Genomic DNA, 144,179 nt, shown 5'->3' on the forward strand with positions numbered 1-144,179 from the left:
GATGTGGTTGGTGTTTATGAATGTACTTGTTTTGGTACATCCGTGGTGCTTCTTGAACGTTTCCATCTGCCTGACGGTACACAAACACCATCACGATTTGTTCCCGACATGAATGCCGGACCATTCTGCTGCTTACAGTACGCTGCATCAGTCTCACAGCCTGCTACACACAAGGAGCGCACAACACGCGGTCAGAGGTATTGGCATTCGTCAGCACCATCGTCAGCAACGATGCGTATTCGGACACGTGTTCATAGGACCTCTTTACCTCCAGTTCCAGCTAGGAATCCGTCCCTGCAGTTTGTCGATTTATTTATGTTCACCCTGAATATTTTGAATGAGAGACAAAAATTAAAGTGGCTTGCAGTGCAACTCTGGTCTTATGAGTTGTATTTAAAAGCAGATGAACACATCTTTCGAAGCCTGACGGGACTAAACAGCGCCCGGTTTATAGTTTGTTTGGAGCAATGTTAGCATGTCACAGAAGTTTCATGGCTGTATTATCTCCGACTCCAGAGCAGTTTGACTCTCACCAGCAGCGCTAGTGCTATTTGGTAGAGCATAAGTGGGAGTAAATCATTCTGTGCTTAATTTGAGTGTTTACTGTGATAATACAGTCTTTATATTTTTGTCCATTTCGTGCTAAGTCTGTTAATTGTACGGTGTGGCCGCGCGGTTCTAGGCGGTTCAGTCTGGAACCGCGCGACAGCTATGGTTACAGGTCCGAATCCTGCCTTGGGCATGGATGTGTGTGATGTCCTTAGGTTAGATAGATTTAAGTAGTTCTAAGTTCTCGGTGACTGATGACCTGAGATGTTAAGTCTCATAGTGCTCAGAGCAATTTGAACCATTTTTTTCTTTGGTTAATTCTAATAATTATTTAGAAGCACAGAAAGTTATAAATATTTAGAAAATTAAAAAAAAAGAGTTCTCTAGATAAGTCTCGTCATACCTACGGCTTCATGTGCTTACAATGGCAAGAGACGGGGAAAATGATATACTGGAGCTAAGACTGAGTCACCAAATGACAAAAGTTGTGGTTTTTCTAACTTTACGCACATTTAGGCGAGATAATCGCCCACTCAGAATACAAGATAAGGTGTATTTGTTGTACATCTGAACGCTAGCGGTACCAGGCCTCAAAGGAGTTCCGGTTTCCGGTTAGATGACAGCTCCAAGTGAGCGAGGTGCAAGGGCATCAGCAAAGCTCCAGATAAGGGTAAATCCCAGTACTGGGAACCTTGGAATACGTGTTGATAGTTTTGGAGGGCCAGTTACGCTCCTAGCAATGGTGGGTTTTGAGACAAACTGAAAGACGAATTCAAATGGTTCAAATGGCTCTAAGCACTATGCGACTTAACTTCTGAGGTCATCAGTCTCTTAGAACTTAGAACTAATTAAGCCTAACTAACCTAAGGACATCACACACATCAATGCCCGAGGCAGGATTCGAACCTGCGACCGTGGCGGTCGCTCGGTTCCAGACTGTACCGCCTAGAACCGCATGGCCACTCCGACCGGCAAGACGGATTCTTGCAGGTCTTCAAAATTCGTCAGTAACTCACATTACATATTAATGCAAATCTGAATACATTGGTGATCTCAGATAAAAGAGGCCCATCCAGTGCACTAAGATATTTCAATATCCTTACAACTGTAGAAGTCAATAGTCCACATCGTATAAACATTTACATTGTGAAACTCTGAATTAACAACTTTTAAATGCTTCATGTGACTTCAACATACGATATCTCAGATGATAGCAATGGACTACATCTTTCATCCCTGAAAGCTATGTGTCTGTATCTATTTTCTTTATTGATTTACGACGGCTTTTATATAATTTTCATTATACAGATACTTGTCGCAATATCATAGTCTGCACAGTTACACAGCAAATCAACACATCATCAGAGACCCCTTATTCTATTATATTTTATTTAATGAACAGTATACTATTTTACCAGTAACTTTATTTAAATGTTGAGACCAAGTGCTTTTAAAAAACTGTAGTAATTTTAAAGTGATGAGTCGGGAATGTTAACGAGCACTACATTTGAGGAAAGGCCAAATGACAACTAAATCAAGAAGGCATAAATATTTCTGTGTCACTATTAATGGACAACCTGTTTCCATTTTTTGTGAAAACACTTGACCAAGAAAGCTGGCTTATTTATTTATAAACCAACTATCACTTATAATTAATGTAAGTAATCTGAGTGTAGCCGTATATTTACGACATTTCTGAATGTAAATATTGTTGTGACATGTCACACAAGTCAGGCAGCAGCAACCGGCCGAGACACACGCAGCAACAGGGAAGTAAACGATTTTGTGACCTTTACATGTTCCTAACCAGGAGCGAGTATTATAATACTATCTGTGTGCTTTAATAGTTTAGTTTCTTGAGTTTTTGTGTGTTAATATCTAATAGCCACAGTTCTCGGGTTTTCGTTTGCGCGTAAAGTAACCCATTTTGTGACGTATTAGAAGTCCCTAATCAGGAGCGAATTAGAGTGAATCTCTGCGTATTAATCTAATTTATTGACATAGCTCCTGCATTTTCGGCAGTGTCTACAGTAGAGTTGCACAGCAAGTGCCGATATGAAACTTCCTGGCAGAATAAAACTGTGTGCCAGACCGAGACTCGAACTCGCGACCTTTGCCTTTCGCAGGCAAGTGCTCTACCGACTGAGCTCCCCAAGCACGACTCACGCCCCGTCCTCACAGCTTTAATTCCGCCAGTATTTCGTCTCCTACCTTCCAAACTTCACAGAAGCTCTCCTGTGAACCTTGCAGAACTAGCAATCCTGGAAGAAAGGATATTCCGGAGACATGGCTTAGCCACAGCCTGGGGGCTGTTTCTAGAATGAGATTTTCACTCTACAGCGGAGTGTGCGCTGATATGAAACCTCCTGGCAGATTAAGAGCACTTGCCCGCGAAAGGCAAAGGTCCCGAGTTCGAGTCTCGGTCTGGCACATAGTTTTAATCTGCCAGGAAGTTTCATATCAGCGCACACTCCGCCGTAGAGTGAAAATCTCGTTCAAGTGCCGAGAGTCCGTTTATCTGCAGAGTTTAGTTTTACATAGTCTTAGTATGGACAGGGACTGCTATTGTTGTGTGCAGATGCTTGATGAGTTGGTGACACTTTGCTCTCAGCTCCAGGCTGTGATGTCTTCAGTTACACAGCTTGAGGCTGCAGTGGATGGGCACCACTGTTGTGGACCAGCTGTGGGTATCTAACAGACGTCCAGCACTTCCGAGTCCTCTGATCGGTCGTCACTTGTGGCCATCCCTCTTACTGCTCGCACTGAGGTTGACCCCTCACCTGTGGTCGAATGGGAGGTCGCCCCTGGGTGTAGCAGGTGGCGAAGGACTTCCCAGGCGACAGCACTTAAGGCCTCACTGGTTTGTCTAACAAACAGGATACAGAATGTCACTGTCACTGTCACTGGGCCAGATGCTGTCGTCTGTCCTGTTTCAGAGGAGACCTCTCAGCCTGCAAGATCCGGACAATCACAGAGGGTGGGATTTTCGAGAGTTGGGAGCTCAACGTTAGACGTGTTATGAGGCCTCTTAGGGACATAGCTGCCAAGAAGGGAAAGAAAACCAATGTGCACTCCGTGTGCATACTGGGTGGAGGCATTCCAGATGTGGAACACATCCTCCCAGATGCCATTAAGATCACAGGGCGCAGCTAATTGCAGGTGATTGCTCACGTCGACATCAATGATGTGTGTCGAGCGGGTAACGGAAGTGGTAAAGGCTACCAGTCTTGCTTGCAAGATGAAAACATAGGTGACCATTTGCAGCATAGTCGACGGGACCGATTGCAGGCCTCTGGTACAGAGCCGAGTGGAGGGTCTGAATCAGAGGCTCAGACGGTTCTTCGACCGTGTAGGCTGCAGATTCCTCGACTTGCACCAAAGGGTGGCTGGGTTCTGCTGAACAGGTTCTGCTGAATGAGTCAGGGGTCCACTATACCCAGGAGGCGGCTACACGGGTAGCAGGGGCTGTGTTGCGTGGACTGGTCAGTTTTTTTAAGTTAGAGGGTCTCGGGAAAACACAAGAAGGGCTTCATTCACAAAGGATGCAGTCCGAACACAGGAAAAACGTAGATACCGGATCTATCGGTATTACCATTCTAAATTGTCGTTGCTGTGTTGGGAAAGTACCAAAGCTCCAAGCGTTAATAGAAAGTACTGATGCTCAAATAATTATAGGCACTGAAAGCTGACTAAAGCCGGAGACAAGCTCAGCCGAAACTTTGGCGAAGAACCTAACGGGGTTCCGAAAGGATAGGCTAAACACGGTTGGCAGTGGCGTGTTTGTTGCTGTTAGAAGTAGTTCATCTTTACGCGAAATTGAAGTAGATAGTTCCAATGGGTTAGTATGGGCAGAGGTCATTGTTGGCAATCGGAATAAAATTATTGGATCCTTTTACCGACCTCCCAATTCAGATGATACAGTTGCTGAAAGGTTCAAATAAAGCTTGAGTTTGTTTTCAAAGACGTACCCGAATCATACGATTATAGTTGGCGGTGACTTTAATTTACCCTCGATATGTTGGCGAAAATATATGTTTCATTCCGGAATCACGCATAAAACATCATCCGAAGTTATGCTAAACACATTCTCTGAAAATTATTTCGAGCAGTTAGTTCTTGAGCCCACGCGAATAGTAAACGGTTGTAAAAACACACTTGCCCTCTTATCAACAAATAATCCTGAGTTAATATCCAGCATAAAAAAGGATGCAGGGATTAGTGAACACAGGCTTGTCGTAGCGAGATTGAATATAGTAACCTCCAAATCCTCCAAAACTAAACGAAAAATATACGTATTCAAAAGAGCACATAAAAATTCACTTGACGCCTTCCTGAAAGACAATCTCCACTCCTTCCAGACGTGGCTTGAATTCAGAGAAATAGTATTAGCAGCAGTTGAGAGATTTATACCGAATAAACTAACAAATAACGGAGCTGATCCTCCGTGGTACACAAAACGGTTCAGAACACTGTTGCGGAAACAACGAAACTAACACGCCAAATTTATACAGGGGCAAAATCCCCAAGATTCACAAGCTGCGACATCGTCGCGAAAAAACACAGTGACACGTATATGTAATAAGTTTCCTTTAATTTACGTCTATGGTCACAATCTTTTCTGTTTAACAGATTACCAGTTTCGGTCTTTAATGACCATCATCAGATCTGTCTCATAAAATCAAAGTCCTAATGCACTGCAGCCATAGTGGCATAGTCAACTGTTAAATGCGGAATCAGCACCAGCATCGTAAAATACATATAAATCACATCACATGCACGAGTCACGTTGTCACTAAAACTACTGTTTAAAACTAGCTGCCGTACAGTAGCCATACAAACATCTTGTGACCATAGACGTAAATTAAAGGAAACTTATCCCCAAGATTGGCGATATTTTAAAGAAGCTCGAAATTTAGCTCGAAATTCAATGCGAGATGATTATAATAGTTTCCAAAACCAAACTTTGTCTCGAAACCTTGCAGAAATCCAAAGAGATTCTGGTCGTATGTGAAGTATGGTAGCGGCAAGACGCAATCAATGCCTTCTCTGTTCGATAACACTGGAGATACTATCGAAGACAGTGTTGCCAAAGCAGAGTTACTAAACACAGTTTTCCGAAATGCCTTCACAAAAGAAGACGAAGTAAATATTCCAATATTCGAATAAAGAACAGCTGCCAACATGAATAACGTAGGAGTAAACATCCTCGGAGTAGTGAAGCAACTTAAATCACTTAATAAAAGCAAATCTTTTGGTCCACACTGTATACCAATTAGGCTCGTTTCAGACTGTGCTGATGCATTATCTCCATACTTAACAATCGTGTACAACCATTCGCTCGTAGAAGATCAGTACCCAAAGACTTGAAAGTTGCACTGGCGACTCCAATATTCAAGAAAGGTAGCAGGAGTAATCCACTAAATTGCAGACCCATATCATTAACGTCGATATGCATCAGAAAATTTTGGAACACATATTGTGTTCGAATATTATGAATTACCTCGACGAAAACGGTCTATTGACGCAATCAACATGGATTTAAAAAACATGGTTCTTGTGGAACACAGCATGTTCTTTATTCACACGAAGTGTCGAGTGCTATTGACAAGGGATCTGCGATTGATTCCGTATTTCTGGATTTCCGGACGGCTTTTGACACTGTACCACACAAGCGGCTTGTAGTGAAATTGCGTGCTTATGGAATATCGTCTCAGTAAATGGATTGGAATTACGATTCCCAGTCGGAGCGGTCACAGTTCATGATAATTGACGGAAAGTCATCGAGTAAAACATAAGTGATTTTTGGCGTTCCCCAAGAGAGTGTTATAGATCCTTTGCTGTTCCTTATCTATACAAACGATTTGGGAGACAATCTGAGCAGCCGTCTTCGGTTGTTTGCAGATGGCGCTGTCGTTTATCGACTAATAATGTCATCAGAAGATCAAAACAAATGGCAAAACAACTTTTAAAAGATATCTGAATGGTACGAAAATTGGTAGTTGGCCTTAAATAATGAAACATGTGAGGTCATTCACACGAGCGCTGAAAGTAATCCGTTAAATTTCTGTTACACGATAAATCAGTCAAATCTAAAGGCCGTAATTTCAACTAAATACCTGGAAATTAGAATTATGAACAATTTAAATTGGAAGTGACACAAAGAAAACGTTGTGGGGAAGGTTAACCAACCACTGCATTTTATCGGCAGGGCACTTGGAAAATGTAACAGATCTACTAAGGAAATTGCCTACACTACGCTTGTCTGTCCTCATTTAGAATGCTGCTGCGCGTTGTGGGATCCTTACCTGATAGGATTGATGGAGTACACCGAAAAAGTTTGAAGGACCGAACGTTTTGTATTGTTGCGAAATATGGGAGAGAGTGTCACTGAAATGATATAGGAATTGAGCTGGACGTCATTAAAACAAAGGCGTTTTTCATTGCGACGGAATCTCCTCACAATATTCCAATCACCAACTTTCTTCTCCGAATGCGAAAATATTCAGTTGACACCGACGTACATGGGGAGAAACGATCACCACGATAAAATATGTGAAATCAGAAATCGTACTCAAATATATAGGTGTTCGTTCTTCCCGCACGCTATGCGAGATTGGAATAATAGAGAATTGCGAACCCACTGCCAGGCACTTAAATGTGATTTTCAGAGTATCCATGTAGATGCAGATATTAATTTAGTCTGAAAAGTGGTCATGAATCAAATCGTGTCTGTGGACTTTGAGTCCGATGCTTTTTCGTTGAGGATGGCCTTTGGCCAATGACAATTGGACAGTGGCGGTACTGAAGACAGAGTATAAATTATTACTCTGTGTATCACGTGCGTTAGTTTGTAAATCATCATGTTGAACTCTGAACTGTTTGGAACTGGTGAATATATCGTATATTGTGATCACGAAATGGACTTAGTTAGCGCTTATCTTTGATGACAATTTAGTTCGGGGAGTTTGCTTATATTCTCGTAATGCTCTCAACTTATCTTTACCGCATTTGATAATGGTTTTTCTCTGTCTGTATTTTTAACTGAATATCACAGGACCTGTTGCAGAAATGGTTTGATATGTGGGGCAGATGGGATTTGTCGCCTTGGTGGGCAGACTGAGATCGTGTGTGTGTTCGGCGTGTTTTCTGTCCTGGCTTGCTGCCTGATCATCTTCGAAATTGCTTGGCGGTTGTTTTCTACTCGTTTGTTCCGAGTACCACCGTGTATAAGCCGCGCTTTCATCCTTTAATTAAATATCCGGCCTGTCCGCCGGAACGGACAAGATCTTTTCATAACTCAAGGTGAATCATTAGTGTTGTGTAAATTTTGGATCGATAAGCACTGAACTTGATAGCGTGCTTATGGTGGTGACTGTCTGTGATCCTTTTGCAATCAGATCTAACTATCATCTTTAAAATACTGTTTTTGATATTAATTCGTGATCTAATCACATAGTTTTTTTTTAATTTGGTGATGTACAACCGTTCGAAATTTAAAGCTTGTTCTTCGGTAATTACATTTGTGTCCTTTAAAAATTAAAATTTTAAAATACGGGGGCAGACAGTTTAAGTCAGTTTATATTTTCTGAAGAGGACAATGGTCCGAATTAAAATTTTTATATTGGTATTCTGATTCTGTAAATCTGTATTAATGAAATTTGGTCATTAGTTGAAATTAAAATTATGTATCATCCAGAAGTTTGTCCATCAGTAATGATCCCTAGCTTCCTATCTCCTTTGGGTAGCTGTTGTTAAATTGCAGCTTTCGTTTGTCTAGCACGTAACATGAGTAGTAACACAGCTCAACTGGTAGCAGAACTAATAAAGGGGAGGTTCCTTTCCTATCCTTAGTGTGGGTGGTCAAAGTTTGTGATAGTAGTGACTGGTACATTTAGTTAATGCGGTTTGCTGTTTTGGGTAGTTGCCCAGCATGGGTGGACGGACCTGCCCAGGAATTTCTTATTTGCGCAGCGAGCATTTAATTTACGAGCTGTGCGCATGCGGTTTGCCCGTGGAGGGCAATGTCGAAGAGTTGGCGGCCCGGTTCCGGGCTAGGGCGGCGGATACTCCGCTCTCCCTTCCTGTTGATTACCTTGTTGATGTGGGTGAGTGGCTTGCACGCATTAAAGTGTCGGTGGATGACATTGGCCGTACACTCGACTTTTTAAGATCTTCTCAAGTTACGCAGAGGCAAATTTTCCGCGTACATGCTCACCTAAAACACTATAATAACTCATACAATGTAGGCTTTCAAGGCCGGTGTTGTCTTCAGTTGAAACTTCTGGGCTGAGAGGCCGTGGTCGACGACCTCAGATGTCTCCCGCAGATGGAGACGAAACGTCAGGTGGAAATTTTGTACATCGACCACGGCCTCTCAGCCCGGAAGTTTCAACTGAAGACTATAATAACTGTTTAACCGATTTATCGACTGTCCATCTCATTGACGCAATGCAGGAACTTCGAAATCAAATTGTTTGTGACGTTCGGGATTTGCAAGCTTCTACCGTCGCGCATGCTTTGGCTGATAGAGGTTTGGCAGATTAGCCCGTTGTACAGAGCAAAGATAAAGATGTGGGAGTGGGATGTAAAACAGTGTATTATGACTGTTTTTTGAAATTGCAGAATCCTGTTGTAAAATTGTTTGAAGGAATTTCAAAATTATTTATTGAAACCTTAGACCATATTCAGGAGTTGTTGTGGTTGTTAGTCCGGTTACAAGTTCATGCTGATGCATTGGGGGTGCAGCATTGGTAATTTTGTCTTTATTGTATCCGATGGCTCGAGGTTGCTTTGGTAAGATCTTAGCGGAGGAGTTGCAGAATCAAGGAACATTGGTTGAACTCCGTCGGAAAGTTTTAGGGAGAAAGCTCTCGCATCGAATACGAGTACAGTTGGAGCGTGATTTCTTTTGGAGGGTACAAGCAGATGATGAGACGCTAGACCAACATTTTGATCGAGTGCCTACTGCAGTCGTTGCTCTTGACACGACAGTATCAGAAATAGATAATATTGATCATCTACTTGAGGAGATGCGTCCTCAAGATCGTTCGCAGCGTCCGACTTCATTGCCACAGTTCCAGCTGCTAATTCATTACGTAGAAGTCACCCTAGTTGATGATCAACGTCCGCAGTGCCAAAGTAAACAACTTTGCATGATAATTTCTAGTTGTGATAGAGAAAGGGGGTCCTATAGTCCTCGCGTGTTACAATGTTATCGTTGCCAAGCTACCGATCGCTTAGAGCGGCAGTGACCCGCGTCCAGGAGGTAAGGGCAGAAAAAGATCGCAACTGGCCTTTGAATTGTAAGGCGACATAGGGTCTGAGTCGTTCTCGCTTGTCATATTTTTGTGCTCGGATTGGAGTTGAGCCGGTTTGTGCTTTACTTGATTCCGGTAGTTCGGTATCTATAATTGACCAGACGTGGTATCTAGAATTCCGACATTTGTGTAAATTTTCCTTACCACTCCCACCTGCGCAAAGATTTCGGGTTCCAGACACCCGTGAGTTGCCTTTGGCAGGGGAGGTGCGGGGGTATTTGCACATTAATGGGTTTTCCTGGCCACATAACTCTATCATTGCTAGTAACTGGAAGATTCCCGTGATATTGGGATGCGATTTTGCGCGACGTACCGGGTTGGTTATTGATTATGTGGCAGGTGTTTTCCATTTCAAAACGTGTAATCAGTCAAGAGGGACCAGTGTCGCCAATTTGGGTAATGTGCAGGTGGCGATGGGTCATCTATCCACCCAGCAAGTGCGGTCCTTGACCGGTACCCAGAGGTATTGTCCGAGCGGTTAGGCGAGCCGAAATTGTTGGAGTACGAGATAATCTTGAATGGCAGTGTTCCTGTCCACCAGGCGTCGTATAGATTATCACCTCCGAAGATGAGGATTTTTTGGTCATCAGTCTACTGACTGGTTTGATGCGGCCCGCCACGAATTCCTTTCCTGTGCTAACCTCTTCATCTCAGAGTAGCACTTGCAGCCTACGTCCTCAATTATTTACTTGACGTATTCCAATCTCTGTCTTCCTCTACAGTTTTTGCCCTCTACAGCTCCCTCTAGTACCATGGAAGTCATTCCCTCATGTCTTAGCAGATGTCCTATCATCCTGTCCCTTCTCCTTATCAGTGTTTTCCACATATTCCTTTCCTCTCCGATTCTGCGTAGAACCTCCTCATATCTTGCCTTATCAGTCCACCTAATTTTCAACATTCGTCTATATCACCACATCTCAACTGCTTCGATTCTCTTCTCTTCCGGTTTTCCCACAGTCCATGTTTCACTACCATACAATGCTATACTCCAGACGTACATCCTCAGAAATTTCTTCCTCAAATTAAGACCGGTATTTGATATTAGTAGACTTCTCTAGGCCAGAAACGCCTTTTTTGCCTTAGCGAGTCTGCTTTTGATGTCCTCCTTGCTCCGTCCGTCATTGGTTATTTTACTGCCTAGGTAGCAGAATTCCTTAACTTCATTGACTTCGTGACCATCAATCCTGATGTTAAGTTTCTCGCTGTTCTCATTTCTACTACTTCTCGTTACCTTCATCTTTCTCCGATTTACTCTCAAACCATACTGTGTACTCATTAGACTGTTCATTCCGTTCAGCAGATCATTTAATTCTTCTTCACTTTCACTCAGGATAGCAATGGCATCAGCGAATCGTATCATTGATATCCTTTCACCTTGTATTTTAATTCCACTCCTGAACCTTTCTTTTATTTCCATCATTGCTTCCTCGATGTACAGATTGAAGAGTAGGGGCGAAAGGCTACAGCCTTGTCTTACACCCTTCTTAATACGAGCACTTCGTTCTTGATCGTCCACTCTTATTATTCCCTCTTGGTTGTTGTACATATTGTATATGACCCGTCTCTCCCTGTAGCTTACCCCTACATTTTCAGAATCTCGAACAGTTTGCACCATTTCATATTGTCGAACGCTTTTTCCAGGTCGACAAATCCTATGAAAGTGTCTTGATTTTTCTTTAGCCTTGCTTCCATTATTAGCCGTAACGTCAGAATTGCCTCTCTCTTCCCTTTTCCTAAAGCCAAACTGATCGTCACCTAGCGCATTCTCAATTTTCTTTTCCATTTTTCTGTATATTATTCTTGTAAGTAGCTTCGATGCATGAGCTGTTAAGCTGATTGTGCGATAATTCTCGCACTTGACAGCTCTTTCCGTCTTCGGAATTGTGTGGATGATGCTTTTCCGAAAGTCAGACGGTATATCGCCAGATTCATATATTCTACACACCAACGTGAATAGCCGTTTTGTTGCCACTTCCCCCAATGATTTTAGAAATTCTGATGGAATGTTATCTATCCCTTCTGCCTTATTTGACCGTACGTCCTCCAAAGCTCTTTTAAATTCCGATTCTAATACTGGATCCCCTATCTCCTCTAAATCGACTCCTGTTTCTTCTTCTATCACATCAGACAATTCTTCACCCTTATAGAGGCTTTCAGTGTATTCTTTCCACCTATCTCCTCTCTCCTCTGCAGTTAACAGTGGAATTCCCGTTGCACTCCTAATGTTACCACCGTTGCTTTTAATGTCACCAAAGGTTGTTTCGACTTTCCTGTATGCTGAGTCTGTCCTTCCGACAATCATATCTTTCTCAATGTCTTCACATTTTTCCTGCAGCCATTTCGTCGTAGCTTCCCTGCAGTTCCTATTTATTTCATTCCTCAGCGACTTGTATTTCTGTATTCCTGATTTTCCCGGAACATGTTTGTAATTCCTCTTTTCATCAATCAATTGAAGTATTTCTTCTGTTATCCATGGTTTCTTCGCAGCTACCTTCTTTGTACCTATGTTTTGCTTCCCAACTTCTGTGATGGCCCTTTTTAGAGATGTCCATTCCTCTTCAACTGTACTGCCTACTGCGCTATTCCTTATTGCTGTATCTATAGCGTTAGAGAACTTCAAACGTATCTCGTCATTCCTTAGTACTTCCGTATCCCACTTCTTTGCGTACTGATCCTTCCTGACTAATGTCTTGAACTTCAGCCTACTCTTCATCACTACTATATTGTGATCTGAGTCTATATCTGCTCCTGGGTACGCCTTACAATCCAGTATCTGATTTCGGAATCTCTGTCTGATTATGATGTAATCTAATTGAAATCTTCCCGTATCTCCCGGCCTTTTCCAAGTATACCTCCTTCTCTTGTGATTCTTGAACAGGGTATTCGCTACTACCAGCTGAAACTTGTTACAGAACTCAATTAGTCTTTCTCCTCTTTCATTCCTTGTCCCAAGCCCATATTCTCCTGTAACCTTTTCTTCTACTCCTTCCGCTACAACTGCATTCCAGTCGCCCATGACTATTAGATTTTCGTCCCCCTTTACATACTGCATTACCCTTTCAATATCCTCATACACTTTCTCTATCTGTTCGTCTTCAGCTTGCGACGTCGGCATGTATACCTGAACTATCGTTGTCGGTGTTGGTCTGCTGTCGATTCTAATTAGAACAACCCGGTCACTGAACTGTTCACAGTAACACACCCTCTGCCCTACCTTCCTATTCATAACGAACCCTACATCTGTTATACCATTTTCTGCTGCTGTTGATATTACCCGATACTCATCTGACCAGAAATCGTTGTCTTCCTTCCACTTCACTTCACTGACCCCTACTATATCTAGATTGAGCCATTGCATTTCCCTTTTCAGATTTTCTAGTTTCCCTACCACGTTCAAGCTTCTGACATTCCACGCCCCGATTCGTAGAACGTTATCATTTCGTTGATTATTCAATCTTTTTCTCATGGTAACCTCCCCCTTGGCAGTCTCCTCCCGGAGATCCGAAGGGGGAACTATTCGGGAATCTTTTTCCAATGGTGAGATCATCATGACACTTCTTCAATTACAGGCCACATGTCCTGTGGATACACGTTACGTGTCTTTAATGCAGTGGTTTCCATTGCCTTCTGCATCCTCATGTCGTTGATCATTGCTGATTCTTCCGCCTTTAGGGGCAATTTCCCACCCCGAGGACAAGAGAGTACCCTGAACCTCTATCCGCTCCTCCGCCCTCTTTGACAAGGCCGTTGGCAGAATGAGGCTGCCTTCTTATGCCGGAAGTCTTCGGCCGCCAATGCTGATTATTTATCAATATTTAGGCAGTGGCGGGGATCGAACCCGGGACCGAATACGTTTTGATTATGAATCAAAGACGCTACCCCCTTTTTTTTTTTTAATCTCGTTTTGTTCGTTAGAGTTCGTTACAATTGTTCGTGGCGGACGTCCCCAGACGCCAGTTGAAGTTCATTATTGATCCATTAACTCAGTTTTTTTATTACAGAGGGCAGCTAACCCTCTGACCGAACACGCTGAGCTACCGTGCCGGCCCCCTAGACCACGGGTCATTACAAGATGGGGATATTAAAGCAAAAAATTAGTAAAATGCTTCAGGAAGGGGTAAGTAGGACATCCACCTCGCCGTATGCTGCACCCATATTCTCGGTTCCGAAAGAACAAGGCAAATATTTTCGTATTATAGAATACCGTCGTCTTAACAAGAAGGTAGTCCTGGAATCTGTACCACTTCCAGATTTACACAGTTGTTTCATCTGGTTTTCTGGCTCGACCGTATTTACCATCCTCGACTTAAACCAGGTGTATTACCAAATTCCCTTATGGAAAGTTTCGAAGCAGGTCAGAGCATTTTGCACCGACTAGAACCTTTTCGTATTCAATCGAGTTCCCTTTGGTTTGGTCAAGGTGCAGCTGTATTATCTCGTTTACTAGATATGGTTCTGGGCGATTTGAAATTTGTCTGCATGTTTATTTACCTTGACGATGTAGTGGTTTATAGTCAGACACTAGAGGATCACATGGGTCAACTGGATCGAGATTTTACCTCTTACGTTCGCCACGGCTGACCGTTTGTAGGTCGCAGATTTCGTTTTTGAAACACTTGGTCTCTGCTAAAGGGGCCAGCATTGATCAGGGAAGAACTAAGGTTTTGCGCGAGTTCCCCACCTCCACGGAGTAAGAAGGAAATTGCCAGTTTTGTGGGAATGGCGAATTTCTTTCGCAAGTTTATACCGAATTTTGCCACATTAGCTGCTCCCCTCAACGATGTTCGTAAGTAGCATAGGAAGTTCGTTTGGGGTGAGGCCCAGCAAATTGCCTTTCAAGAACTTAAGCCTGCCATTTCTAATTCACCCTTATTGGCTGTACCGAATTTCGATAGGAACTGGGTCGTACAAACTGACGCTTCCCATGCGGGTATTGCAGCCGTCTTATTCCAGGAGGAGGAGGGAGAAAGGAGGCCCTGCCTACGCGTCCCGAGTCTAATTATTCTCTTCATGAACTGGAGGCCCTGGCAGTTATATTTGCCTTAGAGTAGTTCAGCTTTTTATCTTGAGCGTAAGCGATTTCTCCTGGAGACAGATAACCAGGTTTTGAGTTGGGTTCTGGCTAGGCTACGAAAAACCGGTCGAATTGCTCGTCGGGCTGTGCGTATTTCAGCATTTCGTTTCGACGTCAAACATATTAAGGGTTCCGATAACGCGGTAGCTGACGCGTTAAGTCGCATGTTTACTGAGGAGTCTTCTGAGGCCAAAAGATCTGAACCGCTGTGTGTGGTGGGAGCTATATTGTCGGATATTCCCGAGCTATTTTGCGACCTGCAAGAAAAGCAGTCGGAGGACTCGGTCTGGGGACCGGTGAAGGAGAAGTTAATGGTAGGGGAGCTTTCTCCGGTTTATTGTCTTAGTCGTGGTGTCCCTTGCAAGCAGGTGGACAAGGACCAGCAATTAAAGATTTGCTTGCCGATTTGTTTGGTACCTATGGTATTTAAGTACTTTCATGAGTCTGTAGTTGGCCATTTTGGCCTCTATAAGACATTAGCCAAGGTACGTGAAATATTTGTTTGCCCCTCACTGTATCGCGACGTGGGTCGTTTGGTTGCAAGTTGTCAGGCACGTAAAAGGGTGAAACCCCCTCGGGCGCTCGTCATGGGCTGTTGCAATATCAAAGGGAGATTATCCTCTCGATAGTCTTTATTGATTACATCAGACCGTTGACGCGCACTAGATGGGGTAACGAATATTTATTGGTTGTAGTTGATGCCTTCTCTCGCTTTGTGTAATTGCTACCAACTCGTGGTGTTACAGCTGATATTACCACTCATCAGTTGGCTAGAGTAATTTCATGGTTTGAGCCATCTAAATCCTTGGTGAGTGACAACACTCCGGCCATCTTATCGAAGATCATTAAGGCTTTTTGTTTCAACCATGGGATCAAACATATTACCACCACTCCATGTTATCGGAAGGCTTCCTTTGCGGAGAGCTTTTGTTAAGTCATTGTAGTTTTAATTGTTCTTTTAATCGGTGAATGTCTCAGTTTGGTTCTGGGTTATGTTACAGATAGTCACATAGTTAGTAAGCCTTGCATGGTCTTGAAAAAGATGAAACACGAATTGAATTTGTCTGGTGCGTGAATTATTTGCTGTTGCAGAAATGGTCTGCTATGAGGGACGGATGGGGTTGGTCGCCTTGGTGGGCAGGCTGAGATCGTGTGTGTGTTCGGCGTGTCTTCTGCCCTGGCTGGCAGCCAGATCTTCGAAATTGCTTGGCGGTTGTTTTCTACTCGTTTGTTCCGAGTAGCACCTTGTATAAGCCGCGCTTCCATCAGGACGAGATCTTTTCATAAGTAACTCAAGGTGAATCATTAATGTTGTGTAAATTTTGGTTACGTAAGCAATGAACTTGATAGCGTGCTTATGGTGGTGACTGTCTATGATCCTTTTGCAATCAGACCTAATTATTATCTTTAAAATACTGTTTTTTATATTAATTCATGATCTAATCACATAGTTTTTCTAAGTTTGGTCAAGGACAACCGTCGAAATTTAAAGGCTTGATCTTCGGTAATTCCATTTGTGTCCTTTAAAAAAAATAAGAAAATGGGGGCAAACGGTTAAGTTAATTGCACATTTTCTTAAGAGGACAAAAGTCCGAATAAAGTTTTTATATTGATATTCTGATTTTGTAATTCTGTAATAATGAAATTTGTTCTTTAGTTGAAATTAAAATTACGTACCAACCACAAATTTGTCCATCAGCAAAGATTCCTAGCTTCCTACCTCCTTTCAGTAGCTGTTGTTAAATTGCAATTTTGGTTTCCGTAGCACGTAGCTTGAGCAGTAACGGTCCTAAATTTTTTCTTAGGTATAAAGGTAAAGAAGACGTAATAGTAAATTTCGTTGCTTTAAATGGATTGACATGTTATATTATTTATCTGTTAATAATACGTTTGAAGATTTGTACAATGGATTAGAGTACATAATAATTATGTTACGTTAGATCGTAATGTTGATCTTTTACATGTTCGTTTTAAAATGCACACAATAACACTAGGATGAAATGTACAGTATGTTTTACTGAGATCAGTTTACGTTGTTTCAACATGTGTTCAAAATGTAAATTAAGACAAACATGCTGTAAAACGATGTGTTGCACGTTGAATTTCATCCAAGTTAATAGTAAATGTTTCATGTCTGCGCGAGTGATTGGAATTTCATTGTAAGCTTGTTCCAATTTACCCCACAAGTGAAGAGTTGTAACGCGAATTTGCAGACCTTTTCTTATGTCTAGTGGGTTGACTTCTACTAACTGTGACAGTGCCTCTGTGAAGGCCAGTTCTCATTCATAATGGTGGAAAATTAGATATTTATAATTGCATTTTTTTTAAAGGTGGATATGTCTAGAATGTTGGAACGAAAACGTTTTTTAATCCGTTCATTGCAAAAGTTTCTACAGCCAATTGGTCGAAGCAGTGTCAAGGCCTCCGTGAGACGCTCTCAGCCGGAGACGCCCGGCTGAGGCAGAATACTTGTGCCGTGACGCACCTTCACAAAATGATTTATATTCCAGTATGCATGAAAATATATTCGCCGAAAAAGCTGACTGACGAACATCGTGTGCAGGCTGTCGAACGCAGCTTATCCAGCGCAGCCAGATAGGCTTTTCTCGCCGAGAAGGACGAGGAAATTGCTATACAGGACCAATTTGAGTTACAGGAAGGGTTGTTATACGGTCCTGGAATTGCAGACTAAACTAAGTAACGAAAAGCTCTTTCTTTCTTTTCGTGAAATTTTGGTCACAATTGGTCAACACATAATTTTAGCCCGCCATATAGGATTAGCCATTTTGAATTTTGAAAATATAACTTCATATTTGTGTTCATCGATATCAAAAATATATAAGAACATGTAGCTTTTATGCAAATGAAACAAATAATACGTATAAAAGTTTTCCTTAAACGTTAAACAGGTTTTTCTCGAGAAACTGTTTGCCAAAACTGCGTTCAACCTATCAACTTCTACATTTGACTTGCGAAAAGTAAACATTTTTGAGGAGCTTATACCTGTAGTATATGAAAGTTATTAATGGTATTCTTTGTAAAGCCATAAAGAGTGAACAAAACCCCCGAAAATCGAACTCAAAGTTCGAGCTAGCATCGTATCGTTTAATTTAAGGTTATTTCACTGTTTGGGTATAAGATCCCTTAAAGTTAATGTGGTATCGACTGATGTTATCCATTTTTGATTTCAGATAACTCCTGAGGGGCTACGCTGTGTACTTCAAACTCGCAGGCCCTTAATCAAACCTTAATTTCCTGTGCCATTTTTCTTCTGTATTGAAAATTTAAAATGAAGGTTAGGGTATGATCACTCACAATCCAGGCACTTGAACGTCTTTTTCTCATAAATACCTTGCACTATTTAAGCATCCATCGATAAAATAGTGATCAATAGGTCCATTATTTAGAAGATCGCACCACATGTTGATTGACCAAGGTCTGTGGATTTTCAGAGGGCCAGTACGCATGTTGCGAGGATTAACGTCCCCATGGTTTGTAAATGATGAATGATCTGTAAATAAATCTTCATCAAGAACATATCATTTGTTTTCAGTTTCTGTAACACCTGTTCGAAGTACTCTGTTCTTCTTCGAAAATCATTATCATGGTGCTCCTAAGTGATATGGATGAAATCTGTTGCAACAAAGTATTCGTGAGACATTTCGTCAACTTACTCCTTCCTCACGTTCGAGATCTCTTGTAGGAGCTGTATTGTACTACCATGGGTACTGTATGGTGGTGGTGGTGGTTAGTGTTTAACGTCCCGTCGACAACGAGGTCATTAGAGACGGAGCGCAAGCTCGGGTTAGGGAAGGATTGGGAAGGAAATCGGCCGTGCCCTTTCAAAGGAACCATCCCGGCATTTGCCTGAAACGATTTAGGGAAATCACGGAAAACCTAAATCAGGATGGCTTGAGACGGGATTGAACCGTCGTCCTCCCGAATGGTACTGTATGCTACAGCTGTTAATATATCAGTTACACGTCGATAGTTGTTGTTAATTGCAGCAGTTTATGATTTTTTTAGACCTTTTCTATTTCCTCGAATGTCTGTGTTATGTCTGCAAAGATAAAAGGCGGAGGTGTTGCACAAGGAGCATATCTCTCAGCATACAATTCCACTGCTGCTCTCATATTTTGCGCACATTCACAGTGTATAAAAACAATATCAACTTTCTCAATCTTTTGAGTAGAGCATTGTGAATATCTGATACCAGTATGCAGACACCGTTTACTCGCTACGGCAGCAAACCATAGACTTATGGTTTCCATGCAACAAGTAAACGTACGAACCCTTCAGTGAGTGGAATCTTGTTCACTTTCGATGTATCCTGTGCACTAGTCCTATTCAACAAATTAGTGACTTATTCTTTGTCAATAACGTTCCATAAACTGACCTTAATACACAACCAAACGCACAGAACCTACGCGTTGTACGTGTCTTCAAAAAGTATTATTCAACGGTAAGTGATACAACATGCAACTCTATTTAAAATAACGGTTGATTATCGTATCTCCTCTGCCATTCGATCCACAGAAAATGATGAGCACCACATTATGTCCCCTTTCAACCTAAGCAGCTTTCATTTGAAATAGTTTCTTCTGTCACTAAAAGTGTCTAAGTTAATCAGGGAACCTGTCTTACGTGTCTCACCCTGTATTTGAACGAAAGTGAAATCACATCGAAGAAAATAACATTAAATATGTCGACAGCTCACGTACATGCATTTGCAAATGCTGGGCGGAAAATGCTGCTGAAACTCTTACTAGTATCCAAGAATTTCATGTTCTTCTGAATACATTAACGTGAAAACTGCAGACAGGGCTGATGTGTTGTTGTATCATGATCCTCACAAAAGTGTTGTGATATTCTGCGTGCGAAGGTGAGCCTCAAGATTCTTAGTCGGTGTGACGTAATGTATGCTGGCAGAACATTCAAGTTTTCCACAAAGCTACTTGTGTCACATACTTACGATTCATGGATATGTAAAATGGACATAATATTCCAATGGTACACTCATTTTTAGAAAGATAGAAAAATATCATTTCAGCATCTCTTTCCAACAGTTGTTGATAAATGTGATAATCTTGGTCTGAAATTATCCTCCTCAACTGTTTTCAGACTCTGAAGAGATAGTTATGAATGTTGGAAGTGTAAATTCCTGTAAGAACACAAGGATATAAATTTTATCTAACATAGAGCTGGTGGCTAAGGAGACAACATTGAGACTTCCACATTATTATTTTTCCAGGAATCGGGAAGCTCTTCTCTTACATATTTGGTTTATCAGTGTTGGAACCTTACATGGTTGGTGACTGTTCCGTTGAAACTTAATGTCAGTGATACCTGCTCCAGAAAAACAGCAATCGTTTTGAGACTGTTAGTGGAGTCTTATGTAGACGATAACGCAGTCTTTACTCCAACCACGTGAGCAGAACTAAGTGTATTTACACAGCATTAATCAGTTCTTCTCCTAATACCTATATATATACGTAGATATCATTAAGTACTGAAAAGAATTCCGCTCAACACCAATACTGCAGTCAAATCTTCAAAAAAGATAAAAGTCTCGAAGTGGCCGTGCGGTTAAAGGCGCTGCAGTCTGGAACCGCAAGACCGCTACGGTCGCAGGTTCGAATCCTGCCTCGGGCATGGATGTTTGTGATGTCCTTAGGTTAGTTAGGTTTAACTAGTTCTAAGTTCTAGGGGACTAATGACCTCAGCAGTTGAGTCCCATAGTGCTCAGAGCCATTTTGATAAAAGTCTTGTCTCGCCTTAAAATTCATGACGCAGTGTTGGCGAAGTTTAAAGCCGGAGAAACTGCTAGAACGCAATATGTTAAATTACACTGTGAAGTCCTATTAACTTGACCACCTGTCATGCAACGCGGGCGCTGTGAGACTTACAGGGATGTGAAGCCATGCCGACTCAGCACTGTAGCCAGCTGTACTAAGTTTCTCTGTTGAGGATCCATGGTGCAAATAGCCTGATCGAGGTGGTCCACAGATTCTCGATTGGGTTGAATTCCGGAGAGTTTGATGGCCAGGCGAGTAGGGTAAACTCACCTTGGTGTTCTTCGAACCACGCACTTACACAGCGAGCTGTGTGGCACGTTGCATTGTTCTGCTGGTAGATTCTATCATGCTGACGAAAAACATACTGCATGTGGGATGAATATGGTCACTAAGGGTAGATGTCTACACGTGTTGATCCATCGTACCTACGAGAACTACGATATCACCAACCAATCGCCATGAAAAGATCCCCAAGACAATAAAGCTTCTTCCTTGTTTGCCTTCAGACGTTTCACGCTCTACAGGCCAACAGCCATCTCATGGGGGACAAAAGTCATTCATCTGACGCAAAGTTAGGCTACTGGAGCGGAAATTCCAGCCTTCGTTGCCGATGAACAGCAGTGAGCATGGGTGCATGAAGTAGGCACCTGCTGTGCAGAACCAACAGTCGCCGGAACAGTCGTTGGGGAGACACTGGTGGCAGGCCCGTGGTCAATCTGGGCGATCAGTTTCTCAATAGTTGCATGTCTACTCTCCAGTGCACGTGTCGTTCGCGGCTCGTGGTCTTGCGGTAGCGTTCTCGCTTCCCGCGTACGGGCTCCCGGGTTAGATTCCCGGCGGGGCCAGGGATATTCTCTGCCTCGAGATGAATGGGTGTTGCGTGTCTTTCATCATCATTTCATCCTCATTCACTCGCAAGTCGACCCGGCGAGGGGTCTCCTGGCCACCAATGCCATACGCTCATTATCAATAGTACACATGTCCTCAGGGGTCGTTCACTCCAGTCATTTATGGCCCGTAGTGCACCACAGATGCCTCGGTGTCAGTTTTTGATAGCGCCATTTTGCCAAGCACGGCATACATTAACCACGTCCACACGCGAGCGGTTTACAAATTTAGCTGTTCCGGAAATGATCCACTCTTTGCCCAAAAGTGAATGATCGTGCTGTTTTGGACGTCAGACAAATCGCTCTGTTACCGCATTATGACGACTGCACGGCTATCCACGTTCCGTCGTGCAAATCACTTTGTTGCCGCATTATGACGATTGCAAGGCTATCCTCGCCCCTCCGACGCGCTTTATATACCCTCCACTGCTAGTGCTGCCACCTGCCAACTGTGAGTCGTTATTGTACGTGGACGTTGTACACAGGCGGTGCGCTTATTAATGTGAGTAGACCGTGTAGTTTCCTAGAGAGTAAAATCTGTAAGTACAAGCTAAAACGAAAAATATTGCCAATGGAGGTTCATAGTAGGCTAATAGGACAATAAATTTATTTATACATTTAAAAATACAATGTAAAAAAGGACATACTTTTGAGGTGCGATACAATTCACCTCCCCTTGGGTAACGCATACCTAACTGGTGCAAAATGAATAATTCACATTTAAACGTCACTGTCTTTTTTAAGGTCATTACATAATATATAAAATTGCACTTGAGTGTGACATTAGCATTTTCTAATCAGGTTGGACTTCATATTATCCCGCTGTGCGGAACAGTTGTTGCAAACAGACAATAGATAAAAAAACAGAAATCGCCGCGCGGAGTGGCCGCGCGGTTAGAGGTTCCATGTCACTGACCGAGCGGCCCCTCCAGCCGGAGGTTCGAGTCCTCCCTCGGGCATGGGTGTGTGTGCTGTTCTTAGCATAGGTTAGTTTAAGTTAGTTTAAGTAGTGTGTAAGCCTAGGTACCAATTGATGTGTCGACAGAAGTGCCGACACAGTGTGATTTGAGGGGACCGCAATGCACGCTATAAACACACGAAGGATGGCGTGAGGTCTGAAACAGGATACGTAATGAATGCTATAAAGAAAAGTACGTAGCTTTTGGAATACTTAACTTTAATCCATCCTTGTTGTATACATCGATCTTGATGAGACATGCTTTATACGATAAGTATCAATTGCTATGTAAGGCTAATGGCGCCTTGCTAGGTCGTAGCCATGGACTTAGCTGAAGTCTATTCTAACTATCTGCTCTGCAAATGAGCGAGGCTTCGTCAGTGTGCATCGCTAGCTACGTCGTCCGTACAACTGGGGCGAGTGCTAGTCCGTATCTCGAGACCTGCCTTGTGGTGGCGCTCGGTCTACGATCACTGACAGTGGCGACACGCGGGTCCGATATGTACTAATGGACCGCGGCCGATTTAAAACTACCACCTAGCAAGTGTGGTGTCTGGCGGTGACACCACACCAATGACCTCTGCAGTTTGATCCCTTAAGAACTCACACACATTTCAACATTTTTTGAACAGAAATCGATCGCGAAACCTGTCGTTTTATTACAGCAGATCTAAATTTCAGTTATTACATAGTCATCTTCAGTGCATATAACAGCAGCTGATATGAATCTGAATCTGAAGCACCAAATAGTAAACAATACTGGTGGTGTACAGTGTACAGGACTCTAACACGAATTTGAGTTCCTGAACCTGAGTTCATGTCAAGACTCCTGTACACTGTACATCAGCAGTATAGGTTACTATATGGCACTTTAGACTAATGTCACCTGCTGTTATATGCAATTGAAATCTCGATCTACTGCAATGAAACGATGAACTTTTCTCCAGCGTCGATCAGTGTATTCAGTAAAAATGATTTCGAATTTCAGCAGAAAAAACTTAATCAGATTAGTCATAATTATTTATCTGCAGAAACAAAATGCTTTTGGGCCACGGCCACTAAAATAATTTTACAAATTACATTTATTCGTAAGGATAGGAAGTGGTAACTTCCCAGTTATCAGCTATAAAATTTTTTGTCATTAGTATTTACTGGTTGCTGTGAGACAAACAGACCTGGCACGCGGGCATAGATGAAAGAGAGAGCTGTAGTGCAGTTTTTGCCGGGCGGTGATAGTTCTGTCGTCCGTGAAACTGACGGCACAATGTGGTCGCTTAGCCGCGTGTCACAGCAGCGTGGAGGGAACAGGCTGGTCTTGGGAGTCGGCTGGTGCCGTCTCTCATGGACAGGCGGTGAGTCTTCTTCTGCTATCGGTGCTGGCCGTCAGTCTCAGACGTCCACAAGGAAGTATTGCTGTTTCCGTGTCGATCACAAGTGTTCCAAGGCAATCACTTTGCGTCCTCCAGAGCTATTTCCATGGGCGCGGCCGCACATTCAATTGGCTGGCGCATACTTTTCTTCTGCTGCAATTTCATAATCGGCTGTGAATTTTGCTCTGTTATCCCTTAGGAGATTTTTCCGGTTCCGTGCCCCAACTGGTAAAAACGGAACACTTAAAGGATCACTCTGTTGTCCGCCTTTCTGTCCGTCCAACTGCTGAAAACCTTTTTCAGATGAACGGATAGACGTAACAAGTTGAAATTTTATGCCACGTCCTACGGTCTACAAGCTCTTGACAGGTACAGAATCAAAGATTCTAAGTCAACGCAGTCAAAAGATAGGGCCATGTATGTCGCTTACTTTGATACTCGAAAACTCACTCATCAAAACCTATAAGATAATTTCCGTTGATCTGCAATTACGAAATTTGGCACGAATCAAGGTTTAACAGCAAAAGAAAAGGAAAAATTCCCGCAAGTGCTAATTTGTAATGACACCAAACGAAAAAAATTTTTCTTCAGTAATTTGTTGCCTGTCCGTTCATCTGTTAAGACGTCCTTATCTCGAGAACGGGGTTAGGTCACACACGGAAGTCTATGATCCCTTGGTCGCGTATGAAGCTTAAACTTAAGTCGATGGAATCAAAAGATACAACCAGTTATGTCACATATTTTGACACTCGTAAACTCACTCAGTACTACGTACAGGGCATTTCCCGTTGGCCTAGAATCATGACAGAAAGCAAGGTTTGACATTAAAAGAAATGAAAACCGGGGAAAATTGTTAATTTGTAACTATCTCAAACAAAATATTTTTTCTTATCCTTCGTTATCCATCTTGAAATTTAAAAGTAAAGCATTCTCGGAAGTCTTGGGATTCCTGGGAACGATATCTTACCAGTATGAATGCGATAACAGGCAAAAATCGTCGAGATTCTCGATTTCCGGGATGAACTGTGTGTACATACGTACATACATAATAGACCTGCTCGCACCTGGCCACTTTTCTGTAGTAGATTGAGCTCTCCTCCATAGACATGAGGCTCATTCCTACAACGTCATTACGTTGCGTTCGCCTTCCTCTGATTATGTTCCACGCTTTATTTACTTTTGTGTTGACTGCTTCTAGGTTGGTTGGTTGATTTGGTGGACAGGACCATACAGCGAGGTCATCGGTCCCAACGGAGGAGGGAAGGGCAGGGAAGTAAATCGGCCGTGCCCTTTCAAAGGAACCATTGTCACGTTTATGCAGCCTGAGCTATCTGTAAACGGAATCTAACTTGCATAACACTGTGTGCCTGTTGTATGAGTGTCAGTTTCACTGTTCCAACATGCTACTTCAGACGGGGGTAAAATGAATGTGCGCAACGGAAAATAATAAACGCTAAATGAAGATTTCGCCCTGTCTCACTAACCCCCTGAATCAGGTCTTAGGATCTCTTAATTCTATAAATTACAATCTAAACATAAATGAATAATGAAGGCAACTAATCCTATAAATGATAAACGTTGTTCCTGCTTATATATTTATTGTAGATTACAAAGTTTAGATTTCCTAAGTAAAATTACTGATCAATTCCCCAACTTTGCTCATTATTATGACTGCGCTATCTATTATCAATAACGCGAAAAACTGACATCATCCATGTACCAAACATTAGAAGACACTGCTTTCAAAGATGACCTGCGGTGGTGTGGAACCTCAGTGGAAATGATCACAGCTGTTTTGCTTTTATAGCCCTCATGAGCATAATAATTTGCGATATCACCGTATGTACTGCGTCCGGTGCGTCGAAGTGATGGCTCTCGTACTCGTCTGCGACGATGGAAGAACTCCAGCCACAAATAAACTCTTTCAAACACTAGGACGGCAGAAGGCGGTCCTCTGACTAATATACTCTAATACTGTATTCTCCTCTCTATGTTCTACAGACGAGAAACTCGAACTCCCAGCCACAAGGACGGAGTTCAGATAACGTCTCAACGTAAGTATAGGCAAAGGAAGTGCTCTCAATTACTGAATGCTGCGTACTCAGCGACGACTTCCAACCCGGAGGTGAAGTCCAGAATCGTAAAGAACTGTTCAGGAGTGGAATTAAAATTGAAGGTGAAAGGATATCAATGATACGATTCGCTGATTACGTTGCTATCCCTAGTAAAAGAGAAGAAGAACTGCACGATCTACTCAGTGGAATGAACAGTCTAATGAATAACGAATGAGAGTTGAGAGTACATGGAAGAAAGACGAAAGTTCTGAGCAGTAGCAGAAATGAGAACACACAGAAAATTAACATCAGGATTGATGGCCACGAAGTAGAGTCTATGAGAAATTCTACTGCCTAGGCAGCAAAATTACCAATATTCGATATAATGTACGCTTGGAGAACGGAATTGTGTGGTAGTGGAATATGGACTGTGGGAAAACCGGAACAGAAGAGAATCGTAGCTTTTGAATTCTGATGCTACAGACGAATGTTGAATGTTAGATGGACTGATAAGTTAAGAATTGTGAAGTTTCTGCGCAGATCGGAGAGGAAAGGAATATGCGGAAAACTCTGACAAGATGAAGGAACACGATGACAGTACATCTGTTCAGACATGAGGGTGTAACTTCTAGGGTACTAAATGTAGAATCTAAAAATTGTAGAAGAAGACAGAGATTGGAATACATCTAGCAAATCATTGAGAAAGTACGTTGCAAGTGCTACCCCGAGATGAAGAGGTTGACAGAGGAGAGGAATTCGTAGCGGAGCTCATCAAACCAATCGAAGACTGATGACTCAAAATGAAACGGAAATTTTATCGATTGCTTGACGCCGTCTCCTCTTCAGTAGCTGCCCAGTTCCGTGTTTTAGTATTAGTAGCTGGTCATTGAAAAAGAAAGAACAGGAAACGATAGAATGCAATTGCACATGGCCGGCCGTGGTGGTCTAGCGGTTCTACGCGCGCAGTCCGGAACCGCGCGACTGCTACGGTCGCAGGTTCGAATCCTGCCTCGGGCATGGATGTGTGTGATGTCCTTAGGTTAGTTAGGTTTAAGTAGTTCTAAGTTCTAGGGGACTGATGACCATAGTAGTTAAGTCCCATGGTGCTCAGAGCCAATTGCACATGTCACTGGATAGAGGAAGATTCAAAGTTTTGACAGAGCTGCTCTGTTATTTGTTAATAGCAACATGGCAACTACACCACAAGAGAAATCATTTTGTGAGTTGGAATTTACGCGAAATCAGCCCACTGTTCAAGTGAACGTGCATTCCGACGTCGGTTCCGCAAGAAGACGCCTCTGCGCTTGGCATATAAAATTCTTGGAAGGTGGTTGCATATGCGAAGGGAAAAGCACTCGTCGCTCTTGCACTCCGAATGAAAATGTAGAGCGTATCCGAGATGCGCTCATAAAGAGTCCCCGGAAGACTGGCAGACCATGAACTTCAGCTTCTCAAACAACGGTGTGGTGTGTTCTGAAACGGCGCCTGCATGTGAAGCCATACAAGCTGTAGTTACAGCAGCAATTTTGTATTTCGTATCTACAGGATATGGCAGAAGAGCGACCTTAAGTCGAATGATCATACAAAACAGATAGTGGGAAAACCAAACACCAGACTCAGATACATCGGAAGTATCTTAAAGAATGTAACTCATCCACGAACGAAGGGGCTTATAAGGCGCTTGTTCGCCCGATTCTTGAGTGTTGTTCATCTATCTGGGATCCCTATCAGGCAGGATTGATAGAAGAGATAGAGAAGATCCAACGAGGAGCGGTGCGTTTCGTCACGGGATCGTTTAGCTGCCGAGATAGCGTTATGGAAATGCTGAACAAACTCCACTGGCAGACGTTACAAGAGAGGCTTGTGCATCACGCAGAGATTTACTATTGAAATTTCGAGACAGCACTTTTCAGGAGGAGTCAGACAACATATTACTCCCCCCCCCCCCCCACATACGTCCCGCGTATTGACAACAAGGAGAAAATTCGAGAAATTAGAGCGAGCCAATACAGAGGCTTACCGACAATCATTCTTTCCACGCATTATTCGCGAGTGGAATAGGGTTGAACGGATCAGATAGTTGTACGGAAAGTACCCTCCGCCACACACAATTAGGTGGCTTGCTGAGTATGATGTAGATGTAGATGAGGAGACTATTCCCAAAGACTCATCTTTCCGGACGAATAGGCGTTCTCGTCGAATGAAAGATTCACAGAAACTGAATGTGTTTTGCACCGTTTCCGTTCACAGAGTTTATTAACCATTTTTTTTTTTTTTTTGCGGAGGAAACTGTGACAGTAATGTCATACCTGGACATGTTGCAAAATGGTTTGTTTTTTCCACTTCACGAAGGGCCCAATGATTTTATGCATGGCGACATGCCACCTCTTTTTCCCCTTGAGGGGCAGCGTTATCTTAACACGACCACCACCAAGGCAAAGTGGTCTTGGACGAGGTGGACAACTAGGGCACGTTCGTTTCCTTTGGCCTGCCAGGTGACGAGATCTCACCCTTAGCGTTTCTTTTCTGTTGGGTTACATGGATGATAGTCTCCGTACCTCCTATGGCAGCTACACTTCAGGAGATGAGAAATAGAATTGTTGAAGCTGTCAATTCAATAAATAGGGACCTGTTGATTCGTGTGTGGATTGAAATGGACTATCGTTTCCATGGTTCTCGAGCAACGCAAAGTGTTCGTGTTGAGTATATGGTACAGTGTCTGAGAAAGCATAAAATTTTGAACAATGCTCACTGTGTTCCTGTCTTTCACAGTTTGTAATAAACAACTGAAATCTGCTCTTTCTTTTTAAATCATTTTACACCTTTTGGTGATTGCACAACTACAGGGTGTTTCAAAAATGACCGGTATATTTGAAACGGCAATAAAAACTAAACGAGCAGCGATAGAAATACACCGTTTGTTGCAATATGCTCGGGACAACAGTACATTTTCAGGCAGACAAACTTTCGAAATTACAGTAGTTACAATTGTCAACAACAGATGGCGCTGCGGTCTGGGAAACTCTATAGTACGATATTTTCCACATATCCACCATGCGTAACAATAATATGGCGTAGTCTCTGAATGAAATTACCCGAAACCTTTGACAACGTGTCTGGCGGAATGGCTTCACATGCAGATGAGATGTACTGCTTCAGCTGTTCAATTGTTTCTGGATTCTGGCGGTACACCTGGTCTTTCACGTGTCCCCACAGAAAGAAGTCACAGGGGTTCATGTCTGGCGAATAGGGAGGCCAATCCACGCCGCCTCCTGTATGTTTCGGATAGCCCAAAGTAATCACACGATCATCGAAATATTCATTCAGGTAATTAAAGACGTCGGCCGTGCGATGTGGCCGGGCACCATCTTGCATAAACCACGAGGTGTTCGCAGTGTCGTCTAAGGCAGTTTGTACCGCCACAAATTCACGAAGAATGTCCAGATAGCGAGATGCAGTAATCGTTTCGGATCTTAAAAATGGGCCGCCAATGATTCCTTTGGAAGAAATGGCGGCCCAGACCAGTACTTTTTGAGGATGCAGGGACGATGGGACTGCAACATGGGGCTTTTCGGTTCCCCATATGCGCCAGTTCTGTTTATTGACGAAGCCGTCCAGGTAAAAATAAGCTTCGTCGGTAAACCAAATGCTGCCCACATGCATATCGCCGTCATCAATCCTGTGCACTATATCGTTAGCGAATGTCTCTCGTGCAGCAATGGTAGCGGCGCTGAGGGGTTGCCGCGTTTGAATTTTGTATGGGTAGAGGTGTAAACTCTGGCGCATGAGACGATACGTGGACGTTGGCGTCATTTGGACCGCAGCTGCAACACGGCGAACGGAAACCCGAGGCCGCTGTTGGATCACCTGCTGCACTAGCTGCACGTTGCCCTCTGTGGTTGCCGTACGCGGTCGCCCTACCTTTCCAGCACGTTCATCCGTCACGTTCCCAGTCCGTTGAAATTTTTCAAACAGATCCTTTATTGTATCGCTTTTCGGTTCTTTGGTTACATTAAACCTCCGTTGAAAACTTCGTCTTGTTGCAACAGCACTGTGTTCTAGGCGGTGGAATTCCAACACCAGAAAAATCCTCTGTTCTAAGGAATAAACCATGTTGGCCACAGCACACTTGCACGTTGTGAACAGCACACGCTTACAGCAGAAAGACGACGTACAGAATGGCGCACCCACAGACTGCGTTGTCTTCTATATCTTTCACATCGCTTGCAGCGCCATCTGTTGCTGAAAATTGTAACTACTGCAATTTCGAAAGTTTGTCCGCCTGAAAATGTACTGTTGTCCCAAGCATATTGCAACAAACGGTGTATTTCTATCGCTGCTCGTTTAGTTTTTATTGCCGTTTCAAATATACCGGTCATTTTTGAAACACCCTGTACATTTGTTAAGTAACTCTCCCTTAATCTCTTCATACAACCTTCACTTTATTTTATTGAACATGTTGGTTAATGTATGCTAGTAAAACGGAGAGCTGCATCATGGTATACCGTAGGACTGGCCACGACACTCAAAATTTGGAAGGTAAGGGCGTAGCAGGTCCTACAGCGGGAAACTAAAATTAGCGACCATGGAGGACCTGGATGGAGCTGTGGATAGGTGGCGCTAGATGGGAGTATGGGTCAGCTGGGAAGCCTGCCGAGATAGTCCGCGCATTTGCGATAAACACTATGATTATTTTTGCTCTTAACTGCTCCTTGCCGTGGAATTCCATTGTCTTAGCTTTACTTTTAAACACTGTCATATTATAATCGCTTGCTACTTTGTGAAAGAGACGAACTGCTGTATGTAACTTATCTTGTGAATCCTCTAAGGTTATTTGATCATCTGCGAACAGGAGCGAATTTATAAATTCATTATTAAGTTTATAATAATTTATTCTGCCATTTCTTTGTGATGTCGTCTATGTATATATCAAATAAGGTGGGTGACAATAGACACCATTATTTCATTCCTTGAGAAATGTTTCTGGTAATTCTAGAATTTTTTCTAGAAATCATGAACTAATATACACTGACGGAAAAATACTGCTACACAAGAAGGAGTTGTATGATATAAAAGAAAGTTGGCGCGTGTGTTTCTGCATTTGAAAGATGATGTCAGTTCAGATTTTATGCGGGTTGCGTAACAGTGGCGCTAATAGCATCTACACTCGTGGAAATGGAAAAAAGAACACATTGACACCGGTGTGTCAGACCCACCATACTTGCTCCGGACACTGTACAAGCAATGATCACACGCACGGCACAGCGGACACACCTGGAACCGCGGTGTTGGCCGTCGAATGGAGCTAGTTGCGCAGCATTTGTGCACCGCCGCCGTCAGTGTCAGCCAGTTTGCCGTGGCATACGGAGCTCCATCGCAGTCTTTAACACTGGTAGCATGCCGCGACAGCGTGGACGTGAACCGTATGTGCAGTTGACGGACTTTGAGCGAGGGCGTATAGTGGGCATGCGGGAGGCCAGGTGGACGTACCGCCGAATTGCTCAACACGTGGGGCGTGAGGTCTCCACAGTACATCGATGTTGTCGCCAGTGGTCGGCGGAAGGTGCACGTGCCCGTCACCTGGGACCGGACCGCAGCGACGCACGGATGCACGCCAAGACCGTAGGATCCTACGCAGTGCCGTAGGGGACCGCACCGCCACTTCCTAGCAAATTAGGGACACTGTTGCTCCTGGGGTATCGGCGAGGACCATTCGCAACCGTCTCCATGAAGCTGGGCTACGGTCCCGCACACCGTTAGGCCGTCTTCCGCTCACGCCCCAACATCGTGCAGCCCGCCCCCAGTGGTGTCGCGACAGGCGTGAATGGAGGGACGAATGGAAACGTGTCGTCTTCAGCGATGAGAGTTGCTTCTGCCTTGGTGCCAACGATGGTCGTATGCGTGTTTGGCGCCGTGCAGGTGAGCGCCACAATCAGGACTGCATACGACCGAGGCACACAGGGCCAACACCCGGCATCATGGTGTGGGGAGCGATCTCCTACACTGGCCGTACACCACTGGTGATCGTCGAGGGGACACTGAATAGTGCACGGTACATCCAAACCGTCATCGAACCCATCGTTCTACCATTCCTAGGCCGGCAAGGGAACTTGCTGTTCCAACAGGACAATGCACGTCCGCATGTATCCTGTGCCACCCAACGTGCTCTAGAAGGTGTAAGTCAACTACCCTGGCCAGCAAGATCTCCGGATCTGTCCCCCATTGAGCATGTTTGGGACTGGATGAAGCGTCATCTCACGCGGTCTGCACGTCCAGCACGAACGCTGGTCCAACTGAGGCGCCAGGTGGAAATGGCATGGCAAGCCGTTCCACAGGACTACATCCAGCATCTCTACGATCGTCTCCATGGGAGAATAGCAGCCTGCATTGCTGCGAAAGGTGGATATACACTGTACTAGTGCCGACATTGTGCATGCTCTGTTGCCTGTGTCTATGTGCCTGTGGTTCTGTCAGTGTGATCATGTGATGTATCTGACCCCAGGAATGTGTCAATAAAGTTTCCCATTCCTGGGACAATGAATTCACGGTGTTCTTATTTCAATTTCCAGGAGTGTATATAAGAATGCAAATCAGACTTCCTTTCAATACGCGCCGTAACGGTCAAGGAAGTTAACTGCTTTTGAGATTGGACTAGATGAGTTCATGTTAACCCAGAATGCCTTTAAGGTGACAAAGATGCCATTATCAACACCTCACTGATTTTGAATGAGGTCGTCTAATAGGGCTACGAGAAGCTGGGTACTCCTTCTGCGATACTGCAGAAAGCCTTGGCAAGAATGTAGCGCCTGTACATTATTGCTGACAGCGGTGGTCACGAGAATGTTTGGTCGCAGGAAGACCGAGCTGCAGACGGCTACGTGGTGCTACCATGAGGGAAGACCACTGTGTTCGGCGCATGCCTGTGGCGCATCATAATGCACCTGCAGCACCAGTTGGAGTGGGAACTGTCACCACAGTGATGCGTCACTGTCACAGTGTTACAAATCGGTTATTTCAAGGACAGCTTCGAGCCAGCGTCCAGTAACGTGCAATCGACTGACCCAAACCACCACTATTTGCGACTTCAGTGGTGTCAAGCGATAGCTCATTGGAGGGCGGGTGTCGTATTTTCTGATGAAATCTGGTTCTGTTTCAATGCTAGTGATGACCGTGTGTTGGTTAAAAGAAGCCGATCTGGGGCACTTTAATGATCCTGTCTGGATGCCAGACACACTGGACCTACATCTGTAGTTAGGTCAGAAGTAGGCTTCATACAACAGCGGGAGCGCTCTTACGGTTATCCCACTCACCCTGACTGCAAATTTGTACGTCGATTTGGTGATTCGACCTGTTATGCTGCCATTAGTGAAAAGCATTCCAGTGAGTGTTCACCAACAGGATAATTATCGCCTACATACCGCTTTTGTAATCCAACATGCTCTGCAGCGTATCGACATGTTGCTTTGGCCTGTTCAACCACCAGACCTGTCTTCAATCGATCACATATGGGACGTCAGCGGACGATAACTCCAGCGTTATTCAAATGGTTCAAATAGCTCTGAGCACTATGCGACTTAACTTCTGAGGTCATCAGTCGCCTAGAACTTAGAACTACTTAAACCTAACTAACCTAAGGACTTCACACACATCCATGCCCGAGGCAGGATTCGAACCTGCGACCGCAGCGGTCGCTCGGCTCCAGACTGTAGCGCCCAGAACCGCACGGCCACTCCAGCCGGCCCAGCGTTATTCACAAACAACATTATCTGTCACTATACTGACGAAACAGGCACGGACCTCCACCGCACACACTAACATCCACCACCTCTACAACACAATAAACAGAAGTTTGCATGCTGCAATCAGTCTGGAGGTTACACCGGTTATTAATGTACCAGCGTTTCACACTTGCAATGGTGTATCTCAAACTTGCATTTAACGTTTTTAAGGTGGCAGAATAAATGAAGGTCAATTTCGCACCTTACATAAGAGTTTTATACATCATAACAGGAAGGTGAATATGACATCTAACTTACTTTGGAAGCAGTGAGCAGATTTGCCTATAAGTATGTAATGCAAAAGGGATGACACTCAATCGACGGTATTAACACACCGCTCCTATATAATGCATATCAATGAGCAGAAGGTTAAACAAGTAGCGAGAGGAAACGTTTTGTGCGGAAGCAAGTGCAAGCAACACAGAGGCCGCACCACGGGAAGCACCACAAAAAGCTCTTATGGGGCGTCCCGTGGCGGGAGTCAGAGACCGGACAGGTGACGCATACTAGAGAGCAAGTAATGGCCACCAGAATTAGGACAGAAAGAAGCTTTAGAAAATTGCGTTTCGGAATTCCAAATGGATACGAGCGAAACCAGTGACGCATCTGAGCACGTGAACAGCGAATGGTACACATGTGATGAACGCATGTAACTTTTACGCGTCTGGAATGGGCACAAAACGTCCGATTGACAGAAACAAAGTAGGAAGGAGTAAAGTGCAGAGATTTCGACGCATTTCATTGGTAGGGCCGTTGCGATTGGCAGAGAGAATTTCCACAAAATAAGAGGAACACTCCTATAGGTCGAAAAAAGCCGTGATGTGGAGAACGAAAGAACCTAGGTGGGCAGACAGTTCGGCTAGGTGAAACAGACGAGCGAAATTTTCGGCGACTCTTCTCTAAACTGGTGTCATATGCAGAATGGGGCACATAACACTCTATACGACGCAAAGGAGAAATTCGGGTGAACACTCCTTTCACTGCGGCTGACATTCAGCTAGATATTAGCTGAAGCGTCGTTGGGCTCCAGCTGGGGAGAAATTGTTCTTGTGAGGACTGCGAGGGCATTTTAATATGCACGCTGCTTCAGCCATGCGCGTGCATATCGCCTTATTCTAAGACTATGGATGAGTACATGTTTTTTCGCATAATGAGAACCATAAGGAGAGTTTCTGCTGGAAAAATCATCTACGGCTTAATTAGTTTTTAAAGGAATTTCAGAGGACGAGAGCAGCCATTCAGACGACAGCTCATCGCAGCTAAGGTAAATACTGCGAGCAGAGGCGTAAACTTGTTGGTTCACCAGCTTGTGTCCACTGTAAATTCGAGCGAACTTGGGTAATCTTTTGCTCTACTTGTCACAAAACTAACCATCATCCGTAGACTTGATTGTCATCCTAAATATTACCGAACTTTGAACCGGAATCGGATGATTTATCGTAGTACTGGCCAACATCATGACGTAATCAAAACAATAACTTTGTAAAGAAACTTCAAGTTAAAATTTACCATTGTTGTATTTAGGGTTGTCTCACTTTCTGAGGACGAGATGCGTTCGTTTGACAGCTGTCCTAACATGTGTAAATTGCGTGTGTTTCTATGCTAAGATTGCAACATTAAACCAAAACTGTTTACAAATGTTCAAATGTGTGTGAAATCTTATGGGACTTAACTGCTAAGGTCATCAGTCCCTAAGCTTACACACTGCTTAACCTAAATTATCCTGAGGACAAACACCCATGCCCGAGGGAGGACTCGAACCTCCGCCGGGACCAGCCGCACAGTCCATGACAAAACTGTTCACAAATTACACAGTTGTGGTACTGTCCTCAAAACCTTACACGTTGATCTTGAAATGTTAAACACTTAAATATGTTACCTGGACAAATTTATTCCCGAAATTACATTACTTTCTGGTGTTGCGATTTTTTTTTCGTCTGTGTAGCTAACGCAAGTAACGCAAATCAATAAAATCTGCGTAAATCACAGCACGCTGTACTGCACTGCTATAGGGCAAACCGATTCTCTGTCACCCTGTACAGCCTGTTGGGCGTTCTTCCGTGAAAGGCCGCCTCGCCCGCCACAGACACTGCTCGCTTTTCGGATTACCGATGGACTGTAATCGACGCTGCACTCCTTTGTTACGCTCGGCCGCAAAACTGTACAGCTAATAAAAGTAGGAAAACACAAAAGCTCAAAACAATATCTGCTGCAGAAAGGCTATAGGAGGAACAAATGGAGCTGGGGGGTGAAATCAGGCGCAGCTGGCGGAATATCGCAGTCCGGCCGGTGAGAGGCTGGGCCGGCTAGCGCCGCGGGTCGTTATGCCGGATGGGCAGTCCGCGAATGGCCGCAGATCTGCCGACAATGCTCGCCTGTTTGTTTTACGCTCGATTTCTTGCCGCGGCATAAAGTTGGGCGGTGCGGCTTTGTGCCGACTGTCGGGCTCTTTAAAACGCCGCTGCCGCGAACCTGCTTCACTACGCTTCCGGCGAAACACAATAGCTGCCGGCAGAAGCTCTCCTGGCCGAGATGGAAGCTCCGCTCTGGCAGCCGCCCAACCCCAGCCCCAAACCCAGAAAGCCAACCCGACTCCTGAGCTACCAGCGGCCACGCCGACCGCCGTTCAGAACGTGTCCTGTCCATCCACTGCTGCAGGCAGTTAGAGCTCCGTTTTATTTGCAGCCATTGGAAGGTCTTCCCTTTCATTTCCAATTTTACCCTCGCTGCGTTTCAAGTTTTGGACAGTGAGAAGCACTATCAGAATACTTCTACATCTATGTACCGGGTGATCAAAAAGCCAGTATAAATTTGAAAACTGAATAAATCACGGGATAATGTAGATAGAGAGGTACAAATTGACACACATGCTTGGCATTACATGGGGTTTTATTAGAACCAAAACAAAAAAAAAAGTTAAAAAAAAGTCCGACAGACGGCGCTTCATCTGATCAGCATAACAAAGTAACACAAAGCAAAGATGATCTTATTTACAGGAAATGCTCAATATGTCCACCATCCTTCCTCAACAATAGCTGTAGTCGAGGAATAATGTTGTGAACAGCACTGTAAACCATGTCCGGAGTTATGGCGAGGCATTGGCGACGGATGTTGTCTTTCAGCATCCCTACAGATCTCGGTCGATCACGATACACTTGTGACTTCAGGTAACCCCAAAGCCAATAATTGCACGGACTGTTGTCTGGGGACTAGGGAGGCCAAGCATGACGAAAGTGGCGGCTGAGCACACGGTCATCACCAAACGACACGCGCAATAGATCTTTTACGCGTCTATCAATAGGGGGTGTTTTCTTTTTGTTTCTAATAAAACCCCATGTCATTCCAAGCATGTGTGTCAATTTTTTCCTCTCTATCTACATTATTCCGTGGTTTATTAAGTTTTCAAATTTATACTGACTTTTTGATCACCCGGTATATACTCCGTAAGCAATTTTGAATGTTGCTCTGCCCGCCTGGTTTCCTCCTAATTTCCGCGGAGATTGAACAATAAGAAACTGAAAGTAATCTTTTTTAGCCTCGACTTTGGGATGCTGTCAATTTCAACCTAATTGCAGGTGAATCCAGTTTAGCTACTTAGGAGACTAAGGAAAATAGACAGAAGTTAAAACACAGAAAGTCGGTTATTCTAATGAATTAGTGTATATTTTTAAAAATATTCGTTCACATACTTCTTCATGTGCCTGCCCACAACCCCTATGTAACTTCTAAATCATGAAACCATTTCCCTATTTATTCATTTTTAAGGGCAGTTTCAGTGCATTTGGGAAGCCTTATCACCCGTATCTGAATGGATATCTGAATGATGAAACCATGATAAATAAACAATTACAGTAAAACATCTATTCCATTAATTGTAAGTTTTAGTAACAAGATGCCTTAAAAACACCTTTTATACACAGGCTGTCCCCAGAAACCAGCGATGAAATTTAGGGACAGGTTCCTTATACAGAAACAAGTAACAGATACCTAATAAACATCGACTCTGAAATACATGCCTTACGAGGTATGAGCACTTGTTGATCTTCGATTCTATGCAACACTTTTCATCTACTGCAAGATCTTTGCTTTCCATAATTCGGGAGGAGGAAGTATTGATCAAAACAAGAAAAAAATAACTAGTAACCATAGGGTCTAAAATGCAGCTTTTTGTTGTTGTGGTCTTCAGTCCTGAGACTGGTTTTATGCAGCTCTCCATGTTACTTGATCCCGTGCAAGCTTCTTCATCTCCCAGTACTTACTGCAACCTACATCCTTCTGAATCTGCTTAGTGTATTCATCTCTTGGTCTCCCTCTACGATTTTTACCCTCCATGCTGCCCTCCAATACTAAATTTGTGATCCCTTGATGCCTCAGAACATGTCCTACCAACCGGTGCCTTCTTCTTGTCAAGTTGTGCCACAATCTCCTCTTCCCCCAATTCTATTCAATACCTCCTCATTAGTTATGTGATCTACATTTCGAAAGCTTCTATTCTCTTCTTGTCCAAACTATTTATCGTCCATGTTTCACTTCCATACACGGCTACACTCCATACAAATACTCTCAGAAACGACTTCCTGACACTTAAATCTATACTCGATGTTAACAAATTTCTCTTCTTCAGAAACACTTTCCTTGCCATTGCCAATCTACAATTCATATCCTCTCTACTTCGACCATCATCAGTTACTACTTTAAGTGTCTCATTTCCTAATCTAATTCCCTCAGCATCAACCGACTTAATTCGACTGCATTCCATTATCCTTGTTTTGCTTTTGTTGATGTTCATCTTATATCCTCCTTTCAAGACACTGTCCATTCCGGTCAACTGCTCTTCCAAGTCCTTTTGCTGTCTGTGACAGAATTATAAAGTCATCGGCGAACCTCAAAGTTTTTATTTCTTCTCCATGGATTTTAATACCTACTCCGAATTTTTCTTTTGTTTCCTTTACTGCTTGCTCAATATACAGATTGAATAACATCGCGGGGAGGCTACAACCCTGTCTCACTCCCTTCCCAACCGCTGCTTCCCTTTCATGCCCCTTGACTGTTATAACTGCCATCTCGTTTCTGTACAAATTGTAAATAGCCTTTCGCTCCCTGTATTTTACCCCTGCCACCTTCAGGATTGAAAGAGAGTATTCCAGTCAACATTGTCTACAAGTGCTAGAAACGTAGGTTTGCCTTTCCTTAATCTACACTCCTGGAAATGGAAAAAAGAACACATTGACACCGGTGTGTCAGACCCACCATACTTGCTCCGGACACTGCGAGAGGGCTGTACAAGCAATGATCACACGCACGGCACAGCGGACACACCAGGAATCGCGGTGTTGGCCGTCGAATGGCGCTAGCTGCGCAGCATTTGTGCACCGCCGCCGTCAGTGTCAGCCAGTTTGCCGTGGCATACGGAGCTCCATCGCAGTCTTTAACACTGGTAGCATGCCGCGACAGCGTGCACGTAAACCGTATGTGCAGTTGACGGACTTTGAGCGAGGGCGTATAGTGGGCATGCGGGAGGCCAGGTGGACATACCGCTGAATTGCTCAACACGTGGGGCGTGAGGTCTCCACAGTGCATCGATGTTGTCGCCAGTGGTCGGCGGAAGGTGCACGTGCCCGTCGACCTGGGACCGGACCGCAGCGACGCACGGATGCACGCCAAGACTGTAGGATCCTACGCAGTGCCGTAGGGGACCGCACCGCCACTTCCCAGCAAATTAGGGACACTGTTGCTCCTGGGGTATCGGCGAGGACCATTCGCAACCGTCTCCATGAAGCTGGGCTACGGTCCCGCACACCGTTAGGCCGTCTTCCGCTCACGCCCCAACATCGTGCAGCCCGCCTCCAGTGGTGTCGCGACAGGCGTGAATGGAGGGACGAATGGAGACGTGTCGTCTTCAGCGATGAGAGTCGCTTCTGCCTTGGTGCCAATGATGGTTGTATGCGTGTTTAGCGCCGTGCAGGTGAGCGCCACAATCAGGACTGCATACGACCGAGGCACACAGGGCCAACACCCGGCATCATGGTGTGGGGAGCGATCTCCTACACTGGCCGTACACCACTGATGATCGTCGAGGGAACACTGAATAGTGCACGGTACATCCAAACCGTCATCGAACCCATCGTTCTACCATTCCTAGACCGGCAAGGGAACTTGCTGTTCCAACAGGACAATGCACGTCCGCATGTATCCCGTGCCACCCAACGTGCTCTAGAAGGTGTAAGTCAACTACCCTGGCCAGCAAGATCTCCGGATCTGTCCCCCATTGAGCATGTTTGGGACTGGATGAAGCGTCGTCTCACGCGGTCTGCACGTCCAGCACGAACGCTGGTCCAACTGAGGCGCCAGGTGGAAATGGCATGGCAAGCCGTTCCACAGGACTACATCCAGCATCTCTACGATCGTCTCCATGGGAGAATAGCAGCCTGCATTGCTGCGAAAGGTGGATATACACTGTACTAGTGCCGACATTGTGCATGCTCTGTTGCCTGTGTCTATGTGCCTGTGGTTCTGTCAGTGTGATCATGTGATGTATCTGACCCCAGGAATGTGTCAATAAAGTTTCCCCTTCCTGGGACAATGAATTCACGGTGTTCTTATTTCAATTTCCAGGAGTGTATTTTCTAAGATAAGCCGTAAGGTCAGTATTGCCACACGTGTTCCAACATTTCTACGCAATCCAAACTGATCTTCCCCGAGGTCGGCTTCTACCCGTTTTTCCATTTGTCTGTAAAGAATTCGCTTTAGTATTTTGCAGCTGTAACTTCTTAAACTGATAGTTCGGTAATTTCCACATCTGTCAACACCTGCTTTCTTTGGGATTGGAATTATTATAAGTCTAAGGGTATTTCGCCTGTCTCATACCTGTGGCTCACCAGGTGGTACAGCTCTGTCAGGACTGGCTCTCCCAAGGCCGTCAGTTGTTCCAATGGAATGTTGTCTACGCCCAGGGCCTTGTTTCGACTCAGGTCTTTCAGTGCTCTGTCAAACTCTTCACGCAGTATCGTATCTCCCATTTCATCTTCATCTACATCCTCTTCCATTTCCATAATATTGTCCTCAGGTACCTCGCCCTTGTATAGACCCTCTATATACTCCATCCACCTTTCTGCTTTCCCTGCTTTGCTTAAAACTGGGTTTCCATCTGAGCACTTGATATTCATACAAGTGGATTTCTTTTCTCCAAAGGTCTCTTTAATTGTCCTGTACGCAGTGTCTATCTTACCCCTAGTGAGATAAGCCTCTACATCATTACATTTGTCCTCTAGCCATCTCTGCTTAGCCATTTTGCACTTCCTGTCGATCTCATTTTTGAGATGTTTGTATTCCTTTTTGCCTGCTTCATTTACTGCGTTTTTATATTATCTCCTTTCATCAATTAAATTCAATATTTCTTCTGTTCCCCAAGGATTTCAACTCGCCCTCGTCTTTTTACCTTCTTGATCCTCTGCTGCCTTCACTACTTCATTCCTCAGAGCTACCCATTCTTCTTCTAATGTATTTCTTTCCTCAATTCCTGTCAATTGCTCCCTTGTGCTCTCCCTGAAGCTCTGTACAACCTCTGGTTTAGTCAGTTTATCCAGGTCCCATCTCCTTAAATTCCCAACTTTTTGCAGTTTCTTCAGTTTTAATCTGCAGTTCATAGCCAATAGATTGTGGTCAGAGTTCACATCCGCCCCTGGAAATGTCTTACAATTTAAAACCTGTTTGCTAAATCTCTGTCTCACCCTTATATAATCTATCTGATACCTTCTAGTATCTCCAGGATTCTTCCATGTATACAACCTTCTTTTATGATTCTTGAACCAAGTGTTAGCTATGATGAAATTATGCTCTGTGCAAAATTCTACCAGACGGCTTCCTCTTTCATTTCTTACCCCCAATCCATATTCACCTACTATGTTTCCTTCCCTCCCTTTTCCTACTCTCGAATTCCAGTCACCCATGACTATTAAATTTTCGTCTCCCTTCACTACCTGAATAATTTCTTTTATCTCATCATACATTTCATCAATTTCCTCATCCTCTGCAGAGCTAGTTGGCATATAAATTTGTACTACTGTAGTAGGCATGGGCTTCGTGTCTATCTTGGCCACAATAATGCGTTCACTATGCTGTTTATAGTAGCTCACCCGCAGTCCTATTTTTTTATTCATTATTAAACCTACTCCTGCATTACCCCTATTTGATTTTGTATTTATAAACCTGTATTCACCTGACCAAAAGTCTTGTTCCTCCTGCTACCGAACTTCACTGATTCCCACTACATCTAACTTTAACCTATCCATTTCCCTTTTTAATTTTCTAGCCTACCTGCCCGACTAAGGGATCTGACATTCCACGCTCCGATCCGTAGAACGCCAGTTTCCTTTCTCCTCATAACGACGTCCTCTAGAGTATTCCCCGCCCGGAGATCCGAATGGGGGACTATTTTACCCAAGAGGACGCCATCATCATTTAACCATACAGTAAACTTGCATGCCCTCGGGAAAATGCATAATCTAAGTGAAATGCATAATCTAAGAGCTATGGGCATTTGTTCATCTTCGCTACCGGAAACACATCTCTTCTACCGAACATATGGTCAGAGCTCTAGAATTATAATTTCAACAATAGGACGATTTCCACATCAATCTAAATTTCTTTATATTATGGACTCAAGTTAAATAAACTAATAACCTTCAAAATTATAATTAAAATAATTATCTTTTAGGCCTTAGTAAAATTTTACACCTGTAGAATTGCTGTCTAGAATCACAATTTTAGAACCCTTCTTTACTGGCCACTTTTTTCTTATTTTCGTGCATGCTACCTCCTCCTAAAGAGCTTACAGTAGAAGACATGTGTTTCACAGTGTCGAAGATGAAAGTGCTCATATCTCTTAAAGCTTGCGCTTTAGATCGCTTGTTTACTAGACTTTTTCATGTGCCTCGTTTAAAACCTATTCCGTGCTACACGGGAACAGACATCTGTTTCCTCACAAACTGTTCGAGAGTCAACGTAAATGATCTTTAGATCACAGACTGCTTTGTAGCACACATTTTGCAGTACTTCATACAAGTAAAATACACTTGACAAATGGTTTTCCGGTACTTCTCCATTACATTTAACGGCACAACGTGTCCTTTTGCTTCCTGTATTTATGTACAAGGGATCAAAAGGACACTGTGCCATTATATGCATTTCAGAATGTCTATAAAGCCAGACGTTAAGAGTATTTTACTTACACGACGTACTGCAGAATGTGTGCACGGAAGCAGTTCATGATGTGTGCAAGACCATAATAACTTCAGAAGTGTGTATTTGTGTGTAAGTGTCTGCTCTAACGTAGAACGAAACAAGTTTTTGATGTGACACACGATTCACAGACGCATTGTAACTGAAAACGGTCACTCATAGAAAGTTGCCAGTAATGTAATATACGAGGGTAATTCAATTATCCGCAAAGTAGTTATAAAATTTTATTCTAATCAATTATCAAACTTACAAGAACATCATTTTTCGACTTAGTCTCCTTGCATTTCAACGCACTTGGTTCATCGTCGTACCAGCTTCCTGATGCCCTCATAAAAGAAGGTTCTCGGTTGAGGTGTGAGCCAGGAATGCACTGCTTCTTTCACTGCTTCCTCCGTGGCAAATCGATGGCACCTTAATGCCTGTTTGAGTGGACCAAATAAGTAATAGAAGGGGCAAGAGGATCCAGTAATTCACATTTGAGTTTCTGGAGCGTTTCAGCAGTTTGGGCAGCAGTATGCGAACGGGCATTGTCGTGCAACAAGTCAACACCTTTTGACAGCAATCCTCGGCGTTTGCTTCCAATTGCAGGCTTTAGCCTGGTAGTAAGTATCTCACTGTAACGTACACTGTTTACTGTTAAGCCCCTTTCCCCATATTGTTCCAGTACTGGACCTTGTGCGTCCCAAAAAACGATAAGCCACAGTTTCCCTTCGGACGGTTGGGTCTTGAATTTTTTCTTGCACGGCGTTCCATACTCTGCCGTCTACTCTCCGGCTCGTAATGATGGATTTGTGTCGTCACCAATAATGATGATCTTGTCTAAGACGTTCTCCCCTTCGTTACCACAGCGATACAAATGTTTTTTTCACATGTTCTAGCTCGTTTGTTTATGCAACTGTGTGAGTTGATTTGGGACCCATCTTGCACAAACTTTATGAAACTCAAATCTGTTGTGCATGATTTCGTAGGCTGAACCATGACTAATTTGTAGACGATGTGCCACTTCGACAATAGTTAATCGTTTGTCTAAGAGAATCATTTCATGTGAATGCCCAATGGTTTCTTCATTTGTATCCGTAAACGGTCGTTCGGCTCCTTCATCGTGCGTAACACTTGTGCGACCATTTTGGAATTTTCCAATCCATTCGTAGACACTCCGTTGTGGCAAAACACTGTTCCCGTACTGTACAAAAAGTCTTCGACGAATTTCTGTCCCTGATACGCCTTCCGACCACAAAAAACGGATCACTGAACATTGCTCTTCTCTGGTGCAAATAGATAGTGGAAAAGCCTTAATTAACAGCACGTCAGTGATAACGAAACTAACCCAGGGGCTTGAAAATTGCGAAGACATAACAACAAATAAACAGAGCACGCGTCATCAACTTAAAACGACAGTACTACCAAAATAAACAAAAATATAACTAAATTGCGATAGTAATTGACTTACCGTCGTATGTTTACGTGATGCAATAAAAACACCTTGCATAATAAGACGCACAGCGAAATTTTTTTTCTTTTTTCCTTCTTTTTTGTGATTTCATTATAGCCGAGAGAAGTTTTTGCAGATGCGCTGAACCTGCCTTGTCAAAATATGCAAGATCACTGATGTCAACATGTGAGCACAAGAAATAAAATACAATACACTGATTATGTATTAACAGGAACAGCGATAATAGACTGTCTGCGGTTATGCTGCTGGCTGGATTGCATTTCTACACTTATGATACTGTGGGTAAATAATCTCATGATAAATTAGAAAGGTCGAAGAGAGTGAGCTGAATGCATTAATCGAAGGGTCGAGGCAACAGAGGAGTAATAGTGGAAGACGGCAGATGTCGATTTCTGTGTTCTGCAATTAAAGCGATGCCTCATTTCTCCTGAACGATATCCTCTGTCATACGAATTGGACAACAACATTGTTTGATAGATGAAAGCAGGAAATTCCAAGAGCTGATCGTCCTCTCCGTAGACGTCTTCCAAATGAGCCATTAAACTGTAACTGCTGAAATCGGGTGAAGTGGGCCAGTTACGGGGGTGCACCGGAGTTTTATTACCTCGACTCACCACTTTTGAATAAGTTTCCGGCCCCAAAAAATAGGTGTATCTGAAACATACCCTTAGAAAAATTAAGAATGACAGTGCTGGTAAACCTCTACGTTATTTGATTTTCAAACAGCTGAGCGAAACTGAACGTACTCAGACATTTCTCTCTTTACTTATTCTGATCATCACTAAACCGACACACAATATTTTTAGCGCAACGCAATCTGACTTTCAATAATCTCTACAAAAGAATGGTCCTGACTAACAATTACCTATATCTTTCATGAATCACTTACCTCATAAAAATCTTCGTTACTCGAACTACTGCAATACAGCGAGCGCCAATATTGCCAGCTAAATAGAAGATTTTAACTACTGATGGCACTAACTACTGATAGGCAATGTTAGCAAATGAAAGATTTTCATAGAGAACAAGCAATGTATTTACCTTAATAGTGTTCAAAAGTCATAATATATATAGCAGTTCATGACATCCTGTCTTACAAATTTCCTTTTTCTGACGGATACACGTCCAGATCGTCCGCTCTCAAAATTCTGCCATCTCTCTCCCCACATCCACCACTGCTGGCGGCTCACCTCCAACTGCGCAATGCTACGCGCTGTTCACATCCAACTGCCCAACACTACGATAGCAAATATTCCAACATTGCAAACCAGCCACAGACTGCACACAGGTCAGTGATTTTCATACAGAGCGCTACGTGGTGTTACCAATATAAAAACCTAGACAGCCTACTTACATATCATCAACTGTTGGGAACAACGGTGGCCAAGTATTATTTGCCAGGGCAAAGAATGCTAGCAAAGTTTTTGTGTCACAGAGATACTTCACCCCGCTTTCGCACCATCCGACGCAAGCACGGTCGCCTTTATATCGCAGTGCCTCCTTGGAGGAGAAGGAGCTGTTTAAATTTATGGTTGCTTTTAAGGGTAGTCGTCATTTTGAGAAAATAAATAAATCCTGTCATTACTGTCGATTAAGAAATGAGATTCCAGAATACTGTTCTCCGGTAAGTAAAGAATCTGGCTATTGTCTTCTTTCCTCCGATTTTCTTCTGAGGGAGTAATTTGTATTAAAGTAGGTAGCTACGTTAGAGTTCAATGTTCCATCGGTAACGAGGAGAACAAGCTCGAATTGCGGAAGGACACGCATGAAATCGGCCCATGCACTTTTCAAAAACTTTATCCCAACATTTGTCTTAAACGAGTTGCGGAAATTTCAGAAAAACCAGAATATCAGTGAGCGGACTGTAGTTTGAATCGTCTTTCTATCGAATGTGAGTCCAGTGTGCTAACCATGGCGCCACCTCACTCTGTGATTTTCATACACCGAAGTAAAGTTTTACGGCAAAAGCAAAAGCTCACCAACTTTTGGTTAAGGTCTAGATTCTATAGGAATATGCATGGCTTATTAATCACTTGAGGTCTCTGTCAAGAGCCTTGCGTAGACGCACAAGTACTGTGTGTGTGTCTCTCTACACACTGTGAGGCGGCTGGCGTCGTAGTGCCACACATGCTGCAGCGTGTCGTGGATGTCACGTCGTATCAGTACTATCTACATTCTTTCCTATACCATTCGCGAACGAAGTGACGGAAAAACGACTGTCTGAATGCCTGTGTAGGCACCCTGATCTCTATCTCAGGCCAGGAACACAATGGAACGTAGGCAGCGCAGGGTAGCGCAGTGGTTGGAAAACCTATGCGACTACGTGTGTGAGCACGTTGGGAGGCGGTGTCACGCAGTATTTCCTCGTGAAGCAACGGCTGAGCTAATGAATCTCAGTTCAGAGCCAGATTTAGATGAGAAATTCGATAATCTGATGTTATCGTATGGCACTTCAATACGGGAGAAATCAAACTGGAAAAGCGGAGAAATGAACCAAAGAAAAACTAAAAAAAAAAAATGTTCAAATGTATGTGAAATCTTATGGGACTTAACTACTAAGGTCATCAGTCAGTAAGCTTACACACTACTTAACCTAAATTATCCTAAGGACAAACACACACACCCATGCCCGAGGAAGGACTCGAACCTCCGCCGGGATCAGCCGCACAGTCTATGACTGCAGCGCCCAAAGACCGCTCGGCTAATCCCGCGAGCCAGAAAAACTCAGTCCTTTCGCTTTGACCATTTTGTTTCCAGACAAACGTTTCTCTAAGTTCTTCCGTTTACAACCGAGGCAGTTCTGCGAGGTTTACGAGCTTGCGAGGAAACCATTGCTGAAGGTTGTAATGCCTAAACAGCGGATGTCTTCTTCAACTGGTTTTCATGTAAATTTCTTACAAATACGATCTAAAGGTAAATTTAGTTGTTCTCAGTCCTCAGGATCTAGTAGAAAAAAAAATCTGGAATTATATGCTTAAGAAATAGATTCGCATTCTGCTGCTCTGTATTGACGTCAGCTGTTTGCGAAGCATGAAAAGGTGTGCCGGAGCACGACTGGATCCGGATTTCCCACTTATTGCAAGCAGTCGGCTAAATGAAAGGAAGGAAGACTGTGGTTCATTCTGTCAGCGGTAAAGTTGATACGCTCCAAGTATCACATGGTTTCAGATATGTGGGAGATATCGGTCAGAATAGCTCTGTAGTACACCTGGCCTTTTACAGCAATCATGGCGTCCTCCGCTAGCATAGCCAGTGTATCGTCGACTGGTAGTGCCGGAATTCAAAATGCTCCTCAGGTGGTAGTTTTTCTGTGTGAATATGCTGATACAGATTCTGCAAGAACACTCGCTCGCAGGCCTTGGAGAAAGCTGGACGCCAGTTAATTGCATTACAGCTCTTGGATAGTAGTCCCTGAGGATATTTTCTTTCATAATGCTGCTTCACGTACAAATGTTCTTCACACAAAGAAAAGTTTTCCTACTTTTTATTTTTCATGGCAGATCTCTGACAGTTGAAAGTAGTAAACTTGTACAAAAATGTGTTTTAGTGAACCAGCACTATGAGTTAGCAACGTATTTATTGTCATTACTAAAGAACTGACCGTGATTTCAGTGTTATCTACTGCTCACAGCATGTAGTTTTTTGACGATATCGTTTTTAGTGGCAACTTTGAACAATGCACAGCAACTTAATGTAATGTTATTCTCTTTTCGAAATCTTCAAGTTGGCTGCACTGTTTCTACACGTATTTTCCACTGCTGTTCGATTTCACAATTACATTCACTTTGTGCCGGAATAATCAACATTTCTGCCTTTGGACATAACTAGTTCCCTACCTCATTACAGACTTCTCAACATAAAATACTATTAGAAGCGTTGAAATACTGTTATTATTACTTGCTGACCTGCTAACCATCTACTGCAGCACACTATACAATATGTTGATCCATATTCCATCTTCCATTCTCCTGATAACAACCAAAGAATCTTGATTCTGCATGTGGCACCTGTCATTTTGTAACAGACTGTGCCTTAGATAAAGCTCCGTTCTCAAAGAAGTGATGTAGATACGACTATCATCTACTGAAGGTCATGGATATTATTCCTAGTCAGCCTTAGGATTAGTTAACGTTAAAAATGCAGAACTGCACCGTAGTTTGGAGTCCCAGTAGCCCTTACGCAACAGTATCAAATTTTTACAGAGTGAAAGACATTGATATATGCTTATTTTAATTAACGTCGTAGTAATGTTTCCCGCCGTTTAGTTTACTCACTCACGAAGGTGTGTAGGATATAGGATTACTTTTAAATACACTAGGGGTTTCAGAAAACGATGCACAAAAACTACAAGACTTACAAAAAACAGACACACATCAGTAGATACAACGTTCCTCCAAGTTTATAATTTACATTTGTTGCTCAGTTGCTCAGCATCGGTACCGTTGTCACGCAGTAAATTACCTGACATGAATTGTTCGCGAAGGCGCGACAGCAACCCCCTTTGCAAATCCGTCCTTTGTGTTGTCTATCTGCAAGCTCAAACTAATTCGATGCGACCAAAAGGGCAGCTGATTTGTCTACGTGCTCTACCTACAGATTCAATCTGAATTTACATGAATTCGGCAAAGCATTAGCTCGCTTCCCTTAAGCAGTGCGACATTGTTACATAGTAACAAGCAGCAAATTCGCCCTTGTCCTCTGATAACTTATGATGGGTCACACACACCCCAATGACCGTGACAGGATTAGAGTAGGTACCCCTATAGGAATGCATTTGTCAGTTGAGAGGTCGGAGAAAGACCAGTGCAGACAAATAGCACAATGTTACTTATAATCCGTCTTGATTGCAAAATTTTTATTCATATGACCGGTTTCGGTTCATCCAGAACCATCTTCAGATCTGTAACGATAATGACACTAATTTACTATTTCACGAAAGCAAATCTTTTTCATCCTATCAAATCAACATCAAATGTACCAGAACGTACTTGATATTTCGGTTACAGGAGTAACATATCCAAATCCAGCAACTTTCACATACTGCGTCACATAAAATTGGTTGGCAGAGTGCACGTCATTTATGTCAACTATAACAGATGGCGTCTGGTACATTTGTTACATTCCATTTGCACATATTGTATTCAGTAGATTTTTTTTTGATTAACTTTTATCTCCAAAAATAATTAATTAAAATCTCTAGATGTCAAGGTTAAAATCTGTACTTATCAAAATTAAAAAACACAGTAAAATTATCATTTTTACACGATCTAAAAAACGTGGGGCGATTTCTATATCTATGGCGCTGGCATAGACTTGGTTTTCTCTACGGTCTGCTTCCGTGGTTCCCGCCATTTCGGTGTTGTGCCGCGATCCGCTCAGACCTGAACTGAATTAACAGTTTATTTGCACAATGGAATATTTGCACCTGTACCGCATCTTACAGACTCACACACTATTTTACCTCCTAACTTAAACGGAAGAACATTTATGTACCGGATTATGAACCTATTACAAAAACGCGAAATTTGAATACGAGGAAAGATAATTCGGGCATTGTGGAACTATGAATCGGATATTCTGTAATCAGTAACCAGTTTCAGACTAATCTACCCTAACACGAATATAAATGCATTGGGGTTTTCTGTCACAAGGTAAGCATGCGCATAGGTGGAAATTGAAGAAGCACAATGCATAACCACGTGTTCCCAAAATGGAAGCCAAGTGAACTCTGACAATGACTGTAATTTCATAAAATCATTGGAAAATTTTCGAGAATGTGTCTCAGAAAATAGAAAGAACGAATAGCGAAGGCAATAACGTCCGAGTGGGCCACAAAACGTGTGGAATACCGTTAGATCATTCAGCACGCTAAGATTCGTGAAAATTAATCTAAATTCTGCAACTTAAGTCCGGAATATATTTTCAGTACTAACGGATACAAAAAGTAACAGAAATGATCAAAAGCCCTCTCGCGAAACACGTATAAGGAAACTGAAGTTATATTACCCACAGCTTGCACCGGAGCTCATCACACGTGAGTACTTTCCGTCTCACGATCATATGGTAAGGCTTTATTCACACCAAAAACGTACTTGCGTCTTCGTGCCAACTGAAATCTTCGTTCCTCACTCTTACCAATCTAACAAAGACACGTGTTCCTGATGCCCAAAGCGTTTGTTGTTTCAGAAGTATCACTAACGATAATCTTTGCTTCAGCAGGTACTTGGTCTGCTAAATGGAGACAGAATACTAGAAGAGCAATGAAAGTGTGCTTAATGTTTGGTGTTGTTTATACCCTCAATACAGCTAGCATTCATAATTAAGGTGATTATTTCAGTGGTGTTCCACCATGCGGATCCCAAAATAATACGCAATTCAGTTACATTTTGACATAGTCCATTATCGTGTCATTAGTACACGGTCCGGTCACATTACTGAGACCACAGCTTATGTTCGTCGTCAACGTGCAATAAAAACTCACAGACGCAGGTGGCAGCACTAGCAGTGGAGAAAAGCGTGTCTGGAGGACGCGCAAAACACTGCAGTCGTGGTCGTAATAAGCAAACAGAGTAATTTATCGGACTTCCAAAAGCTATGATCCTTGACTTAGGTCAAGAGTGGAAACATGTAAAATTTCGCGTGCTGCCTTCGTTAACGTATACCTTGCACGGAAAAGCCGGCCTGGGTGGCCGAGCGGTTCTAGGCGCTTCAGTCTGGAACCGCGCAACCACTACGGTCGCAGGTTCGAATCCTGCCTCGGGCATGGATGTGTGTGATGTCCTTAGGTTAGTTAGGTTTAAGTAGTTCTAAGTTCTAGGGGACTAATGACCTCAGATGTTCAGTCCCATAGAGCTCAGAGCCATTTCAACCATTTTTTGCACGGGAAAATTGCGATATCCAAGATTGGCGCCGATGCAACTGTGATATGCTATGGGCCATAGATGACAGGGGTGACCGACGGCTGTTGAGCTACTGACCACCCAAATGAACCAAGAAGCTACCAACAGTGTCTCCTCAACGATAGTTCATTGAACGTTGCTGCTTGTGGGCCTCCACAGCCGGCGCCTGGTTCATTCACACAAGCTGCCTGCTGTACGTCGACGACGAAGGCTGGAATTTACACGCCACTACCACATCTACTGTAGATGTCTATGGTGACAGGTGGCCTTTCAGATGAAGCAAGTCTTACGCTCCATCGGACAGATGGCCGTTGGCAGGTATGACATAAAACGTCGGAAAGCAGATACCCTGCAGCTTTCGTCGGAAGGGTCCTTAGCCGGAGGAGACAGTAGTATGGCCTGGGGAATGTTTTCTTGGCATTCTCCTACCGATATCGTCATTCCGGAAGGCACAATCGATCAGCACAAGTATGCATCTATCCATGGGGCTGACGTTCACCCCTGAATGAAGTTACTTATTCATCGACATTTTTTCATCTACCAGCGGGACAATGCAACGTCTCATACAGTTTGCAGTGTACGTGCGTGGTTCTAAGAGCGACCGGACAAATTTACTGTGCTCACTTGGCCACCAAATTTATACACAATCCTCAACCGAGAAACCTAGCGCAGCTGATCAACCCAATGGAGTTGTCATGGCTCCACCTGCCTGTCAGTACCTTCCAGAACCTCACTGACTCTCCTCCTGCACATCTTCCAGTGATCCGTGCTGCGAAAGGTGGCTGTTCAGGCTTTAGACAAGTGGTCACATTAATGTGACATGACTTGCTTTGCTGGGCTGGATGTAGTGTTGCATCCTGCAGACATTGTAGCTTTTTACTATCATAATTTACTGTTATCATAATTACTATATCGTGGTGGATGGATCCCAATTACAATCTGGTAGGATATAAACAACATTTATTTTACAGCATTATTAAGAAGCTTCTGACTGGATTCTAAACGTGGACTTAGGGGCTAAGAACGAATTATAAAATATAGATTGTATGTATTTGTGTAAAAATATGTATGTTTGTTGTAAATAGTTGTCTACTATTCTCTGCTGTCATCGTATGCTACATAAATACGAGGGTTAGGCAGAAAGTAAGTTCCGATCGCTCGCGAAATAGACACCACAGTCAAAACCCGATGAAGCTCTGCACAGATATGTTGCATAGTGTCTTTAGTATGACCGTCGATCGTATCAAGACGCTGCTGTCAGTTGTGAGCGCACTGTGAGCGAGTAGAGATGCCCAGAACAACGATGTCTCCCGCCAAGTAGGAGGGCCCGCTGAGAGGCTTCGCCTTAATGTATGCAGTCCACCTAACACAACTGCCACGCATTTCCTTCTTCATGGCAGTTCTTAGCCGCACTCTGCGGGGGCAGTGAAGACGCACTTGCAGCCTTTTCGATGCGAAGTGTTCCACCACCCACAACACAGCCCTAATTGACTCGTCCTGAGCATCATCTCTGCTCACATGAAACGGTGGATGCAGAGACAACATTTGGGCGCAGGCTACGCGCTATAGACCAGCGTAGACAATTATTGGAAAGTACAACCGGCTGCCTTCTATGACGATGGTGTTGTAAATTTGGTATAATGCTCAGACAAATGTCTAAGTCGGAGAGGCGACTATGTAGAGAAGTATCTGGGAAGTGTATCTAACTCTTGCAAATAAAGTGTTTCTGATTTTCACTGTGTGTTTTCGTGTACGTCTCAAAGTCCCTTAATGGAAATTTATTTGCAATCCCAAATTTTCATTTCCCTTTCCTTTTCTTCCATTTTGAGAAAATATTAATAAATCCTTTACACTGTCCGTTATTGCGGTATTATTTACTACGTAAATAATAACTGGAAATAAAATAAGAAAAATTTCCGCTTAGAGACTCGACCCTACAAGTCTCGTATCTTTTCCCCTGCTACGAGGGCTGCATGGCCATTACGTTGAAGGACCTTCGACATTGCAGCGCATCAGCAATCGTTGGTTAATATATTAAGCAACTAAAGACCCTCCTCGATTGTGAAAAAAGCACGTTGACCTGAATGCCAAATCGCTCACCAGAACCGTGTCAAAATGCTATTTTTTTTCTAAGCCCTCGGCCCTTTGATGACGAGTAGGTACGATCCATTTGTAAAGATATTTCGAGGGATGTTGCCCACTGAACAGTGTACACAGGCCGGGTGGTCTCGTTCACGATCGGGAACTCATTGTGATTTACGTATCTGCACTCGGAATGCACATGTAATTTCATTTTAATTATGAAGTGTGCTGTACGTAGTGAGTTCGTGTCATCAAACCATGCAAATCATAAAGGCAGTGAGAATGTCTGGGAGTCATCTGGTGTATGTCGTCGTGAGATTCTGAAAAACTCAGGGTCTACCTGTGCACTAGTAACGAACGCAAAAGGAATGGGTAGAAATGGAGTGACACCAGAAATAGTATTCGCTACATACTGTACAATGGATAAAAGGTGTGGTTCTCTACTTACGACGCATCTTTCCGATTTACTTTAATTGCATTAAATTTCAAGCTCTTTTCCTTTTTTAACGAAATTCATAACAAGTATTACTAAGTACTGATTTAATGAAACAATATCGTAGAAGAAAATATTTTATCACGTAAAAGAACTGAAGGTTAGTAGCGTATTCAATAGAGTAATAATCGTTTGCAATAGAAAAGAGTGAGTCACAGAAAATACCGAAGCCAGTAATTTTCATCTTTAAACTGTCAGTAAGACATACGCAATTACTGGGTGGTTATAATTAAAGTGCAGCTATACACAGAGGTCTGGAGTGGGCTGTTAATTATCGTATGGCAGCGAAACTTGATAGGTATTGCAATGCTTTAATGAGGAACCGATTTACACTGGAAAAAAATTTTGGCCACCAGATGCAAATAAGAATGAATTACAGAAATGTTTCCATATGTAATGGACTAGAAACGGGATGTGGACAGAAAAGGCCAAACAAGTGAGAATCGCATAACGTTTATTTTATTATTAACAGCTGCATACTCAGTTACGAGAACCGGAGGCGTCGACGAGATACTGTTCAGCGCCAGATTATCGTCTGGTGGTCAAACCTGGAACTAAGTTACGGCAGTTCAGTATTAATGCATTAGTATATCTACCAAGTTTCGCTGTCAAACGATAGTGACAGCCCAAACTGGATGTCGATGAGTTGTTGAACCAGGTAGTAAATAGCATACGCCAACATTTAGATAATTATAACACTAATAATCGAAACGAGATCAGCTGCTGGATTCAACATGTGTACCCCTTTGTAGCAAGAGATATAATCTTATTTAGTAATTTAATAGCACTTGTTTTTTATATTCACTGTGTGGAAAACTTGTCCGACTGGATAATGCACCACTGGCTTTGTCAATTTACTTATTGACATGTTTGATAAACTGCAAAGTAAAATCTGTCAAAGGTATCAGTTCCACAATTAAAGAAAGTGGGGCAATATTACTCCTGCAAATTCTGATTACAGTCTTTAGTTGGCGGTTTACCTAGTTCAGTTAAGCGAAAGGCGAAAACTGTGTAGCTTCGCATCATTGGCTCGTTTGGTAACTGTTCCAAAGTTGTGACGCTTTGCGTCGACGATTTTATGGAGAACATATCTTGCAGTGTCTTTGTTACACGTTTGATAGTCTGTACCCATGTTCCGTTAATATTCAAGTATTTACTTATTGGCTAATTATGTTACCGACTTGTTGGCTGTTCTTATTTTGCAGGTACAAACTTGTCTCCGGTGTAGTGCGTAATTTGATGACACTTTGCCTGCTCATTCCACGTACTGTTAATATAGTCAAGGCCTCTGCTCTAAGCCTCCGAGTCACAGCGATCTGTTATTTGCACTGGCTGCAAATGCAAACAGCACCTCATTGTCCGGAGCATGATGAGCTTCGGTCCGTAGGCCGCCGCTATGATTTTGTTGCTGTCATAACTAACGTTCCAATTCTGGCCAGCAGCTTGCAGCCGTGAACATCAATATTTAATAGCTCTCGTGATGCGCCAGGCCGCAATAAGCCATCAGCAGCAGACACCCCTACGGCCGCTTCCCTCCTGACGAATTGCGTTTCCGCCGCTGTACAAAGCTTATCGTTTGCGGTTTCTCGGGCGCTCAGACGATAACAGTTTTTGCTTCGAAACCATGTTTTCACTGAGTTTTTACTAGGTCGCTTACTTGTCTATCTGTTCGGGACGAATTTTTCAGTTGATTCTAAGCTGACTTCCCGATGACCTACAGACCTGAAATTTTAAACGTAGCTCAGAGCTAGGTGACAACGCAACATTAACTCACCTTCTTGTCTGGCGTGTGGCGGAGGGAACATTACGTGCCACTGCCTTTTCTCTCGTCTCCGTTCCATTCACGAATGATTCATAGGAAGAGCTATTGCTGGTAACTCTGCATGTGAACTCTAATCTCTCTAATTTTTACTTTCGCGGTATTTTCGTGACATATAAACAGCAAGAAACAATGTATTGCAGAAATTTCTCATTCTGGAAACAATCCCTAGGCTGTGGCTGAGCCACGTCTCCGCTATATCCTTTCTTTCAGGAGTGCCAGTTCTGCAAGGTTCGCAGGAGAGCTTCTGTAAAGTTTGGAAGGTAGGAGACGAGATACTGGCAGAAGTACAGCTGTGAGTACCGGACGCGAGTCGTGCTTCGGTAGCTCCACTTTAGCAAAGTTCTTGTGGAAAGGGGAATTGTTTCGAGTGCCGGTGAAGACAGCAGTTTTGGATCCAAGCAATGGAGGAATGGGTCTAACCGACATCAAGTCTAAAGCGATGGCATTGTATGTCAAACGAACATGGAGCATAATGTGTAATGATCCAGGGTGCATTACAGCAAAACTATACGATATTGTCAGGCCAGAAAGTGTGGAGCCGCCGATAAATATACAAAAAATAAGTTTTAAGCTGAAACACATTAGGGAGTATTATCTTGAACTAAGTTATCTCAGCAAAAAGATTTTAAACTCCAAAAACGTTACAGCAAAGGCGATTTTAGCTGAAAGGCGGAAACATGAAAGAAAAAATAACATAGAAACCAAATATGCTGGAATAGCATGGAATGTGGTCTGGAAAAAAAAAGTAGTGATGTTCTTTCGTCTGACGTGAGAACAGCGTGGTACAAGGTAGTCAACAACATCATCAGCACTAATGAGCGCCTCTTTGCCGTCGGTTTAAGTGACACAAACCTCTGCAGCAAATGCAACCTCGTTGATAGTGTGCCTCATCGTTACACTTGTGGAGATCGGATTATCAACTGGAGGTGGACCAGGGAGAAAATTGCTCAAATAACAAGAACTTCAGCAAACAATGTACCGACTAACATTTTCTTCAGACCAGAGGAAAGTTACTACCCTCAGGCAAAAAATAACGCTGTGATTTGGTTAATGGGCAAATGTACAAGTTATGTTTTTAACAATATTGGGAGCGATGAACATATTGAATACAAGATGTATATGGAAAATGAATTCGAGAAAATACTCAAATATCAGAATCACAATAAGAAATTTGGTAACATGCTCCGAATTGTCTTCAACCGAATGGGCATAGGTTAGGAACTGGATTCCTAGTAGAGAGGGAATGGATTGGGTCACGTTCCCGACCCTAACCTCACCTGCAAGGCACACATGAAAAATAAATCAGCAGTACAGCAGATACAAGAATACGGCGAGAAACATCTGGTGTCTGATATAAAGGAAGATCATGAACTCACTATAGATGCGTTTAGAAGGCTGGACTGACAAAAATAACAAGGCAGTGAAATATTTTGCGATGTCGCTGTTCGGGACTTCTCTTCTGTCCATGTAATTTACCCTGGAAAAAACACATATCAAGGATTTACTGAATGATTAATTTGGGCCTGGGAAATGATGATGAGGAACCTCAGGCAACAGAAGAAGAAAATGTGCCATGCTGAACCGCCACCAGTTGAAGGTGACAGTGAAGGTGCTAAATTGTGCTACTGCTAAAGACTCATTTTTTGAATCTGTAATTCATGACTGCAATTATCTGTCACCTTATATATGTCATTTGATTGTAGCCATTTTTGTTACTGTTTCTAGTGAATAAAAAAAAAAAAAAAAAAAAAAAAGATGGTAGAGCACTTGCCCGCGAAAGGCAAAGGTCCCGAGTTCGAGTCTCGGTCGGGCACACAGTTTTAATCTGCCAGGAAGTTTCAACAATGTATTGGTTAAGTCATGTGAACAGAAAAGCAGAAAACAATTATTTAAATAAAAGTGAGTTTTTTTATACACCGTGTTTCTAAACCTGACTTCAGAGTACGGAATATTAGTTAAAATCGGTGGTGAAACCTTCAGCTGTCCTTTATTTTTCACAATTCGCTGCTAGTTTCGATCAATGACCATTATCAAGCTTAGTTGGCATAAACGGCAGGAAAGATCTACCATAATTTAAAAAAACTAATTTTCTCTTTGAGCCAACCATAGTACGTAACAATTTTTCCGAATAATAACTGCGTACAATAGTTGTTGTCCACAATCAACTCCACATCACTCAACTGTGTTACTAGCTGTTGATGTGGACTTGTTTCTTAACGAAAGCCATTGTACACAGTTATTATTGTGAAAAATGTTTATGTACTATCGTAGGATCAAAAGAGCAAATTATTATTGTTCCTATTGTTCTTATGCCAGCTAAGCTAGATAATGGTCATTGACCGAAAATAGTAGTGACTTGCGCAAAATAAAGGACAGATGAATGTTTCAACATGAATTTTAACAATTACTTGGCGGCTGAATATCCCCACCTGCAAACATAAATAGAATTACGAAACTCGTAATATCTCCTAGCCGCATATAGATTCCCAGCCCCATACAAATAGTCTTGAAATTTTTTTAATAGCTATGAAAATACTTGTAAGATTTAAAATGAAAAACGTCGGGGGCATGGAATACATAATTGATGCCTGAATGGTTCACCCCCATATTATTACGCTACATACGAAGTGATGCATGGATATTTCACCTTCTTACTATTTTATACCTTACAAGTTTTCTCATACCTATTAAAAATTAACACATAAGCTTTCAGCACTATCTGTGTTGTGTTAGGAATCTGAATGTGGATAGAAAAATTGCTTAATGCTTTTTAATCCGATTTAAAACCGTGCTCCATTAAACACTCGTTTCTATTTAAATGATTATTTTTATCTGCGCCCAAAGACCTGCTGTAGGAAATGACCACATTTTCCATTTATTCACGATCGCAGTTTCGGCCTATTATGCGTTCTCAAACGACAGCTGTAATAACATTAACTGTATAAAGGTCATTTCAACATTAAGAATAAATTCTATTCTGATAATATTTTACAAAATAATTCCACTTGCTATTGACTATAAAGCATGTTAAAGCATAATGATGCCTTTTAAGAGAACAATTCCTTCATGCCCAACATGACAATATTTTCCATGTGCATAATAATGTGGCTCCTCCTCCTTTTTGTAGCCTTTCTTGGGTGCTAAATTTTAGTTTATTAAGTTAGCTGGTGACGATGTCTTCGATCTTCAGGGTCGTGTTCAGTTTATTTTTATTTAAAGCTGGGAGGATGAGTCACAAACTCCATTAAAATCTCTAGAAACATTGATGGCGGATGTAACGTAGCTTGACATCATCGTAAATTGTTTATTCACATGCCTTGTTATCAAGCAAGCCCAGTCTAATTCGGTGAACAAACGCTGTTTGTTTTTCGTTAGAATTAATTTCAAGCTCTCAGAATTGAAAATGAATGTCTTGACACCTTATATAGGTCGTAATGAAGTTTTCGCGACAGATTACACGCTGAAAGTCAGTAGTCGGTGCTGCGATGGGGAGTTAACTTCTTCATGAAAATTGTTTGACTGCTGTTGAATTGAGACTGACATCAAAATTACGGTTAAGTGCAGTATATTATTTTTAAAGCAATCAGCCTCAGAAGTAAAATCGTAACATTTCAATAACTGTACATATTATAATCCATAAATAATGGAACTGAACCAGAGATTAGCCTACTTTTGAATCTGTTTTGTTCGTAACTCGTGCGAAACGAGACATTCACAAATAACACTTTTCGTCGAGAAACCAAAATGTAACCGAGATTGTAACTGAGCGAGAGCTAACAGAAAGATATCGCTACGGTCTAAAACATATACTTGTACTAATAAAAACAAAACATTGAACAATGTAACACCTACTTGTTATTCTGAAGTCCTTAGCTTCCTTGAAAAATCTAAATAATTTTATTATATTTATCAAACTTACAAATTTCAAACAAACATTGACATAATACCGCATCTAAATAACTCAAATTAAATAAAAATAAATATTTCACTTACTGCACTACGAAAGAATAGCTTCAGTGAGGCAGTATTTTGTGCTTTTTTATTTGTAGTCATTTAATTCCACAATGGCGGAGTGGGCTTGCAGCAGCAAGTATTAGTTTCTCGGCCTACAGATTACAAAAGATAAAAGTGGTGTTGAAACGTATAAAGACGAGAAAATGATAGTATTTTTAAAAGAACAGGGTGCAGTGAAGCTAACGTTGTATCGCGAGCTCTTCGGAGGTGATGAGTTAAACAAGTTAATGAAGTCATTTACTGCTTGATGACCAACGCCAATTAGTAAGTGAGAAGAGATCGTAGTGGAGAGTGGACCCAGTTATAGAAAAGGGCCGCGCGAGGTAGCATCGCGGTCTGAGGCGCCTTGTCACGGTCCGTACGGCTCCCCACGTCGGAGGTTCGAGTCCTCAATGGGGCATGTGTGTGTGTGTGTGTGTGTGTGTGTGTGTGTGTGTGTGTGTGTGTTGTCCATAGCGTAAGTTAGTTTAGGTTAGATTAAGTAGTGTGTAGGCTTAGGGACCGACGACCCCAGCAGTTTGGTCCCATAAGACCTTACCACAAAATTCCAAAAATATAGAAATGGGGAAAACGTTGCTGGCTGTGATTTGTTAGGGTTGTAGCGATGAGGAGCAAAGGAGCAGCGGTAACGGCTTTGATGATGTTGACTGGTGCTTTTCTGATGATGATGGTGGGGGGAGTGGTGGTGGTGGTGGTGGCAGCGGCTTCGGCGGCGGTTGTTGCGATGGACCAGTGGTACACGCTGGAGTAATATTGTCCGCAAGGGAGAGGTCTGGTGACTTTGCGGATGCAATGGGTTTGAGCTGGAAGATAGATTGAGTTATTCATTTAATGAGGGATGTGGTAAAAGTGGGGAGAGGTAATGAATAGGGAAGAAAGGAGTATGTGAAGATGGTTGGCACATCGTAGGTAATGAGGGGAGTGGTAATGAAGATGGAAGAACCTCTGCGACGACAGTGTCAGGCAGGTGATGAAAATGGTGGCATAGGCAACGAATGGCAGCAAGGAGAAGGGTCTTTATTTCTTACAAGTATATTTTCAATGAAACTAATAGCACTAGCGACATTTGCTAATACAATCATTTCCATATACATTCTTGTAATGTCCTACATGAGATGGTAGCACTGAGTAGAGAGTGTCCATAGGGGTACTTCGGTACTTACTAACATTACAATAGCTCTGAATTATAGCGGATATTTTTTAACAAAACATAAAACATTCTGCCATTTCGCTCTGAGAATTGTTGCGGATCTTTTTCTGTTTTTTTTTTTTTTAAAAAAAGAGAGAAAGAAAAAGCAGTGCTTATGTCAGAAATTAATACTACACCGATCTCTAATAAGAGGTTAACGAAAATTTAAAATATTCTGTAGCATGAAGAAAATTACAAAGACGTTATCTCGATAATACAAGCATATACACTCCTGGAAATGGAAAAAAGAACACGTTGACACCGGTGTGTCAGACCCACCATACTTGCTCCGTACACTGCGAGAGGGCTGTACAAGCAATGATCACACGCACGGCACAGCGGACACACCAGGAACCGCGGTGTTGGCCGTCGAATGGCGCTAGCTGCGCAGCATTTGTGCACCGCCGTCGTCAGTGTCAGCCAGTTTGCCGTGGCATACGGAGCTCCATCGCAGTCTTTAACACTGGTAGCATGCCGCGACAGCGTGGACGTGAACCGTATGTGCAGTTGACGGACTTTGAGCGAGGGCGTACAGTGGGCATGCGGGAGACCGGGTGGACGTACCGCCGAATTGCTCAACACGTGGGGCGTGAGGTCTCCACAGTACATCGATGTTGTCGCCAGTGGTCGGCGGAAGGTGCACGTGCCCGTCGATCCGGGAACGGACCGCAGCGACGCACGGATGCACGACAAGACCGTAGGATCCTACGCAGTGCCGTAGGGGACCGCACCGCCACTTCCCAGCAAATTAGGGACACTGTTGCTCCTGGGGTATCGGCTAGGACCATTCGCAACCGTCTCCATGAAGCTGGGCTACGGTCCCGCACACCGTTAGGCCGTCTTCCGCTCACGCCCCAACATCGTGCAGCCCGCCTCCAGTGGTGTCGCGACAGGCGTGAATGAAGGGACGAATGGGAGACGTGTCGTCTTCATCGATGAGAGTCGCTTCTGCCTTGGTGCCAATGATGGTCGTATGCGTGTTTGGCGCCGTGCAGGTGAGCGCCACAATCAAGACTGCATACGACCGAGGCACACAGGGCCAACACCCGGCATCATGGTATGGGGAGCGATCTCCTACACTGGCCGTACACCACTGGCGATCGTCGAGGGGACACTGAATAGTGCACGGTACATCCAAACCGTCATCGAACCCATCGTTCTACCATTCCTAGACCGGCAAGGGAACTTGCTGTTCCAACAGGACAATGCACGTCCGCATGTATCCCGTGCCACCCAACGTGCTCTAGAAGGTGTAAGTCAACTACCCTGGCCAGCAAGATCTCCGGATTTGTCCCCCATTGAGCATGTTTGGGACTGGATGAAGCGTCGTCTCACGCGGTCTTCACGTCCAGCACGAACGCTGGTCCAACTGCGGCGCCAGGTGGAAATGGCATGGCAAGCCGTTCCACAGGACTACATCCAGCATCTCTACGATCGTCTCCATGGGAGAATAGCAGCCTGCATTGCTGCGAAAGGTGGATATACACTGTACTAGTGCCGACATTGTGCATGCTCTGTTGCCTGTGTCTATGTGCCTGTGGTTCTGTCAGTGTGATCATGTGATGTATCTGACCCCAGGAATGTGTCAATAAAGTTTCTCCTTCCTGGGACAATGAATTCACGGTGTTCTTATTTCAATTTCCAGGAGTGTAGAATAGCTTGTCTAGTGCTCCTTTTTTTCCGATTTCATGCTCTCTCAAGCAGGCGTTACCCTTAAAAACTAGTAAGTTTTGTGACGTGTACATTACCGGACATATTAACCGCCTGTGCTTCATGAACAGCAAAATCTCTTCAAAGCTGTTTAAGTGATGCTATACGATGTCATATTGCATACTTTGGCTCTATTTGGAACAAGTGAACGAACACCTATATAAATCACATTGCCTGTAAAACTTAGTTCATATTAGTACGTGTGTACTCTCGCGGAGAAAACGTCACTCGCGTCGAGGTGGTTTGCGGGAACTTAAACAGATGCGGATTTGATGCTTTCAAGAGAGAGACAGTGTATGGTAAATAATGATATCGGTATTAATGCGACATTATGTGTACCTAAACGCCGCGCAAGGAAACGGGATTTTCCGGTGCACATACCTCGTGTTCTACTGGATATGAAAAGTAGGGTCAAGTGTTTTGGATAGTCCTTGGGCCAGGAGCGTTTTGTGTAACCAGGGGAATGGTTGTGTTAGTGTCACTATCCTATAAAACCGGATCAAATTATGAATATACACACATTCTCTTGCTTAGGCAAATTGACCCAATTCTTGTTTTTTTTTTTTTTAATTTCATGCAGTCTACGATGGACTTGACGAGACTTATTAGTTGACTGACGGTTCCTCGGAAAACCCCAAAACGTGGTTCTTTTACTCTGTTTTCGCCGTCATGAGAGGACCAAAACTCAGCCAAGGATACCATGACGGCTATGCACAGCAAATGGCTGAAATTCTTATGGTATATTCCTAAGCCTCTACCGCAAAGAATCTCCAAACTTCTGTTGATATCTTTTCCAGTGTCCAAGGTACAGAGTTACCCTATCTCTATACGTAAAATCCAGTTTGAGATGGTGCCTAAATAATAAGTAACAGCAGAAAGTTGCTCACATTTTAACGGAGTATTTTTATATGCATTTCGTTAGAATATCCATCTCTGCGTTTTCAAAAAGTTTTACCCGTTATCGAGTAACATCGCAAAATTAGTTTTCTGTGTACCAAAACACAGCCGCGGTTTCCGCGGCAGCTATGCACAGAAAACGGGTGTAATTTTAACAATGTATTCCTAAAATCCAGATCTCGGACAAGTTCGAAAATGCTCTTCGTATCTTTATCCGTTTCCGAAATAATGAGGTTCAAGATTATCGTACTGGTACACATGAAATACGTACCTAAAATTCGATGTGAAGCGTAAACATAGTTTATAAAGTGACATAGAACGGAGAAATGTGCTGTAAAGAGTCTCCGTTACCATCTGTGAAACCCCTGCTGTAGTACTGAAGCACATGTAAAATTTTTTGCACATAAAATCCTGTCTGATTTGTAAAATTAATTATTCTTTATCTCAGGTTCAGATACGTAAAGTACCTAAATTTTACTCACAATATATTTCTTTTCATGTGAGTTTCATGCCCTACTGCAGCAGGGAAAAGAAGGGAATCACTGTAAAATAAATGAGAATACATTCCTGTTCATTTAAAAAACTCTGACATGAAAGTGGCGCACCATCTGTCTCATGCTTCTTTTCCACAAAATTTTGGCAAGCGAAAATATTCGCGGTTTTTTATGCTGAGAAGGATGGATAGTGGCAATGGCAAAGAGACGGAAAAGTAATTTACACTGGGAGATAGCAGACTGTGGCTGTTTTGTAGAAAGACAATAGCAGTGGAACATAGTTGACAATGACAGGACATTGTTAGGGAAAGAGTGAGGGAGTCGGTGTTGTTATGAGGAGGGTGCCGGGGGGGGGGGGGGGAGAGGCAGGGAAATAAGTAAAAGTGGAAATGTATGAGAGTCACTGCTAATGCGAGACAGGGTATATGGCAGTGACAACGAGGAAGAGAGAGAGAGTGACTGTAAGAAGAGACAGCAGCAGTAGCAAAGAAGAAATGACTTATTAACAGTAAGAGAGAGCAAGGAGGAGACAGTGACAGTGAGAGGTGACTGTAGTAGAAGAACACAACGAAGGGGACTGTGGCTGTGACACAGGAGACAATGACAGAGAGACACGAAGAGAATAACAGTGAGTTCGGCTGAATGAGTGAGACAAAAGGTAGTTGTGAACGGACGGGTATGAGCCACTTACAGCGATGAACTAGTGAGTATGAGTAAGTTACAGTTAAGGGAATTTGTGGGAGTTTGAGGTGAGTTGCATGTTAAAAAAAGCGCGAATATGTTCGCATGCCAAAGTTCTTGGGAAAATTTTTAAAGGTGAGGAGGAAGGTAGAATGAGGCAGTTGGTACTTCACTTTTCAGTCACTGGCTTTTAAATAAACAAAAACATATTGACATTTTTTGTACTCCGATACAAACGCTTTAGTTTGCACCTGTGGTCTAGGAGTAGCGTCTCTGATTCATAATCAAAACGTTCTCGGTCTCAGGGTTGAATCCCGTCGTTGCTTAAATTTTGATTAATAATCAGCATTACCAGCCGAAGACTTCCGGCATAAGAAGTCACTCCTAATTATTTCAACGGCCTTGTCAAAGACGGCGGAGGAGCAGACAGACGTTCAGGGCCCTCTCTTGTCTTAGGGGTGTTAAACTGCTGCTAAAGGCGGAAGAATCAGCAATGATCAAGGCATGAGGTTGCAGAAGACAATGCAAACCACTGCATTAAAGAGACGTAATGTGTATCCACAGGACTTGGCGGCCTGCAATTGAAGAAGTGACATGATGATCTCTCCATTGGCAAAAGATTCCGGAATGGTCCCCCATTCGGATCTCCGGGAGGGGACTGCCAACGGGGAGGTTAAAATGAGAAAAAAAATTGAATAATCAACGGAAGGGCAACGTTCTACGAATCGCGGATTGGAATGTCAGAAGCTTGAATGTGGTAGGCAAACTAGAAAATTTGAGAAGGGAAATGCAAGGGCTCAATCTACATATAGTAGGGGTCAGTGATGTGAAGTGGAAAGAAGACAAGGATTTCTGGTCAGATGAGTATGGGGTAATATCAACAGCAGCAGAATATGGTATAACGGGAGTAGCATTCGTTATGAATAGGAAGGTAAGGCAGAGTGTTACTGTGAACAGTTCAGTGATAGGGTTGTTCTTACAGAACGACAGCAAACCAACACCGACAATGATAGTTCAGGTACACATGCCGACCCCGCAAGCTGAAGATAAAGAGATAGAGAGAGAGAGAGAGGATATTGAAAGGGTAATACACTATGTTAAGAGATAGGAAAATCTAATAGTCATGGGAGACTGGAATGCAGTTGCAGGGCAAGGAGTAGAAGAAATGGTTACAGGAGAATATGGGCTTGGGACAAGGAATGAGAGAAGAGAAAGACTAATTGAGTTCTGTAACAAATTTCAGCTAGTAATAGCGAATACTCTGCTCAAGAATCACAAGAGGATGAAGTATACTTGGAAAAAGCAGGATGATACGAGAAGATATCAGTTAGATTACATCATGGTCAGGCAGAGATCCCGAAATCAGATACTGGATTGTAAGGCGTACCCAGGAGCAGACATAGACTCAAATCACAGTACAGTAGTGAAGAAGAGTAGGCTGAAGTATAAGACATTACTCAGGAGGAATCAATACGCAAAGTAGTGGGATACGGAAGTACTAAGCAATGACGAGATACGGTTGAAGTTCTCTATAGATACAGCAATAACGAATAGCTCAGTAGGCAGTACGGTTGAAGAGAAATCGACATCTCTAAAAAGGTCCATCACAGAAGTTGGGAAGGAAAACATAGGTACAAAGAAGGAAACTGCGAAGAAACCATGGGTAACAGAAATATTTCAATTGATCGATGAAAGTAGGTAGTACAAAGCCTTTTCGGGAAACTTAGGAACAGAGAAATAATAGCTGTTGAGGAATGAAATAAACAGGAAGTGCAGCGAAGCTAAGACGAAATGGCTGCTGGAAAAATGTGAATACATCGAAAAAGAAATGATCGTCGGAAGGACGGACTCAGCATACACGAAAGTTAAAACAACGTTCGGTGATATTAAAAGCAAGGGTGATGAGTGCAACGATAATTCCACTGTTAAATGCACAGGAGCGACCGGATGGTTGGAAAGAATACACTGCAGTCGTTTTTGACGGAGAATATTTGTCTGATGTCATAGAAAAAGAAACAGGAGTTGATTCAGAAGAGATGGGGGATCCGGTATTAGAATCAGAATTTAGAAAAGCTTTGGGGGACTTAAGGTCAAATGAGGCAAAAGGAATGGATAACATTCCATCAGAATTTCTAAAACAATTGGAGGAAGTGGCAACAAAACGACTAATCACGTTGGTGTGTAGAATGTATGAGTCTGGAGACATACCATCTGACTTTCGGAAAAGCATCATCCAAACAAATCCAAAAACAGCAAAAGCTGACAAGCGCGACAATTACCGCACAATCATCTTAACAGCTAATACATCGGAGCTTACAATAGTAATATACAGAAGAATGGAAAAGAAAATTGACGATGCGCTAGACGACGATCAGGTTGGCTTTACGAAAGGTAAAGGCACGAGAGAGGCAATTCTGATGTTGCTGTTAACAATGAAAGCAAGAATAAAGAAAAATCAAGACACGTTCATAGGATTTGTCGACCTTCAAAAAGCGTTCGACAATGTAAAATGGTGCAAGATTTTCGAAATTCTGAGTAAAGTATGTCATATAGAATATATACAACAGGGAAGAGGGAATAATAAGACTAGACGACCAAGAACGAAGTGTTCGTATTAAAAAGGGTGTAAGACAACGATGTAGCCTCTCGACCCTACTCTTCGATCTGTACATCGAGGAAGCAATGATGGAAATAAAAGAAAGCTTCAGGAGCGGAATTAGAATTCAAGGTGAAAGGATATCAATGATACGATTCGCTGATGACGTTGCTATACTGATTGAGAGTGAAGAAGAATTACATGATCTGCTGAACGGAATGAACGGTCTAATGAGTACAGAGTATGGATTGAGAGCAAATGGAAGAATGATGAAAGTAATGAGAATTAGTAGAAATGAGAACAGCGAGAAACTTAATATCAGGATCGATGGTCACGAAGTAGATGAAGTTAAGGAATTCTGCAACCTCAGCAGTAAAATAACCAATGACGGACGGACCAAGGAGGACACCAAAAGCAGACTAGCAATGGTAAAAAGGGCATTCTTGGCCAAGAGAAGTCTCCTAATATCAAATATCGGCCTCAATTTGAAGAAGAAATTTCTGAGACTGTACGTCTGGAGTACAGCATTGTATAGTAGTGAAACATGGACTGAGGGGAAACCGGAACAGAAGAGAATCGAAGCATTTGAGATGTGGTACTACAACCAAATGTTGAAAATTTGGTGGACTGAGAAGGTAAGGAATGTGGAGGTTCTGCGCAGAATCGGAGAGCAAAGGAATATGTGGAAAACACTGATAAAGAGAAGTGACGGGATGGTAGGACATCTGTTAAGACATGAGGTAACGACTTCCAAAGTTGTAGAGGGAGCGTTAGAGGGCAAAAACTGTAGAGGAAGACCGAGTTTGGAATTCATTCAGCAAATAACTGTGGGCTTAGGCTGCAAGTGCTACTCTGAGATGAAGAGGTTAGCATAGGAGAGGAATTCGTGGCGGGCCGCATCGAACCCGTCAGAAGTCTGATGACAAAAAATAAATAAAGAGCATTTTTCCGATGGTTTCACGAGTGATTGACTTCGGTTTGTTGTCATATCGTCACCTGTAGATGCCTAATTGCCTTTATAAACAGGCACCAATTAATTTTATTTTACGAAAACTAGTGACTGTGAACAGGTCACTGTGCGCTAATGTATGTGTGTTCTGGGTCTCAACACACAAACTATTCCATCCGTGCTTCGTGTGATTTCACGCTGTTCTATTACCTACAACGCTATAGATATTAGTTAATTACTGGAATGCATACTGTTCGTGTAACAGGAGCAAATGGTTGAGCGTGTGCCGTCAGAAACGGTACGTCGATATTACAGACACCAGTCAACAGCGTTCACCTTAGTGTGTGTGTGCACACTGTGTGTATTACTGCTGGGGCGCTTCAAAGCTGTCAGTGCTATCAGCTGTTGACTGTTTTCGCCGAAGAACAAAGTTCACTGTATGATGTTTCTCCTACTTTTAGAGAGAAAGGTTTATTGTTCAAAATTAAGCACAAATATTCTAGTTCCCCCCACAGGTAGTGGGATTTACTACCGTCATACCTGCGATGAAGTGAACTGAAAAATCTTTAAGAGAACCATACAACATTCTGCCGTTTTGCTCAAAAGACGGTTGCCTCTTTTCTGAAGCAGTTCAGTTCTCAGAGGTGGATGCTAAATGCAGTGTCTAGTAATAACATGACGCAAATAAAAGAAATATTGTGCTACATGAACAAAATTTTGAAGACATTAAACGGTATTACCGGGCAAGTTTCTCTTGCTCAGAAGAGAAAAACATCGCCGTAGACAAGTTCAAGCAAAATCTGAAGTTTTCTTTTCTAAATTGTAGAGTTACTATATCCGTCAGAAAGCGCCCCTGTATCTGAGAGTTAGCGATGCTGATTGCCATACGGAGGACTCGATTCTATTCTCGATACTCGCAGGGATTTTTCTCCTTCGTGGGGGGAGTGGCGTGGGATCTATTCACACTCGTGATTCCAACTGAGAAGCTACTCGAAGGAAAATTTGCGGCTCCAGGGTCTGCTTAGCCGATAACGTGTGAAACTGCGGCTTGCTGACTCTACGCCCCCAGTACCGTATCCAGCTGACACCACTGGCTGACGATGACAAGGCGGTGGGTCGGTTTTTTGCATTTATTTTGGAATCGACCCTCGTCATACCTACTGCTAATAATTTCCTTTTGAAGTATACTGTCAAAAAAAAAAGTCGTGGTCTTGTGTAAAATTTGAATAAGCATAACTACAGCTAGGGTAATCGTGTCTTGGAAAAACTAAACTTAATGTAGCAGCCAGATTTGTAATTTTTATTGATAATCACTGTGATTCACTACAGAATTTGAAATGTAAAATATTACTGGTAAGAAATGCATCGTTCGCCTTTATTGCTTTAGTGCCATATACGATACTATAGTTTCGAGTGGCTCATTACTCATACCGGATTCAGACCTGAACAGGCGCCAGGTTTTTCATTTCTTCCAGTCCCTGCAAGACAGTCTCAGGTCCACGCGGTCTGCTATTAAATGAGTTCTGGGGATCATTCCAGGGGATAAAAGACGGCGTGGGCTATGCGTCTGTCTCCCTCGCCTCCCGCTGCCGTGGGAAAGAGCACCTGCACTCAATCTGTGGCCAGACCAATAGTGCGGTCACGGGTTTGTGACAGATATTCTACCTTAGTGGACCAACAGTTAAATAAAATCGCCCTGTTCCAGTCAAAGAAGTTATCTTTGTCAAAAAACGAATTCTCAGATCAAGAGTAAGAACACTAAATATCGTCGTCTCAACAAGTTGCTCTTTGCAACTGCTACATTACCCTTACTCTGAGGGTACCGAGACGAACATCATCTACACCATGAAATTGTAAGCATTTCGAAGATGGGCGAATGAAGGGAGAAACCATGACTCATGTACATTATTATTGCAGTTGTTAATGTTAATCTTGATCGAGTTGTCCATGGGTATACTGCCAGTTAATAGTGTCCAAAAGGAGCAATATGTTGGCGTTTAGACATGTCGCCATTGTCAGATTCGCTGACGAACTGAGCTGTTGTTCTTCTTTTATTTTTTTAAAAAATACCTTTCATTTCCTTCCCTTAGAGGAATCCAATGTTACATCATTTTTTTCTTTAGTGATAGTTTCTAAGGATACATCGTGTAAGGTGTCGGATTTTGTGGACTTCTTACATAAAGTAATTAGAACAGCACTTGTGTATTGATTGCAGTAAGAAATCGAGTACAAGCTGTTTATAAGATGGACATGTGAGGACAGTGAGGATGGCGTTACAAATCGCCTGCATTGCATGCTCAATGGATAGTTGCCAGTCAGAATAGAATACAATGTTTCTACAGAGAAACCACAGGAAACGAAGACATGCATTATGAACTAGCGAGCCGCTCCGCTGTGCGTGGTAGGAACGGAACAGCGTTTTTGCACGTGCTCCCTCAGTACGATGTCTTTACGTGGGAGGCCGCGTTCCAGAGTCAATGGCGTAGCAGCGAACGCAGGCCTTCTGGCTGAAAGCCATCTCTTAGCAGTACACCTTTATACGGGCCCGGGCCGTGAGAGTTTGCGGAAGGTGGAATGGGAAGCGAAGCCTCTTGCGACGAAACGGCCCCAGCTTAGCCGCAGTCCAACAACCATAGCTTAAATTCAGGAAAAAAAAAATACAGCCATTGGCTCTTTGAAATACTAGGCAGGAGTTGGAGTTTTGTTGGAAATTCCCACTCAACTGCTAGTGAGTGGACTAGCAGTGATTGGCGGGAAGCTGCATGACCCGAAGTGGGAAAGAGGCACCTGTTTAGACACGAGCCCTGTGACTGGACAAGAAAGTGCGGTCCTTCTGCTGTTTTTTTGCAGTAACGGAGATGTGAGTTTTTTGTAAACGGTAGTCGGGTCTGAGCCTTCTGCGTGAATGGAGAGGACGTGTCTGTGTATGCGCCATCTTGTTCACAATAGAGAGGCACGTCGACTCCGATTGATTATCGCGGAGATGCATCAGGACGTCTGTGTGAGATGTATATTCCTCACTCTGTAAGAAGAGGGGGAAGTTAAAAAGCTCAAAGAGGAGTTGGATATTTGAAGGGCTCTTCATTCTCACGAGCTTGTAGGGAGACTCAGTCTTTGTGTGGATAGTGGGCAAGCAGCTGATCTCACTCCACACGGTGCGAAACCAGAGCCGTTCACAGAGAGAACTACTACAGATAATAATTGTCCAAGTGAGTGGACAGGTTTCAGAGCTGCACCGACCGTCAACCTACGGTGCAGGAGCCGCAATCAGACAATCAGCAGCCCTCGCTGTCGTTTTACATGTAGTGATACTGCAGCACGGCAGAATAAGGGCCTTAATTCAAGAAATGCCTGAGTTACATTTTATTCAAAAGCTGTCAGATTCGTTTGGGAGTTGGTTACTTTTCTTGATTTAATTCAACGACATCCTTTTTTGTCAATTTTTAGTGACATCGCCGGCCGCTGTGGCCGAGCGGTTCTAGGCACTTCAGTCTGGAACCGCACTGCTGCTGCGGTCGCAGGTTCGAATCCTGCCTCGGGCATGGACGTGTGTGATGCCCTTAGGTTAGTTAGGTTTAAGTAATTCTCAGTGTAGGGGACTGATGACTTCAGATGTTAAGTCCCATAGTGCTTAGAGCCATTTTTAGTTGGATCGCGTTTCACAATTTATTTAAAACGGTTAAAAGTTCAATACGAATTAATGTCAGGCGAAACTCAGAGAAATAGTTAAAGATAGGAGATATTCTTTTCAATCGAAACTTTCCACTGAATGTAAAAAGGATTTTGGCAATAAATAGATTTGATTTATTGGTATTTCTTTTTTCTATATATTATGTTCACTATGAAGCAGAGGGTCTTACAGTAGTTTCTTATGCTATTACTTATGCTAAGGCGGCAGTAGTGTTACCTGGACAAATATTTACAGATAAGTTTACAGATAAATTGATTTCATTACCCTTGTTTTTCGGTCTAGATGTTGTGACCACACTATGTCAGTATGTGTTACAATAACTGTTTATAATAAGCTGGAGCTTACGCTACTTCGAGGTATATTTAAAGATAAGTTTTATTTTCTAATCTCTACAGTTTGTAGTACAGTGATATGATGGTGATGGATCTGTTTAGAGTGCTCACTTTTTGGAAAGATATAGTGCTGGCTTTTTTGTGTTTGCTATTAGATTTTATGAAGTTCTCCATTGCAAACTTTCACTCCTCTTTTGTTATGACTTCATCAACATCATACGCAGATATCTTACTGGCCTCGTATCGATTCTGGGCTGTTTCTTCTGAGGTGTTAATTAGAAGGGCTTCGTTCATCTTAGATTAGGCGTTTCAGTGAGACGGGATTGTAGTGTTTTGCATGAGTTCGTCAATTTCGTCATCGATATCCTTGTAAGTACCATTGGTGTTGTAGGCTATAACAAGGTGAGGATAGATGGATTTATTTTTAGGTTTGGTTATATTCCTGGGCTTTTCTGTAAGCAGGTGTCGCATCTCAGATCTGTTTTCCAATATGTGTCTTCTGTATATGGCATGAAGTTAATTCAGTCTCATTTGTAGAGGGAGGATGTTTGCTGCACTGTACACTTCTGCTCTGGGAGTGATTTATTGTGTTCTACTTCTACATCTGCATTTATACTCCGCAAGTCACCCAATGTTGTGTGGCGGGGGGCACTACGTGCCACTGTCATTACCTCCCTTTCCTGTTCCAGTTGCATATAGTTCGCGGGAAGAACGACTGCTGGAAAGCCTCCGTGCGCGCTCGAATCTCTCTAATTTTACATTCGTAATCTCCTCGGGGGGTATAAGTAAAGGGAAGCAACATATTCGATACCTCATCCAGAAACGGACCCTCTCGAAACCTGGACAGCAAGATACACCGCGATGCAGGAAGCCTCTTTTGCAGAGTCTGCCACTTGAGTTTGCTAAACATCTCCGTAACGCTATCACGCTTACCAAATAACCGTGTAACGAAACGCGCCGCTCTTCTTTGGATCTTCTCTATCTCCTCTGTCAACCCGACCTGGTACGGATCCCACACTGATGAGTAATACTCAAGTCTAGGTCGAACGAGTGTTTTGTAAGCCACCTCCTTTGTTAATGGACTACATTTTCTAAGGACTCTCCCAATGAATTTCAACTTGGTACCCGCCTTTCCAACAATTAATTTTATATGTTCATTCAACTTCAAATCGTTCCGTACGCATACTCCCAGGTATTTTACGGAGGTAACTGCTACCAGTGTTTGTTCCGCTATCATATAATCATACAAAAAAGGGTCCTCCTTTTATGTATTCGCAATACATTACATTTGCCTATGTTAAGGGTCAGTTGCTACTCCCTGCACCAAGTGCTCATCAGCTGCAGATCTTCCTGCATTTCGCTGCAATTTTCTAATGCTGCTACTTCTCTGTATACTACAGTATCATCCGCGAAAAGCCGCATGGAACTTCCGATACTATCTACTAGGTCATTTATATATATTGTGAAAAGCAATGGCCCCATAACACTCCCCTGTGGCACGCCAGAGGTTACTTTAACGTCTGTAGACGTCTCTCCACTGAGAACAAAATGCTGTGTTCTGTGTGCTAAAAACTCTTCAATTCAGCCACGCAGCTGGTCTGATATTCCGTAGGCTCTTACTTTGCTTATCACGTGACAGTGCGGAACTGTATCGAACACCTTCCGGAAGTCAAGGAAAATGGCTTCTACCTGGGATCCTGTATCTAATACTGTATTTTCTGTGTCTCATGAACAAATAAAGCGAGTTGGGTCTCACACAATCGCTGTTTCCGGAATCCATGTTGATTCCTACAGAGTAGATTTTGCTTCTAAAATTCTACAACAGATCCATGTCAGAGATATAGGCCTACAGATTTGCGCATCTGCTCGAAAACCCTTCTTGAAAACTGGAACTACCTGTGCTCTTTTCCAATCATTTGTAACCTTCCGTTCCTCTAGATACTTGCGGTACACGGCTGTTAGAAGGGGGGCAAGTTCTTTCGCGTACTCTGTGTAGAATCGAACTGATATCCCGTCAGGTCCAGTGGACTTTCCTCTGTTGAGTGATTTCAGTTGTTTTTCTATTCCTTGGACGCTTATTTTGATGTCAGCCATTTTTTCGTTCGTGCGAGGATTTAGAGAAGGAACTGCAGTGCGGTCCTCCTCTGTGAAACAGCTTTGGAAAAAGGTGTTTAGTATTTCAGCTTTACGCGTGTCATCCTCTGTTTCAATGCCATTATCATCCCAGAGTGTCTGTATATGCTGTTGTGTCTTCCTTACACGCTGCATATGTGGATACAGGATGGAGAACAGATGCTGTTCATGAACAGAGATTTCAGATACTAATTTATTCTATGCCTAATAACAATAAAAATAATACTTAGCTTTGCTGCTGAAATGGTAGCGGCAGTTTCCAACAGTACATTAGTTAGTGAAACGTATGGCATTGATGGCCGGGAGACCCCTCGCGGCCGGCCGAGTGGCCGAGCGGTTCTAGGCGCTACAGTCTGGAACCGCGCGACCGCTACGGTCGCAGGCTCGAATCCTGCCTCGGGCATGGATGTGTGTGATGTCCTTAGGTTAGTTAGGTTTAAGTAGTTCTAAGTTCTAGGGGACTGATGACCACAGCAGTTAAGTCCCATTGTGCTCAGAGCCATTTGAACCATTTTTAGACCCCTCGCGTGGCGGTTCGGCCGCCGCTCCACAAGTTCTTTAACGCCACTACGGCGACTTGCGAGTGAATGAGGATGAAATGATGGTGAAAGACACACAACACACAGTCATCTCGAGGCAGAGAAAATCCGTGACCCTGCCGGGAATCAAATCCGGCACCGCATGCGCGGGAAGCGAGAACGCTACCGCAAGACCAGGAGCCGCGGAATATAGTACATTCGAATGTAGAAAATACATACAGATACAAAAGATTTATTAATCTGTCGCCGTTCAATACAAAGTCTATTAAGAAGATGTCGAGCTGTGGCCACTATGAAAGTCAGTAAGTGGTATTCAACTGGTAGACACATGAAATGGACTCTGTCCATCAATTTTTTAAGTTAAGTATACCCGCATCTAGAGTTATGGAGAGGGGATGGTTGTATCTCATTGGCAGCGGCGTAATCGTTCGTGGCAGCGCCCTCGTGCCCGGGTGGCGCCTGTAGGAAACGTGGTGGCGTAACTGGCGGCACGCGTGTTTGAAAGTGTGGCCGACTAGATAGCGGCCGATACCGCACACTGAAGTCGAAGTATGCTGCGCAGGAGTCGTCTTTCAGTGTAGCAGAGTCTTTCGCTCGATGGTCGAGTCATACCTGAGAATGGAGCTGAAGTATATTCAGTGTACTCTTTTACGGGTCCTCCTCGGACGAATTCATGCCTCAGGCGGGTGTGGAAAAGGGGAATCATCTTTCCCCTGCTCTACACCCGCTACACAACTGAGGTTCGTACAACCAACAGAAACAACGAAAATCTAGCTATGTACGCTGACAACACTGTCTACTTATGCAGAGCATCATCGACAACTATCAGTCAAAGACAGACTACAGAATACCTAGAACGACTTCAAAACTGGATTCAACGATGTAGAATTAAGCACAACCCTGACAAAACCCACACCATTTTATTTAAACCCAGAAATTTCCACAGCAAACCCAGACAAAACCCACAACATCTCGACCTTAACTTATGGAACTCTATATTCATACTCACAGGAACTGCAAAATAGTCATGACTGCACTTGGATAAATACCTGAAGCGGAAGACTCACGTAAGACCAGGGTGCGATTTGTGCTTTTACCAGTGGGGGGGGGGGGGGGGGGGGATGTCTTAGGGGGTTAGTAGAATCATATATGTTACTAGCTTGGACTGTGGCGTTACGCATGGTTAAACAGCTATTTATAAATAGATGTTAAGGCCGAAACTCACTATTCACGCGTATGCACTACCAGAAAAGCCATCCCTTGTTATATCTTTAAAAGTACATTATAGGTAACGCTTATTTACAAAATTGTCTACATGCAGGTATACAAGGGGAATTCAAAAAGTAGAGGCACATTTGTGAAAAGCTGTACTTATTCTGATGATAGAAAACTGAAACATATTAATAGTGTTAATAGTAAGGCTTATTAAAAACTTTCGGTGTTCGGCTCCACAAATTTAAATTATACGTAAAGTTTTACTACAGTGAGTGGGAAATAAACATCCCAGGTTGGGATGCATAAACTAAAACCAGAGGAGGGGATGGTATGATGCAGAGGGGGGGGGGGGGGGGGGAAATCCCCCCCATCCCCCCCCCCCCTACAAATCGCACACTGCGTAAGACATATACTAGACAAAGTAAGAGAAAGAATCTAATCACTGGTCCAAGGACTATTTCATGAATGCAGAGCCATCACAGAAATCAGCAAAAAATTGTTCAAATGGCTCTGAGCACTATGGGACTTAACTTCTGTGGTAATCAGTCCCCTAGAACTTAGAAGTACTTAAACCTTACTAACCTAAGGACATCACACACATCCACGCCCGAGGCAGGATTCGAATCTGCGACCATAGCGGTTGCTCGATTCCAGACTGTAGCGCCTAGAACCGCTCGGCCACTCCGGCCGGCAGGAATCAGCACCTACAAGACGTACATTAGATATGCAACATCAAGGAGAGTGTGAGCTAAGGAGCGCCGTGGTCCCGTGGTTAGCGTGAGCAGCTGCGGAACGAGAGGTCCTTGGTTCAAGTCTTCCTTCAAGTGGAAAGTTAGATTTTTTATTTTCAAACAATTATTATCTGTCCGTCCGTCCGTCCAATGCGAGATAACAGCGCTGAAGTATGGGGACGCTACACCTAAACAAACATGACGTCAGTCGACTACAGCGTACGGAAGAGAGAGGAATCGGTTGACCCATGACCTTGCGATCAAATGTTTTCGGTTCCCATTGAAGAGGCACGTCCTTTCGTCTACTAATCGCACGGTTTTGCGGTGCGGTCGCAAAACACAGACACTAAACTTATTAGAGTGCAGAGATACGTCCATGAAGGAACGGACAGATTATAACTTTGGGAAAATAAAGAAAGTAAACTTTTCACTCGAAGGAAGACTTGAACCAAGGACTTCTCTTTCCGCAGCTGCTCACGCTAACCACGGAACCACGGCGCCCCTGAGCTCACAATATCCTTGATGTTGCCTATCTTACGCATGGAATATTCAGTTTGTATATTTTGCTTTTTTTTTCATAGTTCCACACAACTTCTTCCTGTTTTATCGATTGACCCGTGTTCAGTTTTTCAAGGCCTATCCACTGTCCCAACTTATAACTAAATCTGAGGGGGGTGCGATGGGGAGGTTCCCTTGTAAGAAAACTTAATTCATCTACAAGAGGAGCGGCTTACACAGCATTCATTCGAACGGTTCTTGAATGTTTCTCGTTTTATGGTTAATAGCGGATACGTATAAGATACAAAATATAGGGGTGCATTTTATCAAGGGTTTGTGCAGAAAATTCGAGAGAGTTACAGAGTTGCTGAGGAGTAGACACTACGAGAGCGTCGTTCTGAATAACTTGAGATTTACTGTTCAAGTTTGACAGCGTACGATCCTAGAGGAGTGAAGCAATATATTATTACAAATACGAATGCGAAATTACCACGTCAAGAAAATTAGAGGAATTAGAAGTCAGACTGAGGCTTAATCGCCAGTCGCTCTTCCCATGCACTTCTCGTGACTGGAACAAGAAGGAGACGGAACGTTGGTGATGTACGCTCTGCCGTAAACCGTGTAATGGCAAACAGAATGATATCTTAGATTTAAAATAAAGTCATTCCCTTAAAGCCAGTGTAAGGCGCAGTCAAATGAAAACCTAACGCCAGCCACAACGGGACTATAGAATGGTTCCATACAAAAGTAATTACCATACACGTTAAGACATCCCACTGGGAGACGAGACAATCAGTTCCTGTTTCGTAGAACGCGGTCGGTCGCTGAAGGCTCCAGACCCGCACTTCCTCGTCCGACTAAAACCGACTTCTACGCAAGTCTTTCTTCAGGTGGCCAAAGATGTGAAAATCACACGTGAAAGATGCTAGCTGCACGGGGGATGCTGCAGCGTTTCCCAAACAAATCGCTGAAGCGAAACATTCGTCCGATTGGGGGTGGGCGTATCGTGCAAAAGAATGCTTCCATCCGACAGCATTTTTGGCAAGTCTCATTTTCTTCGAAATGTCATCATAGTGCTGCACAGTGATTATGGTGCAACGCTCATGGAACTCTGATAGCAGAGGGCCTCTGCATTTGAAGAAGGAAATCACCATGATAGTCTACTACCGGAACTTGTGTGACAGCGTTGGATTTCTTTAGAACGGGAGACGAGGGGTGTTTCCACTGTTCGCTTTGACGTTTGCCCTTCGGCTGTAGGAATTCTGTTGGACGGACTCATCTTGTTGCACGATAACTCCCGCCCCACACTGGCAATCGGACGAGGCCTACGCTTCAGCAATTTGGTTGGGAAACACTACAAAACCCTCTGTACAAACATGACCGGTAACAGTGTGTTTTTCACATCTTTGGTGACCTGAAGAAAGACATACGTGACGTAAATGGACGTATGTTTCTGCCGCACGAGGAAGTGTAAGAGTGGTTGCAGATGTAGATCCTTCAGCAGCCGACCGCGTTCTACGAAAAAGGAATTGGTCGTCTCGTCACACAGTTGGATAAATGCTTTAATGCGTGTGGTGATTACTCTTGAATGGAACAATTCCACGGTTGCATTATGGGGGGTATTGCGTTTTCATTTAACGAAGTAAACAATTGATGAACAAAGTAAACAACCTTTACCATTTACCTTGAAGACGATTTATGCGATGAAAACGTTTACAAATTGAAAATCTCTTTAATTCTGACTGAAACAGTAGTACTGTCAATATATTCTATCATACTTCGATACATCTATGCTTTAAATCGTTATCACTTGGCGTCGACGTTAGTACGGTAGAGGAATGCTTCTTCAAATGATTGTTTTGTTTCCGATTACTAGCCGATATACAGAAATTTTATTAGAGTAACAACAAAATTAATGTTTCCTGATTTCCTTTTCATTATCATAAGTTATGTTTTCCTCCGTCATTTCAACAAATTTAGAATACCAGCAATTCGACTTCAACTCTCTACTGAGATGTTGACAGCCAATCTTTCTGTAAGCGCTGCTCCTTCTCCCCTCTTCTGCAGAATAATAATGGCTCCTAGAGACATCTCGTATACAATTAAGCTGCGTCAGTTGTGTGAACAGGGGACGTTTCTCCTTCTGTCATGTTGTTCATCTGACATGCCGCCGCTGTCAAGATTCAAGCGGCAAATGCAGCTTATTGTCACAACTTCACTGCTTCTAGACTTGCTGGCTGAGGGCTGAGGTCTGACATTACAGATTCCCGAGAGAATCTGAAAACGAATTGCTATTCTCAGATCCTGCACTAGCAAATTGCAGTACATCTGCAATTTTCTCGCCTGGGAAACGTATGGTTCATGCACACAACAAGGGCAAAAGCTGTTTCTTGTCCTAGCTAACTTAGGAGCGGATAATATTAGCCAGAAGAAATTATATCCCAAATGTAAATTGCTTATTACGTACTACAAGCATATCTATGATCGATAACTACTCTAACGAGCTTCTGTTTCCCTTATAACAGAACCAGGATATAACGAAGAGACTAGGGAAAAAGTAACACTTGGCTCGCAAACCATCTATTTGACAAAAGGTTCCACCAAGCAACACCTACAGATATAACAATAAATTTCTATCAATTCTCTTTGTGCCGACGACTACTATTTTAGGTAGCAGTACGTTGCTAGATACTCTAAGGAGACACCAGATGCTTAGGTTAGAACCGATCCAAAAAATATGGCACACATGTTTTCATAGGCCTAATATTTCTGGATAGTGCTGTTACTTTGCGACTCAGTTAACACTGAAATGCTGAGCGTTACTACGCCGAAGATACGTCATCAGCTAAAGTAAGGTTACATGACAACGAGAACACTAATATTACTCGCTAAATTGCTCCGTTACGTCACCTTCAGTCCGAATGCCTTTTACACATACTTGATGAGGGCCTAAATCGAGAACGAATACCACCTGGTCACATTATTGCCACGTGACATTCTAAGAGATCTATATAAGCTTTTTTAAACTGAGTCATCAGTAATCTGACTGGTTTGTTGCGGCCCTCCAGAATTCCTCTCCTGTGCCAACTTCTTCATCTCAGAGCAGCACTTGAATATACGTCCTCAATTACACTACTGGCCATTAAAATTGCTACACCAAGAAGAAATGCAGATGATAAACGGGTATTCATTGGACAAATATATTGTACTAGAATTGACATGTGATTACATTCTCACGCAATTTGGGTGCATAGATCCCGAGAAATCAGTACCCAGAACAACCACCTTTGGCCTTGATACGCCTGGGCATTGAGTCAAACAGAGCTTGGACAGCGTGTACAGGTACAGCTGCCCATGCAGCTTCAACACAATACCACAGTTCATCAAGAGTAGTGACTGGCGTATTGTGACGAGCCAGTTGCTCGGCCATCATTGACCAGACGTTTTCAATTGGTGAGAGATCTGGAGAATGTGCTGGCCAGGGCAGCAGTTGAACATTTTCTGTGTCCAGAAAGGCCCGTACAGGACCTGCAACATGCGGTCGTGCATTATCCTGCTGAAATGTAGGGTTTCGCAGGGATCTAATGAAGGGTAGAGCCACGGGTCGTAACACATCTGAAATGTAACGTCCACTGTTCAAAGTGCCGTCAATGCGAACAAGAGGTGACCGAGACGTGTAACCAATTGAAACCCATACCATCACACCGGGTGATACGCCAGTGTGGCGATGACGAATAAACGCTTCCCATGTGCGTTCACCGCGATTTCGCCAAACACGGATGCGACAATCATGAAACTGTAAACAGAACCTGGATTCATCCGAAAAAATGACGTTTTGCCATTCGTGCGCCCAGGTTCGTCGTTAAGTACACCATCGCAGGCGCTCCTGTCTGTGATGCAGCGTCAAGGGTAACTGCAGCCATGGCTCCGAGCTGACAGTGCATGCTGCTGCAAACGTTGTCGAACTGCGGATCGTTGTTGTCTTGCAAACGTCCCCATCTCTTGACTCAGGGTTCGAAATGTGGCTGCACGATCCGTTACAGCTATGTGGATAAGATGCCAGTCATCTGCACTGCTAGTGATACGAGGCCGTTGGGATCCAGCATGGCGTTCCGTATTACCCTCCTGAACCCACGGATTCCATATTCCGCCACCAGTCATTGGATCTCGACCAACGCGAGCAGCAATGTCCCGCTACGATAAACCGCAAACGCGATAGGCTACAGTCCGACCTTTATCAAAGTCTGAAACGTGATGGTACGCATTTCTCCTCCTTACACGAGGCATCACAACAACGTTTCACCAGGCAACGCCGGTCAACCGCTGTTTGTGTATGAGAAATGGGTTGGAAACTTCCCTTATGTCAGCACGTTGTAGGTGTGAATGCTCTGAAAAGCTAATCATTTTCATATGACAGCATCTTCTTCCTGTCGGTTAAATTTCGTGTCTGTAGCACTTCATCTTCGTGGTGTAGTAATTTTAATGGCCAGTAGTGTAATACTGAACGTATATCTACTTGATGTTGAAATATCACGTACATTATTTACTTATTTTTGTATTGAATAATATGTGTTCTTTCACAAAATTTGAAAACAGGCTGGAGAAACTTGACCTGCACCCTCCTCTTCCCGTGCTTTCAACATCCCATGAGTAGGAGGGCACTAGTTGTCACAACACTCCACTCGAGCCTAAGATGCCCTCAGTGTGAATGACAATCAGTGCGCTGCACAGCAACTGCGTCCTGTCAGAAACGTGTCCTAAATTTTTCACACGATCGATTTCAGGGGCTGACAGCTTGGAAGTGCTCTTTTTCTCCTTTAAATATGAAGTTGGTGATGTTTCCAAGTGAATGGAACTGGAACCCTCTCTGAAGATGTCCAATGCAGTTATGGAAGAATGGTCAGGAACGAAAGTGTTTCAAGAAACTCGACGACACAAACAGGAAGATTCAGCAGAATCTAAATAATACTAAAACGCCTCTCGCATTTCGCAACAGACTTTGCACAAAACACTGTTTTCTGGAAAACCTTACGATAGAGCACTGAAATGAGTATCACTAACATCTAATTCTCTCTCAGATGTCAAAATTTCACCTACTAAGGAGTTATGGTTACTTAGTTTTTCAGAGAGGCAACTGGAGGTAGCAGCAGACAACACCGAAACTGAGTATCACTGTCATATCGCTGACGTCAGCTAATAGTGTATGTGTATGTGTGGTACGTTTAGTGTGTTTAGGGATTGGCGTTAAAATATGAATAAACAATGCAGCATCAGATTTTTACATTATGGTAAAATTTCTCTGCAAAGACGTAGAAAGGAAGCACTGTTCGAGACTAGGCAAAAGAAAACGAGGTTGCGGTGTTTTTAACAGAGTGACGTTGTATTTGGTAGGATGGCGCCCCTATTCCCCCATCTGTCGTTTGCCTAAATTACTGCAAGCAAATGACAGTATGGCTCCTTCTACAAGGACACGGCTAAATACCGTCGAAATGGACCTGTTAGTATTAAACTGTTTGTGGATACGACTTACGTTGTATCTCCTTAAACTATGATACGACATGTATAAAACTACTACTATATGCGGTTTTGAGTCTAACGTGTCTTAATCTGACGATTCTTCATTTCGTATTTCTTACGTCATCTCGATTAGTGTTACCATTCTGCTGCTCTCATATTCAGCTCCTTTCAATGCTAAGACATTATAGGTATATGTAAAACCATTAACATACTTTTATATTAATAATGGATATGGGTGAGATCGTTACCGACAGAATAAAATAAGTTCCCAAACATTCGAAAAATGTGTAATATATGAAAGATAATTTGCACTAAGATCTCACCTTGGAATATATGCGCCTAGACCTGGTAGTTATTCGCAATTCAGAAGCAGGCAGTATGTTAGTTGTTAGACGTCTGGCGTGCGGAACTGACGTCCCTCCCGTAGAACGTAGTCATCCATGAGTTTCCCCACGTCGGAACTCTCGAAGTTCTGCGGTAAACGCCACCTTTTGTGTGCGTCGGCTGCCGGATAAACTGTAGTTCAAATAGAGCATCGCCACATCTGTCCAACGCAACAGAGCCGCAGCTTGTCTACTGGCCTTTCATCCTGCTCTGCGATGCCTCTAGGGCAGTGGTCGTCAACTTCTTCCCTATCACCCACAAGAGGGTGTTCCAGCTTTCATGGTGGGCGGTAGGCGTTACGGTTTTAAAAACATAATAATTTGCATAATTTTTTACTTAAAGTATTAATATGCTTTAATTTTCTATAACTCTGATTCACAATTTTGTAGTGCAAATTTACTTACCTACTTCATAAATTACCATTATCTAGGAAGCGATGGGCGGTTAGAAAATCTTACTAGCAATAGAAATACAAAAGTGGGCGTTAGGTAAAAAGGTTTGACCACGCTTGCTCTAGGGCACTTGTTACTGAATGACACGTTTATAGCATCATGCTGACAATACGTTACCGAGAAAACAAGATGGTTGTTCACGGGATTGTAAACTCAAATGGCCACCAATTTGGTACTTACAACCAGTAAATCGTTAGTAGTGCTTTAGAGACTATTGCTTGGCCATATACTGTTGCGTTTATGTGGTGTTAGTTACATACAGTAACATTTAAACAGCTGTTCGCACCTACAGTCAGTCAAGCTTTTACTGCTGGTACCTTTGTTACTTCTAGTTCGTTTCTGTATATTTTTCACTCAGCTTTTTTGTAAGTTATCATCTATAGTTTCAGCTTGTTAGACATCTGCTTTAGTAAGTAGTGATGGATTTGTAGTTCTGATGGTTAGCCACATATATTACCAGGCATTCGTAGTTAATCATTTATTATTACAAATATTAAGCCATATACAACCTACAGGTGGTGATTCACTTTGCTACAGGTGGTTAGCTATACATAAATAATGACCTATAGGCATTCTATTCTTATAGTTACGGATGCTTTACTCTGTAGTTACAAGTGTTGTTTTCGCTTAACAAGGACTTTTAGTCATTCCGTTTCATGTAGCCCAACCTATTGTACCTATTTCGCACAAGTAATATTAATGTAGCTAGGTATAGTTACTTCATGAAGCGCATTTAGGACTTTATAAACATTTCTGAATTAGTTACTCCACTGTAACAGAAGTATACAACGATGCCCAAGTTTCATTCTTCCTATAGTTATTTTTGACCCTCCAGTTTAGCTACTGACTAGAAATTGTTTCTCCATATACTCCCGTTATTGCTTCCCTCCCCTTGGTGCATCTTGCGCGCTGTTGACACTGCCCTATTTCCTGCTAGCGCGGTTCAAAAAATACGTCTGAGCACTATGGGACTTAACTTCTGTGGTCATCAGTCCCCTAGAACTTAGAACTACTTAAACCTAACTAACCTAAGGACATCACACACATCCATGCCCTAGACAGGATTCTAACCTGCGACCGTAGCGGTCATGCGGTTCCAGACTGAAGCGCCTAGAACCGATCGGCCACACTGGCCGGCTGCTAGCACGGTATTGATGTCTTACACCAGCTCATCGATGTGTTTTAAAACTTACGATACCTCATAATTGGTATGAATGACGCTGTTGCAACCTTTCTCGAATCTTACTTGCTACCTGAATATATTCCAGTACTTGCTGTTTCACTATTATAGAAATATACAATTGTGGCCAAGCTTCATTTCCTCTATAGTTATTTTATGACACTTAATCGTAGCCAGTGACAGAAAATTGTCTCTCCACTTTCTCCGCTTACAGCTTACAGCCCATGATGCGCTTCGCACTTTGATTTTGCTGACAGTTTCCTGCTAGCAACATCCTAACACCACTAAAGTTGTTTCAGAAATTACTTCCTAAATATCCCATCCGTAGCGTCACACGATACGATATTAACCCTCAATTTTTTTTATATCGCTTACTGCACTGAGTATGTGCATTTTCATTTTTGTTTATGCCTTAGGCAACTACAGTTAGCAAATGTTTGCTCCATTATGTTATTGTACTTTTATCCGCACCCTAAGGCCAACCTCAAGAAATGTATGTCATTGGCTGATTATCTTCAGCTCTGGCATGATCTCTGCACTTGTTGTTGACTTTCATCATACTGTTTCTAGACAGGGATTGTGATCTACTTGTAAGCACTGACGAGATCTTTTTGCGTGAATGAATTTATTATTGTATTACATATTGTTATTGTATTTTTAGGACTAAAGCAGGATGTTGCATACATCTACTTCTTTTTGATGCTCACAAATAATCGGTGATTATAGTTTTGTAGTACCGACGGGAAACGACCAAGTCCTGCTAGTTCGAAATACAACGTACGGAATGTTACGAAATAAGAGAATGTGGTCACCTTTGTGTGACAATGGCTAGACCTTGGAGGGCATTTGTATACAATGTCAGATTCTTCTAAATTCATCGTGAAAATGTACTGACTAGAGGAGTGAGGGTAGCGATGGTCACGTGTAGCGATAACACTATAATCTCTAAAAATAAGATATCATTGCAGAAAGGGAACAAGTGTAAATGAGGGATGAAATCCTTGAAAGGGCCACTTGTCATGAAGAGCATATAGCGGCCGTAAGACATGATTTAACGGCAAATACCTCCATCCACTCAGCCTTCGAGTAATAGTGCACCATTAAAGCCAATGAGATGGTGACGCCCCTGCGACAACACGCCAATTCAGGGACTGGCGGAGACGAAGGGGACAACTGAATAAAACTCGAAAATAGGCCACTGTGAAAAATTGATTGCAGTCAGATTAAGAAGTCTGTAGTTGTATCAGCAGTGGCAGGCGAGGAGAGCAGCCAGCTAGGGCTAAGCAGAGTCATCTGCAGTGGTTGCGGCGCAGTTGATGGAATCCTACTCGACTTGCTAGAGACTTTTGCGTGTCGTGTTATAGGTGCGGTCTCCGTTCTAAGTATACTGAACGGTGTTCGGTACTCACCGTCTCTACGTAGATCCCTGATCCGTCCGTGGGTACAATTCTTTCAGAGCCAGTATATCAGGAGTTGATACTGGTTTCTGAATAAAGTCAGAAGTTGTAAAATATTATTACTGTTTGTCATTTCAGTACTTATTCCCAGCCTTACCTTTTGTAATTTTAACAACATAGTCAGGTCAAGACTCTCTCTTACTCAGGGCAACCGACTGTTTCCCTTCTTCGCGAATCCTGTCGCCTCATCCCAAGCATTCAAATACACAAGGTGTTCGGAACTTCCCATTACAAACTTCCAGGACTAAAGGAGTGAGTTAATAATATCTTGAACAAGAACTCTTGTCCGTAAACGTATCGTTTCCGTTCTACGAAGGTTTTAATTCAGTTCTTTAAGTCATCCATTTCTGCTTGAGGAACGAATTACGGGCGACGCAGTACAGTTCGAAAGGAAACATAACTAAATATTCACTTACCATTTGAGAACATTTGTTTGTATAAACACTTAAATGTTACTTGTTTACATTATTACAAACAATAAAGAACTCAGTATACCGTTCGGACTGAACAGTTCAAAAAATGATTCAAATGGCTCTCAGCACTATGGAACTTAACTTCTGAGGTCATCAGTCCCCTAGAACTTAGAACTTCTTAAACCTAACTAATCTAAGGACATCACACACACCCATGACCGAGGCAGGATTCGAACCTGCGACAGTAGCGGTGGCGCGGTTCCAGACCGTAGCGCCTAGAACCGCTCGGCCACCCCGGCCGGCGTACTGAACAGTACTGATGCATATTAACAGCGCCTCACGCGGCGACCACCAAAGTTGTTACAGACATTGTAATGTACCTACAAAGTATGTTCTGGTACACATTCTCCATCCCACCTGCTGTCTCTTCAGTTTCCAGTGCAGCGGCCAGAACTCCTTCCACCTCATCTTCTTCTGTCCCTACAGGACACGCAGACGTTAAGTGATAGCTGGTGACTAACTGGCGTAATACGCATCATCCTGTGTACCGTATTGCATACCAGTGCAAGCAACTCTGAGACTCTTCTCTTTTCCTCAACAGACGTGGATGCGTCACGAACCTTAAATCATCGTAGAACGGAAACTGCACGTTTCCGGACATGACTTACTATTCAAAATATTGTGTACTCACCCCTCTACAAGTCCTAGAAGTTTGTAACAGGTATTTCCGAACACCCTGTTTTTATGTACCACCATGCAAGTGGAAGTGATGGAGTAACCTTAAGCACACTGGACTCGCATTCGGGAGGACGACGGTTCAATCCCGTCTCCGGCCATCCTGATTTAGGTTTTCCGTGATTTCCCTAAATCCTTTCAGGCAAATGCCGGGATGGTTCCTTTGAAAGGGCACGGCCGATTTCCTTCCCCGTCCTTCCCTAACCCGAGCTTGCGCTCCGTCTCTAATGACCTCGTTGTCGACGGGACGTTAAACACTAATCTCCGCCTCCCTCCTCGAGTAGCCTTACGTGTTTATAAGAATATAAACGCTCCCATTTGTTAAATTGTCTCTGTAGGAAGTTAGTCCTACGTAACACTCACAAACACAGTTGACAGTGGCGTCAGGTACATACGGTGTGTATCGAACTGCATGCTGTAACCGGCTGTATACATTTTTGGGACATATGTTAATGTGAATGGTATCTATTCATTACCATTTCTTGCATAAAATATAGACGGGACATTAAGTTTTACAGACGACGAGATACTACAACAGATTCAGAGAATGCTAGTTACAGATACTTGAGAGCATCAATTAGATTACGAAAAGTGTGTTTGGATTTAAGTTATTAGAAATCACAATAATCGGTTGCAGAATCTCGGATCACATAGACTGATGGTTATTCATTAGCAAACAGTTAGAACGTTAAGCACATTCTTCTGAATGACAGAAAATCCCAAACGTGACAGAGCATATTGTTAGAAATGTCGTTTAACGAAGCAACTAAACATGTTTTGGGGTAGTAGATCACAAGGAAATGCAGTATGTTAAAAATATGCAACACTTATGCTACAGACATTGTATATTTTAAAAAAAGAAAAAGAGAATGTATTGTGAAACCTGGAGAAGAAATTGAAGGAGCGAGCATTGAAGATATATACTCCAACCAATTAAAATATTTTGTGAATTTTGCACATGTATAACAAAAAAGTTAGTTTTTGTCAATATCGGAGCGACGAATACGAATCTGGGTCACTCTTTGTCGAAAGAGGAAGATTGCGGAGAAAACTAAATATTGGGCCAACTGTGCAAGATACTACTTATAGCACGACATCACAGAAAATTTTAGCACCAATAAATACTTCTAGTGGGCTCTAGGAGAGAAACGGCGAAAAACAGAAACTAATTCCCACTTGTCAACTAAAATTGCTATCATCCCGTACGTGTACATTACGCAACTACTTCTCAGTTTCTCTTTGCTCACAATGTAACAACATAATTTGACTTCTTATGCCATTAACGAATACTAACAACGGCTTCTCATTTGACCTGACCTTTCCCAACTAACTATCCACTGTATGCCTGGTATAAATTCCAGCGCCAAAATTCTCCTGGTGATCGTATTTCTTTGTTTTTACTTCGGTAGGTAGCTGTATGTACTTATATCAGAATTACGGAACACAAACTTTAATTAACGAAATACGCCAACTTCACAAATTAACTACTGCTCCCAGCCTGTTTGCGAAACTTCCCCTTAATTACTTTAAAACCGGTGTGGCCACCCTTCCCTAGCCTCACAGGTAATACCAAAACCGAAAGAATAAATAAAATACTTTTTTTATTTGTTAATCACGCCACATTGAATGAGAACAAACAGCTGTGCAAAAATTGAGATTCTAAGTTGCTATCTTTTTTCCCTTAGTTTTATTTTCCTTCTCTGTGAATGGTTGATGAAATATATGAGGCACTGACACCAAGCCATCATATGACGCTAACTACGTGCAGAATTTGCGAATATTTCCTTTCATATTTGGTTTCATTTCCGTTTATAACGAAATGGCTCTAGTACGATTTAAAAAATCCAAAGTCTGGTTTAAGAGGCGCGCACTAAAAATAAACATAACTGTCCCGACCGTATGTATCGATCTCTATAACTCGTTCTAAGGATCGGGAATCCTTCTCCTCACTACCATATTTATGCATCTTTATGCTGCAGTGCTGACATGTGCTTTAATATTTGAAATTAGAAATAATTAGGCCGCAACAAAGCATAATAGTCTCCTCTCTGATTTGAGTTCGCTTATTACTGACAATGAGGTTTCGTAACAGCATTCCGCACTTGTACGTACAGAAAACGTAGCACTTCACACAAATGAAAATAATGGCTTCAGTAACTTCTTATTGTTACTGTCGTTTGGAGATGGTTCCGAAGCAACGGTAGACGTTAACCTAATCTGTGAAAGGCTCTTCATATCTTCATAAATCTGCAACCTATTTCCATATGGACCAGCGTACTGTAGTCGAGAATTGTACCCCTCTACAGCAATGGTTCACAATCTGGGGGTACCCTGAGGGAAACAATGAAGTTTTCTGAGGGACAGTGGTAGGAAGACGAAAGGTCTGATTGTGTTTCAGTGTTGAAACTAAATTTTTTATAAAAGACCGTAACCATTATCAGAATTTTTTAAACTCTGACATTGATTATATAAGTTATCAAAGACTGTTTTCTGTCCCCTCTCAATAACTGACGTTAAGTCTTGACAGCGCTTAAGATTACAGATACCTCACACAATCTGCTTGCTACAACATACACTCCTGGAAATTGAAATAAGAACACGTGAATTCATTGTCCCAGGAAGGGGAAACTTTATTGACACATTCCTGGGGTCAGATACATCACATGATCACACTGACAGAACCACAGGCACATAGACACAGGCAACAGAGCATGCACAATGTCGGCACTAGTACAGTGTATATCCACCTTTCGCAGCAATGCAGGCTGCTATTCTCCCATGGAGACGATCGTAGAGATGCTGGATGTAGTCCTGTGGAACGGCTTGCCATGCCATTTCCACCTGGCGCCTCAGTTGGACCAGCGTTCGTGCTGGACGTGCAGACCGCGTGAGACGACGCTTCATCCAGTCCCAAACATGCTCAATGGGGGACAGATCTGGAGATGTTGCTGGCCAGGGTAGTTGACTTACACCTTCTAGAGCACGTTGGGTGGCACGGGATACATGCGGACGTGCATTGTCCTGTTGGAACAGCAAGTTCCCTTGCCGGTCTAGGAATGGTAGAACGATGGGTTCGATGACGGTCTGGATGTGCCGTGCACTATTCAGTGTCCCCTCGACGATCACCAGTGGTGTACGGCCAGTGTAGGAGATCGCTCCCCACACCATGATGCCGGGTGTTGGCCCTGTGTGCCTCGGTCGTATGCAGTCCTGATTGTGGCGCTCACCTGCACGGCGCCAAACACGCATACGACCATCATTGGCACCAAGGCAGAAGCGACTCTCATCGCTGAAGACGACACGTCTCCATTCGTCCCTCCATTCACGCCTGTCGCGACACCACTAGAGGCGGGCTGCACGATGTTGGGGCGTGAGCGGAAGACGGCCTAACAGTGTGCGGGACCGTAGCCCAGCTTCATGGAGACGGTTGTGAATGGTCCTCGCCGATACCCCAGGAGCAACAGTGTCCCTAATTTGCTGGGAAGTGGCGGTGCGGTCCCCTACGGAACTGCGTAGGATCCTACGGTCTTGGCGTGCATCCGTGCGTCGCTGCGGTCCGGTCCCAGGTCGACGGGCACGTGCACCTTCCGCCGACCACTGGCGACAACATCGATGTACTGTGGAGACCTCACGCCCCACGTGTTGAGCAATTCGGCGGTACGTCCACCCGGCCTCCCGCATGCCCACTATACGCCCTCGCTCAAAGTCCGTCAACTGCACATACGGTTCACGTCCACGCTGTCGCGGCATGCTACCAGTGTTAAAGACTGCGATGGAGCTCCGTATGCCACGGCAAACTGGCTGACACTGACGGCGGCGGTGCACAAATGCTGCGCAGCTAGCGCCATTCGACGGCCAACACCGCGGTTCCTGGTGTGTCCGCTGTGCCGTGCGTGTGATCATTGATTGTACAGCCCTCTCGCAGTGTCCGGAGCAAGTATGGTGGGTCTGACACACCGGTGTCAATGTGTTCTTTTTTCCATTTCCAGGAGTGTAGATAAGGGTAGCGTGCTGTGCACAATATTATTTTATTATTATTATTGTTATTGTTATTATGCTCAGAAACAAAACACTAACAGCCGGAATTTCCAATTTCTGCAAGTCAAAGGTAAGGAGTCCAGCATCCATTGATTTACGTACAATGAGTATAGTACATTTTATCATCAACCTTGTCACCTAACTCACGTAATTTCTCTGTTATTTTATCGTCCAAATCTTTGCGTATTGAAGAAGATATTTCATCTTTTACCAAACCCATGTCAGCTCTTAATCCACTCTCTATCGAATTCATCCTACATTTCATTGAGCCTATATCGATTTCCATTGAACCCCTCATTTAAAGTAACTTACTCCAATTGTCTGAATTCAAACTGCATGCCTGATTTAGTACTGGTTCCACTTTTGTTTCTGTCTCAGTCCCCTGTACATAATTTTCACCCTCTGTGAACATTTTTCCCGCCTTTTCCTGATAGGAATCATGAACCTCTAACTTTATAGTCACACTGTTTATTTCTTATTTTATTGAGATACCCAGCCCACCGTCGTTACCCAGCTCACCGTTCAACAATTCCGAACACGACCTACGCCTTTGTGGCTGCCGTCCCGCCTGCAACGTCTAGTTCAACAACTTTGCTTTTCTATTGTTTGACCAAAATTCCCACTAACCAATGTTAATTATAAAATCAAATTTGCAAGGTCCCAGGCGCTGGACAATCATAAGATTGAAACTGTACAATCAAACGTCACCACGTGTAAACCCCCCCCCCCTTTCCCTCTCCAGATAGTAGAGTAATTAAAGAACTACAGTGTTGCTAAAAGTTTGATATTAATTCGGAATAAGGCATCGAATCCAGAATGAAAATATTACCGGGAAGAACTCAGGTGCTGTCATAACTTTGTTATTGTGGGCTTTACTTCATGCAATAACGATAGGCAGACATAAAAAATATACCAAATAATATGGAATCTATCTAGAGAAATTTTGGTCTGAGATGATGAATTATTTTTGACTCTGGAAATTACTGTAAATGAGCGGTCACCAGCTCACTTAGTGTGAGCGAAATCAGTCAAAACATGACTTTGAAATTAAATCACGTTACTGTTGTAGTACGTTTGCAGGCGTGGACAGCCGCAAAGGCACTGACTTGCACTCATTACCAAAACACAAAGATCACCCAGAAAATTTTCAGTCATGGACAAAGGAAACTTGCAACTACCTAATGAAATTAACTCAAGTTCATTACACTACCAGTTACATAACACCTTAACTGCGTGACTCACTATCATGCTAACTGCCATTAAACTGTTTTTCAAAGGTAAACTTTTCGAAAGAATATTAGTATTTGAATGGTCTGTTCTACAATAATAAGCGGTTTTTAAAATGATTGTAGAGTTCGCTTCTTTGATCTACCGTTGTGTAAATTACTTCTCATATAATATTGTCTGAAGTACTGTTAATTATATTGCTTTGCCAAATTATTTGGCAATACTCAGTAACATAACTAGCAAATCCACAATATACTAACTTTTTGTTACGTAAATTACTTCTCACACAAAATTATCTGAACTTTAAATATTGTTGACTACACTGCTTTGTCAAATTATTTGTCAATAATCAGAACTTAACTAGCAAGTGCAAAAAAAGAACTATCTTTATTGTTCACTTTCGATTAAACTATTAATGAATTAGGTAAACTTCACTCTTCTTATCATTTACTTTTAGTTCAAAATGATACACTCGGTTAGTTATCGATACTGAGAGGATCCTGTCAGTTAGTTATTACTGAAGGTTACACACCTTGACACACTTAAGTTGCTAAAGTATTTGTTACTGGACGATTCACAGCTAATACTGGAAAGCTTTTTACAATTCTAAATGATAAACTGGTCGGGATTTACTTCATAGCGGTGCGGTCGGTGCGGCAAGGACCATTACCACGACAATAAACGACCACATGCTCTTCCACAACTCTGGGCCCCTGAGCTCTTCTTAAACACTGTTTAACCTCGATAATCTGCGCTGTGCCCAATTACTTCTACACATTATGCCTGGCCATACCGAAAGTGGAATCTCGCAATGAAACATGTCTTACATCCTCTTGCATCCGACCGCCTCCTTCAGTACTAGTAGTAGGATAGTGGAGTTACGAGCACAGTTTTGATATCAAATTGATATGCAAATTAATTAAATTGATCAATTAATCAGATCCACCCCCCTCCCTGACCACCCTGGCTCCTCACATGATGTCACATGTTTTCCCATCTGCACGTGTGCCCAAGCCACCTCCTCCCAACCTCCCCCCCCCCTCCCCCCTCCCACCCGTCCCCCTTCCGCCAACCTACCATACTGGTAGATACTCTGAATTTTGGCGGGAATTTCGAATTTTGGCGGGGATTTCGTTGTCTCACGGCTGTGCCGACATCACACCCCTATCACCACCTGGGAATTGGCAGCAAAAGGACTCAGTCTGTGCTGCATAGGATGGACATATGTCTTTATTTAAACAGTCTTTATTTAAACAACATGTCTTCACCATGGGGACCGAAGTCCATCTGACCTAGTATACAGCAGTGCAACCAGAGGGCGCCTTTATATCTCCTGTGACATAATCCAAGATAGCCGTCTGGATGGGGGAAATGGTGGGAAAAGGATTCAGCCTGATCTGACCTGCTGGAGAGAGGAACGAGTGTACTTTATTTGTTTTTCGAACAATTTATTTAGGGACAGATTTTATGTAGTTTATTTACTATGCTGATACGAAACACTCACCCTGATGTGCTAGATTTTGCAGTAAATAGTTTACAGACCTGCAAGCAACTCGTAAATAATGCAGTATACTGATATACAGAAGCCGGCCGTTGTGGCCGTGCGGTTCTAGGCGCTTCAGTTCGGAACCGCGCTGCTGCTACGGTCGCAGGTTCGAATCCTGCCTCGGGCATGGATGTGTGTGAAGTCCTTAGGTTAGTTAGGTTAAAGGAGTTCTAAGTCTAGGGGACTGATGACCTCAGATGTTAAGTCCCATAGTGCTCAGAGCCATATGAACCATTTGATATACAGAAACGCGAAAAACTTGTAAATTACTGACATAATGCAGTAAACAGCAAACAGAAGTACAAACTACTCCTCCATTACCGAAATAATGCATATGTAACGCTATGCAGACACGCTCATGACGCTTACATACCCGAAAATAACGCAGTGCACAAACACTCAGTGCACTTAAAAACTCAACTCATCAGCATCTCGAACCCTGGTCCTCCTGGGCGGAAAGCCCAAGTGTACCCAGCTAACGCAATTAAATCGCCGGAGGTTATGAGGCGATTGGAACTGATGGGAAATTAAATATGGCTGTGGCCTTTCCAGGACGCGAACACTAATTCTACAGGATGCAAAGTCCAAGGGCACCCTCTGACACATGGAAACTGTCCAGATTGCGGGAAAGGAAGGTTATGTTAGTGCACTTTATTTATTTTGGTGCGGAAATGGTTGCAAATAGCATCCCTAATTACGTAATTAATCACAAAGGTCGGTACTAATTACACAACTATATGCATAGCGCTGCAGAAGGACGGCATAAAATCGCAATACAGCGCAAAAACTGACAATACCATCCAAGTGGTGTTATCCTGCTGGGAAAAAATTTCGCAATACCACTCGAAACCAGAGACAGAATCACTCAAGCTGAACCTTACACCTACAAGATCGCGAGAAAAAGTCTTGGGTGTAAGGTACTATTTTCATTCTTTTTGGGCCGGCCTGTGTGGCCGTGCGGTTCTAGGCGCTTCAGTCTGGAACCGCGTGACCGCTACGGTCGCAGGTTCGAATCCTGCCTGGGGCATGGATGTGTGTGATGTCCTTAGGTTAGTTAGGTTTAAGTACACTCCTGGAAATGGAAAAGAGAACACATTGACACCGGTGTGTCAGACCCACCATACTTGCTCCGGACACTGCGAGAGGGCTGTACAAGCAATGATCACACGCACGGTACTGCGGACACACCAGGAACCGCGGTGTTGGCCGTCGAATGGCGCTAGCTGCGCAGCATTTGTGCACCGCCGCCGTCAGTGTCAGCCAGTTTGCCGTGGCATACGGAGCTCCATCGCAGTCTTTAACACTGGTAGCATGCCGCGACAGCGTGGACGTGAACCGTATGTGCAGTTGACGGACTTTGAGCGAGGGTGTATAGTGGGCATGCGGGAGGCCGGGTGGACGTACCGCCGAATTGCTCAACACGTGGGGCGTGAGGTCTCTACAGTACATCGATGTTGTCGCCAGTGGTCGGCGGAAGGTGCACGTGCCCGTCGACCTGGGACCGGACTGCAGCGACGCACGGATGCACGCCAAGACCGTAGGATCCTACGCAGTGCCGTAGGGGTCCGCACCGCCACTTCCCAGCAAATTAGGGACACTGTTGCTCCTGGGGTATCGGCGAGGACCATTCGCAACCGTCTCCATGAAGCTGGGCTATGGTCCCGCACACCGTTAGGCCGTCTTCCGCTCACGCCCCAACATCGTGCAGCCCGCCTCCAGTGGTGTCGCGACAGGCGTGAATGGAGGGACGAATGGAGACGTGTCGTCTTCAGCGATGAGAGTCACTTCTGCCTTGGTGCCAATGATGGTCGTATGCGTGTTTGGCGCCGTGCAGGTGAGCGCCACAATCAGGACTGCATACGACCGAGGCACACAGGACCAACACCCGGCATCATGGTGTGGGGAGCGATCTCCTACACTGGCCGTACACCACTGGTGATCGTCGAGGGGACACTGAATAGTGCACGGCACATCCAAACCGTCATCGAACCCATCGTTCTACCATTCCTAGACCGGCAAGGGAACTTGCTGTTCCAACAGGACAATGCACGTCCGCATGTATCCCGTGCCACCCAACGTGCTCTAAAAGGTGTAAGTCAACTACCCTGGCCAGCAAGATCTCCGGATCTGTCCCCCATTGAGCATGTTTGGGACTGGATGAAGCGTCGTCTCACGCGGTCTGCACGTCCAGCACGAACGCTGGTCCAACTGAGGCGCCAGGTGGAAATGGCATGGCAAGCCGTTCCACAGGACTACATCCAGCATCTCTACGATCGTCTCCATGGGAGAATAGCAGCCTGCATTGCAGCGAAAGGTGGATATACACTGTACTAGTGCCGACATTGTGCATGCTCTGTTGCCTGTGTCTATGTGCCTGTGGTTCTGTCAGTGTGATCATGTGATGTATCTGACCCCAGGAATGTGTCAATAAAGTTTCCCCTTCCTGGGACAATGAATTCACGGTGTTCTTATTTCAATTTCCAGGAGTGTAGTTCTAAGTTCTAGGGGACTGATGACCTCAGATGTTAAGTCCCATAGTGCTCAGAGCCATTTGAACCATTCTTTTTGGCAGGAAATATGTTCAACTGATGAGACGCTGGTGTTGTATAGACAGAAGTTTAAAAATTATATTACCTGTAAGCATATAGCGTCTTATGCTGTTTGACATCAGAATTCACAACACACGCGTACTAAAAATCACCCTTCAGCGATACTGCAATGTCAAAGACAGTGTGAGGTGGTCTTTCTAATTTTATCCTAAGACTGCTAGAATTCTCTGTGACTCCCACCCGCATAGAGCTAGATCATAAATTTTGTGCTGTGCTCGAGGTGCTAGACATATAAAGAGCGCTTTCTGGTGTACTTTGATGATGTATACATTCGGGAATTAACAGTCAATGGATGTATTCCACAGTCATCTATCCACATTTGCAATGATACTCGCAAAGTAGAGAAGGGACGTTTTAGTCATTGGTCAGTGTTGAACTTACTGTAAAATTGCTAAAATTTTTCGCACTATCGACTATGGTTCTTATTATTACATTACACCGACGGCGTCTTTTCCACCCAATCTGTCCATTGGTACACTTTTGGATACCTCATAATGATAGACTGACATCGCTTGTTTGAGATGGGGGAAGAGCTTTGGTGGAGGGGCAACACTTTCTGGGGATGGCTAGTCAGTGAAACGGAATGCAGAGCCATCAGCTATTCTATCACTGTGACAGATGAGTGTAAATGTAGAGGTCATCAATCAGCTTTGGACAGCAGTTTAGAAACTCTCCATAACACCGCAAAGCTCTTGCAGTTTCCTTATGTTCTAAGTGTCTTTTATTTAAAATCATCCAATGCGTGTGATGTGTTATGGTAGCAGCAGTAGCAACATGATTTACACAGTGCAACGTCTAATTTTCTGCGAGAAGTAGTGGATCAGAACATGTTAATGTCGGTTTAGAACCTGACATGGACCTCGAAGTCGTGGCGGAAAAATAAAATGTTCTGGCAGTGTACAAAGCGTATTACAGCACGAAAAGCAATGTTCAAACAACGACACAGGTTCAAAGAGAGCGTCCCTTGCGACTTATTGTATAGTGTGTGGGATATGGTCATCCTCCTACAGTACTGTCGATGCAACTTTACACTGGTCTGTGCAATGGATCAATACTTGTATATTTAATAGGCTCGTTACATGTGCACAATGCTGGCATGCTGATAGTTGTAATTTTTCTCCGCTGGATGGTACAGAGTAATGATGTTAGAATGTTTGGGTAATAGACGTGAATGGATCCTGAGGGATGCAGATCTGCTTTGATGCTAAGTCTTATTAATTTTCTCAGCAAGAAACTTCACCACAACTGATCGCACTGTCGTCGTGTAGCAGGAGCAGGCTGCATTTGACACTGACTTAACACATCTACGAAACAATTTTCCCACTTCCACCGAGTGGTCAAAACAATCTCCTATAGCGTTAACTCATCTCACTGTGTTTCTAAACAAGTTATAGAATGTGGTGGATATTGCTCTCTCCGACTTCTGGGTAAAACTGCTAAAATTTATCTCGCTATCAACTGCAGTGTGTATTGCAGTACATTGCTCCACATCAGTGGCGTCTTTCCAATCCTGACTGTCCATTGGGTATGCTGTTGATTAATGCATAGTGATTGACCGACACCACTCTGTTGAGATGGAGGGATCCTTGATGGAACACTGGATATCTGCTACTTGTTACTGTGGAACATGGGACTAAATGTGGAGGTCATCACCTTAAGAGAACTGTTTGGAAGCGTTACTCATTGCTACAGACTCGTGCTATTTACATATGCTGTGATACCTTACACATGTTTTTATTTTATTTTATTTTTCACCAAGAAAATAACAGTACCTCTTCTTATTTGTGCTACCTCACAAGTGTTATGGACAGCAGCTTCCAGAGATGGTCAACACCGGAACAGCAGTCATGTAAATGACTGTAAAATGAAGGAACAATGCTTTTCGAAAAGGAGCAGCGAGACATCCGCTACCCTTTCGATGGGAAGATGAAATTAACTGTACAGGTAATTACCTTCGAATAGTTCTTAGAAGTACTCTACAATACCGCAGACTCTTCCAGTTTCCATATGTTGAGGTGTCTTACACATTTTTGTCAATGAGAAACATCACACCTGTGTCTTATTTCTACCAGCCTGTGGGGTGGTAGTTGTACAGATTATGCCATGCGATGCTTAGTTTTCTGTGAGAGCCGGAGGATCAAAGCGTGTTAATGTTGGTTTAGCAACAGTTGACATGAGTCTGGAAGTTATAGTAGAAAAATCAAAGTGTATGGCGGTGTACACTGATTGGATGTGTTACAACTGAGAAAGCCATGTATTAAACTGCTTATGAAGGAGCAATACAGAAACCCTCTTGTGTGATTTATAGTCTGTTGTATGTGATCATCTTACAGTACGGGTGACGAAACTTTACACCGATTTGTGGGAATGACTTCAATCACGAACCACCTGCTCCAATGAACCAATACCTGTATATTTAATAGGATCGCCACATATGTTTGGGTGACAGACATGAATGCACCGTGAGAGAAAAAAAGGTGGTTCATTTCTAGATATGAGAGTGCCACAAATATGATTCATCAGTGGCTGTAAATATTAAAAGATGTGTCTACAGAATCCAACGCAAGTAAGTGGTTGAAAGGACAGAATTGATTCCAAATTGCAGACAGTATTACTACCAGAAAGTATTACATTATCAGTGTCTCGTGTGTATACCTGTACACTCAAGACCACTCTTTATACAGAGTGACAGTAATGTAGTCGTGACGATCTTGTTTCTAATAGCATGGTCCTTACGCAAAATGTATGTTGTGGGCTGTAGAGTCCCTCTGTGGTCAGCTTCAGATGTCATTTCTCAATAGTGCTCCTCGAAAAGAACATTGTTTTCCCTCCACGGAATCCCATTTGACCTACCTGGTGAGTGTAATCCTCTGACAGAAAAAAAAAATTTACTCGGCATGCAAAGGGACTCATATGATCGATCTAATTTCGAAATAACGAGGACATTCTGTGGTGATTGGTAGTTTTCGCATCAAAATAGTCGAAGTTTTTATTCCTGATTTTACGCAGTGTGGGTATGTCTCTGCTGATCATTTGTGATCGGTGGCGATGTACTTCGCTGGACGTCACAAAATAATAAGATGCGACTGCAGTCGAATGTAAAAACTATACCGATTTGCTCATAAAACAAAATGTAAATGGGTTTTGTCTATTTTCATGAAAAGAGGACGTTTATTATCATCGCAAATGTTTCTTTTTCTTTTTTTTTAATAGTTGCTTTATTATAGGAGCCGAGTTGATGTTAAAGTGCCCATCGCAAAACGGCAGGCGACTTCCGTACGAGACCATGCCTCTCCCTCGCTGCCATCTGGAGCGTCCTACGTGAAGTTAAATAAAAGTGTTATCCATCGCAGAACGAGAGGCCTATTGGAAGCATTGGGGACCTGTCTAGTCTGTGACAGCTCGTCGCCACAGGTGCGCCCCCTAATCGTTAGGGGCGGCTGTGTCACTATACTTTAGACAACCAAGATGCATTTGGGACAGCCATTCTTTTCTCACCTATTCTTTAGTTAACTGTAACTACTTTTGTGTTGATGAACGACCATCGCCACAATGCGGACAGCTTCCAGCAGGTGCCATGAGCCTGTAAGAGGAGTAGCTCCCTCCCTCCCTCCCTCAATCCATTCTATAGGTAGTTGAAGGGAGGGAGGGGAGAGGGCCTCGATTTTCGGCAGTTTGTGATTGTACATGGAGGAGAAGAATGCATGTTCAGCTACCACTCCATTTGAGCCTTTTAGGACGACGATTTTCCCCAGTACATGTGCTGCATTATGACATGTTCATTACAAGTGCTCGTTTTTCCATGACAATTTCGAAGTGTAATTAGAACTGTGGTGCATTTTCTCCATCAGTTGAGATAGCATGTATGGCTTCAGTTAGCTGGGCTGTAGGGTGATTTTTAGTAGGTGTCTGTAGCGAACTCCAATTTCAAATAGCGATAGAAGTGGTAGGCTTACAGGTAATATACTTTTTAAACACCTCTCAGTCCAATATCAGCAGCTCGTCAGTTTAACAAATTTCCCACCAAAATAAAGGTAGTACCTTAACTCCAGCCTTTTTACCGCCAACTTGTAGGTGTAGGATAGAGTTTGAGTGTGCCTGCAACTGGTTTCGATTGACACTGCGAATTTTTTTCCCAGAAGGATAACACCAGTTGTATGATATTGTCAGTTTTAGCGGCGTATTGCGCTTTTTTGCGATCCTTGTGTAGCGCTATGCATATAGTTGTGTAATTAGGACCAATCTTTGTGATTAATTAAGTGATTAGGATCGATATTTGCGTCAACTTCCCAGCCAAAATAGATAAAGTACACTAACCTAACCTTCCTTTCCCGCAATCAGGACAGTTTCCATGTATCAGAGGGTGCACTTGGGACTTTCCATCCAGTATAATCAGGGTTAGAGTCCCAGAAAGAGCACTGACATTTTTAATTTTCCATCAATTCCAAATGCCTCCGGTGATTTAATTGCGTTAGGTGTGTACACTTGGGTTTTCCGCCCAGGAGGACCAGGGTTTGAGTTGCTGATATGTTGCGTTTTTTATGTGCAATGAATGTTTGTGCACTGCATTATTTTCGGGTATTTAATCGTCGTGAACGTGATTGCATAGCATTACACATGCATTATCTCGGTGTTCTATGAGTAGTTTGCACATCTGTGTGCTGTGTACTGCATTATTTCGGTAATCTTCGAGTTGCTTGCTTCTCTGCACATCAGTTGACTCCATTATTTATGAATAGTTTGCAGGTCTGTATACTATTTACTGTGACCTCAAGCATGTCATGGTCAGTGTTTTGTATCAGCATAATAAATAAAGTACACGGAATTCGTCCGTAAATAAATTGTTCGAAAAATAAATAAAGTACATCCTTCCTCTCTTCAGTAGCCCAGAACAGGCTGAGTCTTTCTCCCGCCATTTTTCCCCTCCAGACCGTCATCTTGAATTACGTCACAGGAGGTACACGGCACCCTCTGGTGGCAGTTCTGTGTACTGGGTCAGTTGGACTCCAGTCCCCGTGGTGAACACACTGGATGGAGCACTGCCTCAAACTGAGGCTGAGTCCTTTTCCCTTCAGTTCCCTGGTGAGGGTGGGGGGGGGGGTGATAACAGCATAGCCCTGAGACAAAGAAATTTTCACCAAAATTCAAAATATCCATCAGTGGGGTAGGTTGGTGGCAATGGGAAAGGGGGGGAGGGGGGAGGTGGGAGCTGGGGCACACGTGCAGCTGTGTAATCATGTATGTCATACAGGGGCAGGGATGTGTGTGGGGATTAATTAATCAATTTCATTAATTTGTATATCAATTTGATATCAAAACTGTTCTCATTACCCCACTACCCTACTATTCCTACTAACCGTCTCTCATTACCACCAGACAGACACTGCCCGACTGCTCTGCGCTCCTGCACCGAGCGACAGTGTGACAATAACAGTAACCTCTTTGATTTGCGTAATGGTATTCCCTGACGTGACCAGTGTGTCTACTACAATTCTTTATATTCTCTTTAGTTGGTTATTTTTCAAACAGGAAATTATCAAAATATTTGTACAACACAGTAATATACACAACATATTATACACTTCATTTAATTGTATATAGTTAATAAGGCAAGAAAAAATTTATATGTGAGCACTGGGTTTTGTGTTAAAAGGCGTCTGTGATTCTTCCATCACCTCGGATGAAAGTGTCTGCATGTTCAGCATTGCAGGAGTCGCAGCCTGGTGCCGTCGGCCGGAACACAGGAGGTTTGACAGGTTTGCACGACCTTGTTGTGACGGTGAGGAACACCTCGCTCAACGACTCACTGTGCTTTTGTTCACTAACAGTTATCCGAAGACATTCTTCAAGTACCTATGAATATCTGCATATGGTCTGGTTTTCCGCCAAAAGAATCCCAATGACAGCTCTCTGCTTGGAACGCGCGTCTGTTACAGCTGCCAATTTGAAAGCTATGCATAGTGCGGCCGCCTACGGGAACTTGATAAATAGGGGCTGAAGCACGAAGATTTTGCGATGTCCCACAACAAATTCTACGTATTTTAACCGAAAATGGAGAAAAAAGTGTGTCGCATTACTTATTGAACGCCTCTCGTGTGTGAAATCTTATGGGACTTAACTGTTAAGGTCATCAGTCCCTTAGCTTACACACTGCTTAACCTAAATTATCCTAAGGACAAACACACACACCCATTCCCGAGAAATGACTCGAACCTCCGCCGGGACCAGCCGCACAGTTTATGACTGCAGTGCCCTAGACCGCTCTGCTAATCCCGCGCGAACGCCTCTCGTAGATGATCACACGTACCCTTAATCTTGTTTTTTATTATATTGTGCCAAGGTTTTTGTGGGACGCCACCTTAAAAAAAGATATGTGTCAACATCGAATTATTGACTAAAGTCAATTGTCAAGTAAAGTATGATTCCTATTAATTATTGAAACGGTGGTATTATTTAATCATATGGTGATTTTATACAATATACAGTTGATATAAGGGAAATGATTTTATACAATATACATATAAGACAAGATTAAACCTTAAATTCCGTGTTTTTCAACCAGTTAATTAAGCTGGGTGTGAGAGTGAACAAGTCATCGGGAATTCCAGGGTATAAATGGACAGCGTAGGACTAAATGTCAATTGTCTGCTCTTCTTGATTACATTCACACATTGGTGAACTAATCCAGCCCCATTTGTACCTGAAGTAGCTACAGCAACCATGTCCAGTCTTTAACCTGTTGAGGTGGCACCAAAGTTTCCTCGGAAGGTCAAAACCTTTTGGCTTCCTTGTGGGATCAAGGTGATGGGCTCTTGTTCCCAATGTTTTTGTTGACCATTCATACTTCCAGCTTTCATTTAGATCAACACCATCCGCGGTGAGTTGTCGTGCAGTAATACTTACTTGTCTTCTTGATCGCAATCGTTGCTGTGGCGGATGACAGAATTCCTGGTGCAGTGGTAGAGAAGGTGATGCAGAGATTTTCTTGGCCTCCCTCAGTAGAGCTTGTTTCCGCCTTAAGTGAAGTGGTATAAATGAATAATAACATGTAAAACAAAGCTCCTGTTATGTATCAGAAAAGAAATGACTACTGTAAATATTTTTTTTAAGACTGCCACGGGAAACTTAGTATACAGATTCTTTTTATACTAGCATTAGTGTGAATAGAAAGTATAAATGACTGTACGTGGTTGTCAGAATCAGTCTCAATAGCTTGTTAGGCTGTTGTGGGGTAGGTTTTTTTGTTAAAACATTCTTAAAAAATCGATATATCGCTCCGTTTCTGAGTTAACTAGCATTGAAGCTAGTCTATCAGGCCACTGCGTGCAAAAGGCCAAGCGGCCCATCAAAGACAGTGTCGCCAAATGTATTTTTCATTTGGCGTCCAAAACCCAAACAAGAAAAGGATACAAATATTACACATGGGATGGTAGTAAACATCAAACCCGAGCCAAAGGCCGAGAATCTCATGTGCTATCATCTATGCTATCAAAACAACAGACACTAGCAACAGACACTAGTTGTACCTTGTGGGCCCCGTGACTTTGCAAGTGGAGTGGTGTGATGGCTAACTTCAATGTAACGTATCGCGCTGCCACGTGTCGATCCCTGAGTCAACAGATGGGGACGTTTGCACGACAACAACCCTCTGCACGAACAGTTGGACGACCTTTGCAGCAGCATGGCCCATCAGCTCGGAGGCCGTGGCTGCGGTTACCCTTGACGCTGCATCACAGACAGGAGCACCTCCGATGGTGTACTCAACGACGAACCTGGGTGCACGAATGGCAAAACGTCATTTTTTTCGGGTGAATCCATGTTCTGTTTATAGCATCACGATGGTCTCATCCGTGTTTGGCGACATCACGGTGAACGCACATTGGAAGCGCGTATTCGTCATAGCAATACTGGCGTATCACCCGGCGTGATGGTATGAGGTGCCATTGGTTACACGTTTCGGCCACCTCTTGTTCGTATTGATGGAACTTTGTTGATGTTTGATGTTTGACTACTGCCCTGGCCAGCACATTCTCCAGATCTCTCACCAATTGATAACGTCCGGTCAGCGGTGGCCGAACAACTGGCTCGTCACAATACGCCAGTCATTACTCTTGATGAACGATGGTATCATGTTGAAGCTGCATGGGCAGCTGTACTTGTACACGCCATCCAAGCTATGTTTGACTCAATGCCCAGGCATATCAAGGCCGTTATTACGACCAGAGTTGGTTGTTCTGGGTACTGATTTCTCAGGATCTATGCACCCAAACTGCGTGAAAATGTAATCACATATCAGTTCTAGTATAATACACTCCTGGAAATTGAAATAAGAACACCGTGAATTCATTGTCCCAGGAAGGGGAAACTTTATTGACACATTCCTGGGGTCAGATACATCACATGATCACACTGACAGAACCACAGGCACATAGACACAGGCAACAGAGCATGCACAATGTAGGCACTAGTACAGTGTATATCCACCTTTCGCAGCAATGCAGGCTGCTATTCTCCCATGGAGACGATCGTAGAGATGCTGGATGTAGTCCTGTGGAACGGCTTGCCATGCCATTTCCACCTGGCGCCTCAGTTGGACCAGCGTTCGTGTTGGACGTGCAGACCGCGTGAGACGACGCTTCATCCAGTCCCAAACATGCTCAATGGGGGGACAGATCCGGAGATCTTGCTGGCCAGGGTAGTTGACGTACACCTTCTAGAGCACGTTGGGTGGCACAGGATACATGCGGACGTGCATTGTCCTGTTGGAACAGCAAGTTCCCTTGCCGGTCTAGGAATGGTAGAACGATGGGTTCGATGACGGTTTGGATGTACCGTGCACTATTCAGTGTCCCCTCGACGATCACCAGTGGTGTACGGCCAGTGTAGGAGATCGCTCCCCACACCATGATGCCGGGTGTTGGCCCTGTGTGCCTCGGTCGTATGCAGTCCTGATTGTGGCGCTCACCTGCACGGCGCCAAACACGCATACGACCATCATTGGCACCAAGGCAGAAGCGACTCTCATCGCTGAAGACGACACGTCTCCATTCGTCCCTCCATTCACGCCTGTCGCGACACCACTGGAGGCGGGCTGCACGATGTTGGGGCGTGAGCGGAAGACGGCCTAACGTTGTGCGGGACCGTAGCCCAGCTTCATGGAGACGGTTGCGAAAGGTCCTCGCCGATACCCCAGGAGCAAGAGTGTCCCTAATTTGCTGGGAAGTGGCGGTGCGGTCCCCTGCGGCACTGCATAGGATCCTACGGTCTTGGCGTGCATCCGTGCGTCGCTGCGGTCCGGTCCCAGGTCGACGGGCACGTGCACCTTCCGCCGACCACTGGCGACAACATCGATGTACTGTGGAGACCTCACGCCCCACGTGTTGAGCAATTCGGCGGTACGTCCACCCGGCCTCCCGCATGCCCACTATATGCCCTCGCTCAAAGCCCGTCAACTGCACATACGGTTCACGTCCACGCTGTCGCGGCATGCTACCAGTGTTAAAGACTGCGATGGAGCTCCGTATACCGCGGCAAACTGGCTGACACTGACGGCGGCGGTGTACAAATGCTGCGCAACTAGCGCCATTCGACGGCCAACACCGCGGTTCCTGGTGTGTCCGCTGTGCCGTGCGTGTGATCATTGCTTGTACAGCCCTCTCGCAGTGTCCAGAGCGAGTATGGTGGGTCTGACACACCGGTGTCAATGTGTTCTTTTTTCCATTTCCAGGAGTGTATATTTGTCCAATGGATACCCGTTTATCATTTGCATTTCTTCTTGGTGTAGCAATTATGGCCATTAGTGTACTTCTCAGCACAACATAACGTGCAACCCCCGTTACAAGCTTTTCAGATTCTTTCTGATTGCCCTGTATATTATAGAATTTTCTAGTCGTTATTATTAAATTACCTGTACAAAAAGACTGCCAATATTACTGTAAATAAAGTGTATTTCAGCATATGTGTAAGTTTTTCTACTAATCTTTAAAGTATCCCTCGGTATAAAAAATTGTCAACAAAAATAAAAAAATATATAAAAAATTTATGACAAAGGAAAACCATTATAAGTACATATTGTTAACAAAATATATTTTGTAGTAAATAACAAAAAATGTGTATCTAAATATTGGTAATAAACGAGAAATTAAATTGTTATCATTTATATACCTGACATTGTATTAAAAAAAAAACACTCACACCGTGATCACCACCAAACCAAATGGCATTAGTAATTCAAATGCAGCTGATCTTTTCACTGTTCATACCGTCAATGATGAGGCTCACACAACTGGACTAGAGAGAAAAGTGGGTGTGGAGGGGTAGCTTGTCTTCCGCACATTTTTATATTACGCTATTGGCTTAGATCATTGTGGGGTTGGGAGGGGGTAGGGGGAGGCTGGCTTCGTTTTTCCGCCATTTTTAATGTCACATAATTACCTGAATGGAATGGGCGGTGAAAGGCAGGGCGTTATCTTGACACGTGATAGGTAGCAGGTTACATCCTGACCTTGAATATACCACGCTCAGTCGCCCTAGAAGCATGAGTTGTGACCTTGAGATAAAATACACTACTGGCCATTAAAATTGCTACACCACGAAGATGACGTGCTACAGACGCGAAATTTAACCGACAGGAAGAAGATGCTGTGATATGCAAGTGATTTGCTTTTCAGAGCATTCACACAAGTTTGGTGCCGGTGTCGACACCTACAACGTGCTGACATAAAATAAGTTTCCAACCGATTTCTCTTACACAAACAGCAGTTGACCGCCGTTGTTGTGATGCCTCGTGTAGCGAGGAGAAATGCGTACCATCATGTTTCCGACTTTAATAAATGTCGGATCGTAGCCTATCGCGAATGCGTTTTATCGTATCGCGACATTGCTGCTCGCCTTGGTCGAGATCCAATGACTGTTTGCAGAATATGGAATCGGTGGGTTCAGGGCGTAATACGGAACGCCGTGCTGAATCCCAGCGGCCTCGTATCACTAGCAGTCGAGATGACAGGCACCTTATACGCATGGCTGTAACGGATCGTGCAGCCACGTCTCGATCCCTGAGTCAACAAAAAATGGTTCAAATGGCTCTGAGCACTATGGCACTTAACATCTGAGGTCATCAGTCCCCTAGAACTTAGAATTACTTAAACCTAGTAACCTAAGGACATCACACACATCCATGCCCGAGTCAGGATTCGAATCTGCGACTGTAGCAGTCACGAGGTTCCGAACTGAAGCGCCTAGAACCGCATGGCCACCGCGGCCGGTCCTGAGTCCACAGATGGGAACGTTTGCAAGACAACGACCATCTGTACGAACAGTTCGACGACGTTGGCATGGTCTCAGCTCGGAGACCATGGCTGTGTTTACCCTTGACGCTGCATCACAGGAGCGCCTGCGATGGTGTACTCAACGACGAACCTGGATGCACGAATGGTAAAACGTCATTTTTTGGATGAATCCAGGTTCTGTTTACAGCATCATGATGATTGCATCCGTGTTTGGAGACATCGCGGTGAACGCATATTGGAAGCGTGTATTTGTCATCACCATAGTGGCGTTTCACCCCGCATGATGGTATGGGGTGCCATTCGTTACGCGTCTCGGTCACCTCTAGTTCGCATTGACGGCACTTTGAACAGTGGACGTTACATTTCAGATGTGTTACGACCCGTGGCTCTACCCTTCATTCTATCCCTGCGAAACCCTATATTTCAGAAGGATAATGCACGAGCGCATGTTGCAGGTCCTGTACGGGCCTTTCTGGATACAGGTAATGTTGGACTGCTGCCCTGTCCAGCTGCAGATTCCTCGACGACGTTGGCAGCAGCATAGACTATCAGCTCGGAGACCATGGCTGCGTTTACCCTTGACGCTGCATCACAGGAGCGCTTGCGATGGTGTACTCAACGACGAACCTGGATGCACGAATGGTAGAACGTCATTTTTTGGATGAATCCAGGTTCTGTTTACAGCAGCATACGTTAAATCAGTAAGTGGCTCGAAACAGCATATCCAGACACTCCGGGATGATGATGGCTGCAGCTGCAGATTCCTCGACTTGCGCCATTGGGTGGTGGGGTTTCGGGTTCCACTGGTTAGGTCAGGAGTCCACTACACGCAACAAGCGGCTACACGGGTAGCAGGGGTTGTGTGGAGTGGGCTGGGCGGTTTTTTAGGTTAGATGGCCTTGGGCAAGTACAGAAAGGGCAACAACCTCAACGGGTGCGGGGCAAAGTCAGGACATGCGGGGACCAAGCATCAATCGGTATTGTAATTGTAAACTGTCGAAGCTGTGTTGGTAAAGTACCGGAACTTCAACCGCTGATAGAAAGCACCGAAGCTGAAATCGTTATAGGTACAGAAAGCTGGCTGAAGCCAGAGATAAATTCTGCCGAAATTTTTACAAAGGTACAGACGGTGTTTAGAAAGGATAGATTGCATGCAACCGGTGGTGGAGTGTTCGTCGCTGTTAGTAGTAGTTTATCCTGTAGTGAAGTAGAAGTGGATAGTTCCTGTGAATTATTATGGGTGGAGGTTACACTCAACAACCGAGCTAGGTTAATAATTGGCTCCTTTTGCCGACCTCCCGACTCAGCAGCATTAGTGGCAGAACAACTGAGAGAAAATTTGGAATACATTTCACATAAATTTTCTCGGAATGTTATAGTCTTAGGTGGAGATTTCAATTTACCAGATACAGACTGGGACACTCAGATGTTTAGTACTGGTGGTAGGGACAGAGCATCGAGTGACATTATACTGAGTGCACTATCCGAAAATTACCTCGAGCAATTAAATAGAGAATCGACACCTGGAGATAACATCTTGGACCTACTGATAACAAACAGACCCGAACTTTTTGACTCTGTATGTACAGAACAGGGAATCAGTGATCATAAGGCCGTTGCAGCATCCCTGAATATGGAAGTTAGTAGGAATATAAAAAAAGGGAGGAAGGTTTATCTGTTTAGCAAGAGTAATAGAAGGCAGATTTCAGACTACCTAACAGATCAAAACGCAAATTTCTTTTCCGACACTGACAATGTTGAGTGTTTATGGAAAAAGTTCAAGGCAATTGTAAACTGCGTTTTAGACAGGTACTTGCCGAGTAAAACTGTGAGGGACGGGAAAAACCCACCGTGGTACAACAACAAATTTAGGAAACTACTGCGAAAGCAAAGAGAGCTTCACTCTAAGTTTAAACGCAGCCAAATCCTCTCAGACAAACAGAAGCTAAACGATGTCAAAGTTAGCGTAAGGAAGGCTATGCGTGAAGCGTTCAGTGAATTCCAAAGTAAAATTCTATGTACCGACTTGACAGAAATTCCTAGGAAGTTCTGGTCTTACGTTAAATCAGTAAGTGGCTCGAAACAGCATATCCAGACACTCCGGGATGATGATGGCATTGAAAAAGAGGATTACACGCGTAAAGCTGAAATGCTAACACCTTTTTCGAAAGCTGTTTCACAGAGGAAGACCGCACTGCAGTTCCTTCTCTAAATCCTCGCGCAAACGAAAAAATGGCTGACATCGAAATAAGTGTCCAAGGAATAGAAAAGCAACTGGAATCACTCAACAGAGGAAAGTCCACTGGACCTGAAGGGATACCAATTCGATTCTACACAGAGTACGCGAAAGAACTTGCCCCCCTTCTAACAGCCGTGTACCGCAAGTCTCTAGAGGAACGGAAGGTTCCAAATGATTGGAAAAGAGCACAGGTAGTCCCAGTCTTCAAAAAGGGTCATCGAGCAGATGCGCAAAACTATAGGCCTATATCTCTGACGTCGATCTGTTGTAGAATATTAGAACATGTTTTTTGCTCGCGTATCATGTCGTTTTTAGAAACCCAGAATCTACTCTGTAGGAATCAACATGGATTCCGGAAACAGCGATCGTGTGAGACCAAACTCGCTTTATTTGTTCATGAGACCCAGAAAATATTAGATACAGGCTCCCAGGTAGATGCTATTTTTCTTGACTTCCGGAAGGCGTTCGATACATTTCCGCACTGTCGCCTGATAAACAAAGTAAGAGCCTACGGAATATCAGCCCAGCTGTGTGGCTGGATTGAAGAGTTTTTAGCAAACAGAACACAGCATGTTGTTATCAATGGAGAGACGTCTACAGACGTTAAAGTAACCTCTGGCGTGCCCCAGGGGAGTGTTATGGGACCATTGCTTTTCACAATATATATATAAATGACGTAGTAGATAGTGTCGAAAGTCCCATGCGGCTTTTCGCGGATGATGCTGTAGTATACAGAGAAGTTGCAGCATTAGAAAATTGTAGCGAAATGCAGGAAGGTCTGCAACGGATAGGCACTTGGTGCAGGGAGTGGCAACTGACCCTTAACATAGACAAATGTAATGTATTGCGAATACATAGAAAGAAGGATCCTTTATTGTATGATTATATTATAGGTAACAAACACTGGTAGCAGATACTTCTGTAAAATATCTGGGAGTATGCGTGCGGAACGATTTGAAGTGGAATGATCATATAAAATTAATTGTTGGTAAGGCGGGTACCAGGTTGAGATTCATTGGGAGAGTCCTTAGAAAATGTAGTTCATCAACAAAGGAGGTGGATTACAAAACATTAATTCGACCTATACTTGAGTATTGCTCATCAGTGTGGGATCCGTACCAGATCGGGTTGACGGAGGAGATAGAGAAGATCCAAAGAAGAGCGGCGCGTTTCGTCACAGGGTTATTTGGTAACCGTGATAGCGTTACGGAGATGTTTAACAAACTCAAGTGGCAGACTCTGCAAGAGAGGCGCTCTGCATCGCGGTGTAGCTTGCTCGCCAGGTTTCGAGAGGGTGCGTTTCTGGATGAGGTATCGAATATATTGCTTCCCCCTACTTATACCTCCCGAGGAGATCACGAATGTAAAATTAGAGGGATTAGAGCGCGCACGGAGGCTTTCAGACAGTCGTTCTTCCCGCGAACCATACGCGACTGGAACAGGAAAGGAAGGTAATGACAGTGGCACGTAAAGTGCCCTCCGCCACACACCGTTGGGTGGCTTGCGGAGTATAAATGTAGATGTAGATGTAGATTCTCCAGATCTCTCACCAATTGAAAACGTCTGGCTCGTCACAGTACGCCAGTCACTACTCTTGATGAACTGTAGTACCGTGTTGAAGCTACATGTCCAGCTGTACATGTACTCGCCACCCAAGCTCTGTTTGACTCACTGCCCAGGCGTATCAAGGCCGTTATTACGGCCAGAGGTGGTTGTTCTGGGTACTGATTTCTCAGGAACTATGCACCCAAATTGCGTGAAAATGTAATCACATGTCAGTTCTAGTATAATATATTTGTACAATGAATACCCGTTCATCATCTACATTTCTTCTTGGTGTAGCAATTTTAACGGCCAGTAGTGTAATTGTCTGTCCTCATAGCCAGCCTGACCCACTACGTTCAGATCTTGCACAATGCCATTTACGTCTTTTCTGGGAGCTGTTAACAAAACATTTGGGGATAGGGGGGATTTTCGGACGCTGAAGTTCACACATTGGTACTCGGGTGATTAAATGGCTCCACGACCAATTCTATTGTCGAGGAATTGAACGATTAGTATAAAGTTCCGATTGTTGTTCGTGGAAACTTGGATCCTACATTGAAAAATAGTGTCACGTATTTGCTTGACTTTGAGGTGTAGTGCAGCATTCAATAAAAGTTATTTGGTCTGCCATAATAATTGGTGACTTACTTTTGGAGTTTCCGTTGTAACATCGGCGTAACGCTCTCGGTATGTTTAAATACATACTAGTTGAAATAACCTGTAACAGTTTAATTAAGTGTTTTTTATGTCTATGAATAAGCTGGCAGCGTGACGCAAGGTAATGCCTAATGTGTAAAATATGGAGACGGAAAGTCGTCCAAAGAAATCTACCGTGAGCAGCTAACTCCTGAGCTTCAATCATAAAGCCGATACCGGCTTTGGTCCTTTGACGAGAACTCATTGTGAATGCGACTCGGTTCCGTAGGCAGCAGACACAGCAGCGGCAAATCTGCGCTGGTTCCTGTTTGGCTCATTAGCAGCTACGCGTGGCCGACCGCTAATCGCGGGTCTTTGTGCGGTGCCGTCTGCTGCTGCAGCTGATGGGACGCCGCCTGGGGGCGGGGGCGGAGACAATGCAGCCAGGAACGAGGTAGCGACGAGCTGCACCAGCAGTGGCCGGGAAATTGCTCGGCTCGCGATTGCCCGCGCACTCGCCGGGAACGCCAAGCAGTCGCCGCTCCGGGCTGCCTGAGGCGGGGGCGTGCCCGTTCTTTTGTGTCGCGCCTTCACAGTCCGACGCGGCCGCTGCCGCTGCTGTCGCCTGCAGCTAACCGAGGGGTTACCCGTAGATGGCAGCACATTCGTGTCCACTCAACTTCTCGAATCCGAATATCCAGATAACATATGGGATGAAATATCTTTTGTTTTATACACATGTGACCATTGACATTGCAAGTACATTCCACTTTCTGATTTCGCTGAATTATGACCATATCATTTACACTATTTTAACAGGACACCCATTGGTGAACATCAATAAAGGGTACGTCCACCCTTCATCTTTATTGCAGCTTGAACACCATCAGTTAAAAAAAGAAAGCAAATATCGTTCTTACAGTACTTGAAGGCCCAACCGGCAGCCGTGTCATCCTCGGCACTTAGGCGTCACCGGATGCAGATGCGAAGGGACATGTTGTCAGCACACTGCTCTCTGGTCCGTTGTCAGTTTTCGTGACCGGCGCTGTTACCTCTAAATCAAGTAGTGCCTGAATTAGCCTCACACGGTCTGAGTGCACTCCGCTTGCCAACAGCACTCGGCAGACCCAGACGGTGACCCATGAAAATGCTAGCTAAGCCCGACAACGCTTAACTTCGGTGCTCTAACGGAAGTAGGTGCTGCTACTGCAGCAAGGCCGTTTGCGGACACTGTCAGTCATATGTCTGAATGTCTGTAGACAAGTTGTAAGGTGCCTCTTACGTGAGGAAGACATTTTTACCAGCTTTAATAAATTACTGTCTCTCTCAGGAAGTGCTGTAGTCCGTAGCCGGCCATGAATCGGAGAGCATTTCCCACGCTGGCTGGCTAGGTGACGAAGCGACCGTATGTCGCGCGTAGTGGGGTGGGGCTCAGCTCTGGACCATAGCAACAAGCGTCAGGCTGGGAAATATAAATGACGGGAAGTACCGCCATCTTGGTGCCAAAGTTACCGATTTTGTTTATTTATATTTAAATTAAAATCATTTATGACAACATGAATACCAGGAGGAGCCTCTGGATGTTTAAAGCTATTTATCATATTTTTGCCTCGTTAAAATTCACATCCATTCATTAACAAATGCATATCATAGTAAGTACGAACTTGCTTGAAAATCCACGAACTGAGGCGACACTAGTAAGAGATACGGACTGCGCGCCAAAGTCGGCAGTCGGCGTTAAGAGCTCTTCCTGTCTTGTTCGATGGTAGCCATGCTCTCGGTTACGAGTAGTTTGCGACATGAGTGTTTCATTATTGATCTAATAGGAATAAAAGTGATATTACGGCATTCTGAATGTTAATTACGAATAAGTAGATACCCCAAAGTTGATCGTCAGCACTTTCAGATAATTAGCTTCCACCGACAGAGATATCCAAGGCGCCAATCAAGAATCTGCACGGGACGACATTTACGAGAGCTGCACCGCGCACAGGTAGCAGGAAATCCGACGACACGACCCACCAAGGCAGATTAAGGAAGGTCCGACTTACACTCGCAAATTCCGGGTGGAGATGCTGACCAGTCATATTGTACGTCACATATACCACCCTCTATGGACTCGCGGCTAAGCTGAGTAATAACAGTATCAGTTTAGAAGCGAGGGGATCTTGCAAAGTGGCTGCCGATTCTTCCCAAGAGCTGAAACCAAAGAAGGTAGTGATGTTGGGCGTGGAGATCTGCAACTAACTCTACGTCTACATACACACTCTGCAAAGTACCACACGGTGTATGGCGGAGTGAACGCTGTATTACTACTAGCCATTTCCTTTCCTTTTCTACTCACAAATAGAGGAAGGGAAAAACAACTGTCCATATGCCTCCCACAGGGCACTAATTTCTCTTATCGTCCTGGTCCCCACGCGAAATGTGCTTTGACGGCTACAGAATGGTTTTAAAGTCAGCTTCAAATGCCTGTTTTCTTAATTTTCTTAATGGTGTTCCTCGAAAACAACACCGCCCTCCCTCCAGGGTTTTAGAATTCAGTTCCTGAGGCAGCTCCATGCTACCTGCATATTGTTCAGACCTACCAGTAACAAATGTAGCAGATCGTTACTGTTCAAGACAGTCATTTCCCCAGTAGCTAACTGTAGGATCAGCATCATAAGGGAAAAACTCACCCTAAGAGACCTGATAAAAATGGAGAAAGTCCAAGCTCGCTACATGAAAACGATTCTAGGCATCGGGAAGACAGCACCCTCAAGGCTAACATATATATTAACCAAGGCGAACTACTTCATCGATCACATCAAAATGCAGTTTTGGCTGCCAAATACGAAGCACTACGAGAAAGCACGTCACACCCTCACCGAAAAGTGCAGAGCTGTCTTGCCCGATTTCTACTCCACAGACGCCATAATGACGAACGAATGGAAACAAACAAACTAGAAGCGACGACATGTAGTAACGCGTTATGCCAGGCATGGATTTCACCGTAAACTCTGCCAAAACAAGAGATTTCATCAACCGAACGAAGACTGTGTTTGTGGTTTGTGTAAGAAACATTGTGAGACACCACGCTCAAAACTGCAAAATGAGGAAAACGTCAATTATAAAACTAGCTCTTGAATAACTACTCAATTATAATTTGTAATTCGTAATTTCTCTCTGCACACTGTGCGCATTTCAATTTATAAAATGTCGCAGATTGCAACTGGATTGCATCGATGTCTTCCACCAAACCTACTTGGTTCGTATCCCAAACACTCAAGCGGTATTGAAGAATGGCTCGCACTGGTGTTCTGTATGTGGTCTCCTTAACAGATGAACCACACTTTCCCAAAATGTTACCAGTTAACGGAAGTCGACCATTCGCATTCCATACTATATCACTTTGCAACGCTAGGCCCAGGTATTTAATCGACATGACTTTGTCAAGCAGCGCACAAGTAATGCTGTATTCGAATATTGCGCATTTGTTTTTCCTGCTCATCAGTTTAAATTTTTCTACATTCACAGCTAGCTACCATTCATTACACCAACAATAGCTTTAATTGTTAATATTAATGAAATTTTCCAAGAGTCGTGTAACTAAGATGTTATTTTCTTTTCTTTTGACGACAACCAGTTTCGGCATTCCACTATGTCATCTTCAGGCCCCATAGGAATCTCTCAAAATAAACCATAATGCCATACAAGGCCATATATCCCTGGGTTTCGTGAATTCAAACCGCCTCACAAGTGCTTCAGTTGAAGACTTGATAGCATGGGGAGTTGTATCGAGTCTTCGAGTGAAGCACTTGTGAAACAGTTTGAATTCACGAAACCCAGGGATATATGGTTTTGTATGGCATTATCGTTTATTTTATGAGATCCATCTGGGGCCTGAAGATGACATAGTGAAATGCCGAAAATGGTTGTCGTCAAAATAAAATAAAATAACATCTTGGTTAGACTCCTCTTGGATAAGTTGATTAATATTAACAATTACTTAAACAGCTGATGTCCCCTTTCCATTATGGATCAACAGAGAACTAGAAATTCTGTCTGAGTCATCTAGTACCCCCTTACATTCATTCAACGATCACACCTTTACGTACAACTCAGCATCATCGGTAGACAATCACAGGTTCCAGCTCACCATGTCCTATAGATTATTAATGTAAACAGAAAATAACAGTTGCCCCATTATACTTCTCTGGAGCACTCCTGTCGGCACCCTTGTCTCTCATGCTCTAACTCATTCGAAAGCTGTTGCACTGCGAACTGATCGGGATTATGGGCTGTCCATTTACATCAGGAACGTGAATGGATATAAACCATTGGCTCACAGACGCCTTTTTGTGAGTCGGTGCACTGTTATTCAGGCACAAACGTCGTTTACGACCTGTTGAACCACTGAACGCAGCACACAATGCTGTAAAATGTGCTAATAATCGTCCACATTTATCATTTTTGGCTCAATAAGTGGACCACACCCTATCCACGGAATACATCCCCATATCGTATCACCATATCCTCCACGCCTCATGTTGGCGCTGCACATCATGGCAGGTAAGTTTCTCAAGACATTCGACGAATCCAAACCCTTCTGTAGTTTTGCCTCACGGTATAACGTGATTCATAAATCCGAATCAATCATTTCCACTTATTCAGTATCCAGTGGCACTGCTCTTTACACCACCTCAAGCGTCTGATTGCTTTGATTACAGAATCGTGTGGTTCATGAAGGGCTGCTCCATCATTATATCCTGTCCTTTTTAACTCTCTACGCACAATAATTGTATTAGCTGGACTGCTGACAGCTGTGTGGTACTCCCTAGTGATTCCTTCCGTTCATTTCATGCGGTTTGTCACAACCATCCTCCACACTGCATGAAGGTCGATGTCCGTCATTACAGGAGATCTGCCTTGTCTTGGTTCAGCTGCAGCTGATACTTCGCGTTCACACTCCTCAATCATGTCACCAACAGTCAACTCGCCGCCTTTACAATAGTTGACATTTCCCTCCTGTTACTCACACTACTGGCCATTAAAATTGCTACACCACGAAGATGACGTGCTACAGACGCGAAATTTATCCGACAGGAACAAGATGCTGTGATAAGCAAATGAATAGCTTTTCAGAACATTCCCACAAGGTTGGCGCCGCTGGCGACACTTACAACGTGCTGACATGGGGAAAGTTTCCAACCGATTTCTCATAAACAAACAGCAGTTGACGGGCGTTGCCTGGTGAAATGTTGTTGTGATGCCTCATGTAAGGAAGAAAAATGCGTACCATCACGTTTCCAACTGTGATAATGGTCGGTTTGTAGCCTACCGCGAGTGCGGTTTATCGTTTCGCGACATTGCTGATCGCGTTGGTCGAGATCCAATGACTGTTAGCCAAATATGAATTCGGTGGGTTCAGGAGGGTAATACGGAGCGCCGTGCTGGATCCCAACGGCCTCGTATCACTAGCAGTCGAGATGACAGGCATCTTATCCGCATGACTGTAACGGATCGTGCAGCCACGTCTCGATCCCTGAGTCAACAGACGGGGACGTTTGCAAGACAGTTCGACGACGTTTGCAGCAGCATCGACAATCAGCTCGGAGACCATGGCTGCGGTTAGCCTTGACGCTGCATCACAGACACGAGCGCCTGCGATGATGTACTCAACGACGAACCTGGGTGCACGCATGGCAAAACGGCCATTTTTTCGGATGAATCCAGGTTCTGTTTACAGCATAATGATGGTCGCATCCGTGTTTGGCGACATCGCGGTGAACGCACATTGGAAGCATGTATTCGTCATCATCATCGTCATTCGTCATCCCTGCCGCCGTTGGATAAGCAGCTGCAGCAGCAAGTCGTATGCTCCTAGCCCACTCATTTGTTACATAGTTTAATTTTTAATTTCTTTGCGTGTTTTTGGTACTTGCATTGTTTAATTCACAAATTTCGGGCGTATTATAGTATTTGAGAGTTGTAGCATCGCGTTTTAGTACCTGAATAGTGTAAATTCGCGTAGTCGTTTGTCTTCTGTTTTTGTTTTGAACGGCCAGTGTCGGTTGATCACAGTCAGTGTGCTCCCTGCCGCCGTTGGATAAGCAGCTGCAGCAGCAAGTCGTATACTCCTAGCTCACTCATTTGTTACATAGTTTAATTCTTAATTTCTTTGCGTGTTTTTGGTACTTGCATTGTTTAATTCATAAATTTCGGGTGTATTTTAGTATTTGAGTGTTGTAGCATCGCGTTTTAGTACCTGAATAGTGTAAAATCGCGCAGTCTCCTTCCGCCGCCGAGCAGTGTGTCAGCAGTGCGCAAACAGCAGCATTACTGCATTTACTAGGGAATCTTGTATTTTAATAAGCGTTTAAATTTTGTGTCGATTTGTTTGCACAACAGTTTTTAGCATGGATAGGGACTGTAACTGTTGTGTTTGGATGCAGGCTGAGTTGGTATCCCTTCGCTCCCAGCTTCAGGCAGTGTTGGCTTCGGTCACACAGCTTGAGGCTGTTGCCAATGGGCATCACTGTGAGGGTACGGATGGGGGTGTGTCGGGGACGGCCAGCTCGTCCCACGCATCCCCCGATCGGACTACGATTGTGGTTGCCCGCGATACTGCCAGCATTGAGGCTGATCCCTCACCTGTGGTAGAGTGGGAGGTCATCTCAAGGTGTGGCAGGGGGCGAAAGACATTCCGGAGTGCTGAACGGAAGGCCTCTCCAGTTTGTCTGACGAACCGGTTTCAGGCTCTGTCTCAGGCTGATACTGATCTTCGGCCAGACCTGGCTGCTTGTCCTGTTCCATAGGTTGCCCCTCAGTCTGCAAGATCCGGGCGGTCGCAGAGGGTGGGCTTACTGGTAGTTGGGAGCTCCAACGTCAGGCGCGTAATGGGGCCCCTTAGGGATATGGCAGCAAGAGAGGGGAAGAAAACCAATGTGCACTCCGTGTGCATACCGGGGGGGAGTCATTCCAGATGTGGAAAGGGTCCTTCCGGATCCCATGAAGGGTACGGGGTGCACCCATCCGCAGGTGGTCGCTCATGTCGGCACCTATGATGTGTGACGCTATGGATCGGAGGAAATCCTCTCTGGCTTCCGGCGGCTATCTGATTTGGTCAAGATTGCCAGTCTCACTAGCGGGATGAAAGCAGAGCTCACCATCTGCAGCATCGTGGACAGGACTGACTGCGGACCTTTGGTACAGAGCCGAGTGGAGGATCTGAATCAGAGGCTGAGACGGTTCTGCGACCGTGTGGGCTGCAGATTCCTCGACTTGCGCCATAGGGTGGTGGGGTTTCGGGTTCCGCTGGATAGGTCAGGAGTCCATTACACGCAGCAAGCGGCTACACGGGTAGCAGGGGTTGTGTGGCGTGGGCTGGGCGGTTTTTTAGGTTAGATGGCCTTGGGCAAGTACAGAAAGGGCAACAGCCTCAACGGGTGTGGGGCAAAGTCTGGACATACGGGGACCAAGCAGCAATCGGTATTGTAATTGTAAACTGTCGAAGCTGCGTTGGTAAAGTACCGGAACGTCAAGCACTGATAGAAAGCACCGAAGCTGAAATCGTTATAGGTACAGAAAGCTGGCTGAAGCCAGAGATAAATTCTGCCGAAATTTTTGTAAAGGTAGAGACGGTGTTTAGAAAGGATAGATTGCATGGAACCGGTGGTGGAGTGTTCGTCGCTGTTAGTAGTAGTTTATCCTGTAGTGAAGTAGAAGTGGATAGTTCCTGTGAATTATTATGGGTGGAGGTTACACTGAACAACCGAGCTAGGTTAATTATTGGCTCCTTTTACCGACCTCCCGACTCAGCAGCATTAGTGGCAGAACAACTGAGAGAAAATTTGGAATACATTTCACATAAATTTTCTCAGCATGTTATAGTCTTAGGTGGAGATTTCAATTTACCAGATATAGACTGGGACACTCAGATGTTTAGGACGGGTGGTAGGGACAGAGCATCGAGTGACATTATACTGAGTGCACCATCCGAAAATTACCTCGAGCAATTAAACAGAGAACCGACTCGTGGAGATCACATTTAGGACCTGCTGATAACAAACAGACCCGAACTTTTCGACTCTGTATGTGCAGAACAGGGAATCAGTAATCACAAGGCCGTTGCAGCATCCCTGAATATGGAAGTTAATAGGAATATTAAAAAAAGGTAGGAAGATTTATCTGTTTAGCAAGAGTAATAGAAGGCAGATTTCAGACTACCTAACAGATCAAAACGAAAATTTCTGTTCCGACACTGACAATGTTTAGTGTTTATGGAAAAACTTCAAGGCAATCGTAAAATGCGTTTTAGACAGGTACGTGCCGAGTGAAACTGTGAGGGACGGGAAAAACCCATCGTGGTACAACAACAAAGTTAGGAAACTACTGCGAAAGCAAAGAGAGCTTCACTCCAAGTTTAAACGCAGCCAAAACCTCTCAGACAAACAGAAGCTAAACGATGTCAAAGTTAGCGTAAGGAGGGCTATGCGTGAAGCGTTCAGTGAGTTCGAAAGTAAAATTCTATGTACCAACTTGACAGAAATTCCTAGGAAGCTCTGGTCTTACGTTAAATCTGTAAGTGGCTCGAAACAGCATATCCAGACGCTCCGGGATGATGATGGCATTGAAACAGAGGATGACACGCGTAAGGCTGAAATACTAAACACCTTTTTCCAAAGCTGTTTCACAGAGGAAGACCGCACTGCAGTTCCTTCTCTAAATCCTCGCACAAACGAAAAAATGGCTGACATCGAAATAAGTGTCCAAGGAATAGAAAAGCAACTGGAATCACTCAACAGAGGAAAGTCCACTGGACATGACGGGATACCTATTCGATTCTACACAGAGTACGCGAAAGAACTTGCCCCCCTTCTAACAGCCGTGTACCGCAAGTCTCTAGAGGAACGGAACGTTCCAAATGATTGGAAAAGAGCACAGGTAGTCCCAGTCTTCAAGAAGGGTCGTCGAGCAGATGCGCAAAACTATAGACCTATATCTCTGACGTCGATCTGTTGTAGAATTTTAGAACATGTTTTTTGCTCGAGTATCATGTCGTTTTTAGAAACCCAGAATCTACTATGTAGGAATCAACATGGATTCCGGAAACAGCGATCGTGTGAGACCCAACTCGCTTTATTTGTTCATGAGCCCAGAAAATATTAGATACAGGCTCCCAGGTAGATGATATTTTTCTTGACTTCCGGAAGGCGTTCGATACATTTCCGCACTGTCGCCTGATAAACAAAGTAAGAGCCTACGGAATATCAGACTAGCTGTGTGGCTGGATTGAAGAGTTTTTAGCAAACAGAACACAGCATGTTGTTATCAATGGAGAGACGTCTACAGACGTTAAAGTAACTTCTGGCGTGCCACAGGGGAGTGTTATGGGACCATTGATTTTCACAATATATATAAATGACCTAGTAGATAGTGTCGGAAGTTCCATGCGGCTTTTCGCGGATGATGCTGTAGTATACAGAGAAGTTGCAGCATTAGAAAATTGTAGCGAAATGAAGGAAGATCTGCAGCGGATAGGCACTTGGTGCAGGGAGTGGCAACTGACCCTTAACATAGACAAATGTAATGTATTGCGAATACATAGAAAGAAGGATCCTTTATTGTATGATTATATGATAGCGGAACAAACACTGGTAGCAGTTACTTCTGTAAAATATCTGGGAGTATGCGTGCGGAACGATTTGAAGTGGAATGATCATATAAAATTAATTGTTGGTAAGGCGGGTACCAGATTGAGATTCATTGGGAGAGTCCTTAGAAAATGTAGTCCATCAACAAAGGAGGTGGCTTACAAAACACTCGTTCGACCTATACTTGAGTATTGCTCATCAGTGTGGGATCCGTACCAGATCGGGTTGACGGAGGAGATAGAGAAGATCCAAAGAAGAGCGGCGCGTTTCGTCACAGGGTTATTTGTTAACCGTGATAGCGTTACGGAGATGTTTAGCAAACTCAAGTGGCAGACTCTGCAAGAGAGGCGTTCTGCATCGCGGTGTAGCTTGCTGTCCAGGTTTCGAGAGGGTGCGTTTCTGGATGTGCTTCCCCCTACTTATACCTCCCGAGGAGATCACGAATGTAAAATTAGATAGATTAGAGCGCGCACGGAGGCTTTCAGACAGTCGTTCTTCCCGCGAACCATACGCGACTGGAACAGGAAAGGGAGGTAATGACAGTGGCACGTAAAGTGCCCTCCGCCACACACCGTTGGGTGGCTTGCGGAGTATAAATGTAGATGTAGATGTAGATGTAGATGTATCACCCGGCGTGATGGTATGGCTTGCCATTGGTTGCACGACCCGGTCACCTCTTGCTCGCATTAACGCCGCTTTGCTCAGTGGACGTTACATTTCAGATGTGTTACGACCCGTGGCTCTACCCTTTATTCGATCGCTGCGAAACCCTACATTTTAGCAGGATAATGCACGACCGAATGTTGGAGGTCCTAAACGGGCCTTTCTGGATACAGAAAATGTTCGACTGCTGTCCTGGCCAGCACATTCTCCAGATCTCTCACCAATTGATAACGTTTGGTCAATGGTGGCCAAGCAACTGGCTCGTCACAATACGCCATTCACTACTCCTGATGAACTGTGGTATCATGTTGAAGCTGCACACGCTATCCAAGCTCTGTTTGACTCAACGTCCAGGAGTACCAAGGCCGTTATTACGGCCAGAGGTGGTTGTTGTGGGTACTGATTTCTCAGGATCTATGCAACCAAATTGCGTGAAAATGTAATCACATGTCAGTTCTAGTATAATGTAGTTGTCCAATGAATACCCGTTTATCGTCTGCATTTCTTCTTGGTGAAGTAATTTTAATGTCCAGTAGTGTAGGTGACATACATCGGCTACTCCACGTTCGAATTCACAGATCTCAGCTAAATGTCCCATTCTGCTGTTAATGCTCATCTTCTGATGACAACAAAATACCTTTTTTTTTTTTTTTTTGGTCATCAGTCTACTGACTGGTTTGATGCGGCCCGCCACGAATTCCTTTCCTGTGCTAACTTCTTCATCTCAGAGTAGCACTTGCAACCTCGTCCTCAATTATTTGCTTGACGTACTCCAATCTCTGTCTTCCTCTACAGTTTTTGCCATCTACAGCTCCCTCTAGTACCATGGAAGTCATTCCCTCATGTCTTAGAAGATGTCATATCATCCTGTCTCTTCTCCTTATCAGTGTTTTCCACATATTCCTTTCCTCTCCGATACTGCGTAGAACCTCCTCATTCCTTACCTTATCAGTCCACCTAATTTTCAACATTCGTCTATAGCACCACATCTCATGTGCTTCGATTCTCTTCTGTTCCGGTTTTTCCACAGTCCATGTTTCACTACCATACAATGCTGTACTCCAGACGTACATCCTCAGAAATTTCTTCCTCAAATTAAGGCCGGTATTTGATATTAGTAGACTTCTCTTGGCCAGAAATGCCTTTTTTGCCATAGCGAGTCTGCTTTTGATGTCCTCCTTGCTCCGACCGTCATTGGTTATTTTACTGCCTAGGTAGCAGAATTCCTTAACTTCATTGACTTCGTGACCATCAATCCTGATGTTAAGTTTCTCGCTGTTCTCATTTCTACTACTTCTCATTACCTTCGTCTTTCTCCGATTTACTCTCAAACTATACTGTGTGCTCATTAGACTGTTCGTTCCGTTCAGCAGATCATTTAATTCTTCTTCACTTTCACTCAGGATAGCAATGTCATCAGCGAATCGTATCATTGATATCCTTTCACCTTGTATTTTAATTCCACTCCTGAACCTTTCTTTTATTTCCAGCATTGCTTCCTCGATGTACAGATTGAAGAGTAGGGGCGAAAGGCTACAGCCTTGTCTTACACCCTTCTTAATACGAGCACTTCGTTCTTGGTCGTCCACTCTTATTATTCCCTCTTGGTTGTTGTACATATTGTATATTTCCCGTCTCTACCTATAGCTTACGCCAATTTTTATCAGAATCTCGAACAGCTTGCACCATTTTATATTGTCGAACGCTTTTTCCAGGTCGACAAAGCCTATGAAAGTGTCTTGATTTTTCTTTAGCCTTGCTTCCATTATTAGCCGTAACGTTAGAATTGCCTCTCTCGTCCCTTTACTTTTCCTAAAGCCAAACTGATCGTCACCTAGCGCATTCTCAATTTTCTTTTCCATTCTTCTGTATATTACTCTTGTAAGCGGCTTCGATGCATGAGCTGTTAAGCTGATTGTGCGATAATTCTCGCACTTGTCAGCTCTTGCCATCTTCGGGATTGTATGGATGATGCTTTTCCGAAAGTCAGATGGTATGTCGGCAGACTCATATATTCTACACACCAACGTGAATAGTCGGTTTGTTGCCACTTCCCCCAATGATTTTAGAAATTCTGATGGAATGTTATCTATCCCTTCTGCCTTATTTGACCGTAAGTCCTCCAAAGCTCTTTTAAATTCCGATTTTAAAACTGGATCCCCTATCTCTTCTAAATCGACTCCTGTTTCTTCTTCTATTACATCAGACAGCTACCTTCTTTGTACCTATGTTTTCCTTCCCAACTTCTGTGATGGCCCTTTTTAGAGAAGTCCATTCCTCTTCAACTGTACTGCCTACTGCGCTATTCCTTATTGCTGTATCTATAGCGTTAGAGAACTTCAAACGTATCTCGTCATTCCTTAGTACTTCCGTATCCCACTTCTTTGCGTCTTCATTCTCCCTGACTAATGTCTAGAACTTTAGCCTACTCTTCATCACTACTATATTGTGATCTGAGTCTATATCTGCTCCTGGGTACGCCTTAAAATCCAGTATCTGATTTCGGAATCTCTGTCTGACCATGATGTAATCTAATTGAAATCTTCCCGTATCTCCCGGCCTTTTCCAAGTATACCTCCTCCTGTTGTGATTCTTGAACAGGGTATTCGCTATTACTAGCTGAAACGTGTTACAAGAACTCAATTAGTCTTTCTCCTCTTTCATTCCTCGTCCCAAGCCCATATTCTCCTATATCCTTTTCTTCTACTCCTTCCCCTACAACTGCATTCCAGTCGCCCATGACTATTAGATTTTCGTCCCCCTTTACATACCGCATTACCTTTTCAATATCCTCATACACTTTCCCTATCTGTTCATCTTCAGCTTGCGACGTCGGCATGTATACCTGAACTATCGTTGTCGGTGTTGGTCTGCTGTCGATTCTGATTAGAACAACCCGGTCACTGAACTGTTCACAGTAACACACCCTCTGCCCTACCTTCCTATTCATAACGAATCCTACACCTATTATACCATTTTCTGCTGCTGTTGATATTCCCCGATACTCATCTGACCAGAATACCTTGTCTTCCTTCCACTTCACTTCACTTCACTGACCCCTACTATATCTAGATTGAGCCTTTGCATTTCCCTTTTCAGATTTTCTAGTTTCCCTACCACGTTCAAGCTTCTGACATTCCACGCCCCGACTCGTAGAACGTTATCCTTTCTTTGATTATTCAATCTTTTTCTCATGGTAACCTCCCCCTTGGCAGTCCCCTCCCGGAGATCCGAATGGGGGACTATTCCGGAATCTTTTGCCAATGGAGAGATCATCAAAATACACTCCAGGAAATGGAAAAAAAACACGTTGACACCGGTGTGTCAGACCCACCATACTTGCTTCGGACACTGCGAGAGGGCTGTACAAGCAATGATCACACGCACGGCACAGCGGACACACCAGGAACCGCGGTGTTGGCCGTCGAATGGCGCTAGCTGCGCAGCATTTGTGCACCGCCGCCGTCAGTGTCAGCCAGTTTGCCGTGGCATACGGAGCTCCATCGCAGTCTTTAACACTGGTAGCATGCCGCGACAGCGTGGACGTGAACCGTATGTGCAGTTGACGGACTTTGAGCGAGGGCGTATAGTGCCATGCGGGAGGCCGGGTGGACGTACCGCCGAATTGCTCAACACGTGGGGCGTGAGGTCTCCACAGTACATCGATGTTGTCGCCAGTGGTCGGCGGAAGGTACACGTGCCCGTCGACCTGGGACCGGACCGCAGCGACGCACGGATGCACGCCAAGACCGTAGGATCCTACGCAGTGCCGTAGGGGACCGCACCGCCACTTCCCAGCAAATTAGGGACACTGTTGCTCCTGGGGTATCGGCGAGGACCATTCGCAACCGTCTCCATGAAGCTGGGCTACGGTCCCGCACACCGTTAGGCCGTCTTCCGCTCACGCCCCAACATCGTGCAGCCCGCCTCCAGTGGTGTCGCGACAGGCGTGAATGGAGGGACGAATGGAGACGTGTCGTCTTCAGCGATGAGAGTCGCTTCTGCCTTGGTGCCAATGATGGTCGTATGCGTGTTTGGCGCCGTGCAGGTGAGCGCCACAATCAGGACTGCATACGACCGAGGCACACAGGGCCAACACCCGGCATTATGGTGTGGGGAGCGATCTCCTACACTGGCCGTACACCACTGGTGATCGTCGAGGGGACACTGAATAGTGCACGGTACATCCAAACCGTCATCGAACCCATCGTTCTACCATTCCTAGACCGGCAAGGGAACTTGCTGTTCCAACAGGACAATGCACGTCCGCATGTATCCCGTGCCACCCAACGTGCTCTAGAAGGTGTAAGTCAACTACCCTGGCCAGCAAGATCTCCGGATCTGTCCCCCATTGAGCATGTTTGGGACTGGATGAAGCGTCGTCTCACGCGGTCTGCACGTCCAGCACGAACGCTGGTCCAACTGAGGCGCCAGGTGGAAATGGCATGGCAAGCCGTTCCACAGGACTACATCCAGCATCTCTACGATCGTCTCCATGGGAGAATAGCAGCCTGCATTGCTGCGAAAGGTGGATATACACTGTACTAGTGCCGACATTGTGCATGCTCTGTTGCCTGTGTCTATGTGCCTGTGGTTCTGTCAGTGTGATCATGTGATGTATCTGACCCCAGGAATGTGTCAATAAAGTTTCCCCTTCCTGGGACAATGAATTCACGGTGTTCTTATTTCAATTTCCAGGAGTGTACTTACCAGCTCTATTTATACTTGCGGAAACGCTTCTCGTAACCTCTAGAGGTCGATTTCCCACTGAATAGAGCTGTCCAGAAACTTTTGATCAAATAGCGCATTTCATACTGTCACGTGATTTTGGCGATGTGTCATTTTCAGCTGGCCGGAGTGGCCGAGCGGTTCTAGGCGCTACGGTCTGGAACCGCGAGACCGCTACGGTCGCAGGTTCGAATCCTGCCTCGGGCATGGATTGTGTGATGTCCTTAGGTTAGTTAGGTTTAAGTAGTTCTGAGTTCTAGGGGACTGATGACCTCAGAAGTTAAGTCCCATAGTGCTCAGAGCCATTTGAAGCTTTTTTTTTTTTTTGGTCATTTTTAAGAGCTAGGCGTCAACCGAGGAAGTCACAAACATATTGAATCTCACGATCAGATCAGAGTTGAAGTGCGATTTCAGGTCATCCTCCTAGGGCACGCGAGACGCTAAATGCAGGAGTTACACGGCGGTAGGGGTTAAGGTGAGATGTTTCGACCCTTTTTCGTTAGAGACAATACAAAACGTTCGGATGTCAGGCTAAGAATGTAGGTATAGTGGTAATAAGAAAATGAAACTCTGGATTGGTCTATTTTTAACGCTCTTCTTCAGGTGCTTACATGCTGGTGCTAATTTACCATAAGGCTCAAATTGGCTCTGAGCACTATAGGACTTAACATCTTGAGGTCATCTGTGCCCTAGAATTCAGAACTTCTTAAACCTAACTAACCTAAGGACAACACGCACATCCATGCCCGAGGCGGGATTCGAACCTGCGACCGTAGTGGTCACGCTGTTCCAGATTGAAGCGCCTAGAACCGCTCGGTCAAAACAGCCGGGGCTAATTTATCACTTGAGTGAGTGTAAAACGTAGATAAGGTTTGTGACGTCATGCTATACCTAGATGCTGCAAACAAATACCGGTACAGCTGTCCACACTGGTTTACGCACCCTATTAGGAATAAGATACTTTCAGCAACGGTTGAACATGATATTTAAGAGCAGTGATCATGAAAAGAGCCTGTTTTTGTAGTGTAATCGAACCCGTAGGTTCATTTACACTCCACAATGGAAGTAACAAAACGATACAGATACGTAAAGGCATACACTCAAATGAAACCACTAATCACAATCCAGAGGTACAAACATGATAGTTTTACAATCCTTCTAGTGTCCAATCGTAAATGAGTACAGTGCTCTTCACCCATTTAGTTTCTGCTGTCAGCTGTGGTTAGATACACACCAGGGTCGAATTTTGCTGCTGGCTCAAACTCTGCCACGCTTGTCGATTGATGGTCCCTATATACTGCATTTGAGGCTGCTTGCTTGCAGATGGTGCGTGACTGCGTCGCCTTTTGCGTCCAATTCGCAGTCGGTGGGCGTGACATGAGCAGTTTCTTAATGCGTATACCCCTATAGGCAACTGGCGAAAGCGGCTGGCGCTGTGTATCTCAGTCACAAGGCTTGCTGCAAATATTCATGATTTTTAAAGTATTTCTGGCAGTCCTTCTTCACTCAATCATTACACTACTTATTCATTACGATACTTACTCACGCCCTCTCAACTTCAAGGGCAACCTACATTAGTGTACAAAGTGTACGTTTGTCATTTAAACACATAACTGCTGGCACAGTTGACATGAATGACAACAACGTTCTCGAGCATGAAACCTCCTTCAAGTCTAATATGACACCAGTTGTACAGGGTGTTCCACAATTCTCTTTACAGGCTTCTAAGAGTTGTGGATGGTACTTAGTAGATAAGACTTTGTCAAGGAACTCGTATCCGGAAAGACACCGCTTTGGCATAAAATAAGTTTCGAATATCGGATCACTTTCAAATCTCGCGGTGCACTCACCGACAGAAGATAGGGCGTTATCTTTAGTCCGTGTTGTAGTTATGACATCACACACTACTAATACGACTGCATGAAACTGGTACCTTCGCAACTAGGATGGTTGACTGTAGTGATCCACGGACTTGTTGCACTCCCGGCTTTGAAGAGGACGTTCCTCGTTACGTGGAAGAGAACCCATCCAAAAAAGAAAAATGGTTCAAATGGCTCTGAGCACTATGGGACTTAACATCTGAAGTCATCAGTCCCAAGGGTAGATGCATACTGGTGTTGATCCAGTATGCCTTCCTGAACGACGAGATATCCCAGGAAACGCCGCGAAACGTTCCCCGGACCCTCAAACTCCATCCTCCTGCCTGGACACTTTCAAACATTCTTACAATGCTCTACGTTCCAACGCCCATCTGACCGATTAAGCATAAAACGTGATACATCTGAATGGGCCATCTGTTGACAGTGGACGTCCAATTGCCGTAGTGGCGTGCAGATTCCGGTCTTCATTAATGGGTCAAAATGGGTGCATGAACCAGGCAACTGCTGTGGAGGCCCATAATTAGCAATGTTCACTGAATGGTCGTCGGTAGCCCCTTGGTTCATCTGGGCAGTCAGTTACTCAATAATTGCTCATCTCTTCTCCCGTCCACACACGTCTCCGCAGCTGTCGTTTATTGCTGTCATCTACGGTCCATCGTGCACCACAGTTGTCTGGTAGCCGTTTCTGGAGGGTGCCGTTTTGCCCTGAACGCTAAAGTTTAACCACGGCTGCAAGCGAACAGTTTACAAACTTAGCCGTTTCGGGAAAGTCTCCACGCTTGGCCCGAAAGCTGCGTGCCCTTTTGGAAGTCAGTTGAATCGTTCCGTTTCCACATCACGACTGCACTGTTTTCCGCGTCCCCCGGACACGCTTTATATACCATCTACGGCTAGTGCCGCAATCTCTCTCGGTGGTTATTTCACTTTGATGTGAACATAGGTGGTTGTGGCGTTAACATGACTGGAACGTGTACATTTAAACGGCAGGCGTACATCGTGTACCTACATTCCAGCCGGCCGGAGTGGCCGAGCGGTTAAAGGCGCTACAGTCTGGAATCGCACGACCGCTACGGTCGCAGGTTCGCATCCTGCCTCGGGCATGGATGTGTGTGATGTCCTTAGGTTAGTTAGGTTTAAGTAGTTCTAAGTTCTAGGGGACTTATGACCACAGCAGTTGAGTCCCATAGTGCTCAGAGCCATTTGAACCATTTGAACCTACATTCCGCCGCGTGAATGGAAGCCACAACAAGTTGTTGACGGCCCGTGGCATTGCTGATGTTCTCGCACTGTCTGCATGAATATTTGTCACACTGCGAACAAGACCGACTGAGTGTATGAGACCGGATCGTTTGACCCTGCAAGGTCGAGAGAACAATATGTCGCGTCGAGCGAAAGTCGCAAACTGTCGCTGAAATCCTGTATAGCGTTGACTATGGTCTTACTGAACCCACCGACTCCATATTAGCAGGACACTCTTGGAGTCCAGGATGAAATGAGCAGTAGTGACGTGGAACAATAACTCACAGTTTCTAGAGGCTTCAGCCCTGCCACGGTCTATTTCCCAAACATTCTGGTAGAAGTTTCTGCTTCATACAGGAGCAGAATTGTGTTCTACCAAAACTACGTTACGGCAGTTTTGGTACGCTAAATAAATGACGTAGTAAATTGTAGGGTTACCGGCAGTACTGATTGAACTGACAGCGAATAAAACATAAATGAATGTGTGCATTTTCAACTTGTCGCGGCGTAATAAATAGTCCATGAAATTTCGGGCATGCAGCCGCGCAGATAAAATTTCCTCCACTGATATTTCGGCCGCGTATCGTCCGGCATCCTCAGAGTGAGTCACAAGACTGGTGACAAGATTCCAAGAGCGGTGAAGGAATACGCTTACACATACGCCGCCTGTGGTGAAGGCGTGCAAACATTCGATTCGCTTATCGATGTATGGTCGGCGGCGGTGTCACCATGACGACTTCTCTGCAGTTTAATTACCCCAAGAGCCGGATTCCATGCTGTGTCCAAATTAAAACCATTATCTCTGTTTATTAAATTATTACTAATATAATCTCTATAGCTTCCTTGAAGACAGATTCCCAAAAGGAAGAGGTGGATGTTAAAATCTTCACATCACTGTGATTCAAGGAATACCCTGTATCAATACAATGTTCGGCCACAGTTGTCTTGTCTGGCTGTAATCAGCGTGTGTATCTTCGATGCTCGACACATCTCTCATGAACGGTGCGTGTTGTTTGACCTATGTACGACTTCTCACAATTTCCGCAGGGAATCTGATACATGCTCGCTTTACGAAGCTGTAAATCGTTCTTCGCAGAGCCGAGAAAAGCAGCAATCTCCGCGAGGGCCTGGAAGATCACCTTAACACAGTGTTTCTCAAGAATACGGCCTATCTTCGAGGAAAGAGCACCTACATAGGGCAAAAACGCACTAGATCAAATTGTCTTTATCGGATATAAAGTGCACCCTATGCACTTAGGTCTTAAGGACACCTACGGTCTGTGGAGGGTGATGGAAGCTACTGGCATGGAAATATGGAGATGTGTCTGTTGGTTTCCGATATACGGCTTGTCCTAAAGTGCCATCAACTTTACGGCGAGCAACATCCTGCCTTATTTGAACATGTGCTTGTATCATCTTATTTTCATTTTAATGGTGAATTTTATGAACAGATTGATGGTGTTGCTGTGGGAAGCCCCCTCTCCCTCTGGTATCTAATTTATTCATGGAAGACTTCGAGGACAAGGCACTGGACTCAGCATGTTTTAAACCATCGGTCTTCTAGAGATACGTGGACGACACATTTGTGGTATGGCCGCACTGGATGGATGAATTACATCGGTTTCTTAAGCATCTGCATTATGTCTACGCTAGCATCAAATTTACTATGGAAATAGAAAAAGACGGCTGCCTCCCCTTTTTGGATGTTATCGTTCGCCGTAAAATTGATGGTACAGTAGGACATGCCGTATATCGGAAACCAACACACAAAAATCTATATCTCCATGCCATTAGCTTCCATCACACTTCAGAGACCATACGTGTCCTTAAGACCTTAGTGCATAAGGTGCACTGTATATCCGCTGAAGACAATTTGCAAGAAGAGCTCACATACCTACAGAGAATTTTTAAATCTAATGGATCCTTGCAACAAATTCGTAGAGCATTCAATGCAAAACCTGTAATGCAGGTATGTGATGGTGAAGAAGATGGTAATTCCTTCAGGTCTAGTGCGATTTTGCCCTATGTGGGTGCTCTTCCGTCGAAGATAGGCCGTATTCTTGAGAAACACTGTGTTAAGATGATCTTCCAGGCCCCCACGGAGATTGCTACTTTTCTCGGCTCTGCGAAGGACGATTTACAGCTTCGTAAAGCGGGCATGTATCAGATTCCCTGCGGAAATTGTGAGAAGTCGTACATAGGTCAAGCAACACGCACCGTTCATGAGAGATGTACGGAGGAACGAAGATACACCCGCTGATTACAGCCAGACAAGTCAGCTGTAGCGGAAAATTGTATTGATATAGGGCATTCCAAGAATTACAGTGATGTGAAGATTTTAACATCCACCTCTTGCTTTTGGGAATCTGTCTTCAAGGAAGCTATAGAGATTACATTAGTAATAATTTAATAAACAGAGATAATGGTTTTAATTTGGACAAATCATGGAATCCGGCTCTTGGGGTAATTAAACTGCAAAAAAGTCGTCATGGTGTAACCGCCGCCGACCATAAATCGATAAGCGAATCGAATGTTTGCACGCCTTCACCACAGGCGGCGTATGTGTAAGCGCATGTCTCTGCCGCCGACCAGCATCTGTGACCCGCATGCGCAGTGCCCCCGCAGTGGCGTCTTGTCGTCAGTCTTGTGACTCACTCTGAGGATGCCGGACGATACGCGGCCGAAATATCAGTCGATGAAATTTTATTTATGCGGCTGAATGCCTGAAATTTAATGGACTATAAATTAATGTGTATGAGAGAAAATGGAAGCCGACGACCTCTCTTTGTTTTCTTGTTCGTTTGGTTGCTTGTTTTGCACATAATAAGAATCGCACATCATTCGGTGTTAGCCCGTTCTGTATTTTAATATAAATTACACTTTGTAAGTAATAAACATTTGTTGATCGCTTAACTTCTGGGCTTCTATGTAACCAAACCAATAACTTTTGATGCAAGTAGAATTTGCATACACAAACATAAAAGTTATATATAATTATAGTTATTTTGTACGCAATAGAACGTTTTCCATAATGATAAAAGGCAAGAGTTTGCTGTTGTTAGCTGGCAGCGGTGGCCGAGCGGTTCTAGGCGCTTCAGTCATAAGCCGCACGACTACTACGGTTTCAGTTTCGAATTCTGCCTCGGGCATGGATGTTTGTGATGTCCTTAGGTTAGTTAGGTTTAAGCAGTTCTAAGTCCTAGAGAACTGATGACCTCAGATGTTAAGTGCTCAAAGCCATTTTTTTTTTTTTTTTTTTTTTGCTTAGTGCGAAAGTTGTTTTATATACACACATCAAAAAATTTTTGCACCATCCCGGTTCCCAGTACTCCTGAAGATAGACGTTGACTGTGGATATTGTATCACAGACTCAGTCTTATTGACTGTTCAGAGATGTCACTAAACTCGCCCAAAGATGTAAACAACCACGCATGAGCAGTGCCTATTAGACGGTGGGGATCCGACTGCCTATCAGTTCCAGTCATTCCACCAGGAAGGAGGTACACTGCTCTTGTTGCCTGTAGTTCAACCATGCCAAGGCGGTCAGTACCGCAGTTCGATCATGTGCGCATTGTTACTTTGTACCAGGATGGGCTCTCAGCAAGGGAAGTGTCCAGGCAGTCCACAAGGTCCCACTTGAAACAGCGGACGAAATACGGCGAGAAACCAGCCGTAAACTGACAAAGGCGAAGGTACCAGCATCCAACATGACCAGGGCTGAGCGCAACGGCCTTCGAGCACTACGTAATGATGAAAGCATTGTGGTACTTCCCGATGACAAGGGCAATGCCGCCGTAATTATGGAGTTCGAGGACTATGATACGAAGATCTGTGCGCTACTGAGCGAAGATACTTATCGGAAGCTCCTGCGCGACCCGACATCAAGAATAGTAAGAAAAACATCAGAACTTCTTAAGCGATCTTCAGTGGAAGACAGTGTGGTTAAGAACCTTCTCCCACAGGCGCCTAGACCACCTACTGCTTATGGTTTACCGAAGATACACAAGGACGGGACGCCATTTCGCCTTATTGTGTCCACAATAGGTTCTCCAACAGTCAAGCTGGCGAAGTACTTGGCCAGGCTCCTCGATCCACATGTGGGACACTGTGAACATCATATAAAAAACTCAGCAGAATTTATCAGCAGAATCAACCGTCTACGCCTTAGTGAGGACGATATTATGGTCAGGTTTGATGTAGTGGCGCTGTTTTCGAATGTGCCTATCAAAGATTCTCTGGATCTAATTTCCCAGTACTTTGTAAGTGACGTGGTCGAGCTATTTAGGCACACTCTTACGTCATCCTACTTCGTGTACAACGGCCAGTATTACGATCAGACAGACGGCGTAGCAATAGGTAGCCCGTTGGCTCCAGCTGTTGCAAACCTCTTCATGGAGAATTTTGAGTTTATTGCCATAGATACAGCGCCATTGAAGCCTAAGTGTTTCTTTCGATATGTTGACGACACGTTCGTCATTTGGCCACACGGACGCGAGAAATTAGACGAGTTTTTGGAACACCTCAACGGCATCAACAGTAATATCCAGTTGACCATGGAGGGGGAAAAAGATAATGCATTGAACTTCCTCGACGTCCTTGTCCACCGTAAACGAAATGGGTGCCTTGGACACAGCGTCTACAGAAAACCCACCCACACAGACCTGTACCTGCACGCTACCAGCCATCATCATCCAGCACAGAAGCGCACAGTGTTGCAAACATTGGTGCATCGTGCAAGATTAATATCAGACGACAACAACCTGCCCCACGAACTGAACCACCTACGCAAGGTTTTCAGGAATAACGGCTACAGCACCCATCAAGTGAAAGAAGTGATTTCTGGGAAATATTAGAATAAGACCAGCGACGAAGAGCAGGTGCTTTGCTGCCATTCTGTGGCTCTGTGTCGGGCAAGATAAGCCGCCTGTTAAAAAGATACATCAAATAGATCTTCAGGCCTCCAACGAAAATCCGTCAATTACTGAGATCAGTTAAAGACGCTGTAGGTCTCAGAACACCTGGAGTTTACGAAATACCTTGTGAGTGTGGCCAGAAGTACATCGGAGAAATAGTGCGCACTGTGGAGCAACGCAGGAAAGAACATGAGAGGTACTATCGCCTACGCTATCCAGAGAAATCTGCGTTAGCTGTGCATGCGTTAGAAAACGGTCACCACATAAAATTTGACGATACCTCTGTCGTGGCTCGCACTAACGTCTTCTGGGACAGTTTAATACAGGAAGCTATTAAAATAAAAATTACCACAAACACCCTGAATAGAGACGGTGGCTTACAGCTCAGCGCTGCGTCGGATCCAGCGATCGCGCGGTTGAAGAGGGCACATCGAACGCCGACTCAAAACATGCCCATATATGGCAATGTCACGGGCACCAGTGACGTTACAGCCGGCAGCTAGCGTATATAAGGGCGCACCAACAGCCCACTGGCAGTCATAACACTTGACAATGGCCAAGGAGTGCTTGGCCGATAGCTCGTGTAGTTTTAACCAATTGACGCGGTTGGAAACCCGAGAACATTTTATTCAATGTTATCGCCGTGAGACTCTGCATTCATACAATATTAAATTTGGGATCACAGTTAGGGTCTGAATCAAAAACAGAGATGGGAACATTGGCAACACGGTTATAAACTGATATGGGAACATTGGCAACACGATTAGACTCACGAATAGGGACATGTTTTAAAAACATGAAATATGAATTAAAGAAAGAAATTAGAGAAGAAGTACAACCAATTTTGAATGCTCACAATAATAGATTAATTTCAATAGATATTAGACAAAAGGAACAGGTTAGAGAACATGAAGAAAGAGAATAGCGTGATAGTGCAAAAATTTTCAGAGTTAAATTTACAACGTGCACACGATAAGGAAGAAATATTTGAAAGAATCGAGGCATCCGTACAAAATGACAGAATAAATAACCTAACAGAACATTATGAACAGTTAACTACTAAATGTGTCAGTACTGAAACCCGAGTCACGACACTTACGGAAGACATAAATAAACAGAAAGAACAAATAGGTGACTTATCGGAAAGAGTTGAGGTGATTTCAGATGAATTGACAAGTCTTAGTTTAAATGGGGATAGAGATTCAGATGATACAGCTCCATTGCCATTTGCAGAAACAGAAGAGTGCCAGAATATAAATAAACATGTTGAAAATCAGGGAAAATTTAATGAACGCGTTAAAAGGGAATTTGAGGCGTTAGGAAAGCAAGTTAAACAAACTGAAAGCGAAATCGTAGGAAAATACAGTAGAAGAAATTTAGAAACACCGATACCAGCGGGTTTTGAAGAAAACAATTTATTTCATTTACGAGATGCAACAAGAGAGCGCCAGTCGCGCGAACTTGACAATAATCGACATTCGGACTGGAACAGACGCGGTAGGTCTTTGTCGCCACGAGGCGAAAACTTTGACTATAAACACTTTTCAACTGTTCGGAAATTTAAGACCTTTCGCAATTCTAATAATGACATACATCCATGTTCAAAGTTAGATCAATTTATTTACGCACTTCCGCCAAATTGGCCACTAAGTCACAAACTGGAATTTATGTGTGGATATTTAGAAAACGAACCGGCGACGCGCATGCGCGCACTTATTAGAGACTGTAATAATTTAAATGATTTTTATCATGCATTTCTATCGGCATATTAGTCCGAAAACACGCAAGACAGAGTCAAACATAGTCTTATTATGCAGCGTAATTTTAAACAGTCTGAGTTCTGCACGACAGCAGAATACTTTCAAGACATGATTCGAAAGAATCAGTTCCTTTCCAACCCTTATAGCCCGACTGAATTAATTAGCATTTGTTTAACTAAGCTGCCACAATCGATAAGAAAAATTGCTTTAACCGGAAGATGTAAAGACGACATTGAGACTTTTAAGACTTTGCTACAAGACCTTGAGTATGACAACGACGGCGGGACTTCTTGTAATTTTTTCAGTAACGGTAATCACAATAGATTTTCAGAGAGAAGGGATAATGATCGGAATGGACGTTATATGGGTAGTTTTGAGACTGACAGACGAAACAGACGGGACAATAGATACCAGCCTTATGACAATAACAGACGTTCTAACAGAAATTACACAGACAATTATAATAACGGAAATTCCTACCGAAATGATCAATCATACGGAAACAGTAATCGGTATCATCAAGACAGAAATTATTCATACAATAATAGAAATTCTTACTACAGAAATAACCAGGCTAGTAGATCTAACAGTAATTTCAGAAGTGACAGTCGAAATTACACAAGAAGTAGTCATGCAGATAGACAGGAAAACAGAAATTTTAATAACAGACACAATCAAGAATTTACATGTAACAGACAGGAGGGACCTAATTGGCATCCTCCGCGTGACAGAAATTCCGAGAGACAAGTGCAAATCGTAAATATTGATCCGCGAAATAACGCGAATAATCAAAGACGTGACGCAAGCAATCGACAGTGACTTGTAGCTTTGGCTTCTGGCAGCAATATAGACGTTTCAGAAAGTAATGACACTACGACTTTACACTACGTACGCCTGGAAGACGTGAGAGACGTTTTGCTAGACGAAAAGGAAAATAATGTAGACGCATTTTTACATCCTGTTATTGAAGTATGTGTGGGTAAGAATAAGTTCACTGCGGTTTTAGATTCTGGGAGCCCATTGAATGTTATTAGTGAATCAGTTTTTCGTATATGTGTAAGAACTATTGCTTGTCCTGTGTTACCTGTTTTTAAAACTACAATTCGTGGAGCTAATTCTGGAAAAAGTGTGGAAGTCAAACAAGAGACCAACTTAAATTTCATTTGTCAAGGATATGAATTTTCAGCTAATTTTATTATTGTTCCATTACTCAGTACACAAATTATATTAGGTACGGAATTTCTTAACACATATAAGGCAATTTTAAACTTTAAGGAAGGAAGTATGAACTTGACTGTTGCCGGAATGGCGAGACGTTTGAAGTTTTTCGAGTGTGTAACGAAATCTGAATCAGACACAAAATGTTTAAGGTTTCTTACTTCTGATGTTTTCGCTGAGTATTATGACGACAATGTGTTCATTCATGACAACGACAATAGATACAGACACGCGATGGATGATATAATTTATAGTGAAGAATTAAATAATGAAAAGGTTAACAAAGCTGAAATGATAGATGACGTTGCAAGAGAAGAATTGCACCAAATTTTGACTTCACATGCGACAGTATTTAGTCATCACACAGGAACTATACAAGGCTTACAATATTTATTTAAAGTAAAAGAACACACACCATTTCGGGGGGAAACGTACGCTATTCCTTTGGCTTATAGAGACAAGGTTAAGAGTGTACTTCAATGCATGTTAGATCAAGACATTATTGAGCCAGCAGTCAGTCATACCAGGCCATTACATGTCGTTCTTAAAAAGGATGGGTCAATTCGTTTGGTTCTGGATTCCAGACAGATAAATAATATCATCATTCCTGAAACTGATCGTCCACAAAATCTAGATGAACTTCTTCAACATTTCCATGGAATTAAAGTTTTATCCACAATAGATATGCGCGCAAGTTTTTATGCGCGCAAGTTTTTGGCAATTAGAACTCCACCCTGATTGTAGAAAATATACTGCCTTTTTAGCCTTTGGTAACTGTTATCAATTTAGGAAATTACCGTTTGGACTTACTGTATCTTCAGCAGCATTCATTCGTGGTTTAAACGAAATTTTACCTCTTCATCATCGTAACAATATTACTTCATATGTTGACGATATTCTTATTGCTAAACGTTGTTGGAGTGAGCATAACAAAATTTTGGATTCATTATTACGTATATTTGCAAGAGTTGGTATTACAGTGAACTTGGAAAAATCTGAATTTGGTCGTTCTCAGGTGAAATTGCTTGTTCATATTATTTCTACAGAAGGTATACTTCCTGATCCAGAGAAACTAGACGCTATTCGTAATTATGCTGTTCCTACTACAAAACGTGATGTTCGTAGTTTCCTTAGTGTCTGTAATTTTCTTAGACGCTTTGTTAGATTGGACAATTTGGCCGCACCTCGTTTATGTGAACTTTCTGGAAAGAATTCTAATGGGTTTTGGGATGAGGAAGCTCAATTAGAATTTGAACAACTTTGTGATGCTTTAGTTGCTGCTCCACTTCTTTCACATCCGGAGTTATCTAACGATTTTTGTTTGGCGACGGACTCATCATACAAAGGCCTAGGTGCACATTTATTTCAAGAGATAGAAGAAATCGGCGTTGTAGTACAGATTATTCGATTATGGAACTTGAAGCCTTGGCTATTGTTTGGGCTTTCACAAAATTTCGCATCTTTTTGTATGGCAGACATACTAAGGTTTACACCGATCATCGAGCTCTGAAATTTCTTATGTCGACAAAATTAACACATGGAAGATTGTCACGATGGGCGCTGTATCTACAGGAATTTGATTTTAGTGTTGTTTACATCCAGGGTTCTTCAAATTTTATTGCTGATGCTTTATTACGTGCACCTATGGGTTTGAAACAAAGTGCTGAGGAGGACTGCAAAGAAAACAAATGTTGTTTGATGTATATTGAAGGTGTTGCGTTTGAAAATTTTATTTCGTCTTCGCTCCAGGACATTACTAAGGAGCAAAACAAGGATCGAATCTGGAAGGACATTAAGGAGAAGTGGAGGAGAAAGGAAAGCGTAGCGATTAGTCAGTATTATTTAGTTCGCAATGATATTCTTTTTAAACGATAATCTGTTGACAACTCTGGTTAGTTTGCATTCCTGATGAGTGGGTTAATAAATTGATTTGGTATACACATTTCAGTTATGCACACTTTGGTCCCAGAAAATGCTTTCATAAATTACGAGAAAATTGCTACTTCAGTAATAAGGGAAAACGTATTCGATTTGTTCTTGCCAAATGCAAATTATGTCAAAAGGCTAACCCGACAACAATTTCTCACAGAGCACCGTTGTTTCCTATCATTCCAGCGAGATTAAAGGAGATGGCTGCAGTCGATTTGTTCGGTCCAGTGGTTCGTTCTACTAATGGTTTTGCGTACATTTTGGTAGTAGTGGAATTGACATCAAAATATGTGTGTTTTACACCTTTACGCAAAGCAACAACTCGTTCAGTATCTAATGCTTTCATCAAACATTTTCTTAAAGAAGTGGGTCATGTTGATAAAGTTATATCAGATAATCGATCGCAGTTTCACTCTAAAATTTGGCTTCGTACTCTACAGCGTCGTAAGATTAAACCAATTTTCATTTCACTTTTTCACCCTCAATCTAACGCTTCAGAGAGATGGTTGAAGGAAATCAATAAATCGTGTCGTCTTTATTGTCATCATAATCACAGAACATGGGATCAGTATCTTCATATTTTTCAAAACTTTCTGAATGAACTCCGTAATGATTCAACTTCTTTACAGCCTATATTGATATTAAAAAATAAAGCACCGACAAATCGCATTTCTGAAATAGTTCCTTTTCCGCCTACACGGAAACTGCGGCATTCTGAAGTTGTCAACCTGGCTCTACAAAATATTGCATCTGAGAGAGAAATCAGCTAAACGTCCTGGTCGTTTAAAAACTTTGTCAGTTGGTCAAAAGATGTTAATTAAGTCGCATCGTTTGTCTCACAAAGGAAAAGGCCTGTGTCGCAAATTTTTTCTGCTTTATAACGGTCCATATAGAGTTCGCAAAATTATTCATGATATCACTGTTGAAGTAGAAACTCTTAAATCACAGCGCTCTGAGGGAATGCATCATATATCGAACGTTAAAATTTTTGCGGAATCACATACTTTTGAGAGATTAACAGTTGCGCGTGGACACGCAGAGAATGCAAGGGCGCCGCGTCGTGTTCTGGGGGGGGGGGGGCGGCACATACACAAAGCGACAGTCAGTCCGCGCGCCGCACAAGGTAGCCGTTGACCGCAAACAATTACTTCCTACGTCACGCTTACCTACAGCTGATCGAGCGCTCAGTGCGAATGCGTTGACAGCCGTAGACAAATACACAGTCTAATTTCTCCGATTAAATTCAATATAAAGCTGTAGTGACTTGATAACTTATGTTATTAACGTTCAGTTTTTCCAGGATACAGTTGTATAAAATATTTAAGAACTTCAGGTAAATTCTGTGCGTGTTCGACGTTAAGAGGACTTGCTATGGAGAAAATTTCAGGACGAATGTAATTTCGAAGAAGAAAGTAATAAACTAAAAAGGTAACTATTAATTGAGTTTATTTTTCAGGTAACATATTTATACTTAGGTACGTACTTTATACGTAATTTTCTGCTCGCGATTACGTGATTTATACTTTGTGTTAACTGATTTTGACAATGACTGATTAATGAACAGGGTTGTTACTTACGTATACTATATGCATCGCTTGGCTACTCTGCTTTTTCGCTGATGTCATATTTTTTATTATGTGCCTGCTGTGATTATTTATTTAAATTATAATTGTCACCTGATTAGTTGTGCTGATATGGTTATGTATGTAAGTTATACTTTGTGATTTTTCTGCTTGCGCCTTCATGTTTACTTATTAAGATTACATATGAACATTTATTTGCTTATGCTGATATGATGCTAATGACCTATTTATTATTCAAGATATATACTTGCTGCTTTGCGTATGGATTGCATATTTACACATTTCTGTTTTGTTGTCATAACTACTCTTTAATTTAGTATAGATAAATACTTATATACTGTGTACGAACATAGAGTTTATGTTACACTATGGTATTAATTATAGATTGTTCGATTGGCAGAGCCTCGTTGTAGGGATTGTGCTGCATCCACTTGTTGACATTTTGTTCTCTACTGGTATATTTACTCGCTATTGCATGTTTTGCTTACGCTCAGTACTTTACATTTTAAGATAAGAAAATGAACTACTATAATTCTACGAACTACATTGGCACGAGAAACTTCATTGAAGTCACATGAACTTGAGGTTTTATGGAAGTTGTATAAATTCATTCTAGTAGAAAGTAAGCTGACGACATGAAATACTAACACTAGCTTTAGGCCATTGACAGTTATCACACTGCATTCTTCGTGAGCAATTGAAATAGCAAGTGACACTTGACACAAAGAAATACTCCTCATGTTTGCTTCTGTTTTGCCATGATTCTTGAAGTGGTGCACACACTGTGAAATATTACCATTTATTCATTCAAAGTCTTATGTGATCATTCATACTGCACACTCGCACCTACTTACTGAAAGTTATTCAAACAGAAGGCTGTTAGAGGTCATGTATGCATTTCTTTTATTTTATGATGGACAATGTAACCAAAATGTATTTTATAACTCATAATGAGTAGAAAATTTGGCTCAGGTGGATTACACAGAGGTTGTGTGTGGACACTGTGTCTTCGGATTGTATGGGATGATGAATTGAAGTTTGCACTAGGATTTTATATGTACTTGTTCGAGGAGACTGACTAGAGGGAAGAGTTGTTATGGAAGTGAAATGATATTGATGATAAGGTTTAGATGTATCGACGTATTGAAGAGGTATTATTGAAGTATTGAGATTATGTGATGCTGATGATTATTGGAGTTTTGGTGGATAAGAAGTAAAGTAAGTGAGGAACTTTTTTTTGTTGTTGTTGGTTTACATGGAACAAGAAGTATGAAGATGGCAGACTACAACACTCCAGTGGAAGGAAGATTGTCTACACACACACTTTGTTAAATCAACAAGCAGTATATATATATATATGGAGAGGAAGTATTTGCGAATCTTGGGACACTGACAGTTGTCCAGCAACCGTACATTTTGATTTGGCTTGGCAAACATTGGTCTTGACATGATGACTATGACGTTGACTAACTATTATGGACTGTTATAAACTGCTGCCACTTCTGTTTGATACACATGTTGAACTTCAAATTGTGACAGAATTGCATTTACACAGTTAACACTATTCAATTACACAATAGTACTTAATATGTGGATGAAAGATGAGTGAGTGTGTTTTTGTGTGGTTTCCTTTCCTAATCCCAAATAATTGGTACCGAACTACCTGCTAAATATTATTTTACTTGTTTGTTGTGGCTTGCACTGACACCCATAAATATTATAGGCTTACTGATATTTGTGTATTTGTAATAGTTAATGTGACAATTATCTGATATAATTTGTGTATTTATTATAATTTGTATGTTTAGTGTAAGGGCATTGATAATAATTTTGTAAAAGCAATTGTGTGTGCATTCAAACTCTTGTTCGTGCTTACCCCTATTATCATTGATGGATACCACTTGGAAATGTTTCATTTCTGCTGA

Source organism: Schistocerca serialis, chromosome 4 (assembly GCF_023864345.2).
Source record: "Schistocerca serialis cubense isolate TAMUIC-IGC-003099 chromosome 4, iqSchSeri2.2, whole genome shotgun sequence".
Classification (NCBI taxonomy): Eukaryota; Metazoa; Arthropoda; class Insecta; order Orthoptera; family Acrididae; genus Schistocerca; species Schistocerca serialis.